Here is a 140,166-nt window from a genome sequence, read left to right as displayed (position 1 = left end):
CTATATATGTATATATATATATATATATATATATATATGTGTATATATATATGTATATATATATATGTGTATATATATATATATATATATATATATATATATATATATATATATATGTGTATATTCGTCACTACAAAAAAGCTGATTCTGACAGTAACATGGTGCAAAATGGAAAATTCCGTGAGCAAGGCGGTGACGCTGCTGTTTATTAAATCACAAAGTCTGTTTTGCCAGCACGGATCCGCACACAAATGAAAACAAATCGCCTCGATTCTTTGAAGAAGCGCAGATTTCTATCTGTAGGCTTCAAACCGTCGATCCGGTTCTCGTTGTGGGACACACAGCTGGTCGCGGCTCAAAGCCCCCCCACGCTGATTCACATCAGTCCACAAACACGAGACTTTTATTTGATTGTGCTTCAGCACAATTCACAGCTTATATCTGGTGTTCTGGACTTTTAGAACAATCAGCATGTAGGATGGTAGAATAATTAGTGTCTGCAAAATTCTGCAAAAGTCTTATTCGTGAGTTTTCTTTATTAAAATAAATAAATAATCTGCATATCGGACGAGATCATTGTGTATATATATTTAAAGTATGTATATACATATATCCAACGCAGTCTTTCAGTCGTTTTTTTTTGTTGACAAAGTGGATCAAAGTGAGTCTTGATCCAAGAAAGAAGAAGAACAAAATCGTCTCTGTCAGATGTCCTCCCTGAAGTCCGATTACATGACGTCATGCTTCACTTCAGCCGGTGCTGCGTCTCTTTGTGCCTCCGCAGGTCCACTTTCCTCTGGAAACCTTTCCCGCAGAGGTCGCAGCCGAAAGGCTTGTATCCGGTGTGCTTCCTGCTGTGCGTGATGAGGTTGGAGCTCTGGCTGAACGCCTTCCCGCACACCTGACATTTGTGTGGCTTCTCACCTGCACGACACAATTAGGAAACATGTAAACTGGGGGTTATTTTTTATATTTTATTGAACATTAGCTCAATGATGTCGCGCATCTGGAAGATCTGGGACTATACGCGCACATGACGCACAGATCCTTCAAGGAAAGCATCTATTATGTGTGTTGCGTTAAGGGGCTGCGTCTACTCCACTCGCCTGTGTGGATGAACGTGTGTTTCTTCATGTCGGACTTCTGGTGGAACCTCTTCCCGCAGTACTGACAGGGGTACGGCCTCGTGTCGGAGTGGATGAGCAGGTGCGTCGACAGAGTGGAAGACCTCTTGAAGCTTTTACCGCAGATCTTGCAGTCGAAACTCCTTTCCTGAAACGTGACGCAAGAAGCGGGGGTTAGTCATGATTCGAGTCAGCGCGCCCATCCTGACCGAAGACGCAGGCTGACAACAACACGCAGAGGAGGTGCGAGCTGCAGGAAGCGGTTCAAAGTGTGTGTGTGGGGGGGATGGGATGGGGGGATGGGGGGGGGAGAGAGAGAGGTCACCTGAGAGTGCACGGCTTTGTGTTGTTCCAGACTGACTCCGTGTCCGAAGGTTTTGCCGCAGATTTCGCACGCAAACGGCCTGGTGCCGCTGTGCGATCTGCGCACGTGCACCTCCAACCCGTGCGGAGTAGAAAACACCTGCACGGTGGATGGAAAATAACAGGAGAGTTTAGGTGAACATATACATGTGTTGTGGCCATGTAAATATAGTTCCCGTTGTGAAATATCTTTAAAAAATAATCCCGTCTTTGAGGTCTGAGGTCAGCTATGTGTGTCAGCTATTTTGTAACAGCACCATTTTTTGACATGAAAAAAATAAATATTATTTTTCATTTTAGATGACTAGCACTGGCGGTTCATAAGCTGCGAAACCCATCCATGTGTATATGTATCCCCACAAAGCAGAACATGCGCGTGCACCTCCACCCTCACCTTACTGCACTTGATACACTTGAACGCGCCATTGAGGATCAGACTGGAGCACAGCAGGTCCGACTGGGCCTTCGCCGCGTGGCCCTTTCCGTGCAGACCCCCCTCGGGGAACAGCAGAGCCGCAGCGTGCCTCCTGTAGTCCCTGTACGTCTCCTCGCCCAGGGCCCGGTCTGCGTACAGGGCCGAGTGGGTGCTCCGGTCCCCGTAGAAGGACAACGCCGCCGGGCCCCTTTCCACCTCCATGCCCGTGTGGAGGCTCGGCTGCACCAGGGGCCTCAGCCCCGGCCCCGGGTAGCTGCTCCAGGCATACGGCCGGAAGGGAATGGCGAAGGGCTGCGTCTCGTCCACCAGCGGGGAGAGAGATTTCTCAGAATCCACTGGAGAGGGGAACAAGAGGACATGATGAAAATGTGATGAAACTGGGTGGAAGCGTTTCCGGGAGCAGAGGTGTCCGATGGGACCGATGGGTCATGCAATGTTCTTTCAGGGAATTCCCAGACGGTGATGCCGTTCGGTGGTAACCATAATATCGGATGTAAGCTGTATAATAAAGGGATTCAGGCCTAAATACAACTATAAATAAACAAGCAAACCCTAAAAGTAGCATAATAGTGACAGAAGGATAATATAAAATGTGACAGAGTTCTTGTACAATTCTACAAAACATGTAAACTCTTTATACCGCAAGGGCCCCGCGTACTGTTTGTAAGGGAACTGATCTGTGAACGTCCTAATTCAACAAACACGTATTAAAATTAAAATTAATAAAACTGAGAATGCGATGCGCCAGTGTGGTGCCTACCCGGGGATGCAGAGGGGGACGGAGGCCTCCAAAAGTCCTCGTAGAGCGAGGAGCGACCGCACAGGCTGTCTGCGCAGCTCAGCGGCGACTTCGGGGAGAAATCCTCGGCGTCGGCCAGGTGGGAGTCCGGAGAGAGGCCGTACGGGTCCACCGACACGTCGGAGTCCTCTTTGAGCTGATCCGCGTCTGAGGGGACACGCGCAGGACATGCAGTCAGCATCGTCGGGTGTTTTTAAATGTCACTGCACAGCTGTGATCTCCTGCAATCTTCGGTTATGCTATTGGAGGTTTAACAACTATGAAAAATCATAATATAGGTCACTTGGATTAAAAGGATGGCACTATAATGTTTCAATTGGAACAGGATTACTGGGTGTGCAAAAGACAATATTACCTCATATATTGCAATAACTTAAAAAAAACAATAGTGGTTAAATGGAGAATAGAGCTTTGTGACTGTTTTATATTAGCGTGGAATCTCAAACTATGTGTGTACCAGCTGGTTAAACATCAGAATTTCCACTTTGATTTTTGTTTACGAACTTTTTAAAGGAAACTATTTAATGCTTATTTCAATATACTCGACATTTTTTTCCAGTCCTTTAACCTGTAAAAAAAAACGCCATCAGTATAGACGAAACAACCCTTTGTATGTGTCATCATTTAATATGCCTTCAGAATAATAAATCTCCTGCAATCGTTGCCATAAAAAAAATGGAATATCGAATGATATATTTTAAGCAATGAAGACTGATACAAAATAAATAAAAACGGAATCATTTCGCACACACCTGAGCAAATATGCGCCAGTAGTGTGTCCAGCCTACTGTGGTTATCCTCCAAACTCCGGGGCTGGTGGTAACTGTGCGCCTTCTTGCTCTTCACCATGAAGGAGCGAGGCATCTCTGACCCGAGAGCGGACGAAGCGCGGAGAAATAGTCCAGCTGTGTGGAGAGGAGAGCCGGCGGGTGGATGCTGCTGCTGCTGCTGCTCTGAACCCTGCAAAGACCCGATCTCCACTGCGAGGAGGTGCGCGGTCCGAGTGCTTTAAGAGATGCGACGTCGGACCTGACGGAGCATGCGCACACGGTGCGCCCCGTCTGCCAGGTGTTGCGCGGACAGGTGTCACTGCAGAGACTCCGCTCAGTGCGCTGCGAAAAATAAATAATAATAATAATAATAATAATGATACTAATAATAATGGGCGCTTTAGTGTTTTAGTCTCAGCACATTGTGCTTCTTCTTTTTTTTTTAACCCAGGTGTTAGGAAAACCGTCTGCAGCGGGGGCGACGACGTCTTTCACGTCAATGCAAACACACTCATTTCAGAACTTCACTCGAAAACAGGTGACGATGATTTCATGCGTGGAATTATCAGCGGTGGATTTTATTTAGACAATGGGTGACTTTTACAATCCGTACTTTTAACTTGTTTTGTGTGTGTGTAGTCAAGCCCGCCACCTGGAGCCGTTGGTCCCCCCCCCCCCCCCCCCCCCCCCCCCCCCCCGACCCCTCACACCCCCCTTCGCCTCAGACTGCAGCTCGTGTCTCCAGAGGAGCTCGTGGCAATCAGGAGAAGCGAGACGGGCCTTATCAGCGCCTTGCTCAATCCGACAGAGGCAGAGGAAACGCGGAGGCGCACCCCAGGGTGTCTGCATGGTAAAACAATTATAAAATAAAAGGGCGGGGGAAACTCTGACTCAACGGTTCTCTTCTGCTTAATATAGATCATAATCACTTTGAAACCACCATATAATGAGATAACAGCGTATACAATAATTGCCAATAATCCATAGTTTGGATCTCAGGCTGCATGAGTCCACCCACCCGGCAGGGTTCGGTGGGGCTTCGTCCCGGTCCGGTGGTCGGTTGGGCCGCAGGCTGCAATTATGTGACAGACACTCGCCGCCGCCCCGCCTGCGGTGACAGTTTCACGTTACCCTGGGCTTTATGTTCAAAAGGAAGAAGCTAAAAAACTGACAATTTGTTTTGTGTTCGGCCAGGACGCGGCTTGGAGCGCCGGTTAAGCGCCATTACGCACCGGACAATAGTCGCGCGTCCTGGCGCCTTTTGATCCACTGCAGCTGCAACACGTACATCCCAAAACTAAGTGATGCAGTGAGGTGGACTTTGATTATCGAGAGGAAAATAACCTTCGGAATTAATACAATCATTCATATATTTGATTGGAGTAATGTTACTGATGAGCTTTTTCTTCTTCTTATATTTGACCAATGAGATCATGCTTGTTTGTTTATTTCCGTTAAAAGATCACAGAGATGCGTCGCGCGCATTCAACATATTCTACATTCACATGTGAATCTGCTCAAATCACTTTATTCCATATCTGCGATGTTGTACAACATATACAACAAACGATATTGGGACACTCATTATCTTATTGGCCCGCACTGGATGCGCGCGCTCGTGCACTATCAGAACATCCCTTTGCGGCTTTCTGGCAGCCTATCAGTACACGGGGGAGGGGAGAGGGGGGGCAGGAAATCAAAGCGCCACATGCAGAGCTCGATATGACGCCACACGGCCGGTGCTTCCGGACACCGTGTTGGAGGAGATACGAGGCCCACAGCGACAAAAGGAGCAGCAGCCGAGCGGCTGTCCGGAGAGAGCCGATACGAGGCTTTCATCACGGCCTCCAATGTGGCATCATGCCATGGCGTGTGAAAGAGAGTGACATAAAACACGTCCAGTGCCATAATCATAATCATTGCAACAACAACAATAATCCTAATAACACAAAATGTGTGTTATTAGGATAATGTGTGTAAATGTGGGTTAAATTAAATAATTTTGATGTGGCAACAGAACCAGTGGCGTGTTTGGCACAGATGAAGAAGTTGAACTTCTTAAAGTGTCCGGGGCTTTACAACCAGCCTGTTAAAATGTGAATAAACCGTCACTGAGCCATGAAATGCATGTTCAAAATGTCAAGCATCATCAATCACTGCAATGAAAACATTTAAATTACTCACAATACTTTGTTGTCTCGGTCCAGGCCTTTGAAACCGCCCATTCCACTGAGATGACACTTCTGTCTGATATCACTTGTACTATATTTGACTAGACTTAAATAATTAGGCAGCGTGACGATACAGACCGGGGGAAAGAGAAATGCTCTTTTCAAATGTGGTTTTCTGCATGAAATGATTGGTAGTTGAGGCTCAGCTTTGGAAACCGCGAGAAATCACTTCCTGAAAGCAGTCAATCTAAGCGAGAATCTTCACAGGGGAAGGCAAGCGCGGCGACGCCATCCTGTGAGCTCAGTCATCTTAACACATCGCAGCCTGAGGAAGCCCGGCTTAGAGGCCTGCTGCTACCTGCAAATAAAAAGAAACCAGTCGAGGAGTTTATCAAAGTTTTTATTGTGAACTCATCACACACAGACAGACAGACAAACACACACAAATCTCATTTAGTCTCCAGAGTGTGCCAACTGCTCCATAGTGTTGCCATGTATGTCCTTACTGCACTGCACTCAAAAAAGTGCCAGAACGTGTGCCTCCCCCCCCCATCAAACAACACGTGTTCATCCAAGTGACATCAACTCAGAAAAAAACAAAAAGATTTAGACTTTTTTCTGTTTCCCCCGGACATGATATGGCCTGATATGACATGACAGGATGCATTCAGGAGTTAGTGTTCGATACAAACATTCAGAGGAAGTCAAAAGCCGTGCACACACCCGTGGGTTGGGGGCGGGGGGGTTCCTCGCCACATGAAATGGAGTGGAACTGGCCTGCGTGGACAAGCATGATGCAAACAGATCGTGCTTACTTTGGTAACACTCGACGACTCGACGACCCCCCCAGTTTGTGTTCATAAAGTTTGAACTCTGTTGTGTCGTCTCAGCTTCATCTCCCAGTTCAGGTTCCCCAGGACCGCCGTCCATCCCCCGTGCAAATTTCGTGACACAAATCTTCTGCCAGACATCGCTCGCATTTAACTCATCGGCTCACCTCGGGGCTCAATTTGAAAATAAAGTGGGGATGCTTTCGGAGAAGTCAGTGCAACATCCACCTGCACTGACTATGAACTGCTCTGACGAACAGCCTTCTGATGAGGGGAAAAACTGCTTCTTCTTTTTTTCCTTTTCTCTCTCTGAACAGTAACTCGCCTCATGAGGATTTTCCTTTTGTCTTACCACATGAAACTAACCAATACCTCCCTTTTTTGTCTTCAGCATTTTTCTATATATTCTAAACATCAGATATGCAATAGATACATCATTTCAAGTTCAAAAGGAAAAAACAAACATAATATACATTTACATATCTACAAGTATGCAGATGTCACATTGACCTTGTGATACACTGGCCCTGTGAAAGGCATGCGGCATGTGCTAAGGCCCAAACGTCAACATTAACCTCAAGCCAGCGCTTGAGACAAGCGGCTTTGATATTGGCCGCTAACCAAGACAATAGATATGTATTTACACACACACACACACAGGCTTTTACAATTCAGCCTCTGCATGATGGACACTTAGTAGTAACGGCATCGATACGAGTTTGATGTTAATTTTTAAAATGCTTTAAAAATATAAAAACACGCTGAATGAAGTGTGTAATAGAACATAAAAGGATTTATTGCACAGTCTCTTTCCCTGTGTTGTACCGACAGGAGTGGGGGGGGGAACAGAGTCTGATGCGCTCCACGTTATAATAAAGTCTACTGCTGAGGTCCACGCTGACGGTCCGCTCCCGTCGACAGCGCTCAGGTGTTTGCTGCCCTCGGGAAGAGAGAAACGAAAAGGGACGCAAACAAAGCAAACTAAATCCTCAAGTGTGATCCTCACGGTATGAAATGATGATGCATTTCCCCATGAAATCCAGAACTCCAGATCTTCTTCTCCTCTGAAGTGGCTGCTGAAAAACACCTCCTCTTCCTCAGCGAGCGACGGCAGCCTCAGTCCTGACTCTTTCGTGGCCGGCGGGGTGCTCGTCACACGGAGGTGGACTTGTGGCTGCCGCTCAGAGGTACAGAGAGTCGCAGGGACTCGTCGTCCTCTTCGTCGTCGTCCTCCTCCTCCTCGTCATCATCACTGTCGCTGTCCCCGAGGTTGACGCGCAGTCTGATCCGGTCCCTGCATCTCTGCTGGGTGTCCTGGAGGCTCGGGCCCTTGACTCCATCTTCATCGGAAGACTGGTAAGACTCGTCGTGTCCCACGTAGTGATTGACAATGTGGATCCCATCAAAAGTGGGCTGATTGGCCAGGCTCCTCTGTCCTTTTAAGCAGCAAACCTGTGAGAATAGGCACGACGAGTATTAGGAGCGTTAAATGTGTAACTTCTGAGGGAGAAAACCAGGACGGACTGATATGACATGTACAAACACAATGGGTGGAATTGTCAGTCATTTTTAAACAGAGTCACTGACAGACGGAGGGCGATGTCTTGGAACATGCATGCATCCATTCAACCACAAAGCAACAATGCCATTCCTAAGACACAAATCGTGTGCCAATACTACATGCCCATGTACTTATAATGTTCAGGTCTTGCAGCTAGTATACAAGAAAAAAGTGCACCAAGAGATGGTTTTGCAAAGATGCAGTACTTTACATTTTTGTTAATTTGTCTTCATCCCACCATTTCCTTTGTTTATTACATGGATAGGACAGTAGTCTCAACTGCACACAAACATCTTTGGAGAGTCCCTTTTTCCAGTGTGAATGCACTCAAAACCTTCTCAGAACGAGTGTGTCGTACGGATCAGGGACAAAGCTACGGTGTAATTGTTTCATCGGTGAAGGAAAGCTCCATCTAGGACTTTGTGGGAGACGGTGCTGAATGTGTCTCACTGAAAACTTCAGAGAAGTGTCTGTTCTCTGCTGGTAATCTGGTGTGTGTGTGTGTGTGTGTGTTAGTCAACAAGTTAGTCCTCATCCTGTCAGTCTTTTGCTCTATTGATGAGGCGTGAATGTCATCTTTAAGTGGCATGTCAAACTAAGGTTGCAAGTACCTCTTTCGGTTCTGCATCAAGCAGAGTGGGCGGACTGTAAAAACTCACATTGCTGTTGAGCTGATGTCCCTCCTCCTCCATCAGCTCCAATGGGGAGCAATGAGACTATTTTGGCTGCACAAATAAAACTAACCGTGCATGGATGGGACTTTTCTTCTTTTATAACCGGATGTTTGGGGTCAAAAGACCAGAAACGACGAGGACCATTGGACACATCAGGTCGTCTTCCTCACCGCCAATTCAGAGCAGTTCACTGTCACTTCCCTAAAGCTTTCCGTGGAAGCACTCGACCCAAAACGGGGCTAAGGTGGGAGCTGCACGATGGTCAGTGGAATGAAACGTGGCACGTCTGTGCCAACTCACCTGAGTCTGTCTGACGCGCAGCAGCCAGACATGCAGGGAGAGACGCATTCAGAGCACAGTACACCACACACGAAACAAAAACAAGCCTACGTTTCCCTGCGCCCGTCTAAATTTGGCGCTCTGCCTTTCCTGTTGTTGCCATGCAAAAAAAAAAAAAAAGAAGGAAATTGTGATGTAATCAACATCTGACATCAATATGATGCAGATTTTAAACTCATTATATATATATATATATATATATATATCTTGGCTATCTGAGAACATTGTCTGTGTCGGTATCTGCAAGACGTATCTGCAAGACGTGTGTGCACTGTCAACTCTGCACCGGAAGTCTCTGGGTGTAGTTAACGCTTCTACTAATCTGTTAGCCTCAAAGAAAGAAAAACACATCTCTGAGGCAAAGTTGTGAAATCTTCTTGAACGCTCAATCAAAGAACTGGAAGCAGCAAAATCTGAACTTGTACCAGGAAAATTAATAAATTAAGAAAAAAATAGTGCGATTACTAACGGACCTGTTGCGAAGTCTCACCTCATGCTTTAGTTCTGCTATCTGGTCTTTGAGGTCGCGGATGTACTGGCTCGAGTCTGTGTGGTTCAGCTGGCCTTGGACCTTTACTTCTTCTTTCTGTTAGTGAAAGAGACACATGGGGTTAAAAAGAAATAAGATACACATGGCTTTCCTGAAATACTGAGGAAGGGGAAGATATGTGTTAGCATCTGCAGAGCAAAGTGGTTCAACTTGGAACAAAATGATAGAAGCACTCCAACTATTTAATAAAAAAGCAGCCTCACAAAGTGACACACACACACACACACACACACACACACACACACACACACACACACACACACACACACACACACACACACACACACACACACACACACACACACACACACACACACACACACACACACACACACACACACACACACACACACACACACACACACACACACACACACACACACACACACACACACACACCCACCCACCCACCCACCCACCCCCTGGGGATGAGGCTGGTCGTTAGCTTTAGCAGTTAAACAGCCCATGTGATGTTTACCTTCCTTGGTGAACACATCTGGAGGCATCAGAGACAAACACATACGCTATTTCAAACCACAGGCTGCAGTTTGGAAAAAAAAAGGCAAGATGAGCATCCACAGCAGGGGTGGAGGGGGGTGGAGATTGATTCCTGTGGTGGGGTTGAATAAGGCGGGTCCCAGTGAGCTTCTTCTTTTTTTGTAAACAAGAGAGATTATTCCAACAACCTGCTGTTTTTGAGGTTTCGTCGCTCCACAACACTGCACCAATAAAGGGGCAGGCCGTTAATACGACTTCCCTGTGCTCAGCTGTGTGAATCAACAGGTGTCAGGCTGCACCCTCAAAAGTCGACCTCTGGTAAGGTCTAACATACGGCGGGAAGGGGAAACAGGCTTTCTCTGTGAAGAAGCCCCCTCATGTTTCAGTTGGCACGCTCACAGCACTTGTATTTGTACACCTTCTGTGCATCTCAACAGCTTATTTAGAATCTGCACAAGACGTCTGTGAGGGATGTGTGAAAATGTATGACTTAAGTTTGATTTTGACTGAGATTAAACTTCCATGGAATCGTTTGCCGCTCAATAAAGACCAGACACACTCCGTATAAAATTGACGTGTATCGAATTTTTAACTGTGCGTGTCATTCGTTTGCCCTTTTTTTCTTTTATCTTTTGCATATTTAACATGTGAAATTAATCATAGTTACGAGCGCTGGAGCAAACATGAGAATGTCCTTTACAATCTAAAACATTTCATATAAATCTATGAGCATGTCTGAGAAACCTCAAAATAAACCATGCATGTCACGTTCGGTAGAGCCTCGGCCTCGAGGCGAGAAAACCACTTCCTATCAGCCCAGAGGCCGCGGCGGGGCTGCGGCGTTCGGCAGACTGCGATAGTGAAAGAGTCATGCGCGTGACATTTCGCGGGCGAATGGCTGTTTTCCATCGTTACTCTGTGGTTATTATTCGTTTGCATCTCTTGATTAAAATCTCTGCGGGATTATCTGTGTTGCTGTTGAGGGACAACCTGATCACCACATTGCCCAAGAAAGCGGCAGATGTTCACCGCCGACGTGCGTCACGCCATCTCTGACGAGGGAGGCAAGGAACTGATTTATTTTTTACCGTTTCTTGTAGTTGAAGCAAGTTTTCACCCACAGCGTTAGAGAGCAAGTAACCAAACCACAGACCAAGAAGACACAGCGATTTCAGCTCAGGCAGAAGTCAAGCCAGCGCAGGCATCCTCCTCCTTTTCTAGACACTGATCATTAAATCAAAATGGGGGGATAAATGAAATGTAAATGCTTCTGCTCGCTATTGAGGGCTCATTACGCCGATTCTAAGAAGTGCGAAGGTGGCAGCGGTGACTTTGGTGTTGGATGTTGATGCACCATCGCTTGGTAACCAAACCTCAGACCACACTGTGTGATTGTGTGTGTGCAGGGGAAGGCTTTTTTGTCTGTAGGTGTCATACTTATAAATAGTCTTCAGGTCAGACTCTCTGAAACACAGGAATACATTTACAAAACCAACTCCCCTCATCTCAAATGTCCCTCCCCCCCGCCTATATCATTACAGCTGTGTTTAATATATTGAAGATTGCCATTCATTGTCCTTATACACCAGCCTCCACTTATAGGCCTCCACAGGAGCAGTTGTAGATTCATTATTAAACACTTGTATCTTCGTCGTGTTATCAACCATTTATTGACGGCTAATGTACTTTTTACAGATGTCAAATAGGGCGACGTAAAGAAAAGTGTTCCAACTAAAAGGAATAAATACTATTCATACTGCATTTATCAATTCCAGCAATAATGAGGATATAAATATTGTATTTCTTTGTCTTATCCTATTTACTGTATATTTTTCTGTCTTCCATGGAGCCTCCCAGCGACATCAATGTGAAACCACTTATCAATCAGAACGGCTGAGTGTCGGCGGGGTAAGAACGGCCTGTATTTGCTTTAGTCACCCTTGTTGTGTGTAGCGCTACATTTGTTTTGGGATAAATAATACAGTTTTTATTTGTTCACTCCTCCGTGTGTGCCCAACTGCATTAAATGTCAGCATCTGAACTGAAAAATAAAAGAATATAATACATTTTTTTCTCCAGACAATCTTTTTGTCTTTTTGCCATTGTCTGTCATCCAAAATTTAAGTCCCAGCGAGACGTCCCACCGGAGCAGGTTGGATGATACACATTTATTTGTTTGTATTTTTATTTTTTATGCATATATTGTTAAATAAGTGTACAATATGACCAGGGATGTGATCTAAAAGGGGAGAAAGTAGTTTATCCATTTCATCTCCACTTTAAGTTTTGGATAGATTCTGTTTGAGGTGTGTTTTTACTAAAGTTTAAATTCTGTACTGAAGTGTCTATCATACCATCTCCGGCTGTGCTGTTCACCATGCATGTCTGTGCCACTAAATCAACAGTTACAAACATGAAATAACTCTGCGTGGTTTGATCAGATTTGATTGAAACCGGTGTTTCCTTGGCAACATAAGCAAGCAACACAAATAAAGAAATCTGTCTTGTTAAATACCTACTTTAGGTCTAACTTAGATAATGATATGTAGGAAACAGTAACTAAGAAATATGCTGAAAATAGCTCTGAAAATAAGAACATAACTCATACACAACTATTCCTGGATGGGACAAGGCTCTGGAAGTGTAAATGTGGTTTGAGAAGTAGCTGAGGAAATCAAAACCTGACGTTACAGACAACAAGGAGACTTTACCTGAATCTCAAGCTCTGAGATCTGTTGCTGGAGTTCAGCCATGGCGGCAATGTTGTCAGCTTCCCGCAACCTCACTGCCATCACCTTTTCTTTACTCTGCAGAAAGACAAAAACAAAGAAGCAAAATTACGGTTTTGCCAAAGCCCCGGGGGAGAGGCTGAGAGGCCGGTAGAAAAACATGCATTGAACAACATTTGTGTTTTTCAGAAAGAAAGAAATACTATCAGAAACTATCAAAAATACTGGTTATATAACAAGATATATCAAGCATTAAAAGAAACATTATGTCTCAATCAAGCTCAAGAGAAAAGCAGACCTTGAACATAAAAAAACCAACAAAAAAACAATAATAGTGTATATTATCTTTACACAATACAAACTTTGAATGGATTTAGATTTAGCCCAAACAGGGGTTTGTGCCCTGTGCTAAGTGTTGCACCTTGCACTCAATCTCAGCTTGTCTCCGCTTGATCTCTTGCAGTTGCCCATGCAGGTCTTTATTTTGCACCGTCAGCGTTTGCACACACTCCTGGAGACAGCGACCCTCCTGCTCCGCCCGTCGCAGCTGGTTACTGTGAATCTGATTCTGTGTGAGCACAGGTTGTACATAAACAAAATATGTTTACCTTGATAAACGATCAATTCCAATACACAAATATCTGCGATAAAAAAGTGAATGATTGTTTAGATCACAGATGACTGCTGCCCTCTGAAGGAGACAGTGTGACAATACAGGTAGAGAATTCACTTCTTTTTTTCAGCTCATTTACTGTTAATTAGAGAAACTGTAGCTCCACCTCACCTACTTAACCATCCATACTACAGCACACCTTTTACTTTCCTGCGATTATTTGCATTATAAAAGGCCAGAAATGTGAGAAATGTGTAAGAATGTAAAAAAGCAGGACTAAACATCAAAAGAACAGTGAGCTTTATAGGGTTCATGTGGTTAGGAAGCCGACGTGACATCTGACCTGCGTCTCCAGCTCCAGCATTCTCTGCCGTGTCTCCCGCAGCTCTGCCTGGGCCTCGGCCTCACGCAGCCTCACGCTCATCAGCTCGTCCTGCAGCTCGCTCAAGGTATTCTTCCTGGTGCTGTCCTTCCAGCGACCGGCGGTGCGTGCCAAGTGGCGCTGAGGAGAGGCGTTACGGTCCGTCACATTTTCCATTACTTATTAAACGGATACGCTTCCCTTTTCACTGACATGGACATTCTGCTCTTTCAAAAAAACAAAAACCATGTCGGACAGAGATAATGTATGCAGCTGTCATGAGGCTGCATTCCAGGCATTATGTCCATATTTTGGTAAATCATTAAATCATTTCTTTCATCTCAGCTTTGAGATTTTGGTTGTATTTTCCTTTACAACAGAACTAATGTACTGACATGCCACTGCCATGTCGGCGCTCACCTGCCAGTGCTCTTCCAGGCCTCTGACTTGCTGCCTCAGCTCCTTCAGGCCGGTCAGAGCCTCCGCCTCTCTTAGCTTCACTCCGATCAGCTCCTCTTGAAGACGCGCCACATTGGTGTCATCTGGGAGCGATGTGTTCCTCTAAACAAGGTGCGGGACAATGACACGTTGCAAAAGTGTGGCAGATACAGCCAGGTCGGGTCATGCAAGACTATTGTATGTTTGCGAAATATTTAGGCAGTACATTGCGTACGGGAGCAACACACCTTTTCAATATCCAGGATCTTGTCTTGCATCTCCTTGAGAGCGCACTGAGACTCCGCCTCCTTCAGTCGGGCCTGCACCAGCTCTCGCTCCAGCTGCAGCACGGACTCCTCAGAGTACCGAGGGGCTCCCTTCTACAACAGGACATATGCGTGAGCACGGACAGAGCTACGAATGTTGATGCCCGGGTGTCCTCAATGTTGACATTTAATGAAGATAAATATTCAACATCCAGTAATGTAAACTAGGGGCCCAAAATAAGTTCAGTCCATGAGATATGTACAGCTGATATATATATATATATATATATATATATATATATATATATATATATATATATATATATATATATATATATATATGACTGAGCGATAATTTCTTATGACAATTTACAGAATTCCCGTGGTAACGTATCGTGATTAAACCATATATCGAGATACACAATTAGTCAATTAGTCAAGTATTTAATTCCCCACAGGATTAAACAAAAATAGACTTTATCATCTTTATCCTTCACATACTACTTTTTGGCCATATCTCCCTACTATGTTCTTCTGGAAGAAAACACACCTCAATGCCTCCTCACTCCACTGCAAAGAATTGAACCACAATTGCAGCGGACACCAACCCCTTTGCCTTTCCCTTTCACATACATAATTCATGACTGCTCATTGAGGAGCAACATGGCAAATTATGTAAAACATTGTAACGCTTTGCACATTATCGTCCGGAATGCAGCCATCAATAATTAAGAGCGCTCGGTCGATGGATATGCAACGAGAGGATTCTGTGAGCAGGATGCCACGTGTGAAATCTACCAGCCGGTGAGACAACTACTTACATATTCATGACTGCATTTCTGAGAATGCAGTCAGACAGTAAGGTGCCTGAAGTGTGTCGTACTCCGTGTCCCGATGTGAATTCATGCATGCCCAAACAGATCATTACCCAAAGCCGATGTGCAAAAGTGAGAAAAACCCTGCTCTGCCACTGCTATGGATTTTGTTGCTCGGCAATACGCATCAACTGGGCGGGTAACCGTGACACATCAGAACTGTGTTTTTTTCTGTACTTTACAGGCCCAGGTCTTTAGCACAACACATCATCTTGAAATGGTCGTCCTGACCTTTTGGCACACAACACAAACTGATCTAGGGAAACGTCCCGATCTCAAAGTCTCAGCTACCGTCACGGACTGGGCGGGGCCCGAGCCAGTGCAAGCTGCCAGCTGGGGACTCGGTGGCCCTCCTTACCACTTGCGGCTGATGCGGCTGGAGCTGCCTGCTGGGTGTCTTGGCCTGCTCCAGCTGAGCACCGGCCTCCTCGCTCTGCTGTTTGAGTGTGGCCAGCTCCCGCTTGACCAGGTACAGCTCCTCTGCCTCCTGAGCCCGAGTCACTTGACCCTTAACATAACCAACCGAGGAGGAGTGGTGTGAGCACGACATGAAGTGGGAAAACGAGAGGGCGGAATGGATGGGCGAATCAGAGGAGAAGATGAGGGATTGGATTTCCTAGAGGACATGCTTAATTCTAGCAACGTGTGATTTATGTTTACCAATTCCTTTGCTTTCTTCAGCTTTTTCTGACATGCTACAATGTGCTATTTCATGCACTTATTCGACAATCTGGTTTAGTTCTTAACTCAGAGAATCATTAGCGTTCATTAACTTCTGCATTATCACTGTGTTGTACTAATGATGAGCATGCAATGCTAAGAGAGAGAGAGAGAGAGAGAAGGAAGAAGGAAGTTGCAATATGAGTAATAGAGAAAATTAGGAATATACCTGGATCAATCTATCTGCCAAGGAAGCACTTTCCTACAAAACAGAAATATCAGCAAGAGACAGCAGAGGGAGACAATCCAGAGGACAGTTTAAAGCACACAACAACAAAAGAACAATTGATTGTTTAAGAGAAGAAACGCAATGTTCATTTCCCATCCAGAAATATATCTGTTTTCAGACTGGAGAACCCATGTTTACATTCAGGGTTAGAAAAGGAACATTGCATGCAGGTGTGGTGAAAAAAGTGCAAATAAGTTGGAGGCGGTGCAGATAACAGGGTCAGACAGGAAGAAGGTAATAGCGACTAGAGTGAGGTCCGGGGGACCCAGCAGCACAATAACAGTGTTAAGGAGCTACGTGTTGATTAACTGAACGGAAGCTGTGGACTTCGATGTGGTCCATCTAAACGGTCGAGCCGCTCTGTTAGTGAAGAGTTAAAAAAGGGGCCCTGGGAGTTACGTGACAGATGTGTCAGAGAGCAGCAGCCCCGAGCTGGTTGGAAGTAACAGACTCATTTAGACCACAGTGTTCCTTCCCGCAGGCAAACATGCCGTCGCCCCCCCTTGCTATCCATGGCAGGCCTCATGCACGGTGCCTTCACCAGCGGTAGCGCGCGCGAGCGAGCGAGAGAGAGAGAGACATAAAAAGTTGCAGGGCAATACTAAAACAGTGCAACTCGGGCATGCAGTGCTTTGCGACCTGGACAGCATCAAGCCACAGCCACGTTCGCGGTCCGAACGGGCTCGTTAAAAGCATCTGCCTCAGTTAGTGTCTGTTATTCGAGCCACAGGCGGTCACCGAGACGCCAAGACCGGCGTCTGTTTTCCAATTTATCTGCAATCGGAAAATGCACCATGCTGCACCAGCCAACCGGTGACGGTTTATCATGTAAATGGACTTTCAACTAACAGAGAGCCCAGTTAGTGAAAGACGAGACCCCTTCATTAAGAAGAGAGATGCATGATGCGGGAGCCGACACAGCTGGATGGGGTTAATGTTGTGCTGGCAAGCATTGTATGACTGGTTATTCTGGTGACGAAGCACCTGTGACAGACACTGCTGCACTCACTTTCTCCAGTGTGTCTATCCTCTGCTTCAGGAGCCGGTTCTCTGTCCGCAACCTCTGCAAAACAAGAAATTGCAAAAATGTTAATAAAAACACAGAGTGGAGCCTTTAGATCACTTCTTTTAACAATCAACAACGTCCACGCACCTTTATCTCCACCTGCTCCTCCATCTCTTTAGATTTGATTGTAGTGTATTCTTTCTCTAACCTGAAAGAAATGTCAGTGAAGACCAGAAGGTTAGCGCTCACTCACGTAATGAAGACAGAAATCTGTCTACTGTGGGGCTGAGGTACCTAAAAACAAATAGCAGAAATTAAAAACAGGGCCAAATATCATAAAACTTCAGCAAAAACCTGCAAATTTGTTTTCAAAGCCATAATACCAACAAGATACGTGTACATGTTTTGTAGCTCTAATTAAGAATTACTGTGTATAGGAGTGCCTTATGGTTAACGCACATGCCGCGTTACCTCAACGTCCCAGAGTCCATGCCAGCTGTGCGACCTTCGGTGCTTGTCATCACCCTTTTTCTACCCTATTTCCACTCTGCCTATACTGTACACTGTATAGCCAGGAGAGGGTACTTTACAAACTTTGCAATCAAGGCTGAAAATGTTGTTTAAAGTAAAAGAATAATTGTTACAGAAAGGTTTGGGCGTTTAATTGTAAAGTTAATGAGGGAACCCAGAACACCCGTTGAGATGGGCCAACCAGGATGTGCGTTTTACCCAGAGTTTTTTTTTTTTGGTCGGTGTTGATGGACTTAGAGCTCGCTTACTTTTTCATCTTCTTGGCATTGTATTTAACTTGATAAGCAGCCTGGATGACCTTATCCGGTCCGCTGTCCAGCTGGTGTGGGATGACCCTCTGGAAGTGCTGGGGCACAATAAGGAAACAATATAAGTGACACACACACACACACACACACACACACACACACACACACACACACACACACACACACACACACACACACACACACACACACACACACACACACACACACACACACACACACACACACACACACACACACACACACACACACACACACACACACACACACACACACACACACACACACACACACACACACACACACACACACACACACACACACACACACACACACACACACACACACACACACACACACACACACACACACACCTGAGCTGGTTGATTAGTTACATGGAGGTCACGGCTGATGTACCTGTAACATTCCCTCCATGTCGAGCTGGATGAGTTCGGTCTGGTTCATCTGAAGGATGGCCAGCCCCACGCGGAAAACTATCTCCAGACCCTGAAGAGAGAGATCACCAGTAATCACTGAGGAGTCATCTTTTGAAAACCTCCTTTAAAATGGGTTGAGGATTTAAAATGTATCACAACAGGTCTCAAGGGAGCGATGAACCGACTCACAGCCACTATAAAATGTGGAATGTAGTGTTTCACTTTTCTCCAACAGGTGGTGCTATCGGATAATCTTTCCAGGACAGTAAACTTCATGTAAACTAGAAAGAGGTCTCAAATTAATGGAAGACATGTTAACTTTTAAGTGGAAAAACTTGCCTTTAGTGCAAAGGTTTACTGTTCCTTTTTTAGATTTTAAAACTGCATTTTAAAATCATTTGGTCTGAGGCTGTTAGCCACAGTGACAGTCAGCACAACCGCAGGAAACCGTTACGTCACGAAAACCGTGGACACAAGAGTACAATGCAAGCTGAATAAACAGAACGACAAAACATGCAGAGATACTAATTCTTTACGGAACGATATATGTAAGCAGACAACTTGATATAGTTCAAAGCGGGTGGTTGCTCCTGAGCCGCAGCTCCTTTAATCTGACCTCGCACATGAAGATGTCAAAGATCCGTGTGGCGACGGGCAGAGGGAAGGAGGTGAGGAAGATGGTGAGGAACCAGGAGGAGGCATACATGGACGTGTGAAAGCTCTGAGACTGGAAATGCATGTGAAGCTCCGGGAGTTGTTCCTGCGAGACAATAAATAAATAAAAATGGATTCACACCATTGCCACTCTCCCAGAGAATTAAATTATAGGTAAAGATGTTAGTTTATCTGCCACCGTGGCAGATAGATTTCCTTATCTTAAAAATAATCATTCTTAAATTAAGGTTACATGATGTATTCCATAAGTCTACTGACTTAGTGTTTATCATTCAACATAGATTTTCAGGCGCGGCAGACAAAAACCTTGAGTGGCCGTTAGAAATGTTGAGCGACCTGCCACCGTGGCACTGTGCACTATACATGACTACCGTCATGAGAATGAGGCGTCTACCTGGATCATATACTCAAACTGGTACATGCAGAGTCCCAGCTCAGCCATGCTGGGTTTGAAGAGCTCTCGTAATCTGTAGTCTTGCATCAACTTCACGAACACGCAGAAAGCCTCCTCTTCTGGCATCTAGAAAGAAAAATAGGAGTAATAACAACAACAACAACAACAGGATGAAATCAAACCTCAAATTGGTCCGTTACTCACAAAACCCCGGCAAACTGTTTGCTGGGAGCCGGTGAATCAGTGTGTTTGTTTATGTGCGTGTGGTGAAGACGGGATCATTACCTGCATGAGCAGCAGTCCCACAATGAATGCACTCCCTTGGCAATAGCCGACCTCACGGTCAACCAGAGAATATGCCTGAGGTAACAGATTAGCTTGGGATGAGTCTCGGTGATGGCTGGACACACTTCATTATACTGTACTCAGTTAAAAAAAACAATAGTTTTGATAGGACTCACTGTTAAATACCTCCATTTGTAATCTCGACACAGTCTTATCAGTTAATCTGCATACGACCAGGTTCAACAACACAAACGTGACCTGCCTTCATGACGTTGAAGAGCACCTCCTGGCCCAAGCTGTCTTTCTCCTTGAAGAAATCGTGTTCAGGGTAGGTGCGCGCAATGTCCCTGCGAATCAGCTTCTCGTAGGGTGATGTCATCTTCAGGAGTTCGGAGTACTGATCCTTGATGGGCATGTTCTGGGCGTTGCACAACAACTGCCACACTATCGCCCGAAAGTGGTGAGGAATCCCTCCCTTAACAAGATCCTGTGGAAACGGAAAAGAATAGATACTTTGTGAAATTGACAATAATTTAGCTGTTTTTTGTTGGTTTTAAAAGCGTTTATGAGGAATGTAAAAGAGCATTTGGGGGTTGTCTTTGTTCTTTTTTTATGTGTACAACAGTGTGAGAGAGTAAGAAAAACACATCGGCTTCATGTGGTGAAAAAGAACAGACACTTCTTACAACAGGATACAGCGATGGGCATTTCAGCACAGTGTGCATCTCATAACAAAACCATTTCCACCGGCAAATGCAATCTCGTCAGTGAGGCACTTTGTCGAGGGATCCGTTTCCATATATTACTGCTGATACAATTTGATTAAGCAATTTCCTGTGCTGACAGGGAACACTGGTCTTTGCTGTGTGTGTGTGTGTGTGTGTGTGTGTGTGTGTGTGTGTGTGTGTGTGTGTGTGTGTGTGTGTGTGTGTGTGTGTGGATGGATGTGGACACACATCTGGTCAGTCCAGGGTGCATCAGGGGCAGAGGTCCACCCACACAGGCTTTCAGCTGGGGAACCCTCTTGCCTCTCAGAGGCCAGACAAGACAAGCCAGGCTTTGTGCCGGAACAATGCAGCGTCTCATGTCTTCACTGTGTCGGACCAAAAGCTGCTTTCTGAGGCTCTCCAATACGTTAACCCCCCTTTGTCGGTTCTCATCAATGCTCTTTGACAGGCTTCAACATCTTCAATGTTTTCAATGTTCAACTCATTTGGTGTAGATGTGCAGGAAACTACATCACATTGAACCATTTCCCCGAATGAAATTTCTCTTCAGCTGCTGTGGGTTATGAAAACATGAACACATCAGGCTTTTTTGCTGACAAGAGCAGAAAAGCGCTTTGCGTAACAGAGTCAGTCTCTCTCTGTAAACCGATGGGGGAAGAAAAAGTACATTTTGTGGAGGCCTCAGCACTTATGATTAACGCCTCAGTCGAGACGCAACCATCTGGTCATCACTACTTCTGTTAAATCACATAATAACACCCGTGCATGTTCACAGGTCCTGCCCAACACTTCCCCATTTACGCACACAGTGCGTGGCAAGAAAAACAGAAACCCTGCCCATCTCATTTGCATCCATCAATGGGTTCATGCAACATCGACTCCATGTCAACACTTGTTTTCTTCTTCATGTAAACGGATTACAGAAAATCGTCTTTCATTCGACCGACTATGAGAAAGGCATAATCATCGTCGACGATGACGCAGTTTTAAGTGTCCCCCTGACTGGCGAGTGGCTGGGTGTAATTCAAAGCAATGAATGGACTAAAAAAGTGTACTCCCCTTAGTTTGCCGTGACCTTAATGACCTGGTCACGGTTACAGCTGTACGTAAGAAAACTACAAGCTCCTCGCTGAGTCCCGTAACGTCTATCTGTTATCAGAATGTTAGCCAACAAAGCACCGAACAGGGTTGTCTATTGTTCCACTGTCCTACATGTGCAGTTTAAATCAAAAACTGCCATCGACAGCGACCGGGCATGGGATTATCACAAGACCGTACGAGAGTAACGCGAGGATCAAGCAACCTAATATTAGCTGCAAATGTCAAGAACTAAAATAACAACTTCAAGCACACCGAGAACAAAGATAGCCTCGGAAATTATTTCTGGACTGAGTAAACACTTGCACAGATACGGCCATTGTGGCACTCGGAGCCTGATACGAATGCCTGTGAAACGTGTGCATCCCAAGAGTGGCCGTGTAGCCTAGATTTTAAGTTTCTTGCAGAGTTTAAAGCCATTTCCATTAGGGCTGCCGCTAAAGACTATTTTTCTATCGATTAATGAATTGACTGTTAATCTGAACGGTTAATTCTCCCCCCAAAAAAAACCTAATTGACCATTTAATTTAGGTTCATTATATTCTGAGAAACTGAGGGGGGTGGGGGGGCAGGGTGCCGTTCATCTGCCCACACTGCAGCGACACAGAGTGGCATCTTATTCAATGTTGTTTCGAAAGCAGCAGGCAGACACTTTATGGTGTTAAGAGAGGATTTAACAGTTATAAAAGGACAAAAGATCTATATATTTTTTTATATGTGTCGGTTTAAAAAATTGATTTTGAAGAATTTCCATTATCGATTATGCAGACTAGTCACGGCAGCCCTCATTTGCATCCAGAGTATCAATGGGAACATTTATTTGGGACCTGGAATGCCGTTATTCTGACAATTATCCCCCAAAAAAAGAAAACTGAAAAAAACTCATCACTAAAATACATTTACGAAATGGCAGCTCTATGATGGTCTTAACCTTGTTTTCAGCCGACAGGTCAAATGTGTCTCAGTAAGCTCCTAAAGCAGTCGGGCTTCGGTAAGCTCTTAAGCACCGGTCTCACCTTGAGCTGCTTCTCCTTCTTCTTGCGCACCTCTTCCCACTCGTTGACGATTCGCCCCCAGAGGATCCACGAGTCCTCCTCCAGGTGCGAGAGGTTGGAGGAGGCGGAGGAGCTGGACACCAGGGAGGAGCCGCTGTTTCGCCTGGAGCCGTTCATGGAGCGCAGCGACTTGCTGTCCGTCTCCAGCAGCCTGTGGGGAAGGACGGGCCGTTAACGCTCTGCACGGACAGAATATGGATGTTTAATCAACAAGAAGTGCTTGTTTTAATCATTTAACAAAACCTAAATGTCGGACCCTATTCAAGAATACATAGTCAGTATTTAAAAAGAAATAAAAACACATTTAGTCTTTTGCCTGAGTAACACAACAGGCTCTCGATACAACCAATCACCTGCATTGTTTTACTCTTTTACAACTGCAAGACACTGACTAAGTTAATATGTTGCTGTATTATTGTCCCTGTTGGTACATGGAAGTCAGTATCCGAAGAAATTTAAATCAAATTCAATCAATGCCAGAACAACATTGTCAACATCTTAAGAAATAAGGGTGTAGAGTCCTAGTTGGAGCATCCCGGTGGCCAAGTGGCATCACCCCATATTTTCTGCTGTCAATTGCCCAACAAAGACAAAATAGCATGTAATAAGATAGATTTTCTATATTTTCTATTGGCAAACAGCAGCCCTTCAGGTCAAAGTAGCAAAAAAGCAGTGCTAGACAATCTTCCAGCTGTTATTTGCAGCAAACAGACAAACCACATCCAGTGTTTAAAATCCCGCACACATTTCAAAGGTCCAGTGCTAAAAATGGGAGACCTTATTTAAAAAAGCCACTTCACCCTGACGCATTACAGCATTGTGACACCATCACTGGTAAAACTTTGAAACAGCTTCATTAACGGCAATCAGCCGTCACAATACGATTAAAAAGGGAGAATTTTCAGCCCCCTAAATCCTCTTATTCAGAATGTCACAAGAACTGGCCGGGTACTAACATTAAAAACAACATACACACATTGACTGCAGAAAAGGGTAAAAGGTAAACACATGTTGGTACTCGTTCAAATTCTACTCGCAACCGCTTTAAGTGGCTTATAAAGAAAACTACAGGTCTGTTATAAAAGCAAGCAATAAATATTGGAGGTCAGTAAAATATTCATTTCAATCATGACAAGCTCAAGCAGGTTAATCTTGTACTGTATCACTTATCAGTTTGTCGCTGGAGTTACTGACAAGAGTGACCCAATCAAAGATCAATGTGCGTAGAAAAACAAGCTGGTCTTCTTGCCAATCTGGAGCTCGCGACAGACACACAAAAGGCTCAGACACCTGATCTCGAAGAAGAAAAAGAAGAAGAAGCCTGGGCCTCCACACTGGAGCCTGTGATGTCACTGAAGGTGCTGCCAGGGTTACGGCCAAATGTGGGTTGCGTGGGCGCAATGTGTACGGCTGGAACAGACCAGCCTGCAGCGGAGCTCCTTCACTTGTGTGCAGCTGCAACGGAGAGCTAAAAAGGTGAATAAAAAGAAACACCTTGCAGCCAGAATATGGCAGGAATTTCCTGCCGTTTGGGTCCAGTCGGTCACAAATGCTCGTACACATGAACCTGAACAAACTTGCACCTCTGCTAATAATTCACCAGTAGTCAAACACAAGTCTAGCTTTACAAATAGAAATAGCAAAAACACCTCAGCAAATTAGTTGTCGTCGAGCAATATGCAATAAGCCTTAAAAATACTGTTAGCCTTACCAAGATAAATTCATGACATACTCAATTCATGACATACTCTTCATGTCATGGCTTCTAAGAATGCTGGAGCAACGGCTCGTCACCGATGGGACTTCCTAGTCTGTGTGACGGCACTGAACGAACGCTCGGGGCCTTTTATCTGCTCTGCAGGGTACAAAGGCCTCTGCAAACACACAAACACCCAGTAAGCCAGTGCAGGATGTGTATCTGGAACATGCATATGAATACCAAAGTCCTCCCTCCCGGTGTTGCACTCGTCAACACTACACGAGACCTAGCAGGTTTGGCAGGTATAAGTGTGTCGCGTCAGATGAAAACACACAATCAATCGGAAGAAAAGCACGGCAGCTGCGCAATGTGTCTTGTTAAAGGGCCCCCGCTGTGTGTTGGGGTGGAGGCAGGGGTCAAAGGGCACAACGAGCCCCAATCGACAACACAACTTCTGTTTCCCAGATGGGAGTCTGTCCATTAAGGGAATTTGGTAGATAATGAAACAAACGAAACTGGTGAGGTTTGATCTCCCGCAATGGGTGGGGGTGGGAAGGGGGAGACATCCCAAAGTATCACTTGGCATTCTGGAGCAGTAGCTGTGGTGGGAGTACCCATGAGTCACCGACCTCTGCATTCAAACAAGAGCGCTGCTGTCTTCTTCACTGGAGTTGACTGTGACACAATCGCAAACTCTGGACGGCGCGCTTGGTTTCCATGCTGACACGGGGAGCTCCAGCCATGGGCGAGAGTCCCGGCGGAGGAAGAATTCACAAAGCTGCCAATGGAGGGGCGTTGAGTCACCTCTTCAACAGCACTCGAATGCGGTGCGAACAATAAAGCACGTCAGGGACGGCACAGAGGATACATCTTAACTTACAAAAGATTTGTACGGTTCAATGTGCGGCCATTGTTACCGATTACTGCCAAAAATCAGATGTGCCCACATATCTGATACAGTGCAGAGTTGCAGGAAATCTGCAATAAATAAAGAGCTCTACAACTAAGCATGCTATGATGTAGATTGGTGGAGATATTACCAGTTTCATGCAAAGGAGGCTCTGACACAACAGCTTCTGGCTCTTGTTCCAAGAGGCAGGTTTACTGACTTATCTGGTCAACTTGCAGTAGGAAAAGCAGAAGTCGCCTGAGATCCGGGCCTGTTCTTGGTTTTAATTTGTACACTGCAGACAATACAGAAAACCCTCTTTTTGTAACTAGAGTTAGAAAAGAGTTGGTAAACAAATTGTGTGAATAAAGCCAAAAAACAAGCAGATCTGGCTCGACATCACGCAGAGTTTAAATGCCAAGTAAGAAGAAAGGAAGCAGCTAAACCGACTCACTTCTTATCCATTTTGGAATTACAATACAAATATCAAACCACCACTCTGCATACAATAGTCCAGAATATCAACAAGTAACAAGAACTCAAATGTCCAAACGTATTTTCCTCTTTCACTGCCTCTATAACCCACAGGTTGTGCAGTCTACCACCCACATCTTACCCTTTATACATCTCGCCCCAGGTGCTGTTGAGGCGTAGGAAGAGACGGTCTAAAATGAGGCTGGAGCCAAAAATCACACACACACACACACACACACACACACAAAGCTTCACTTCGGTCCAGGTCAAACTGGGTAAAACACCTGGAAACCAGCAAATAACTGACAAACAAAGTAATTTCAAAACCTGCCTTTATGTGCGAAGAGCACACAATGACAAAAGATGCGTGCGCATCCCCCCTCCCCCGAGGGAAAAAAAACCCACAAAACGTTCTCAACAAACTAAACTAAACTAGCTAAACCTCCCCAAAAAAATCCTCCAAAACTTGACAAACTCAAGATTTTTCTTTTTTCTTTCTTTAGCTAGTTGGCAAGTCCCAACCTGCTGGGCGTCACTCTCCTGTCGGTATGTGTGCAGATATGATCAGGAGGGGGATGGTGGGGATGTGCAGAATCAGTCTACGGCAGTCAAAGAATGAGGCAAAGAGAAAATAATAGCAACATAAAACAACAAAGAATACTCACTTGAAAATGTGAATACAAATGTGATAAAACATTCAAATATTTGAAGCCAATTTTTATATAACTTTATATAATACAGTTTTAAAAGATGCCAGTATTATAATTAATAATCCAAATAATTAATTTAAACATCACTGTAGACCAACAGCAATTGTACATCCTGAGGAAGTTGAACTTGTAATAGGAGGGCGAGTGTGCACTCTATCCTCTTTATGTACAGTCTGAGCTCCTTCCCAACGTCTCTCACGGGCCAGGTCATAAAAGGTCAAACTTGTTAAGTCCTGTGCCATCAGCTTGCTAAATTCACATATGTGCCGAACCCGTGATGTGTGGTGGGTCCGAACACCACTATTAAATATATATTTTAAGTTCAGATGTTTTATTATGACTGGAAACCCTTCATGTACAATACTTTTCAAACGTACGTCATTTCATTCATTCCCTTCACAAGTTCAATGTATCTCGTCTAAGCAACAAGCAATAAATCCAAAATGTGTTTTAACAAAGAATATCGTCCCGATACTGACTTAGGCCATATCCACACTACCACGTTTTCATTTTCAAAACACCTATCTTTGTTGATGAGGTCTTAGCAGTCACGACATGTCCTTCCCTGATTCGCCAACGCCCCTATCACATGACCCTTTTCATGGAAGAAAACAAACCGCCAGTGATTTATTTCATCAAGGATGACAATGTTACTTGCTTTGTTGTCTATACTAGCAGCTGTTGTGCAGTTAAATTCTGCAATCTGATCCCTGTTTACACTGTCACGCGCATGCCCAGTGTACGTGAATGGTCATGCGGTTTCAAAAGGTTTCCGTGGGGACGAGGGTCATTTCGAAAACGACAGAGATCGTTTTTTTATTTTAAAACTAAAATTAGTTTGTGTTGATGTAGCCTTAAATAGCTGGGTCAGGTATCGATGACAATTGCCCAACGGTATCAGACACCATTATTTTAATCATAACAAGTGAGTACATTTGTATTTATTTGTTACATTTTGTTTTGCAAAGTTAAGAATGCAATGTTTAAATCAAGCTTGATGTTGCCTTCCACATACAAGAATGATCCCAGCCTCTTCCAGAGTGAGGCATACAGACTCTTAAATAAACACCGGTGCCGATCAGTACTCGGTATCGGAGGCGGGGCTTGAAAAGTTGGTTAATAAGTGAATCCCTAATTTGTATTGTTTTAAACAATCCAAAAAAGCAGCTTGAATGCCAATAAGCCAGCCTGTGTTCTCCATCTCTGTGGAACTAACGAGTGAAGACGCCGTATCAAACCCGTGGAGATCTGCTACAGCTACAGCTCACAAACTGTTTGACGGGCAGGAGAAGCGTAAGAGACGGACTTGCTCACCTGTTCTGCTGCTCGAGCTTGGCGAGCAGCTCCACATCGTCAGGACTGAGCTGCGCCGGCGAGGACGGCGAGAGGGCGGGCGAGGACAGAGACGTAGAAGAGGAGGTGGCGGTGGTCTGCAGGGACGTGGGCGTGGCCACCTGGCTAGCCATCTGACTGACCGTGTGGGACACCGAGTTCTTCACCCATGAGAGAGTAGAACTCAGCTTACCAGCAACCTTGTCTGTCGCCACCTGCAGGGGACAAATTCAGCAATGACACCTCAGCAATAACATGTTGGCTGTATTTTTATTTTTAAATATAATTAAAAAATTTTATTGGGGGTGGGGGGGGGGGGCATTTTTGCATTTTCCCTCCGCTTCACAGGGCGGTCTAACCTGACAACTTCTTAACTTCTCTCTGCGTCAGCTGGGTTTCGCTTACAATCAAACCCAATTTAAATATCTATTTAAACATAATATCTGGCAGAACCATGAAAGAAAAAGTCCCACCATTCTTATCTTGCAGCTACTGAACATCATAACATCCAACACCTTTTGAGTGCTTCATTATTAGTTTTGTTAGAGGTGCACCGGTAGGTCAGTGTCGTCTTGATCAATACAACCGCAGAGTTTTCAACTTAGTGTTAGCAAATGAATGTCTCGCTTTCTGATACCAAGATTAATATTTTTAGTGACTTGCTGATTCAATGTATAGTTTTGGGTGATGGATTGAGTGTTAATCAATAATCATTCTGTCAATTGACTCAATTTCAAAAGTGAGCTAATTTATGAAGATTATTATCCAACATGATTTACATTTCTTTACCTTTAACTTCTACCAATACTCTGAAATATTACATGTGATCCACTGGAGTGTACTTCTTGTGTTGTGCACAACAGGCCACATCACCACCATACGCAGGCCTGAAGTCTGTCAGTGTTACAATAACCTACTGCCGACATGTGACACACACAGTAATGACAAAAGCAAGCCAAATTGCAGAGAAGTACTTGGATTGACGCTCAGCTGTGGCCAATCTACTGTCCACATAAACAGAGTCTAGGGAGAGGATGTGAGTACCTGATGCACAATAACGACAGCTGAATGCAGGGAATCGTCTAGACACTCCTACCTGCTATTCCAAATAACCGCCGTTCAGCTGCTTACATACTCCATGAGGAAATCCAGTCTGTACTTATTCAGAGAAAACCACGCATAAAAATTTGAAACGTAAGTCACAACTTCTACCCGGACGGAAATCCACTCCTCAGACCTTCGGCCGGTCTACCGACGCCCTGCTCTGTAGTCATATACTGATCACACTGTCAGGAAGGGTCAAAGTGCTCCACTAAAGATTATAGGACTTCTTTCAGTCTCCTGCTGAAATCAATGTACAACAGGTAGTGGTCAGCAAAAAAAAAAAGAAACTCAATCTGAAATTCACCTGGAAAATAAGATTTATATATATATCTTTTTTTGTTTTGTAGATACTGTATATTACATTACATATTCTAGGTGTTGCCTGTGCCTAGTCCAGTCTGAAATGGAGAGAAAACAGGAAGCCAGAAACCTGAATTGTTTTCATAACAACACCCTGTTCCTGAGCGTTCACTGTGGGGGGCATATTTACTGACCTTCATCGACACTATGACATGACAGGCAGCTAAACTAACAGATCCACATCGTGGAGATCCAACAGGTTGGCTGCATTTAATGAGCCTGGCCAGATGATACCATGAGGACAACTAGGCCATAGACGGCAACACTCGCTTTGTAGGAAAGAGGATATTAAGAGCAACAAAGGTCTGTGGAATATGCATATAGATATTTTTTTATTACAAGAAATATATACATATCAAAAATCAGTGGAAGACAAGGCAGTGAGCCTTGAGTATTGTTATCATTATGTCACTGTAATTGTATTGTGGGATTGTATTACATATTTTGTCAATAAAAACAAATTGAGCCAAGTTTCTTCCTTGATTTCTGAAAATGTTCCGGTCCAGTTGGACTTACAGATATAACATGTTCTCGATCGCTGTCTCACACATCAACTAGTAATATAATCAGACAATTCAAACTGGGATTTATCCAAATGACAGATGATATCTGTCTATGTCACTGTGATAGGATATTGTATTACATTATTTGTAAGAATCAGCAATGTTGGTGGTATATGGGAACATTAATAAAAAAGCTTGTGTTTCTTTGCACCCTATACCACTCTATGATTGTGACTCATTGAGCCAGGCCAGCGTTGTGTCTGTAATCGTTCTCTTTGAAATCAAAGAAGAAGATGTAAGAGCATGAGGTTTCTTCACGGACTAATTCACAACTAACTGTGGAGAGAACAGATGAACCATGTAGAGGTAAGGCCTGGACCTGGCCTGGTTTATGTGTGCTCTTATTAGGGCTGATTAACGATGTACCTCATGAACGAACCCTATTTCCCTATTTATAAAACCTTGCGGGGAGGGAAAAACAAAAAATGCCAGTGTGCCTTATTTACAGCAGACTAAAAATTACCTGAAAACTGAATTCAGGGACCAAAATATGAGCAACCAAAACATCTACTTAATCAGGAGGACGGGGAGGCCATGCTTTGAGAGACGTCCAGGTGGCAACATATTCCTTCTAGCAAACTGAAGCAAGGCATCCCTATGAATCCTGGATACAGGAGATTGTTCCTGCTTTTGTTTGCCAAAGAACTCAAAGGGGAGCCGAGACGCAGCGTGCATAGCTAATGAACCACACAGCAAGGCAGGAAGAAAACCTTGGCGAGAACAACTTCAAGACGATTGGGGAACTGAGAAAGACCGACGGCAGAACAGAGAAGCGTTTCCTTTCTTCCAATTCAAAATGCACAGCACCCAACAGAAAGCTCACCGCGCTGTCAGAACCGGACCAGGTCAAAAGGGACTGTTGCAAACTCTTCTGCCACGGCGAATGTAAAAGTATATGCGGTGGGGGTTTTAACGTCGTCATCTGACACACGCATGCAATAACACCCACAAATAATATTTAGCCGTGGTTAGTTCATTCTGTGGGAGTGACTGCTCGCATCAATCTAACACACAGACTGCTCGGCTGTGAATGTGTGTGCAGACTCCACTGTCTACATCAGTGACTGGCATACGGTCTTCCAGACTACGTCTACATCCCTGCGATGGGTCCATGCGTGGCATTGCTTGAGAAGCTCACCTCTTTCACTTGTACTCATTTTTGTTCGACAGATGCCTCGACAGTCACAGTTCTCCGTTTGTGAGATCTTCCAAAATAACACTACTGAAAAGTAGAAACAGTATAAAGGTACAAAAGAGTAAAGCTTGTGAAGGTTTCTGCCGCAGCTACATGGCCATCTCTCGTCTCACAGGCACGAAAAAACAAGCAAGTGAGTAGGAGGTGTTAGTTACAAAAGCATCTGGGCATGACCTCCCAGGAAACTCATTTTACACCGATAGAAGTGTCACTACACATGATAAGGTCATTCCCTATGAGGAAATCCTGATGACAGAAATAGATTTAAATGAAATCACCCAGGTTTTATTGGAGGGTTTAAATTAACAGAGAACTTTTCTACTCCATCTCCTGTTAGCTATAGTGATACAATGTGGTTTCACGCCTCTGAGCTCATGAAAAAAGATTGAGATTTAAGGTGAGGAATCAGATGTCAGTTTAACATTTAATGGAGGATGTAGTTGGCCTGGGTCTGGCTCTGCATATCAATATAGCCCACATCCAATTTCCCCAGTTTGCTGGATCGACATGCTGTGAGAAGTACAGTCTACTGAGAGATATACAGTGTTCCAGTCATGATCATCAAGTTCACCAAAAGACTTTTCCACAACAGCGTCAGCGGGAACGTTTCCTTTCCTCTCACAACCTCATCCTCACATTTTAAAAAGGTGGTAAACTAAATATCTGGCCACACAGCCGCCTTGTTGTTGTTGTAACTTGCAAGTCACTTCTCTGCAGTCTGAGTTAAATATAACTTCGGCTTGAACACAGCCGATGCCTCCGCTGAGCAGTTTTAAATCATGTTGCTTGGGCTACACACGATGCCTCCCCCCCCCCCCCCCTGGTTTACAGGCAGTTTTAACAGAGGACCGCTGCTTTGGACCCAGAGGAGAGGTCTCTGCTCCTTTTAAGGTTCGCTGCTGTTAGAGCTGAAATGGAGATCTGGCATCAAATGCAACATTATGCGGTATCTTTTCCTTCCAGAAGCCTCCGACGTTGGCGAGTTTGCCGAGGTTTCCAGTAGTTTACTGTAGTTTACAGTAGGTTACAGTAGTTTATAGTAGTTTCCAGTAGTTTATAGTAGGTTTCCAGTAGTTTTAGATCGGTAAGTTAACGTGACTTCGCAGAGCAGGGGGAGAAAAAAAAAAACTCATCCAACCGTAAATGATAGTTTCTTTCCAGGCGATAGCTGGAGCCCTTCGCGAGCCAATTAATTAGCTAGTTTTTCCCCTCAAACTTTTAAGCTCTCAATGGCATGACTGTAAACCAGCGACAAAAGCTAATATTGCGACGAACCCAACGGCAAGAGTTCAGTCTTGCTACCGTCTACTTTCTGGATGTAATGTCACACCGTTCACTTGGAGGGATACGGTCGTAACTTCAAAGTCGTTTTACGAGTTAGTGTTCACTCCAGTACTTAGTCGGAGCCCGAAGGGAAAAAAGCAACAAGAACATCCTTTTACCTTGACGCGTTTCCAACTAGCCGCAGCAAACGTCGTCTGCTTCCCATGCACCAAAGTATGGTCCCACTGTTACGAGAAAAATACTGCTTTCCGACCACTTTACCCGAATACATCAGCTATTTCTCTCCACGTTAGCATCGCTAAGTTTCCACTTGAAAGCTAGCCAGTGTTGAGTGAGCTAGCTAGTTCCCATTGACTCTCCGGTCCAGCCCATGCAGCCGTATCATACGTGTACACAAACGTCTGCAGAGCTCGGACAGACCGCGGCGGCCTACCAAATGTTTACATCGCACAGAGCATGCGCCCTGGGCCCGAACCCGACGCAGCACCGCCACCTGGTGTTCGTGATAAGAAACTGCACACCAGCGACCTTTAACTGGGCTATTTATTTGTAGTCATTCAGAAAGAGGAAATGCTGAATTTACAAATATTTGTTTGTGGGTGGAGGGAGAAGGTAGAGTGTAATAATGTTGCTCATATTACTGGTGTTGCAAACAACCCTCTGACTGTCACACAAAGTATCTTGTGTTGGATAGTAAACAATCTAAAGTGAAGTCAAGCAGATCATCCTGGTTGAACCATAACAGCATCACACTCAACTGGTTGTTTTTATGGCAACCAGTTGAGTGCCACACTGTGTCGTTAGGGTTAGCCAGAGGGCATGCCAGCTGACATTTATTTCAGTCATGGCCACAGCACCACCTGGAGGGTAGAGCTCGTTTGTTTGACTTCTCTTTACACACTTTTTGTAGACGTGTGATTCTCGATTTTACCACCGTTTTAGAGCCCAGGCCGTGACACTATTCAGACGTTTTACATTGTGTCTTGTGATGTGGGCTAGCAAACCAACAAGAGTTTGAAATTGTCACCGACATCAAAATGTGGATAGAGCATTTCAAATTGTGCAGAAGTCAGAATAAGATGTGTTTAGGAAACAGGAGCCACCAAAAGGGAGCATCTCAGACTCAGCCAAATCACTGTTAATCATTATTTCACCCAGTTACATGTCACCTCACCTTGAGATTTATTGAAGTAACAGTGAAGTTTCAGCCCAGCACGCTAGGTCTCAGGCTTCCTAATCAGTATTACCTACGATCACTTACCTGAAGTTCATTGTTGTGAGAAAAGATACTTCCGTTGGAGTAGTCTGGAAGATTGAACGCTGTTGCGTCAGTGATCATTCAATTGAGGCACGCTGTCTTCTTAGTTGAATCAGAAAAATAAACATTCATCAATTTATGAAAACTCAGTTTTGTACTTCGTGATTAGTCCTCAAAAAAATACAACCATGAACCTAGATTGTAATAAAATTATGTAAAATGAACTATAAACTGACGAGGAGCTCCCTCTCTACGTTTGATAGTTTCACACAGCTTGGCTTTCACTGAGCGATGGCTGTCAAGAGAAACTCATGTTGTAACCACATCCCGGCTCTGGTGAAAATATGAGAAAGACGACTTCCTCGACACGCATACCGAACAGTCCTGCAGCCTACTTTTCAGGTTTTACATGGGAACAGTGACGCATGTCTTTTGTCAGTTGTTGGACACTCCTCTGTTCTTTAAAGGAGCTGAGAAGCAGCTGACGTTATAGGAAAGACTTGGCAACGCCATGGTGACTGTAGACCACGAAACCTGATTCACCGTCACAACATAAATAATTAGACAGCTGTGGAGACAGGATGGCATAGTAATTCTCAGTAATTAGGTTAACATCGTCACTAAGCCCCTAAAAGAATTCAAATGGAATGAAAATAAATGCTGAAAAACATTAGATGGTGTTGGGTGAGTGAGCGAATATCAAAATCATTACGTGGCATTTGGGATTAAACGGACGTATTATTCAGTTAACTGTGACTGTGCTCGTATTGTGTGCAGTCACACCCATATCCCCAAATGCACTCTGTTGATGCACTTTTTAATCCTCACTGACTCATGGCTAAATTAAAATGCTGTATTTCTGCTACTATAACAACACCTGAGCATTTAAAAAAGCACCAATGAAACTATCGGCCATTAATCCATTGTTAAATCTGTTTGTGTGAACCGAACAGACTCTAGAACAACACAATAACAGTTTCATATCAAAGGCACCCACTGCATGTCAAATTCAAAAACAAATTTGAGTTCAGCTTTCATTTATAAAGTGCAACAACAACTTGCACTGGGGAACATTGTGACGTACAAATGCACCAACCGTCAAGAGATTTTGCCATTTACACCATGTTGTCCCTTGAATAGCTCTGTGTGTATTCAGCTAATTGTTGAACATGTTGTTAATCAAGGACCAGGATTGATTTATGGCAACATTTTATTTGAATATGATTTTTGTCACAGTGTCAGATTTCCTTTGCTGTACCTCTTAATTGCTTTTTAAACAATAGCAAGACATACTGTTTATGGATATCACAATATAAAACGACATATAGGCCGACCATGATGGATGATTGTATCTGTATCACTTCCCTGTATCACATGTGTGCGGCTCACATGACAGCAGTAATAATGTGACACTGAAATGTTAAAAAGCACAAAACAACAAGGACTCACATTATCACTGTTCTCACAGAGAAAACCGCTTGAATGCCGCACACGTAGTAAATACATCATCACAAATATATAATTTATGCACAAAACAGGGGAATAATCTTCATTTTAGTTTTTGCCAACTTAATGTTGAGTATAGGGAATAAGAGGTCTGGAAAGCTTTAAGGGCAATGAATTAAAAACTAAGCCCACTAAAACCCCCGTGTTTGAAGAAAGTAACTCCCCACAATCTGCCCCCATTCTCTATAAAAACTATACATAATACACAATACTATGAATACAATGTGAAGGAATTGAAAAGCCATCGTGTCCTAAAAGAGCTGAATATGTTATGTTATAAGTGAATGCCAAAAAAACACACGAGAAGAACTTGGTTTAAAAATGGTAATATGACAACAACAACAAAAAGAGACACCACAGACAGATTTGAGTCACAATTAGACTTGTTTTGTTTTCCAAGGTTAAGACAGACGAGTGCTGTTATTTTTGGGTAAATGGCCGCCCCGGCTCGATAGGGGGCAGAGTGTCGAAACCTCTGCAGTATGGCGCCTCGGCCCCTCATCCTGTGACACGCTATTTACGGAGCATGCGCATGGGGTCTCTTCCTTTTTCCAGTGCAGCGGAGTCAAGCTACAGTCTTTGGCTCCGGGCTCCTTCATAAGGAGACAGAAAGACTGCAAAAATGGTTCGTAATTCGTCCCAATATGTGTCTCCATACGCGCCTAAGACATCCCTCGTGCGCTGTTTGCTGTCGGACATTTACAAACATGCTGCTGGCGCTCAGATGAAGATAGATTGAGTCCCGCTGACGCGCAGCCCGGTCCGCTTCAGCGTGGCCTAAACGGCCGCCCTCACAGAGTCCATGCTTCCCTTTTTTCCTGACTTGTTTTCCTGTGATATATTTCCTTTCGTGTGTGACCAGTGAGCCCCTAAACTCACGTCCCCCTAAGATTTCCATTTAAAACTCCTCACTATCGGCTCGTTTTGTGGTTGCTGCTAACTCCCCGTTCATCTCCACCGGTCGAGCTGGCTAACGTTAGCTCGGTCTGACGTTGACAGCCGACTACTGTGGACCAAGTGAGCTAACGTGGCGTTAGCGTGCGTGGCTGTCTGTGTCGTCCTTGACACTAAGTTGATGCGTGTGTGTGTGTGTCTCTCCCCCATGCAGGGTTTTGTCAAAGTAGTGAAGAACAAGTCCTACTTCAAGAGGTACCAGGTCAAATTCAGGAGGAGGAGAGGTACAACACCTTGACAGTCATGCCAGAGCTTAGTGACACCTCGAAATGAGCTTGGTATCATTTTTAAATGCTACTTGTGTGTTTCCCTTCCAGAGGGAAAGACCGACTTCTTTGCCCGCAAGCGCCTGGTCGTACAAGATAAGAACAAGTACAACACACCCAAGTACCGGATGATCGTCCGCTTCTCCAACCGGGACATCTGCTGCCAGGTGAGCGCACGCTGAACTTTGACCTGTTGACAACAGCCTTGAACTGATGGTGTGGTTGTGCAATACGGCAACAATGGAGAATCTTGCTAAATAAAATTGTAAATGGCAGATACTGACTAACATAGTCCGGATAAACATGGTCAAATCCCTGATGTCAAATCCCCTCCTCCCTTCAATTGTTTCTGGTCACATGACTGAACGCTTTAACAATGTATGTCAATGGAAGTTCTTGTCTGTGGTCTAGATACGACATGCGTGTGTTCTCTTTGAATTGTTTGCGTGTGATTGCGCTGCAGATCGCCTATGCCAAGATTGAGGGCGACATGATCGTGTGTGCGGCCTACTCACACGAGCTGCCGAAGTACGGGGTCACCGTGGGCTTGACGAACTACGCAGCAGCCTACAGCACTGGTCTGCTGCTGGCCCGTAGAGTACGTACAAACTTTTATCTTTACATACTTCCTATTGAGCCCAAACTCGAGAGCAAACTTCTGCTGCACCAGGTGTTGATCTTGAATGACTTATTTTTGTTCTCTTTATTCTGCGTCCTCAGCTGCTGAACAAGTTTGGCCTGGACAAGGTGTATGAAGGCCAGGTGGAAGTGACGGGCGATGAGTTCAACGTGGAGAGCATCGATGGTCAGCCAGGTGCGTTCACCTGCTACCTGGATGCCGGGCTTGCCAGAACCACCACCGGCAACAAGGTGTTCGGTGCCCTGAAGGGGGCTGTCGACGGAGGCCTGTCCATCCCACACAGGTACCTGGCACGTCGGGATGATGCTTTGAGAAATACGGTTTCATTCCAAAATGGGATTCGGTAGCCCTCGCTAATTATATCAGTAGCATCGCCTGACTTTCATACTATTGAGTCAAAATGTTTGCTGTGACAAAAGCTTATTTATACAGGCCTCCGAATATATTTTGTATTCTAAATGACTCTCCAGAGGTCTTAAGTTGAAGTGCACGGACAACCTGTCGCATAAATTAACTTGTGGTCATGGCTGAAACGGTGAAGTTTGAAATTAAAATTGTAGTGCAGTGAACAAAACGGTTGAGTTGGCATTAACTCAGAATCTGCTTAATCAGCTTTATTGGCCATGTATGTGTGCACATGGAATTTGACTCCGGTTACACGTACGCTCTCGTCATACATACATACATATTTAAATTACAAATGACAGGATAAATATACACACATTAAAGACAACAGAGTAGCAACATGTATGTACAATATAAAAACAACAGGAACAATGAATTGGGGATGTAGTGCAGAAAGTGGTGATAGTGCAGATGGATGTGTCTGATTAGGTGTTCATCAGAGTGACGGCCAGTGGAAAGAAGCTGTTCCTGTGCCTGGTGGTTTTGACACCAACTCGTCTGTCAAGGTGCTGCGGATGTAATTCGAGGCATGTTTATGTGAGTGATGCTGATTTGACGGATATTTAAATGGTTTCAGGAATTCGCAGTAAACGCTTGAAGAGTGTTTGAGTAGGAAGGAGGTTACATGAAAGGCTCAGCGCCGGTTGAATGCAATGGCTGAAAGTTGCTTGTCGCGTGACGAGGCCTGTAAGTTCGCTAGTCATCAACCCCGCCCTCCTCCTGTGAGATGTCTCCCAGAGGCAATTGGGACACTTGTGCAGTTGTATGTTGAATTAAATATCTGGTGTCCTTTGGCATGTACACCGCCTGAATTGCCGCCAACTGATTTCTGTTGCCCGTAATTCAGAGATGATTCAAGGACGCAATTTAGACTTTATACTAAAACGTGCATTTCGTCAGTTACAAGAGGATCCATACGCCAGGTGCTGTTTTCAGCAGTCCTGATGTCGTGTTGCTGACGGCTTCACTCTGCTTTTCAGGGTCAGCGTAGTGGATCTGCCTGGCCACGTGTGGACGAAGTCCGGCTCGTGTGATGGTTGAGTTTGAATGCAGCCTGAACGGTTTGCTAGTGTCCGTGAGGAAGCAAGGAAACGGCAGCAGGGTTTTGAAAGCCGACGTGATGCGTCATTTCGATGCAGGTGTCGATGGGTGCCCGTACGGAATTTAAAGCAAAGCTGTTTGGATAATGCACACCGTAACGCAGCACTGTGTTTATTGTGCAGTGACATAATGTAACGTAGTCTGCTTGACTTTTTTTAATGTCATGTAAATTCTTACTGAAGGTTCACCTATTTTGTACGTTTATTTCCCCCCCAGCACCAAGCGCTTCCCTGGCTACGACCCAGAGAGCAAGGAGTTCAACGCTGAGGTTCACCGCAAGCACATCATGGGCGTCAACGTGTCCGAGTACATGAGCTACCTGTTGGAGGAGGACGAGGACGCTTACAAAAAGCAGTTCTCCCGCTTCATCAAGAACGGAGTGGCCCCTGATTCGGTTAGTTGTCTACATCTGGATAGTAGATGTGAACGAGTCGTTTCACGGTCCAAGAGCTTCTGTCCATCGACTGGTCTCATTAGTGGCAGGTTTTGCCTGTTAGTGATTCATCATGAAGACGATCTTGAGTCATGGCAGTGATTGCAGCCTTTTCCTCCTAATTAACAACCAAATAATTAATCTGGATTTGGTGCTTGTAATGGAGGATGCAGCTTGCACTGTTCTTAGAACTGCTTAAATTCAGACATAGCCCCTGTGTAATTGGTCAGTGGCTCCGAGCGTTCGTCCCAGTAATTCATATTCATAAAGCATCAGTATCATAATATTAATGACCTAACGAGCTTGAGCTTCTCCAAATTTGCATTTGAGTAAACATTCCTACAACTCTGACCCCATCCTCGATCACTATTGTCTCTTACACATATCTTAAGATTATGTTGTGGAGTAATGGTTTATATCAACGTCTCTATTTTTTTAGTTAATTGCTAAACAAAAAGGATGAACATTTGCATTACATTTTATTTAGCTGATGCTTTTATCCAAAGCAATCATACACTAGACACAGCTACGCGGAGCAATTCAGTGTTAAGTGTCTTGCTCAAGGACACATCGACTAGGGCTAGCATAATCGGGGAATCGAACCGCCGATCCTCTGATTGAAAGACCCACAGATGCCCCTTCGAATTCTTCCAGTCATGTATTTATAACTACCAACACCAGCACAAGAGAAGCAAGATTATTGTCTAAGTAGAAAATGCTCTGTTCAAGTTTTTTTTTTTAAATTACACCGTTATACTGCTTGTTAAATCGTATGACATGGTCATGGGAAATGACTAAACGGTAAGAACACCGAAAGGGCTAACAATTTTGACAAATGTCCAGTTAAAATCGTCATTTTAAATTTCTTGGATATGAAACTAGTTTATTGGATCGTCAGAATTTATCTGCCAAAAGTGTTTGTTTCAAATTGCACCCATGAAATCGGATGTTTATCTCTTTTTTTTCAGATTGAGGAAATGTACAAAAAGGCTCATGCTGGAATTCGCGAGAATCCAATCCATGAAAAGAAGCCTCCCAAAGAAGTCAAGAAGAAGAGGTGAGAAATGCTGATTTGAGTCTCAACCCAGTTTGATTAACACTTGTGATTTAGAAATGTCCGTTGTATCGACTATGTGGAATGCAAGTTAGGCATTTGGCCACCAGGAATGTACATAAAGACAACTGCAAATGCTAAATGTGCTTTGTTGTCTGTGACCTAGGTGGAACCGTGCCAAGCTTTCTCTGGCCCAGAGGAAGGACCGCGTCGCCCAGAAGAAGGCCAGCTTCCTCCGGGCTCAGGAAAAGGAGGATGCCGATTGAGGTGTCTGTCTGCTCCGTTCCTCATTTGGAAATTTGTTCTAATAAATCTATTGAAAATGAGTCATGTCCCCTTGTGTGCTTATTATGTATTGACCTTGATGTGTCCTTTATTAGCAGTGTCGGGTTTCTTGATCCCCTTTTTTAATTTGTAGGAAACTGCTCAATGACATATAGGCAGATTTGCTTCATAAATAATATTTCAATATCATTTCAGCAAACTGACTTACCTTCTCGACAGAAAAGTTGTCCATCAAGGTTGATGCACTACAAAAGGTTAAGAAAGCACTCACCAATCGGGCTTGTACAGTTGATAAAGTTTAAATTTATTGATACTGTCACGGTTTCAGAAAAATTGCACGTGCTCATATTGCTCTAGTATATAAGTCAACTTGGGATAAATATGAAAGTTGACATTGACCACCGCTTTTAGGATAAAAAGTCAGTTACACAAACGAGGGAGATCGCGTACGTCTGTTTTTCCTCAGTGGAAAAAACATTTTATTTTATAAACAAAGGGATCCGTCTCTGGACCCCTTGCCTGTTTTTTTTTTTATTAGGAGTCTTTTGTGTGGGAGATTTTCTTCCACAATAAAGTCTTCAGATTGTTCAGAATCAACGAGTGCTCAATTTCCATCTGTTCGGCCGAACCCTTCAGTGTGACGCAGGCGTACAGCTGCTTCTCGAGCTCCTCCCTGACGTCAGACGGGGCCCCTCTAAGGACGTAGTCCTTGAGGGCCTCGCAGGCCTTGGCCAGGTTTGGCCTGGTGACCTCGGGCGTGCAGCGGTGCTTGGTAAGGTCGCAGGAAGTGAGGCAGTCTGCCCCGTACACGCAGTCCTCGTCCGCTTCGCAGCGCTGCTGCCTGATGTCTTCCTGGAAGATGGCCTCGGGGACGATGTACCGCGCGTCCATCACCTTGAGGTCGTGCCGGTCGTTGTAGCCGAAGCTGGCGGCGCTCACGTCGCACATGAGGAAGCTGCCGAAAGTGCCGTGGAACACGTCCTCGACCAGCTCCAGCAGTCCGATGGAGATCTTGGCCTTGTGCGGCCAGGAGGGGGTGAACCACTGGTCCATGCTGTGGCGCAGACCCGCGGGCATCCACACCTCGACGATCCAGGGCAGGCTGACGCCGTACAGGGGGGAGTGCGGCACCTTCTCCATCACGTACAGGTCTCCGCAGAAGCCCAGTAACTTGGGCGTGTGCTCTCTGTCCTGGAGGACCAGCGCCAACAGGAATTCGTTGAGCTGCAGCAGAGCCCACGTGGAGTGAGCCTCGGGCAGCGAGATGTGACCGTCTTTGTTGGCATCTGTTATGGCCAATACTTGGGTCGCCAGGTCGGCGAGGTTGGCCTGATCCCCCACTTTAGCCTGTGAAAAAAAGCCACAGCTTTTAAGTTGGACTCGATGCTGGATTCTATTTGATCTTATGTTTAAAGCTACAGCTGGTAACTTAAAAATATACTTTTACTGCATTTGTTTAGACGGTTACTATATCCTGACTAGTACATGAGAATGAAACAAATCGGGTGCCTCTGCCTCCTTTTAAAGCTCCTAATGGCATTTGAAAGATTCTACAAGCCACATTGAAAACGACTAGAGCAAAGTTTGTTCACGTCACAGCTGAACGACACACTGAAATAGGTTTCTGATAATGTTCGAGGGAAGAAGGTCAACACAGTCTCAGGATCCCGATTCGCATCTGATCGTAGCTGCGTGGTTTCACTGCTTCCCGAGTAGTGATTGGCTGCTGCGTTAAAAGGCTCCACGGCTCTGATTTGTAGTTTTTCTTTGGGCGCAGTGGACTCTTGCAGATTAGGGAAGAACCTGATTTATTTTATGTATTTTTGCACCGATTGATCTGTTGGGGTGTAGTGACAATTTGAGCAAATGGGACATCAAGTTGTTTTTATTAAAATTACCAGCAGCAGCTTTAATGAAAGGCCTCCTGACCTTTAGGTGGTTGAGGATCATCTCCCTGAACTTTTCCACAGAGGTCCCCTTGGTGGGCTTGTTGAAGGCCGCCGACTCCTTCCTCGGCTCCATCTCACTCCCCAAATCATAATGAGGAGCATCCTCCATCTGGCACTTAATGACTCCCTCCAGGTCTCCCCAGCTCCCAGAGTACACCTAAAAATAAACAGGGTAGGCTTGAGGTGCTGCTGGATTTGCTACGCGCCGACTGGAAAGGAATATTTGATAAAGAAATAAAAAAGTTAAAGTCTGACCTGGCTTTTGGGCTTGGCGGTGAAGCACTTCCCCAGGTAAAGGGTGCCTTTCTCACAAAGGCTACTGCAGGCCGAGCCGTCAATGACTCCTTTCCTGTATTTATCACACTGGAAAATACAATGGCAATATTGGTAAGCACCACAACGTGTGTGGGGGGGCAATATTAAGAGGCAAGAATAAAGACTGTACGGTATGTAGGACATGGTGTGGGTGGGTTCACGATGCATTTGCATACTCACTATTGAATTTTTGCAGTCGTGCCCGCGACACAGCTCCGTGTAGGACGAGTACTCGACATACACTATCCAGCTCCCCACAAACACTGCCAGCCAGGAGAAGAACAGGTACTTCATATGCAGGTAGGAGAATTTGGCCTGTTGGAAACAGACGTCAACGGTTTCTGTCACTCGGTGAGAGCACGCGTGAAGGTTTGGTGGTAAATCACTGTTCCAAACAAAATAATCCGTCCTAATTCTAGTGGAATACAAATGAGCTCTTAAGTGAGTTGTGTCGCAGAGTGCATCATTAGTGCGTTTGCCTCTGAATAGGTGCTCAGTAATTAACAGAAAATGGTGTTTGTGGTCTGCCACAGCATCAGTGGAACATTTAGAGCGACTCAAGCCTCATTACTGTGTCTTTTGATTTTCTTTTTAATTCTCCAGCTGATGAATACAGTCTGCTTGGATCAATAATGGCAGCGTTCCAATTGGAGAACAGCAGTTTTTAACCGTACATCCGTAATGGATTATTGCACTTGACAGAGATGGACTTCCCCCTGCTTCCACTGTCGACCCCTTTCAGTTCCATTTGTCTTTATTGGGATAGGTATCTCTATCCACCCACACACACACCCACACACACACAGACACCTTTTCTTTCTGTAACACTGTGTTGAACGTAAAGCAGCTCGTTGGTCATTCTTTTCCTTAGAAGCACAAGATGTGAGTATTGACGAAGAGATTAGATTTGTATCTGTCTCTAAATGGATCTCCCATCCATTTTGTGCTTTTGACACCACAGATAATACATAAATAGAGCTTTCAGACGGCCACTATATGTCACTCTGTAATCTAATTTCTCTCCAAGCAGTGGTCCTTAATCTCATGTTAGTGATTTTAGGAGAAAGCATGACGTTTTGCTGCCAGGGCAGTCGCTCCCCATTATTTCAGAGAATGTATTATTTTTCTTCTCTCCTCTATTTCTGAGAATTGAACAACTGGAGGATTTTCCACACAGGATTGTATTTGAAGGCTAATTCTGATCATTTTAAGACTAAAACCTGCATTATTTTTTACTTTTTGGCCACTTGGGTGTAAATCACAACATTGACACCTGAACCATATCAAATTTATGAATTTACATATAGCAGACAAGTTCTTTCTGGGCACCTGAAAGAACTTAGTTCAAGAGCCACTCTCCTTGAAGCTCTTTATAGTCTTTAGTGAGTATGTGTGTCCTTAACCTCGTCTGTCTGCCGTTTGGAGCGGAGCAAGAAGTGTGTTTATCTGAGCTTTTATCTGAAAACTGCTGCCTGTTGTGCATGGTTGGAAAAAATAACATTAACGACAACGGTGAGAGTGAATTGAAACAAAAAAATGATCTGCAGAGCCAAGAGAAACTCTGTGGGTTTAATGCTCCTTTCACATTTCACACAGTGATTTAGTCAATTGTTTTTTTTATCGTATTGGGCAATACAATAAAATCTATTGAATTATAATGAAGGGATTTGTTATTTCACCACCATAACAATATTCTGGCAACGTGGAGAAGGCTTTAAAACTGCATTCAAAGGGGGACATAAAGCTTTTAAAGAGACGGCACTAAAATGTAGCGTTTTATTCGGAGGGTGAATACAGCTATAGTAAGACTGACATTGAGTATATTTTGTATTTAGCATGTAGACATGTTATAGTTGAAACCCAAAATGCATGTATGAAGATAGAAATGTGCATGATATGTCCCTTTTAACTCAAACAAAGTAGAATTCACAGAGTGTACAGGAAATATGATTTAAGTTTAGCAACTATTAAAAACAATCAGCACATTTCTTTTGAGTTGCACTGGAGTAAATTTAACTATTAACAATCAACTAATAATGAACTATTAGTATTTCTAAAATCCCTGGGTACAGTCATAATTACCGCTCACATCTTTGATTCCGATCCGCTTCCAGCTCCTGTGCGTTTTCTGGTTTACAATCTTAATCACAAGTCTACAAAAATCGAACATGCTGTTTTACAGTCATCTCAATGCATTGTAGATTACTCTCTAGAAATGAGTCCAATTGACAGATGTCAATATATTGTTGTATATACAATACAAATCATCTCACAAACAGCCCTCAGAAATGATCAATGACCAAGCTATTTAACTCATGCTATTTAAATATGGTTTCTGCTGCTTTAGTTATTGACTGGTTTACTTACAAATCTGACCGTGCTGGCCCACGGAAAATGGAAAAGCAGTGACCACACAAGTGCTGCCAGTACCTCCCTATTGATTTTCCGTAGGTGAAATGCATCAACAACAAAAGCATTATGGAAATAACACCCTGCAGGGAAACAAATGGATGCTCGGCCCCTTTTCTAATCGATGCAGTTTGTGGCTTTCATTTCAACTCTGGCCGATGCATTTCTATCTCTGTCTGGGATTATGTATTGACCCTTTGTGAAGGGAGAGAATTACACAAACACGGCTAATGAGGTGATATTGATCGTGGCTGCTGTGACAACTATTAATTAGAGACTGACTGGAAGCTGTGGCCGTGTGCTGGGTCGGGGTGGGAAGAAACGGTCGGCCTCCATCTGGTTGAACTCTCTTCTCAGTCTACACCCGCACCGCAGCCCTGTTGGTGTGGTCAAACCACCTCAACCCCGAGGGTTCAGTACAGATTCAAAGACTCGCACCGCTGCATGGTTACAGCGGTGCGAGTCGCTGAGGCAGAGCGGAGATTAAAGCTGATCAAGAGCAGCATCACAGTTCTGACACTTGGCTTGTGCAGCCTGCACACCATTCATCCATTATGTATGATTGTGAAGCTATCCCTCCGAGGTTGCCGGTTAATGGGCCGTCGTGCAGAGCCGAGAAAGACATTGACAACGAAGAAACAGAAGATGGACGGGGCTGGGCATGCGGTTTGTTTCGTGTAATGTTGAGGGCATGCGGCCTTCCAGAGTTACGCGGCTGAGCGTGCCTCTTGTCACAGACTCTCTGAAGGGAAAAAAAGGATGCACAGACACTACAAAGATCTGACTCATCACAGTCCAGACAGAAGGCAACACACACACACACACACACACACACACACACACACACACACACTCAAAGCACATACATTTCCATGCAAACTCAATACTGTGACAATAACACATGTGAACATCACTTTATCAGCAGTCAGTTCTGTCTGTCCGATGCTGTAAATCTCACATCAAGACCATGGTGTGTTCACACACAATCGATGCAGGCAAGGACTGCAGCTTCCTGTAAGGCGGGAAGCCCCCTCCCATATCTGAACCAACAAGTGCTGTGCAAAATAGTCCAATCAGGCCGCTAACGACTCGTTTCCGATCTGGTCTGATTCAAAATCAGATGAGGTGTCTTTAGTGATTATGTGATCTTAAAATAAAAACAAGCAGACTATTTACATTTTAGGGGAAGTAACAGTTAATGTGCATGTTGTGAAAATTAAAATAAAATAGACTGAGGAGATCTGTGTCTACTGCATCTGTGTCCGTCTCCGTCAAAGGTGCCCCCCTTCCCCACCTGATAATGTTGACGTGGCTTGTTGAAATATATTTACTTGCATTCAAAAAGGTGCATTTCCAACGTCATGAAAATGGTCTCAATTGACTCATCTCAGGCTTTCAATAGGCACTATGCATGCTTTTACGCACTTCCCCATCAATGGGTTTAAACTCTGCAGTATGACTTGAAGAAGAGATTAACTGATCTCTGTATCACCTGTGAAGGAGACTTCTGTGTTTTTTTCCTTTTGTGCACAGATATATAATCTGAATAGGAACAAGACCAACATTTCCAACTTGCGGGACTTGTCAGCTTTTTATATTTCAGTAGAAATAGCTTTTCTCGAAGGATCACAGACTGACACTTCTTAAGTTGTCACTGGAAGGCTGAGGTGGCCTAGAAAACTGAGTGGCTGTCCCAGGAGACTGACTGGCTGTTTCTCCCTGTAGTCACTGCACTTGACAGTTTTTTTTGTCCCTGAAATGCATGGGGACATGCGGGCAGGAAGCACACGACAGTGGCTCAGATGAGCCCATGTGTTTTCCACCAAAATCAGCCCGATGTCTCAAAGATCAAACAGTGAGAGGGTGGTGTGATGACGCAGCAGCATGAGGCACTTTGAACGACTTCAGCCAGCGGATGTGCTCAAGTGGACTTTCTGTCAATGATCTGTGTGGATCCTATAAATGCGGGTCCCTGAGACCACGTGTCCTTGAGGGTCTTTCCCCATAGCAGCAGAGTTTAATTTTACTTATGAGCAAAAGCCACAGTGGACTTCACCTAATTTCAGTCACATCAAACACGTTAAATAATGTTCTTGCACATCTTCCACGACGAGGATAAACAGCAGCACCGTGTCACAGGTCCATTTCATTTAATCCAAGTGAATGATGGTACAGCCTTCATTGTTCAGTGGTGTCGGCAACCCCCGAAGAAGGACTGAGGACACCGTGAATGACTCATGGTAATGTAAGGCGACATTAAAGTTTTGCAGCCTCAGATACAGTTTTTTTTTTTATGTGGGCTACCAGCACGATGCATCATAGACCTGGTTGCTACAGCAACGAGGATCCAGAGGATGGTTGAGCCGTCGAGCATCAAGTGACTTTATGATTCAGTCTGGAAAAGCCTGCATCGTAATGCTTGCAAATTGCCTCTAATCCATATGCAAAACGAAGGTCAAATGAGGATCAAGTATAATAAAAAGGATGTGAAGTAATCAGTCGCGTCGCCGCTCATATCTCCACCTGAGTGGACGAGGCACGAGCTACAGCGGACACGCACACGGCGGGCTGGATTCAGCTGCACACCGGAGCGAGGGGCAATTTCCCAGAAGCTTACCTGGATGTTCAGCGGCTTTCTGCAGAGCCCCCATGGAAACAGACCTCTCGCCATGGCAAATGGAGAGCATCTCACGCGAGCGGCAGAGGAACGAAATTGGGCGCACGCCTCGCGCGGTGTCGGGCAACGCCTGCGGGACTTAACCCTGGACATTCACCGAGCGGTGAAACATGACCGATTCTGTCGGCGGCACCGCGCGGATGATGCGTTGCTCGGGAGGCGGTGGAGGCGGCGGCGACGACGCGCGGCGGGCAGACCGAGCGGCTCCGTCGACTGCAGCGAAATGAGGCTCATGTTGGCCGCGCTCAGTCTGTGGGGCGTTTTGGACCAATTACAGGAGGAGGATGGGGAGCAGTTGGAAGACTCCTGCAACAACAATCTCGAGCCTTCAAGTAAAGATGTTAAAGTATAAATCACACCATTGTGTCTATTGCTTATTTTACATGTGAAGATATCTATTTTGTTAGTGTGAGACAAAGATGGTACGTTCAATTTAACACGCATACGACAAAAGTGCTTTACGATAAACTGCTTCATACATAAATTCACATTTCATTAAACACTTCATTAAAGCTGCACTAAGCTGTATGTTTGTATATCAACGATGAATCTGGGTGAATACTTGATTCTGATTGGCTGTTACTGATAATATAGAACCCAGCTCATTGTTTTGATTTTGCTTTTTTTGTTTTGCAGATGTTACAGGTGGTGGAGACCAAAGAAGAGCCAAAAGAAGAGTGACTATTTACTTACATTAATGTATTTATTTTACTGTTGAATAGGCAGTTACTAACATTCAGCAACTGGTTAAATACAATATGTCACAAATAAAGTTATCAGTTATCAATAAAACACAGTTAGACCCAAAAGCTCGGAGAACTTTAACATTGTACAATACATAATGTTGAAATACATTACAACAACATATTAAAACAAATGTTACCACAATTCCCATGAAAACTTCTCTTGCTGGTTTGAATACAAAAATAACATAAAAACACAAAAGTATTTCAGGAAGCGTATCAGTATCAGTAAAGAGGCAGATGTCTCCAGGCTTTCTTTATGGTCCAGTCTCACAACTCAGACTGCGTCAGGTCGAGGATGGAGAATACGAAGCTGTCGGCTCCATTACCTCGGCGCGATCGTGAATCCCGTCATCCTTGTTTTTGATATATATTTTAATACTCATTACATCTCATTGGGATTAAATGCATGTATTTTCTTCCGTTGTTGAGTGGGGGAGCCGAGGGAACAGCTGCAGAGCATCCTCTTCTTTATGTGCTCAGATGGAGATTTGCATATTAATGTGACATGTGAAAAGCATAAATATCACAGTATTGCTTTGTCTATAATTTTGCACCTGAAATGTATATGAATATATTTCTCTGACCATGATTCTGCAGTGGCATGTGAGATCTATCCTACAAATGAAGACATACAAGACTGTAAGAGTGCTCTGGAGGAATGCACCATGCAGCAATTGTACAGCACACCATCATGTGCAGCATGATGCACATTGTATTCCAAAAACTGTCAGCGGTTGCATGTCGCGAGAAAAGCATTGCCAAGTGTGAAAGCACAAACGCAATATGTCTTTTGAGAAATGAAAGAGATTTGATTTGCCCAAGACTGAAGAACTGGGATAGCCGCATTGCTAAATTCTTTATGGAGAGAACATTAGGGAAGACAGAAACTAAGCTGGCATCACTGCCTGCTATATTGGATTTGCTGGGAGAGCAGTTCAGAGATTGGAGGAGAGTTTTATGAGCCTATGGACAGAAACTGGATGCACATATGGTGTTTCCTGTGGTTATGTAATGCTGATTACCTTGAGGCACTTTGAGTGGGCAGATTACAAAAAACATCTATTTCCATATAAGAACAAACAACAACCTTGATGCAGCAAAGAAGGCAGAAGTGGCACCACTGCGTGGTGCATAGAGGAATACTGAGACAGAGGGCTTCAGAAATATTCCTCTTTGGATGCCTGACAAGTATAGATAATCACACACAATGTCTAATGCAATGAAGGCCTTCCCCACAAAAAGAACCTTTTAGATTAATCAACAGCGGAGAACATCCACAGAGATTTCCACGCCTAAATCAAGTTTACCTTTAATTAATCCCCGTTTAGTCTTGCAGCCCACACCTGCTCATTACCTCGCCGTCCCACGACATCCGTCACAGGCCAATGCGTAGCCGTGGTAACGGACGACAGGACATATCCTGTCACACAGCCAGCCAGAAATAATTTCTGGATTTCTACCTGCGCTGCAATTTATCCTTCATAGAGATTGTGAAGATGTTAAAATGATTCACATAAGAGAAATATTGCTTCACTAAAGCACTTTGTTGAGAGAGAGCGTGGACAGACTCATGTGAAGTAACTGATGTTAGCCTTCCCTCTCATGGTGACTCTCCTGTATTACAATGTTACAGCCGCATCCAGCGTGGGTACAAAAGACGTGGATCTTCAGAATGGGGAGGGAGTGAGCTCATGAGCGAAGGATGCAAGACAAATCACACCAAGACTGTATATCTTGTTTTTCTGCAGTGGCAAATCTTTTTCAGTTATTCCTGCTTATTCTAACCACAAATGAGATGGCCAGGCCTTTAAAGACTCAGTGTGGTGACATTATGTTCTTAGACAAGGATTGTCCACGTATCCAAAGCCTGATCCCTCTTACTCTGTGCTTTAGAGTGCATGGATGAGCCACACTGTTGCACTGGCTGACTTGCTGCTGTATTACAGAGGTAATTTGGAATTAAAGGGCCAGTAATATAATATTCATAACTATGTTTCTGCATAATCACTGGAAACTATAGGAAAGTGTTGTGTTTTTGTTTGTTTAGCTTAGAATGACCCCTCCATATATCTACATGGGAGCGGGTCCTCTTTATGGCATAAGCCATCTCGCACCGCCATGTTTCTACCGTAGCCCAGAATGGACAAACCAAACACTGGCTCTAGAGAGGGCCTTTTGCATTTTTAGGTTACCTTTCATGCCGTCCAACTTTCATAGCTCTATTATGGTAAGGATGGCCTTTGGGTGAGGCGATCGGCGTTACCACGTTTTGGCACTCGGCCGAAGTCTTGGAAAGGGAGGAGTGAGCGGAGGGGTATCCAGTTGGTTGCAATCTGCAAACTCACCCCAAGATTCCACCGAATCCTACACACTGTCCCTTTAATCCCATACACTGTTCTGCTGCTGTAAATACTCACCAGCCCACCAAATGTGTATTAATCTGCAGATTAAAATAGTCCCCAACAAACGCAGTATGCACTTCTGTTTGAAAAATGTTGCAAATACTACTACTGCTGTTTTAGGATATTATTTAGCCTTATTAAAAATGTATATACTTAACCAGTTTCATGTTTCTGAAAACATGTTTCTAATACTAGTGTACGAGTGTACTATTAGTGTCATTCAGTAAGCTCACGCCTGAGGTAGATCGGATGATATAGAGGTTGAGAGTTCCCTCAGGACGTTTCAGCCACCACATATGAAAAGAAACATTTATTAACGGAACAGCATTTCTGGAAATATGTTGTTCTTGCTTAAATTTACATAACAGATGGAGTGTTTCACTTTGAGCGTGCCTTATGCAAATGCAATGACTAATATTTTCGTAATGAGCCTGTGGAATGAGACAGCAAAAATTACATTTCGAATGAGCCTTTTTGCTCCCACTCTTTTCCCTTCAATGTGACTTTGGAGACCACAACTTGGGACAAGTTCAACTGTTGAGAGCAGATTTGAGCAGCCAATGACTAGGTTGACACTGACAATTAATCCTGTCAACTACTCCTGACCTATATTCAGTCTATCATCTTTGAAACATACACAATGCACAAGGCACAGCATCATGCCACATGGCCAGGCTTGTGGACACTGCGGGATCAGGGTTGAAATACATGATCAACAATGTTTAATGCACTTTTTGGTCATGTGCGTGTACAGAGGTTTCTGGAACACAATCGCTTCATTGTAGAAATGTCTATTAAATGTCTAACACAGCGGCCTTTAATGGGTCGCTCCTCCAACTGGACCCCAAAGGGACGAGAGAAAATGTGACTCTGGCTAAGCAAAATGTTATCAGGTTTACTGATAATGTTTCACTGTTTTAACAATTTAATTTGCATTGCATCATCCTCAGTGTCATAAGGTCGGGGGTTTTAGTATTTTTAAATGAATGTGATTTTGTTTTCGCATGTGGCCAGCCCCAGAGGAAGGAGTTGGAGACGGAGGCCGTGCCAGTCACGCTGTAGGAACAACCATAGACAGTATATAAGAACAGAAGGAGCCCCAGGAAGACCAGGAGAGGGACATGTGGCTTAATGTTAACAGCATAGGAAAAGTTGAAAACTAGAAATAGAAAGTAATTTGTCCCAGATCGGCTTATATCTATGTTTAATCACTGCAATCAGGAGCCACTGATTGGCTCTGGAGAAGTACGCATATAAGACATGAGGGGCAGCAGATGGGCGCCAGCAACACGGTTCTCACCAGACTCGTGTGCAGCATCTGCAGCGTGTGACGGCTCGCTGTTCTTATTGCAGCGAAATTGCAAGTGACACTGTGCCTCGGGTAGAGGCCACCTGGCCTAAAAATCAGGAAAATGTATGCAATAAATAAATAAATACTCAACAGGTAAATGTAATGTGATACTTATGCCACTGTCAGATATCATTTTTGATTTTTTTGTTGTATGCTTCTGCGAAATATAACAGAATTGCTTAAATGCTGTTCTGTTGGCATAACATTCACATTACTTGTACTTGTCTTGGATGTCCTGGCCAACCTCAGCAGGCAGCTGGCTGACGACGGAGGGTCGTCAGTTTGATGAAGCTCATTTCTGGACTAAAAGCTTGCAGTCTCTCTTCCTTCTTACAGCTGACATCCACCCTGCAACACCGCTACAGCACACATTCATTCAGGCACTACCATTGTTGACTTTGCTGATCCGCACACTGTATAGTTTGTGTTGCGTCCCGTCAGGTAAGGTTACATTTAGACTTGGCGTGACAAAAGAGGCTTACTAGTCACATTAGACCAAACTGGTTTGTGACCAATGTTTTCTGGTTGGCGCTAACAATATTTGTGTCAGATTCTTGATTTGCTATTTAAGCAGCGCTGATTTAATATGTCCTACAATACAACAAACTGGCAGCAGTGTAGACAAGTAAGGATGTGCTCGATCAAACATTTAGCCATCATGAAGAAACGTAGGATGGATATATGGTGTTCACGAATTGAGAGGAAAGAGAGACTGGGAAAATGTACAAAATACCCTGAATCTTGGCTCAAATCAGACATAACAGAGTCTCCATTGATGCCCTACACTGTGCCTCTAATCCCACCTCAAGGCTTTGCCTGAGGTGCCCATACAACACTAGAGCCCAAACAGCAAAGACGAGAGGAGCCACGATCCACAAAGGAACCCGAGAACGACTGGAAGCATATGGCTGAGTGATGGAAAAGACTCTGCTGCCAATAATTACCAGAAGTATGGGCACGAATTTTCATTTTCTCCCTATAAGAATGAATGTTCTTCATTCAGTTGTCCTTTTGGGGATTTTGTTATTAAGGTCAAATGTAACTTTTGTCAGTTGGGGAGTGTTTGGCACTCAGCATCGTTTTTGTGTGTTTATTTTCATTATTAATTTATGTTAATATGAATGTTAATATTGTTATTGCTGACAATTGGCAGCGGTAGACCGGGATTGAGGGTTGAATGAAAAGAGGGACTGATGACAACAAAGCATTTACGTTCTAAAGCTGTGGTGGTAGGACTCGGATGCAATACGACAGAATTGTGAGTGGAGAGCAGAGATTTATTAAAAGTAGAACACATAAAGGGAAAACGGATTCTCAGGGTTGGGGACAGAAGATGGTGGTTACCAGGGGAAGAGGCAAGGTGGAGAAGTCCAAACCGACAGGGTTGTACAAGGGGAAACCAGTCTAAAGGGGAAAGGTGCAGGATGGTCTGGCATTAAACAAAGAATGACCTGGCAGTGAGTGTGTGTTAAGCAAAGGGTTAAATACTGAAGGGAATAGGTGCAGCAGAGTGGTAAGGTGAGTGTGATAGAGCTGACGGGGTGGGTGTAACTAACAGGTGTAAAAAATGAGCTGAAGAGGTAACACAGAAGGGAGTGCGTGCAGTAGGGTGGGGAGGTGAGTGTGATTGAGCTGACGAGGTGTGACCAACAGGTGTACAGAATAAGTTGATGAGATGGGTGTGACAAACACTGAATGAACTGATTAAGTGTGTGAGAGACAGAGTGGCAGGAGAGAATGGGACAAAAGCACCAATAAACCAACCAACTGCCTCCCAAACCTGCAGGAAAGGTGCCAGATTTGAAATGAATGCAGCCCAAGGTGTGCTTTCATCCTGCTGTGGCCTGTCTGCCCTCTGTGTGCTGGTACACAGACCGATATATAGCACCACGCAGGAGAGTGATTGAAACACACACACACACACACACACATACAGACACAGACAGGGGCCTCATTACCTGACAAAGCGGCCAGGTAATGAGAGCGGGCTGCACACCCTGCTTATTGGCGGTGGCTTACACCTCCATGTGGGGTCCAATCACAGCAAAATAAGAAGTACAAAGAAATATACAGGCAGAGGTTTACAGAACCACCACACGCTTTTAGTGGGTCATAAGTGATGATTGGCTGAAGTGAAGATCACTCATCGCCTGCCTGACTACTTTCACATACATAGTTGTTAACACACTGCCCTAAAGCCGCCATCAATCTGTTTCATGGAACATGATCAAAAGCAGAGAAAGCATGGCTACTCAGTGGGTTTCGTTTACTTTGATAGATCAAGTTTTCTTTGTTTCTACTTTGCATTTGATATTTTTTATTTGTATAGCACAGACCTGTCCTGTGATGGCTTGAACTAATTGTGTTTTTAGATGTTAAAGGTATCACCAGTATACTGTTGAGATTAGCCCACAGGCGTCACACTGTCCTGCTCATGTTTTCAACTTGTTTTAAACCAACCACCCCACCATTAGACCTACTAGAGAGTGGTGGCGCTACACTCATTTCTCCTTTTCTCATTTGTTTGAAATCCTCCAAAGGGGAGCTTTGTCCCCAGTGAGTAAGTGTAAACAAATATCCCTCTTGCTTGGAGCCAGTCTTATGACTTGTCAATTGTAATGGTACTGAGAACCGGCTGTGTCCAGATGACTTCCAGACATGTGCAGAGGATACAAAATGCTATAAAAAGCTGCATATCAGCAGCAGCGCAGTTCATTTGCAAACAAAACTGGTGCTTCATGAGCTGCAACAGCAACAGGAGAAGTCTATGCTTCAGAACATGATTGGATGTTGACAATCGGGTTCAGAAGCGTCACCCTTGTGTCTTCTGCTCATTGAGGTTGCCGGTAGTTGTATCGCAGAGTCGTGGTGTGAAGTTGCAGGTTGTGCTATTACGATTTTTAAAACTCAACATGAGTCGGGGCGAGCTCACTCAGAGGGAGCAGGAGTTACTGAAAATTCGTCGCGACAGCGACACCAAGGCAACCGAACTTGTCAAGATGGAGAAGATGCTGCAGCAGACCAAGAACCTGTTGGACAAGAAGACGGAGTACAGTTCAGAGAGCATGGGCTACCAGGAGAACATGGGTCTGTATCGCAAACCTTACCTTCATATTATCTTTCGGTCTCTTGCTGGTGGTCGTGGTGAGTGACTTGTTTGTTTTCCGGCCGCTTGTTGCAGTGGAGGACCTGGAGGAAAGAGTGCGCTCGAGCAGACGACACAGGAGGAACTCCCTCCACCACACACAGATGCTGGAGAGCCAGATGAAGACAGTGAAGGGCGAGCTGGTGGGCACGCTGGACCATCTCCAGGAGCTGAGGAACGTCTTGCGCCGTTCGCAGGAGAAGGCGGAAGAGCGCAAAGTCACCATGGAGAAGCTGGCGGCAGGGCTCAGGTGAGGCCCCGGGGCCTTTGAGCTCCAAAACGAGGCTTTGGCCTTTTCCAAGCTTCAACCCAAACGTCGGGCCTGATGCCCCGACACCTCGACACCCCCACCGACGAAGCTGCGCAGAGATTACTACAAAAAAGGAAGAGACTGGAGCGGCTGCGCTGGTCTTCACTCATCGCTACAGTGAGGCCATTGTTTGGCAACCAAAGACAAGATTGAGACTTTGTTTGTGCTATATCACAACCTGCCTCGAACAAATGCTTAAAGTTGCTTCTTCATCCTTTTATTCACCCTTTGTTTGCCCTGCTCTCATTAATCCCATATTGTGAGGGCTTTATGTTGACGTGCTTTGTCGGTTTTTTGCCCAGAACCTGCTTCTCTGTCTCCTCTGGAAACAATCGGGGCAATGATTGTAAATCATCGCAGGGAAGGCAAAGAACAGTTAAAAGAAATATGAAATTACATCTTCTTTTACTTCTTCAAGCCATATGGAGATTGCACTCGTATGAGATTGCTCATCTTAGAAACAACACATATCCTGAGCCGCTCCCATGAATATTTTGTTTTCTTTTTTCTCCGGGTTACTGTATGCTCATCCATTTATGAAAAGAAAACACCCCCATAATTGACGACAGAGATAACATTCTCCATCTGCAGCCCCGGAGATCAATTCTGTTATTGCTTCATGAACCCCATTTTAATGAACCTGCCAATAACAACATGTAAGTTGTCTTATGTAACGTAAATCTTGAACCATCTTAGTCAATGTAATGTTATTAAATTCTTAGGAATGGATACGTTTGGTTTTCTTGGACAATAGCAGTCAAATCTGTCTTTTTAAATAAACTGTTTGAGAATTAATTGTCGGAAATGCACAAATAAACCATCCTGAGATGTGAACATTAGATGGTGAAGGAAATCAATAGAGTACGCATTAACGGGGAAAATAGTGTTTTCAACTGGTTCTGGGATCAATAGCCTTTTGTCTGCTTCCTGCGGTGAGTCAGCTGAAAGCGGTGTTTGTTCCTTCCCTGTGGCTGGGATGTGTTCACACACATCTTCTTTCCCACAGTCTCACACCATGTGACACTTTTGTTCACTGACCCTGACATGGATCTACAGCTGTAATTATGACACCATTACAGGGTAAAGACTGCTCATTATGTACCATGGGTGTAAAAATAGACACCCTTACTTACAAGTCTCTGACAAGGGATTCATATTGCCTACTCAGAAGACTTTGTGTTTATAGGAATTTTGTATATACAATCTCTCGAAAATGCAAACCCATCTCTGTCATGTTTTCTTTTTTGTTGCTTATTCTTCATACACTATAAATAAACAAAAAAACAGTATGCATGGCCTTTCAATTCACATTGATTTGGGGGCAATGGCATGGCTGGTTAGCTAGCTAGTCTAGTTGTTAAACAAACTTTCAAATGATATTCACTGTTTGCCCGGCCGCGCTCTTTGTTTACCTTCATTAAACTACATGAAAACAACACCAGGCCTCAGCTATAACTCCATATCATTGCTGCCTCCTTTCCAAATTTCTTTGCAGCAAAAAGTGGCGTCTCATGTTTTATTCTTGAAACACATTTCAGCCGCTGTAGTGTTACAATAATTACTGAACCATGTGATGATGTATATTATAATTATTGCTAAAATAGCAATATAATCATGTCAACGGTTTCACCTTACCAGTATATTTATATTGTATATCCGTTGTTACTATGGTAATTGCTTGATGTAGATTTGTGGCATTTGCTGACCTGCAATCACCTCGTTCAACAGTTGTGTCAGAGCTACGAGACCAGTTATGTGATTGGCTGAGAGAGTAGTTAATAATCACGACCCCTGCTGATTGATATTCACCTTCAACCAGCACGTTGCGCTGCTGCACATGGACCAAACAAGTCGTTGAACCTACCACCTTGTGCTTGATTTCAGCTGAGGGTCCTAAATGTTAAACTGAGAGTACGTGAAATGCTTTTCCACTTTGAGTAGGCGTGCGCGCAGTCGACTTAGTATTCTCATCGTGCGAATGACAGTGATTGTGCATGCATGTCTTTAAACAAGGCCTCTATGACCATGATCCTGTCCAACATTGACTGTGTGAAATTGTGAAGGAAGAAGTGATAAAAGGTAAACACTCATGAAGTTAATTTTATTATATCTAAACTTTTTAAAAACATATTTCACCTCAAATAATTGTTATCAGTACAATAACTTTAACTACTTATCATGCAGATTGGCTCATTTCCAAGTTCTATGTCCTATTTTATATTATTGGATTATTTATACTGATTAATCAACATATAAGCTGCATATAACTTTAGCATGCTGTGCAGGTGTAGACACTTTATGTATTGTTGGGTAACTTTGTTCACTCTTTAAAAATGTTGTGTTAAAATAAGTTATGCAATATGTTTCTCTGAACTGTAGCTGTCAAATAAGTGGAGTGAAATAGAATGTAAAGTATACTTTCCTTTTAACTGTATACAGTAGAAGTATAAAACATAATTGTATTTTACAGTAGGAACTTTCCCTCCAGACATATTCTTGTTGTTCTGAGTTTGGACTCATGGTTTAATGCACTTATTGTAAATCGCTTTGGATAAAAGAGTCATCTAAATGACATGTAATGTAATGTAACATATAGTGATTATATTCTCACAATTGCAGTGTTTCCAAAACAAACAGATCACAGCCACTCTGTCATAGGCAATTTCCATAACTCAGAAACAAAAGACATCATAACAATTATTATCGCAAGTTCAAAAACTAAGTAACCCTCCTGATTATATTAACCTCTTGCCTAATGGACAGCCGCACTGCGCCCCCAAGTGGTGGGAGATAAATGTTGTTACTCTTCATCCTCTGGGGTCACAGACCGGAAAGAGATTTCAATAAAGAGCTGCAATATTAACCTCATGTCATAACACCACATATTGGGCATCAATTGATTTTATATCCAATTTTTAAGCAGGTCTGTATTATTTAGAACTGCTTAAGCCTTCTCCATTCATATCTTTTAACACATATTGAAAGGCTTCCAGGAGTCAATAATAATAATATGCTGCTGATAAAATACTTTATTTATATGGCACATGCAGTATGTGACATAGGGGTATAGCAGGTTGTTCATTCATCAAAGGTTCATCTTCACAACGTTCTCACAGGTTGTCTCTAAAGGAACGGCATTTCAGAGTTTGGGTGTTTTTCAATTATTATTGTTACCATTCATTTAGCTTTTGTTTCTGCATACACCAAAAAGTATTGTGTTTGGATAAAGTAGAAAGTGTCTACTATCGAAGAAAGGTGCATACAAATCCAATGTCTTGAAATGTATTATGTTAGAAAAGTCAATAGTCATAAATCATCCATTTCTTTTATTTGTTAACAAATGCATTCACTCGAAACTGAAAGGTTTTTTTTTCCGTATAAATGTCTTTTATGATTTAAAACCATTTTTCTGTATACATATTTCCTTCTTACTTCAATTATATCTTAGATAAATATCATTATCAATATCAGAGACATGATTATGTATATTTCCAGGTGACAAAACGTTGCATTCCTTCGGTATTGTATATCCCAGAATACATACAATTGTAACATGCACATTTTTCAAAAATTAGTGTAATTTATGACATTCCTCTCTGTTATGACATATCCACCAACATGATTGTTGTTTCCTCTCTAATTTTGGTGTAATGAAGTAGCAGGTTTGACTTTTCCCCCAAAACTGTTTCACATATTTCTCAAGTTTATCAAGGAACCACCACCAAGCTAATGGGCCTTAAATAATATCCATTTACGTATCAGTCGTTTTCATCTTAGCTTTGTGAAGGACCCACTTTTCCTTTGGCTTTCTGTCGTGCTCTTTCATGACACATAATTAGGCAAGACATTAGAGTGTTCATCAAAGGAATCATTGATATTGTCTCTCAACCATTATCTGCTTATATGCATTTGTATGGAGCTTGCTTTGAAACACACCTAAAAGAAAGGTTTCACATTTTGGGATTTTATTTCCCATTTGCTTTCTCACAGCTCACAGAAAGTTATGAAGAGATCAGGACCACTTTAATATCTAAAGGATGCATGAAGCTGTGAGATGTTAGCTTAGCTCGGTAAGCAGACTGCAAACTAAGGTAACACAATTTGGGGTGTTACTACGTGCAGCACTATTCCTTGACTTCCCGGTGTCTGCAAGGAATATATAAAAGAGGGAAGGGTCATTATGTCACAGTGACGCCATTATAATTTTTCACTTACTGGTATAAAGGTCCAGATTTATACCGGGATATCCCTTTTGGCGATTAACGCCACACTGTGACGATAATTGGAAACATTATCAAGAGAGCCGGCTCACGTTCGCTTTCCTGAATGTTAATAAACATCAAAAGAGTTTGATGGTTGGTCAGTTATTGATAACAAAGATGCTCTTTTATAACCAAATACACGCAGCATAGTAGCGGCTTGGCACCAATGGGAGGTCAGCGACATAATGACCCTTCCTTATTCATATCCCTCGGTGTCTTGTTACCAGGCAGATGAGACTGTAGGAATTCACTGCTGGCGGCCAAGAAGTAGTCCAGGACATAACACCCCGTGAGATCACAATATGTCGTTTACTTTGTACCGATTAAACAGATAAAACATATTAAGGAGTGAGATTCAGAGGTGCTGGCTCGCAGATTCATTTTAACCTTGGAACAGAGCCAGGCTAGCAGTTTACCACCGATTAAAGTCTTTATGCTAAGCTAAGCTAAACCACTGCTAGCTGTGGCTTTCTATTTACCAAAAAACCATGAGTGGTATCAAACTTCTCATATAACTCTTCTCATATAACTGCGAATGACAGCATTTCCAAAAATGTAGAACTATTCCTTTAATTTCTTCGAGATCCAGATATTTAGTATATTTTCTTAGCTGGATTTACACTGAAATAAATATAATATTAAAAAGTAACCCTTGTGCTGTGTCCTCCACCTTTCACGTTCAGCTTTGTGTATCTGGTGTTTATGAGGTTAATATCTAAATACCCGTGAGTCTATCACAGCCTCATTAAAGGCTGACATCCAAATTAATTGCAAGGAGGAGGGAGAAAAACAGGTTAGTCTCTATGCCTTATGTGGCACCACCTGCACGTTAGCCACTCAGTGACATCCTCCCTATAGCACTTTTCCGTTGCTCTATTATTCTATGAGGTGTTTGCATGTGTTGCACAATGATCCCACTGTAAGAATATGATAGCTCTTGCCACTCCAGCTGGTTTAATAATGGATTTTGATTTGTTTGGTGTTTACTGCAAAGAAAGAAACATATTGACCAACAGAGATATCACAGATATTTCCGACATTCACTGAAAGCCCAGAAACGGGCATCTTAAAAATGAATGTGGGTATCATTAATGCATTGAACAGTCAATCTCTTCACATGGAGTTCCAGACTTTTCAGATAAATCGCTGAAGTCATTCATCATTTACAACGGCTGATACTTTAACATGTTGTTTTACTTATTATTACTGTACTGCATGGGTATGCCTCTATTTCCTTTCATGATGTTTGCTAAATGTATTTGCCTTCGTCAAGAACACTTTCACAAATATACTGTGCAACACAAATCCACTCAGGACCTGCAAATTGTGCAATATCCTGAGCAGGTCCATCACACTCACCTGCGCACTAAAAAAGTTTGCCCTTGCAACGCAGAGCTCCAGTCGGTTTATTGCTTTCCTTCCTTGTATCCTGCTTAAATCCCATATTCATTAAAAAGTAAACCGAGTTAAATGAAGGGCAGGGCGTTTTAAGGGGCTCCCTGGGGGATTGCAGATAATCCAGTAATATTCATGTAAATATAGATACATTAAAAACACACAACCTTGTCTTGCTTTACTTGAAGTTCAATATTTTGGCCAACAACTTCTGATGTATGAAGTGCATTTTTGTGCCACTCAAGTTCGAACAAGTAGCCCGTAGTTGGCAGCCTTTGGCTTGGTTTGGTAGCAGATGTTAGAATTATGTGTACGCACTTGTGTATGTGTTTGGTCTTGTGGAGGCACATTGGTATGTCCCAGACAGGGACTGGGTAGCTTTGTGTACCTTACACAACGAGGCAGAATGTGCTGATGCAGCTCTGGCAGTGGGAGTGATGGACCCAGCCCTAACCTGAGGCGACTAGCAGGGCTCAGAGGAGAGCTTTGTGCCATAACTCTCTGTCAAGCTACCACACAGGTGTCAGTGGTCACACATTATAGTACAGTTCCAGACAATCACACTTACAACTTCCGAGAACAGCAGTAATGTAATCGAGTGGTGCAGGGATGATGTATTTTAGTCGGCCAAATCGGAAGTTAGCATGGAACTGGTCCAATTGTATTTTTCCATTGAATTTAGTTTTTTGGGTCAAAAACGTTTAGGGCTACGATACTTGCACTTTAGCGCGACAGCCCCTGACAACGCAAGTCCTGCAGCAAGTCCTGCAGCACTCTAATGCCAGATCAACTATGTCACCAGACAAAAAGGGTGTGGATCCCAGTAGCCTACGACACTATATATAAGGTCTAAATAATTCAGCAGTTTGTGTTCCTGCTGTGCCTGCAATTAGATTACAGTATGTTACTGTAAGGCGGGCTGACTGTTGCTCTTTGTCACCATGCTTAGCCATCTGGCTGCCGACTGTAGCCATATATTCTCCATGTCAAGCTCGATGACAAATCAGACCTTTACCTTAATATTTAAGTTCATATCCCCTGTAAAAGTACATCCCCCCCACCCCAACACTGCTGAGGCCAAAACGGTGATTTGTCTTCCCCCCACAGCACCACAAGTTGTATAATGAAAAGGGAACGGGGATGAAAAGTAACATAAAATGAAGTTACATAACGTGTGTGTGTGTGTGTGTTTTCTGTAGCTCTGGGCTGGGTCGGGATACGGCTGGACACACCTCTCCGTCTCAACGCGGATGTGTCCGCGGACTATAAAGCAGACCTGCTGCAGGCACTCTGGGTGGAAACCTGGACGTGTAGCAGCGTCGCCTTCTTCTCACCCATCATCTGCCTTCTGTCCTCACCAGGTAATGTCAAGTTGGTAATTATCCGCACAGTTTAGTACAAATGCTTCAGAAAGCTGTATACGAACAAACTCTAGATATTCAGATGGATATTTCTGAAGTTATAGACACATTGCTTGTTCTACTTTCGCCTCAACAAGTGTTACACGCGAACTCTTTCTGCATCAAAGGAAGCGTAACGGTTACACTTCTTTGACAAGTATGTAATTAATACTTTTAATGTTAAGTCGTGTTTCCTCTGGTGCATGATTCATACTATTTATCAATTTTCTCCTAATGTTCCACCCAACATACAAGGTGTACGGGTTTTTCCGGCCCCAAAAAAACCAACACTGCTGTTGCAGCTTGCCATTAAGTGCAGAGGACACTCCCTTTCTGGTGCATCGGGTGACTTTTCGCCACTTTATACCGACGCACTATTATTTGCACCTGTATTACAGGTTAAGCAAAGGTTGCACCGTGAATACAGGGTGGACCTTTTTGTTCAGAGACCACAACAAATCGTCCCATTTGAGAAACTGCAACTGGAAAATGTTTGACATTCGAACGTGACGACTTACATTTCCAGTAAACTTTTAGATAATCCTTTCAGCCCTGTATGAAAGAGTTGCACCATATCAACTCCTGTTTTAAGGTTGGTTCCTGCTGTGGCCTAATGGGTTATGTGTTAATAACGATGTGTCTTATCGCAGACCCAGAGCACTATGGCGTTCCACAAGGAGTTCCAGACTGCAGGGAAGAAGCCCGGCCTGCAGGTGTGGCGGATTGAGAAAATGGACTTGGCACTCGTCCCTCCTGAGCTCCATGGAGACTTCTACACTGGAGACTCCTACATAGTGCTCAAAACCACCCCTGCTCCATCTTACAACATACACTCCTGGCTTGGTATTTAGATTCTCTGCCGACACCTCATAACAATCTCTGCTGTTAATATAATTACCCCCCCCCATGTTCTGTCTTTGCTCTTTATTTTCATTCATTGTTTTTTTTCCTGTTTTGCTTTATCTGTTTCACAGGTGAAAAAGCTACCCAGGATGAGAGAGGGTGTGCCGCCATCTTTATGACCCAACTGGACACCTTCTTGAATGGAGCCCCAATTCAGTTCACTGAGTTTCAAAACCAAGAGTCTCTCACTTTTCTGGGCTATTTCAGGACTGGCATCAAATACAAGGTGAATATGTGACATACACACTTCTTTAGTTTTCATGGTCAATCAGTTAAAACATATTTTCTCAGGAAAAACAACAACATGAATAAAACCTGTGACCTCTGCCTTCAGGAATTTGATGATTAATTAATGTATTTGTGCCAGACTACAAAAATAAACAAAACCAATGGGATGACCTCAGCCTAAAGGGGTCGTTTAAGTGTTGCAAGTTCATATGGGAGGTGGTGTTCGTCACACTGCTATTCTGGGCAATGTTTGGTTGGTTGCTTCCTCAGGTTCTCCGCTAAATATTTCCATGGGGAGTTTGAGCTAGCAAACAAGGCAAGCAGAAACATGTTTTCTGATGCCACAACACCAGAAGTAGGAAAACGACAATAGCCAGTGTTTCATTTTAGTATTACGCATGTAAGTATGGGTTTGAAATTTAAAAAAATAAGCCGGCATTTTTAGAGGAATAATTATTATCTGATAATCCTTGATTTATTTATCCTTTTTTAAATCGACAGAGCATGCAGCTGCGGTTTAATGTAATAGTACTGACGCTTTATTCTTCCTGATTTGCTCCTGTCCAAGATGGGTGGTGTGGCCTCAGGCTTCCGGCACGTGGTGACCAACGAAGCAGATGTCGAACGCCTGCTGCGTGTTAAAGGCCGTCGGAGAATCCGAGCCATCGAGATGGAAATGTCCTGGGAGAGCTTCAACAAAGGAGACTGCTTCATCATCGACCTGGGAGCGGTGAGCTAGAAGACGGCCTGAATAGCCAAATGTGTTCGACTGAAATAGTGCAGGCTTCAAGGCATAACTTTTTTTTTTCTTTTCCTCCCAGTTCATCTACCACTGGTCTGGCAGTGAGTCCAATATGTTTGAGCGCCTGAAGACCACTGAGCTGGCCGTTGCGATCCGCGACAACGAGCGTCAAGGTCGTGCTGAAGTGGAAATGATTGAAGAAGGCTCCGAGCCAGAGGATGTCATCAAAGTGAGCGCTAACCCCTTTTTACTTTTTTAAATTTCTTTTTACTTTTACATTTGAACAGCTTTATTCGGTAAAGTCTGGCTCCGGCGGCGAGGGAGGATTTGAGTGCAATGTTGCAATCTGTGTGCATGTGTTTTATTTATAGGTGCTTGGACCCAAGCCCGACCTCCCTCCAGGAGGCTCTGACAGTGATCAACACACCGATAAGCAGAACAAGAACCTGGCATCTCTCTATCTGGTAAATATGCGCAAATATTAGGCTTTTAAATTAATGAATGAATGTGGATAGAGGTTGGTGTATTTAATATTCAGATAATGAATGAAGATGATTCGATCGTCTCTCTCTCCTTTCTAGATTTCCGATGCCGCCGGCTCCATGACGAGCACGATGGTGGCGGATAAAAACCCATTCAAGCAAGACATGCTCTCCAACAGTGAATGCTACATCTTGGACAATGGAGGAAGCAACAAGATATTTGTCTGGAAAGGTATAATGCCACGATATATGTCCATTTCTGCAACCTCTTCTTGCATCTTTCTCTGTGTATTTATCAGTGCTTAGTTTGTTCATAGCAACAAGTTATAAGTCAGCACTCTGCTTCTTCTCCAACTAGGGAAAAATATGACTCCCATAATTTTGACCAGAGTTTGTAGGCTCTAACCACTGTACCACACCCCAAACTGTAGGCAGCGATGCAAATAAAGATGAGCGCAGTGCAGCACTGGCTGCCGCAAACCAGTTCATCAAAGACAATAATTACTCTCCGAATACCCAGGTAATGTGGCAACGTACTGAAACTCTGCTACCAGAACTCCGCCCTCCCTATCTTGTCTCCCTGTTCATGAACATGCCTGCTCCTCTGTCCGCTTCTGACATGAACAGATCCAGATACTGCCCGCGGGGGGCGAGACCACCCTTTTCAAGCAGTTCTTCTTCAACTGGTTGGACAAGGACGAGAGCACCGGGCCGAGCAAGGCCTACGTCATGGGTCGCATTGCCAACGTGACGCAGATTCCCTTCGACGCCTCCAAACTCCACAGCGACGACAACATGGCTGCCCAGCACGGCATGGTGGACGATGGCTCCGGGGAAGTCAAGGTGTGGTAACTCGCCTGTCTACGCCCGTGCTAAATATTCATTGCTTCATAGGTCAACGTGGTAGATGTGACTGGTCTGTGTCTGTAGATCTGGCGCGTGGAAGGAGGGGATAAAGTACCTGTGGACCCATCCACCTACGGACAGTTCTATGGAGGCGACTGCTACTTGGTGCTGTACTCCTACAACGCGGGAGGCAGAGAGAAGCATATCATCTACACCTGGTGAGTGCAAAAGTTTCAGCATGGCCGGATCTACTTTGTTAGAGGGGCCCAGGGCGTCTACTGGCCCCCTTTATTTAGGAATATGCATTGGAGCACAATATCAACTAAAGAGGAGGTAAAATGCAGGAAATATCTAAGTAGATATTATACTCTGATGGAACAGCAGAAGCAAATTGGAAAATAGTAGAAAGAAGAGAAAAATGCAATTGGACACATTGTAAATCATAACTTTACATTTACCCATACATAAATAGTTTGAGTGTCTTTTATATAACATTCATATAGGATTAAACTGAATTGATTTGCTGGGGCAGCTGACTGCCTTTCTTTTCTACCTTAGTTGTGAATATCGCCATTGATTTGGTTGAATGAGTTATAAATGTATTATGGCTTTTTTTTTTTTAGGCAAGGGAATAAGTGTACGAAGGATGAACTGGCTGCTTCAGCCTTCCTCACCGTCCAATTGGACGACTCCATGGGTGGAGCAGCGACTCAGGTGAGGAACAGTTCTTGGGAAATACGCTAACTTGGCCAGAGTTGATGAGAAGATCAATACCACTCACATAAATAGGCTTCAAATATGAAAATAGAGCCGGCAGCTGGTTAGCTTAGCATAATGACTGGCAAAATGGGGAGAAAGCTAGCCTGGTAATGAGGGAGCTTTAGAGGTGCTGGTAGGTGTCTTGCCCCCAGTTTTATGCTAATCAGCTGCTTGCTGTAACTTTTATATTGAACGGATGGACTTAAGAGTGGAATTGATCTTCTCATCTAACACTCAGCCATACAGAAAATAAGCAAACTGTTCCTTTAATGACGTATTCAAGCAGATGGGGTGAACGACTCATAGGCCCTCATCATACTTGTTTGGCTAAGCGACTGCTGTGTCTCGGCAGATTCGTGTCACTCAGGGCCAAGAACCCCCCCATCTTGTGAGCGTGTTTAAAGCCAACCCTTTGCTGGTCCACCTGGGCGGGACGTCCCGCGTATCTGGCGAGAGCAAGCCCGGCAGCAAGCGTCTCTTCCACATCCGTCGGAGCTCTACCAAAGCCACGCGGGCTGTTGAGGTCAGCGTTGTTTATCACATTGAAGGCGCCACAGCTGACTCTTCTAAATGACCCACTCACACCGTTCTCCCTCTCTTTGTGTCTTGCGGAACGCAGGTGGCGCCCACTGCCACCTCTCTCAACACCAATGATGTGTTTGTGCTGAAGACGCCAAGTTCCCTGTTTGTGTGGAAGGGAAAGGGAGCAATGGAGGAGGAGCAGGCTGCAGCCGAGTATGTCGCCGGCGTGCTTGGAGGAACTGCCACTGATGTGGAGGAGACCGAGGAGCCAGGTGAGCGGGTGCAAGTGGGGAAAAAAAGGGGGGTTGGGCTTTGATCACTGCAGTGTAAAATATTTCCTGTGGAAAACTGTTTTTCTCTGTCAGCTGATTTCTGGAAAGCACTCGGTGGGAAGAAGGACTACCAGACCTCCTTGGCCCTGCAGAAGACAGTCAAGCCTCCAAGACTGTTTGGGTGTTCAAACAAGACCGGCAGGCTGATAGTGAGCCTCTTAAGTTTTCATCTATTTCAATTCAGTCAAGGGGCGTTGGTTATTTTATTTTGATGCGATTCTTTTACCTGTTTAACTGACAGGTTTTCGTATAGCCACTTATAAACACACACTTTCTATATTTAGGCAGAAGAGGTGCCCGGCGAGTTCACACAGATGGATCTGGCACCCGATGATGTCATGATTCTGGACACCTGGAATCAGGTAAGCTGCCTTTCACTTTTTCATTTGTTGGTCGCTCTCGCAGATCCCTTTTTCTTAACTTTTTTATTTTTATTGTTGTCATATCCATAAATCCCTTTGGTTATTTCTCGCACCAGATCTATGTTTGGGTTGGAAACGATGCCAATGAGACAGAGAAAACTGGATCATCCCAGATTGGTAAGACGAGCAGAGTTAATAAAGATGCGAAGTGACCTAAGAGGAATTTGTTCAACAAATGCATCCTTGGTTTCCTTTCAGCGGAACAATATGTGGAGTCGGACCCCTCTGGGCGTACTGGAGTCCCCATCGGCACCATTAAACAGGGGAATGAGCCACTCTTCTTCACCGGCTGGTTCCTTGCCTGGGACCCCGACATGTGGGACCAAGATCTTTTGAAGTCCATCAAAGAGCGCATCTCAAAGCACTAGTGGAAAAATCTGCCAAGAGTCAATGCTTCTCGTTGGACTTCAAACGATAACCGACCTGTCGATATTGTGCACATGGCATGTTCTCCCTGGGTGGAGATTAAATATTTAAACTCACAGTATCTTCAATAAATTAGAGGGAACGGGTCTGGAATTTCTTTGCTGCTTTGATGTGGTTCTGTCTTTTGCATTAAAATAAACTGTTTACGATCCCGGGGAAGATGATGCACTAATTCTCCCCGTCATGTATTTCATTTTGAAACGTCAAAAATGTGTATTTTCACAAAACATGTCCCTTTTCACAGCCTAGCTTACAAAGACTAACAGATTGAGGAATTTGAATAAAAAAACTATGACAGTTTCTTTGACTGTCTGATTGGATATCTTTAATCAAATGAGACAATGTTCTTTTTCTATCAAATCTTTTGAGTCAACTCACCCGCAGCAATAAACTTATCATAAGCCTAAATCCTCACTGCACCATGTGTAGGCCGGGCTTGTCGGTAACCAGCCCGTGTGTACAAGGTTTCCGCTGAGTTGCAGACATGTGGATTAAGGAGTGGGCTTTAAAAGTTCCTCCTTTGTTCTTGTTCATTCTTTGCTGCTGGACAAACGCTAACTAGACAAAATGACCCAGAAGGCGGTACTCGTCACAGGCTGCTGCTCTGGGATCGGCCTCGCCTTTGTTGCCCGCATCTCAAAGGACGAGAAGAAAAAGTTAATGGGTAAAATTGCCTAATTTAAAGAAACCTTGTCTAACTGGCAACTTCTAAACTTTCTAAAACTGCTTGTCACTAGCGTTCAATTACACTGAATAAAAGGACATGTGATTTTAAGGTGTTTGTATTGCACATGCATCAGGTTTTAACTGCTGAACATTTAAAATGGTAGATTAACAGCAAAGGGACAGTATGGAAATTATGCGAAGTGGTGAAAATAGTGCACCATTGTAAATTATGAACGTGTTCTATAATTAACAGCACCAACTGAACCCTGTCATATTATTTTTAAACATGGGGGAGGGCGTTAAAGTATTTTTTGACAAGGTGAGGATCCATTCTCAGCAAAATTGGGGAGGGCCTTATTTCTTTAGAGACGCTCTAGCCCTCACTCCAGTGAGTTTTCTACAATCTCTTATTTAAAATAAAGTTAGATGCATATTAATGTAAATTATTCATGACTGCCAATCCCTTTGTGACATTACTGCTGGTTAATGGATCACATGGCTGCAAGTGGAGAGGCACTTTAGAAGTATTAGGGACCATCATCCTTTTGGACACTAATCATTCAAAGCTATGTGCTTACATGGTTGGCTGTAGCTCAGTGGTCGTCCTGTACCCGGTTCGATCCCCGCTCTCCCGTACAGTTTTCAATGGAACTACTTTCTGTGGAAGAAATAGTTCCGACGTCTGCGGATTATCCCAAGCTACTGGGACATTGTTTATGGAAAAGACGTCTCAGTTGACTAACAACTGCCATATTTTCCAATGTTTTGAACCTCATGAAGAATCTCCATAGTAATGGTCCCGCAGCACAACTTCAGAGACAAAAACCCAAGAAAATAAAAAGCTAAATGATCTGTTATGCCACTAATGTGAAAAATTAGAGAATAATTCTGCATCCAAGTGTCAATTAATTTGGCTTATTGCAGTCTATGCCACCATGAGGAACTTGAGTAAGGGTGAGGCGCTGATCGAGGTGGCCGGTTGGACCCTGGGCAGGACTCTGGAGATCAAACAGGTGGACGTATGTGACGAGGACTCCATCAAAGCCTGTGTGGACATCTTAAATAAGTTTAGGGCTAGAGCTGCCACTTCTCACAAGTTCTGGTTCCGCTAATAGTTTTCCAATACGCACATTGTACATGCTTTGATAACATTTCTCGTCATGGCTGACTTCCTCCCACAGTAAGCAATGCTGGGATGGGTCGGATTGAGCCTATCGAGTGCCAGTCCATCGACGAGATGAAGACTGCCATCGTCACCAACTTCTTTGATCTTGTATGCCTGCTGAAGGAAATCCTCCCTGACATGAAGAGGAGGAAAAAGGCCACCTTGTGGTCATGGAGAACAGACATGTAAATGCCTGCCACCCGACAAATGTCTGTGTCGAAACATCTGCACACACATATTGCACAACTGGCAAAGTATGTTGTGGCAAATAAATAAATAATAAATAAATAATCCCATATCAGCACACCCTGGTCTGGGGCCCGTGCTAACAGGGCATCATTCAGGAACCGCATATCAATGGCGGTTCCTGAATAGCGCTGCAGGGTGGTTTCCCATGCATGCATATATTAAAAGTATCTCTGCAGCTTTCGGTTACTTTTTAACGGAGCATGCTGCTCTTCGGCCTCCCATCGTGTGAGATGTGATGTCTCTACTGTCCATTCCTCAGCATCAGCCTGATTGAGCCAGGTCCGGTGAGTTTGAGCCTAAAGTCTAAGAGGAGGGCATGAAGACTGATCTCAGCAAAGCTGACAAGGTGACTGCCGACATGCTCTTCACCATCTACTTGAAGAACTACAATCAGATCTTTGAAAACATTCGGGCAGACTGCTGAAGATGTATCAGACAATCTTCACCTCACCGTTTTAACACAACCGAGATGAGTTACAATGGTTTATGTCTGCTCTGTTCTTTGTTCTTCCCCCAATAGCATACTTTCAAGATCATCACACGGTCTTCAACGCCAGTCTGAACTTCCTCAAACTTCTTCGCTGGAGAAGCCGAAAAAGCTTCACCTTGGAAAAGGACGAGAGCAACTAGTGTCATGTTGTCTTGAGCAAGATACACTCACCCACATGTGGGTTTACGGTTTGCTTTCACTTTATTTCATTAGAATTGTATTCTATGCAAAAATATTGAATTAGTGATTGATGTGAACAAATAAATATATGAAAGCTAAAGATAATTGTGATGATGACATTTTCTTTTTCATACATGAGTCTGTGAGCTCTCGCTGCAGGTTTTAAACCACACCGTGGCACATGTGACCGACGGGCACATCTCAACTCGTTAAGCCTCGTTTATTGAACAACATGTAAGAAGTCAGTGCATCAGATGAAACGTTTAGAAACTTTAGATGGTTACACTGGCCTGTTGAGAGCCGATGTTTACATTTCGAGACATTCTAAACATCCAGAGGCCATCTTTCAAAGACATGCATCACTTTGTGATTCAGTTTGTGTTAGTGGCATATTGTGTTTGTTACACTGGATTATAAAACTGGAATACAATAGAATGGAAAAGAACAGAAAACGTGTCGCGTTAATTCTCCAAGTGAACAACAGATGGCGGTAAACACTTGCTGAGTTACACCGTATCCGAGTGAATGCCATAGTTATAGGGAACAAACGTATAAAGACAGTCTAGAGTGTTTTTTAAATTTTTAATAAAGGAGCTGGAAACATTGTCCGCAGTTGCTGTGCCTAGAAGTCGAATCTAGCTAATAAGAGAAAATCTGGCTAAATGTAAACAAAAAAAGGATGACACAACTACGGAATAGGGCGAGGCCAGCGTTAAAGGTATATCATAGTGTGTAGCGCTAGTGGATACTGTCCACGACTGGACTCTTAAAATGGACACTGAGGGAGAATAAAAACCGAGGGTGGCAGTTATAGATGCCAACTACCGTAAAAACCTCATGGTAGAAGAAGAAGAAGCCCTTATCCGGCTCTTTGATAACGTCACTTCCGGACAAATTTAAGCTAATGCTACCGAGGATACTAAATAGTAAATTAACTAATGATAGCTTTGAGCTCGATTGACATGTTTGGCTCACTTAGTCGATGCTAGGACTAATAACTCTCAGTGTTGTGGCGGCTTCATTCCGCGTGCCGTGTCTCCCGGGACGCCTGTCGGGTCACACATGTCTGGGGCCGCTCATTGTTCCGCTGTAGCCATGCGCTCAGGCTCCGCTCTCACTTGTCTTCTGGGTTGCGGTTTGCTTGCGACAGGGACCACAGCTACTAGCTAGCTTGGTAGCTAGCTAGCTACGCATACGTTTCCCTCCAAGTGTTAACGGTTCTGTGGTTGTATTTGTTCGTTTCTTGGACCTTATTATTGTCTGTCGCAGTCCGCGTCACAGCGGCGGTCCACAGAAACCGCACTTCGTTGGGTTTTAACACGTGCAATACGTCATTAGCTCGCCGAGCAAGCTAGCCAACCGGCGTATTTTGAGGAAACGTCTTTTTTCTTCTTGATGCCATTAAACTCGCTGTTGCCTTGACCCTTGCAGTGGACTACATTAACAGATACAGGCCTGCCATCGTCCACTAACGTTTCCTCACCCGGCCAGGAGCCGGAGCATTCATCTCTGGTCTTTTTTTTGTTTTTTTTTTGCCTGCCACGATGGCTTCTTCCTCTGGAAACGACGACGACCTCACCATCCCCAGAGCAGCCATCAACAAGATGATTAAAGAAACTCTCCCGAACGTACGAGTGGCCAACGACGCCAGGGAGCTCGTGGTCAACTGCTGCACGGAGTTCATACACCTCATCTCCTCTGAAGCCAATGAAATATGCAACAAGTCCGACAAGAAGACCATCTCTCCTGAGCATGTCATCAACGGTGAGTCCTGGCCCACGGTGACTCCGTCCTAATATGTCGAGGACCACACGAGGGGGTGTGTGCCCTCTCCCAAGCTAAGAATGTGAAACCCCTGAGAGTAATTATGTCGCTTTCGCCTCTTGTTTTCACACCACAGCGCTCGAGAGCCTGGGTTTCGCCTCGTACATCACGGAGGTAAAAGACGTCCTCCAGGAGTGTAAAACTGTAGCTCTGAAGAGGAGGAAGGCCAGCTCTCGACTGGAGAACCTGGGGATCCCAGAGGAAGAGCTCCTCAGGCAGCAACAGGAATTGTTTGCCAAGGTATGATCTGAAAAAAACTCTCAAATCTGCAATTCTCTACGTGCTGTAAGTGTTTACTGTGCATCAAGTGTGGAGCTCGGGTCTAGAAATAAGTGTGTGGTGGCAATATGTCCACAATAACATTAGGATTGCAATACCGGTGTGGTATATTGTACGGTTGCAATCCGTTTCCATGTTTTAAATGGTTATTTTGCCAGGTCACCCCAGATTCACGATTTAAAAAGTTATTAATATATTAGGTTACATGTTGGTGTTGTGTACAAAAGCCAACATATAGGAAAAAGAGGGGTGTAGTTAAAACAAGTATGTAGTAGTTTAACAGTACTGTAGAATGTGAACATGATTTGTGAGACGTTTACTGAATCAAGACATTCTTTCGCTTTCATATTTGTGATTAATGGAGCAGCATGAACACTTTTAAAGTTAATAAGCTGACTCCTTCTTATTGCGCAACCTCTGGAGTAGTTCCCCTCGATCTCACGCCACATGTGGAGAAATTGGACTGTGACAAAGTAATCCTTGAATCTTGCTGCGATTATAAATGCAACACAACCATAAATGTGACAGATAGTGCTGTCAAAACAAATGGGATTTGTTATGTTTCTTTTGTATCTGCATATTACAAATGCACAACCGTATCTTCTATTGAGACATCCATCTAATGAACTTGCATATATGTCTAAAATAAGACATAATGCCCTATTTATATTTCAGCCTCAGTAATGGATGTCAAAAACCTTACTGTGATAATTTTTCTCATGTCTTTAATATCTTTGTGTAAAAAATACTGTCATATTTGCTCTAATATCACGCCAGATATTGCCTAATAAGCTCTCTATTTCACCTTCCCTCACGTCAAGTCTCTGTTTTGGTTTTGCCCGTTTTCCTGCAGGCGCGGCAGCAGCAGGCGGAGCTCGCCCAGCAAGAGTGGCTACAGATGCAGCAGGCCGCCCAACAGGCACAGATGGCAGCGGCATCTGCCAGCGCCGCCCAACAGGCCAGTTCCTCTCAGGACGAAGACGAGGACGATGACATGTGATTCCCAGGACTCCTTCAGGATCCCCTCCTGGGACCCCACTGGCACACAACTCCCTCAGTGCTGTCATTGGCAGAGACATGAAGCGGGTTTGACCACTGGCATACATCAGTGTAACATGGATAATGCACATCGGAATGGACACTGAAGAGAAGGACAACTGCGGTTTTCTAGACGGTCTCACTCTCGTTCAGACACCGGAACCTGAAAATAATTTTGATCGAGAGGATGCAGAGTTTTTGAGCAGCCTCCCCCTTTTTTCTTCCCCCAGATGCTTCTGTTTAATTATATCTTGATAGTATGTTGTGAGTGATTTGTAGATTTCTGGATGTGTTGTGGACACTGAGGGCATTGCCCGGGATATGTCAATGAATGTTGGTGATATTGCAACAAGTGTTCGGACCCGCGGGTACTGCACCAGATAGCATTCTTCATGTTATCCGTTGTACTAGGATCACTTTTGGTGGTTTAGGAGAACTGCTTTAGAATAATTTCAGAGCAGTCGATTTCTCCTTTCTTGTGGTTTGATGGTCACTTTAACAGAAAGGGTTTTCTCTACCCCCCTCTTGATATATTTGTTTATCAGGGGATCATCAGAAGAGATGTGAATATAGGATTCTTTTTTTCTTTTCTCATTAAGTAGAGAATTAAATGGACATTTTGGTTGATTTTTAGATCATTCAGATGCTTAATGTTGCATTTTTCTTTCTATCTTGAACCACCTGCAGTATTGCTAATTAACTACACGTTTCAGAAACTCTATATTTTTGTCTCATAGAACCAAAGATAGAGGAGAGACTAACAGCCCAGATTTTTTTTTGGTTTTATTAAAGGTGTAGGTGCTGAGGTGATTCTTGCTGCTGACTCCGGGTCAGTCTCAACAATGTTAAGGATTATTAACCTTCAAATTTGTAAGATGCTTTGATATCCAGGCTGACCTCTCTTCGGGTGCAGTATCAAACATTTGCATTGTGACTGGTCAATCCTCAGCGTAAAGACAAGTAACCTAGTTGTGATACACATTCACTCGCCTATGCTACGAAGTTGTATTCTTTAAGCAATAAAGAAATCGTATTTTATAGACAACTGTTATGTCTTTTTGTTATGTCTTTTTTAGAAAAACAAATGAGACATTTATTGTTCTGTATCTAGATGTATGACTGTCACCCCCCTCCCTCGCCCCCACCATCTGCACTAGCTCGAAGATGATTTGTGTCTCCTGGGAGAGGCGGATGTGTGTGAGCAGGCAGACGAGCAGCAGTGGAGCACTTAGCCTCCTGGGAACACAGCTCGGCACGTCACTTTTCCAAATCCTCTCAGAAATGTCAGGCGCAATCATAGAGAACATGAGCACTAAGAAATTGTTTTTCTTGTTTTTTTTTATTCTTGTCTTGCAAGTTCTTTGCATCATGGTTGGAGCACTAATCGGTAAGTAGTCCAATTATTATTTTCTGTATCTGGAAAGTAACCTGCATATGTTTTGTTTGAACCGTCTCCCAAATTGGCTAAATAAATAAGACGCAGCTTTATTCTGTCTACTCAATAGGACCTAACTCAAACCACATGTCTCTGACGGAGTATTCCCCCCTTTCACGATAGCTCCCAGTCCTACCAGTGCCGTTCGCTACATGGCTACCAAATGCATTAACCGCCACCGGGAGCGCGGCTGGCTGGCCCCGTGGGGATCGAACCGGTGCCAGCAGATCCACAGTTTTGACGAGCCTCTGGCAAAGACGCTGGACGCAAACGACATTGTTTTCGCTGTGCACGTGCCTCCTCCCGATGCGGAGATGAGTCCCTGGTTCCAGTACATGCTGGCTGTGCTGCAGTTTGACATCGCGTTCAAGATGATCAATCAGATTGGTAAGGGGAGCGCGTCTGTCATACCTTTTTTTAAAAAATGATACAGGCCCGAGGCTTCTTGCTGCAGATGTCTAATAAAACGGAATCTTGTCTGCAGAAGACGGCGATGTCCTCGTCACTATCGATGCTGGCTTGGCGTACAGGGACGATCTGACGTCGGAGTGGACCACGAAGTCTCTCTCGGTGGAGCGGAGGCCGCTCAGGTGCATATTCGCGGTCCCTAAGGTAAACCTGCGTGGCCACGTTCCAACACTTTCTAAATGAATGATACGGTCTCCGCTTGGTAACGTGCAGCGGTCCGTGTTTTTTGCAGACCTCTGAAAACGAAGGCCGCTTTTACCACTGTGACCCCATACCGTTTATGGAACTGGGAAGTGTGGCCCACAAATATTTTTTGGTCAACCTCCGCCTGCCAGTAAACGACACGGTGAACGTTGGAATTGGAGAAATCAAAGACATCCACGTAGTGGTGAGTATGATTCTTATAGTTGGGCCTCCGTCACCCGTTTTGACTGGATTTTAAAATCTCAAAAGCGCGCGCGTGTTTCAACCAGATATTTGATGTCCCTTCTTGTCTCAGGGCATCCACCAGAATGGAGGCTTCACTAAAGTGTGGATCAGCATGAAGACTGTGTTCAGCCCCTGGATCTTTGTGGTAACAGTTTGGTACTGGCACAGGATCGTGATCATGGCAAGACCTCCAGTCCTTTTGGAAAAGTATGAGCCAATGAGGGAACTGCTTTGACTCCGTAACGTTCAGCCACGTCAGGAGTCGTGTTCACTTTGAGCACAACAAGGACAAACAAATGGAGCCCTGAAGTGTTCTGTATTAAATAGACAGGTTACACGTCATGAAAAGGAATACATCTAATCCCCCAAAAATGAATTTAAATGTACTAATATATATATATATATATATATATATATATATATATATATATATATTTTTTTATTATTATTATTTATTTTAGTACATTTAAATTCATTTTCTGGGGGTTTGATGTATTTGTTATTTCATGTCTGATTTTGTAAAGTTCTTTATTTGCTAGCTGGCAGTTGGTTAGCTTGCTGTGCGGATGGGGGCAAATGATTTCTGTTTAATAAATAAAAAAATAAGAATAACTCTAATAAAACACAATAACAAAATGTCATGAAACTAGTGTATTTAAAATAAAAGATTCCACAATTTATTGCTTCATTTATGTTATGCACTTTATTTTATAAAGAGGAATGAGTCATCATTTAATTTAACTTGATATTGAACACTTTAGGCCGCTGCACAAACAGAGTTTTTAATGGTAAAGTGATGTTATTAGCACAGCTCTCGAGGTCTTAAGTTAAAACATCTCGGAGTGCAACCCGGCCCTTCAGTCACTCAGTGCAGACTTAAAACCACATTTCCAAGAGTTATGCGGCGCTTCGGGGTGGGGAAATGTTAAGTGCTCCATCTTAAGTGCACATTGGGCCCGGTAGAACCGGGTCAGTACTCTGCCTGCAGCAGAATGCACGCCATCGTAGCACGCTCTGTCTTGTACCTCGTGCAGGGTGATTTTTGCTCTGGGTATCTCCACGACGATCCTGAACGTGCCGGTGGAGTGCCTCTCCCTGGGCTTTGAGTGGACGTGGCTGCTGCTGTTGGAGGACGCTCAACAGGGCGTCTTCTACTCCACGCTCTTCTGTTTCTGGATCATCTTCTGCGGCGAGCACCTCATGGTTAGCGCCTACTGCTTCCTCTCCGCCGTACTTTTTCTCCACACTTTTCTTGCCAGTTGTTCAGATTTCTCTTTCTACCGCGACTCTTGCAGGACCAAAGTCGGAGGAATCGCCTCTCGGCGTACTGGTGGCAGGTCGGGCTGGTGGGGTTCGGCTCGTCCCTTCTCCTCGCATTCGACCTGAGCGACAGGTAGTGATACGACTGCCTTTGATGAGGTCCATTGAGTTGTAACTTTCTTCAAATATATGAATGTGCTGTTATGTCACACAAAGGGGGGTTCATTTGACCAACCCTTTCTACAGCGTCTGGGCATCAGAGGTTGGGATGAAGCTGGCCGTATCCTTCAGATGAGTCTAATGAAGTCTGCCTCATGACAACCAGCTTTAAACATCCAGGTTTCTTTCCCTTGACTGTCGGCACAGATTACCTTCATTGTGGTTGCGGGGGTTTCTGTCTGTCTGTACTTCCTCTCCCTGTGTGGCATGGTGCGATGTGTGTTCAGGAACATTGGTGGCAAAATACAGCAACTTCCTGCGATGCCGAAGGCTAGGAGACTGCGTTATGAGGTTTGACTTTTAGTATTTTACGTTTCATATCTGAATCAAAATTGACCCAACAATATTCTGGAAATGTTTTATTTTGTATCACTCTTGCTGGCTCTGCCAGGGTATAATCTTCAGGTTCAAGTTTTTGATGCTGGTAACTCTAGCGTGTGCCGCCATGACGGTCATCTTTTTCATATTAAATCAAGTAAGTGTTACTCATGAATGATCAACATGGAGCCGTATAACTGCGTTATTATTTCCTGCTGTGACCGGTTCTTCCACGTGTTTGGCTTGTGTCACCAGGTCAGCGAGAGTCACTGGCACTGGGGAGACTACACTTTCCAGGTCCACAGTGCTTTCCTCACAGGAGTCTATGGCATGTGGAACCTGTACGTGTTCACCATCGTCTTCCTCTATGCGCCCTCCCACAAGCGTGGCAGAAGCCAACAAACAGGTGTCTGTAACATTTTAACTTCACAGTGAGAATGATACGGAATCCCTGTCAAGAAAGTGCCAACACTGTTTTCTTCATAACAGGATAATTTATCTGGTGTATAGTTGAGTTTCTCATTTTAACTAAAAGTTCCCTAACGGCAGACTCGGGCTGGTAAAATACATTTCTAGACAAAATAAATCTGCCAACAGATTAATATATGAACATTGTGTTTAAAGTGCGCAGAGAGATTAAAAACTCAGCTGGAAGAAAACCATGAAAGCTTTTATATAAAATATTTTAAACATGGTGCACATGAGCCGCTTGTGGTCGATGAGAATATTACAACAACAAACACGAAATTATCCTGTCAAAACACTTTTCCTGTCTTTTTGACACACACATTTTTATTTTTATATATATATATATATATATATATATATATATATATATATATATATATAAATGAAAGAAGACATTAATGCAGCTGAGAACATTATTTAGATCAGACTTAGAAACTGGATCACCGTATTCTCTTTTTTCAGCCTCTTGGGCTTCCGTAGAATCTAGTTCTCAAATGAAAAAAATAAGGATGAAACAAGATATTTACTTGGGAAACGTACCAGATGTTCACGTGTTAATGGGTTCACTATTGTCAGATGTACTGGAGAAGCCAGCGAGCCAAGAGACCCAGCAGACGTGTGGAGAGCAGGGGCCGACGGAGACCTACAGGATCACTGGGAAGCTGGCGGATGAATAACGGACAGGAAAACTTCTTCGTTTCGTTATTTTCTTCTAACTGTTCCTTCTGAAAAGTTTGTGACTACTTAATAAACACTGCGGCCGGTAAAACGCAGACAGTCTACAATAATGTCACTTTTTAGTATAGCAGTGAAATATATATGTATGACTTAGAAGTGCATAAGATATTACTGCAGTTACTACAGTAAACTTGACGTAGCTGCATCAGTATCAACTAATGTCACATGGGACGCACTGCACAACAACTACTGTTACTGCTGTTATGTAAACTACACAACGCTGTTACTACTCCTGTACTTGTACCTCAGTAGGCATTGAATGCATGACTTTTATTTGTATCTGAATATTTGAATGTAGTTGTATTGTTACTTGAATTGTAAGTAATTTGACCCGGTGACCTCATCTACAATAAATTGAGTAAAAATCAAACGAAACGAAACCTTATCGTTGCCACAAGCATAGAAGGTGAGGTGGCCTATTTGAGCACTGTATCTGTAATATTAAACATTTGACACAATATTTTTTCAACCAGCATTATAAGTTAACATCACATGTAATCCAGATATTCTGTCAAAGGAATAAAATGACAAGTTGGTGTAGGCCTCCGTACAGTACCTGAAGGTGACCTGAAGTACCAGCAGAGGGCGCTGTTGTCTCATCCGAACCTGAGGAGTAAAAAGAGTCCCAGCCCGAAAGCTCGGCAGCAGACGAGACTCCGTGTCTCCTGTCACTGTGTTTCTCACTAACAGGGCTCAATGTTTATCTTCTGCATCGTGAAACTTTTCAATAGCAACAGCTAGAGGGCTTTTTTTATTTTTTATTTCTAAATTATAGGATCTCGCTATTTCATGGCTCGACTTTGAAAACAAAAAAAGAAGGAAAACACTGGGATCCGAGTGGCCAAGTGAGTATCGGTGTGTGGACTGTATGCTGTGGTTTAATAACACCGGTAGGTAAACGGTCACCTCCAGTCGATGACCAGAACAAAAAAGCGTATGCCTTAAGGAGCGAGTATAATTTATTTTGGGTGGAAAAACGCATATAATGTATTTTCATCAGGTATGTTGTCTGTGTGAGTTGCCAAGGAAACATCCACCGTTTTTCATATTTAAATGGTGGGCATGCTCATAATCTGGTTGGTAAACTGGTGTTTAATGCAGCAGAAGGGACAGGTGGGCACAGGGAAGAGGAGGGAACTTGCTTTATGGAAGTATATTTTCGAGAAGTCATTGAATATTAGAAAATACTAATGGGTTATGCTACTAAATGATGACATATGTCTCCATGGAAAACCTACCTGATATGATGCTTTACATTTTTTTTTTGCACTTCAAAGTCGCAATATTATATCGGGAGGGAATCAAACGTTTACGTCATACATGGAAACAAAACCACCATCCTTCTTATGCGAAAGCTAAATTGAGCATTTGGACGTTTTTATTCTCACAATATAAAGTTTCTACCATTGACTTGATAGAGAATGACAGCTCCCCAAAAATGAAGCCAAAAAGTCAACATCGCCCCCTTGTGGCGGGCTGCAATACAGGACAAACCCCGCCCCCCTCCATTGTTGGCTGATGGGGCCAAACGAACAATTGTCATGAATTTTATGATTGAGATAACCTCGACCTCGATGCCGCGGCTCCAGCTTCCTCAATCTCTTTCTGCGCGGCACTCCGGCCCCTAATGAGGGCAACATCCCAAGATGGCGGCCCCCGTGTCCGGGATAGTTTGTCCTCACTTTTATCGGGCGGCCATTTAAAGTACATGAGTGAACACGCCGACATCAGTTCCTCTTTATCTTTTACGCATTTAGCCGTCCTTTCAGGTTTCAAGAACATGTTGAAAGGTCAAATTAGCCTGCAGATCAATAATGTAACTACTACTACTAATGAAAACTACCATAAAGATGAGGGGAGCAACAAGTGGGAGCTTTTTCTTTAGGAAAAGGCCCACAGGCGTATGTATGTGCTAACCTGAATACAATTGCACACACGTTTGCCTCCATGTCTGCATGCACATAACTGATTGTGGTGTTAACATCTTGAATCTCTTTAATGTGTTTGTTTAGTTGTTTTCATCTTAATTTAAAAGCGTATCACAAAACTGAGGGCTGCTAATACGCGACTATTCTATCCACTCTTACATGTATTACACCGGCTGCATTTACATATGTTGCAGTTGTTGTCGTTTGAAGACTGTACTGTTTTACCCCAGTTTTTTGGTAGGTTTGTCTTCTCGGTGACACACAGCTTCTGGGAGTGGAGTGTGACGCCATCTAAATGGGTCTTTTGATGCTGACGTGGGGTTTCAGGACTGTGTTGCCTGGTTACACCACAGTCACCGGTGCAGACCCTAGCAGCGGTGTAATCTCATTAAATGCACCCCTTCACACACACACACACACACACACACACACACACACTCGACTCAAATTCCATGCTCGGCCTCCGGGGAGCTCGTCCGTGCGTCACCGCTCTGGTCACAAAGACCTTCAGAGAACGCATCTCGTCAACAGAGAGTCAGGCCTCCAGCCTCCAGCCTCCAGCCTCCAGCCGTGTTAAATCCACAGCAATATGTGAAATATGCTGCGCTGCTCTGACACACGTCAGCCGCCTCCGCCTCCTCACTGGAGCCTGTCGCAGTGATGAGGGCGTCCGAGTGGACACAGACACAAAGCATTAACTGCTTGTATATTCCGCTTATCAACCGGCAATGGAGGTTTCTACCGTGAACCCTATGACCTTTTCCCACTTCTTTCCACTTCTTCTAATTTGTTTACATGCGTGCAAGAATCCGAGTTATGACCTTAATCAAGCCACAACTAATATTTGATACATTGGATTTGTAATAGTGGCTCTTTAGCCCATCACATAGGAACTCAGTGTAGTCCTCCCCCTTGAATCATTACGTAATATACAGATAATGTAATCAACAACAATGTTGATAGGTTTAAGTCGGTGGTTCTCAACCTGAGGTCTTGGGACGCTCAGGGGTCCTTGAGGGGAGTAGTTAATTTTCACTTTTCAATTCATGATAGAAGTGAGCCAAATGTGAGTAAGTCAGAACTACTCTGATCACAGATTCCACTTCCTCCACAGCTCTCTCCCAAGCTGTAGTTGACATCTATCATATCTAAGAACCAGAACCTTTTCTTTCTTCAGATGCAGGTCCCTGAAGCTATGTGTAAGACGTCATTTAAGGAGAAATGCTGAAAATGATACAATATGCTATTTTTTTCGTCCTTTTTTAGATCACATTTCAACATATTTGGACTTTAATTCGTCAAACACAATTTACCATTGACTTCTGGGTTTTCTTTCAGCAAAAATAAAGCAACAGAATAATCAATACTGAAACCTGTGTCCTGCAGACTGAAATACGTTTCGGTCATTCAAATATGGTTTCTTGCGATGCATATTATGTTGCGTCTGCTCCGAAAACCCTGAGCCCTGGGGCCATTTATTTAAAATGCAGAGAATCTTAGTTTATCAGACATTATGTTGTTTAATCTAGCTTCATTAGTTTGATTTTATTGCCATTATACCTGACGCGGAGAGCATTCTTTGGGTTGCGTTCCCACACTGACTGCAGGTCGATGCTTTATTTTTGCTGTCTGCACCAGGTGCCAGGTGTAAAACACAGGTGCTAATGGGGTTTGGCAGATAATTGATTGACGGTAAAGTTGATCTCCGAATCATTGCTGTCTGAATTAAGAGTGCATTGCAGGCTGTTCTTCGGTTGCTCGTGGTTGTATGTGTGTGTGTGTGTGTGTGTGTGTGTGTGTGCGATCTTACTGACACTGGGGATTGTCATATTATTGCTGTCGTGGGATATTTATAGACTCGTGCCTTTTGCAGGTCCCACATACAACTCAAACTGACACAATTACACAAATCCACTCCAGGTCTCCGAGGTGCATCTGTGCAGCATCGGGGGAGGGGGGGGGGGGGGGGGGGGGGGGGGGGGGGGGGGTTTCACCCTGATGTTGTAAATATAAAATTACCTTTAAACATCTAAATGGATGAATGACTGAATGAGCCTTTTTTGTTTTTAGGGGTTTCATTGGCTTCATGATGAAATCACAGCGTGTGTCGTACAGCACATATTTGTTCATACTCGCTCTGCAAAGCTTTCAAATGATGTCTCCACCACGCTCCACTGAAACTGGAGAGCAAATCATAAACTAGAGAAGGAAGTAAGAGGTTGCTTAGCAACTGGTAACAAAGCGGGTCATAAAACATCCTTGCTGTATAATAACAAAGCACTGAGTGTTGGTTTAACGGATCGACAGTTACTCTGAGTTTAGTCTGATTCTATAATTCTGTGTTTTATATTTTATATATATATACTCTTTATTTATTGAAATAATTCAGATATGGCTTTTGTTTACAGTAAAGATGAAACTGGAGCTCACCTGACCAGTTCACAGTAACAGCCCGTAGACGTTAAAGTATATATATATCAGTAAATATATATATATATATATATATATATATATATCAGTAAATATATATATATATATATATATATATATATATATATATATATATATATATATATATATATATATATTTTGGGGCCATTTAATGTACATGTATATTCAGTCAGCCGCAAAAAAAACCTCCCAGGTATTGAAATCTCTCTCACTGGTGTTTCTGTCATGGCTGCTTCATCATTTTTTACATTTTCTTTTCTTCCCAGATTTGTGCCGGCCACGCAGACCGGGGCCCCGATACATGCTGCCGGAGATCTTTTCCCACACAGGTCAGTGTCTCCGAGAGAGTCGCCGGTTGCCACCTGCCTCTCCTGTAAATGAGAGAGGCATCAGGTGACAAACATTGCTGCACCCCCCTCTCCATTATTCATCAGGCCCACGGCCTTCTCCCGTCCTCCATGTCTCCAGTCAGACTGCATGCACTGCCTGCCACGTGCACGCCCTCTGGTGGTCAACAGCAGAGCTTACAGCGATGTTGCAAAAGGAACCAAGCAGGCTTTTCTTTTCAGATGTCACACAGGCCATTTCTTCTCTAAAAGAGAAACGTGTTGTATTAGAAGAATATGGCTGTTCATGCAATGTCCAATCATTTAAAAAAAAAGTATATCCCAATATTATGAATTTGCCTCGGATAAGAAAGAAAAAACATTTAACGGGGAAACCTGCAAAAGAGCCACAGAGAAGGGATTCCTCTCTTTGTGTGTTGAGAGTAGACCAGCAAAACAAAATTAATGATAAGTGACACAAATATCTGAAGATAATTGATCCGGGTGGATGTTTGAAGCAGCTGCCGTATAATAGCTAATGGATGCAAGTTGAGGTGAAAAGAGGTTTGAGTTTGGATTTAAAGGCCACGACAGAATCAGTGAAGTCCACATGGAGGTTTTTAATACGACATAACAGGGCCCTCTGTGAGTAGCAGCCAGGTGTTGAGTTTTAAAGGTGTGGGCATTTATCAGGGAGCGACTGTCTTCCAAATAAATGCCTCTGGTTGCATCATGGGAACATAATGCAACCAGTGCATGCTCCTGAAGTGTTGGACTTGTTGTGGACTATAATCTTAAAATCTCTGGTTCTCTGCTGCAGTCCGACTATATGGAAGTGCTGCCGTGCCCTTTTATTATGAACTCGTGATAATGACTGTAGCTCGTAACGTTTCTGTTCGTGTCGGTTTTCACTTTGGTTTTAATGCCGTAGTTAGTTAGTGCATAGAAGTGGCTTTAGATAACAGGAAGTTATCAGATATTTATATTCATTTGTTGTCTTCAATCGCTGCCAAAGTTATAGTCCGGATGTTCAAGTAACTCCCTCTGCGGTGTTCTGTGATTATATGTTTCATCCACATGATGGCAGCATGAGGCAGTCTATAGTCTCTATTCCGCCGGTGTTATGAGGACCCTTCATCAAAGCAACATCTGCCTGCATTACTAAATGCTTGGTAAAAATAATTACCATCTCCAAAAAAACAAACATTCTTAGCTCATTTCTGGTCACAGCATTGCAGATCCGCAGAAAAAAGAGTAATTGTGATCTTGTTTCATAATATGTATGGTCCTTTTTTTGTGTGCAGTTTTGTCTGAATTTCATATGAACACCTGTGGCCCACTGTCTCTGTATTGTGTCTTAAACAACTGTACATGTGCTATGGGTGTGGCAGTAGATCTATGAGGGCAATAATAATCATATTATTATGCCATAGTTAGCAGTGGGTCAGTCACATGACCACATGTTAGGAACCGTAAAAAATAATCAAATCAATTTTGTGGCAATTAATACAAATCTTTCCAGAGACTTTTTTGGAGACATGAGCATCCCTTATGATTGAACGTGAGGATGGAAAAAGTGACCCAGACGATGTGTATGTGTTAAACAAAGGCTCTTTTTTTTTTTTCTTCTTTGTTTTGCCAGAGTGCAGGTGTGTTGCTAATTGGCTGGCGGACGTGGGCCTGTTCCGCAAACGGAAACGGAAACTATAGCTGTAGCTTGCATGTGGAGTTCATCTTTGCAACACCTGACTGTTTGTTTGCGTTCGCCGCATTAACCGCATAGAGGTTAACCGTATAGGATGTGTACTGAAGTCGCAGGTTGAATGAAAGTTTTGGGGCTTGGCGCGACCATTGAGTTTATGGGCGCGTGTTCATACGAGCAGGAGGAGGTTTACACATTTACTGCATCACTGTCGCACCCAAGGGAGATCCCAGGCCCCTTTGAGGCATGCACTCCATCCTGTTTCATAAGCGTCTGCTCATATATGGGCATCTTCCTTCCTTTTCCTCGGTTGCACTTTGTCCGCTTCCTGAACAGCACCCCCATTTGCTACACAGGCATATACACACTCCTACTCATGTTGGTTAGCTAAGGGCAGAGGCGGGGAGTGGCTCTTCCATGTGCAAGAAGCAATGTGGTGAATATTCATTTGATCAACCGACTGATGACTTGCATCCCTGGCCAAGCAGGCCAGCTGGTGCAGTCTGCACTGACGGATAGAAACAGCTCATAAGTCTGCATGTGAAACTGATTGTTTCCCTCATGCCACACATGTCCCGCTTCAATTCTTTCAAGGAAGCGGAAGAAAAGAAAAGAAAGAAAAAAACCTCTTTGATCTGTAAGAACCACTTCAAGACCTTTTTTTCCCTTTTCGTGTGCGCTGTTCTGAGCAGCTTTCTCCTGGTCTCAGGATCTGCAGTGTACCTCTTTGTTGCTTTTAAGAATAAATCTCAGACTTCCAGAGATTTACAGTCTTAGTGTTATTTACGTACGGGCACCTCTAATTTTGGGGAATTCATGCAAGGATCAGTGTTGCACTGGGTGGCCTAGGAAGTGCCCTGGATGCATGCAGATACCTCTTGAGATTAGCGGCCCTGCGCGGCTGTAACGTGGACACATGTTGGCCTCGTTGTGTGCAGCCGGGGCTCCATCAGCCACGGACTTCTATTCCTTCTCTCGTTCACCTGGGAAAATATTTACAATGTAAACCATATGCTTTAAATTAATACTTGGAGAGAGGAAAAAAAAGCAGTGTTATGTGGTTTATTAGCACAGGAATATTTCCTGTGTGAAGAAAACAGAGTGTCCACCCCCGGCCCAGCCATGTGCACAAAACCATTAGCGTGAATGAATTATTGCTTCAGTTTCAGATGTGTAATTACCCCCCCCCCCCCCCCCCCCCCCCACGCACACACCTCCTTGTTCCTCCTGTGACATATTATCAGCCCACTCAACAACTAGGTCAATGCCGATCCTGTTTCCATGGATAGGATTTTCATACAACTGCCTGCCCCACGCGTTCTCACAGCAATGTGTATTTCTTTTCCAAATAAACTTCCGTCTACATGGGATGTTGGGTTATTTGATGCTTTGGGAGTGAGAACTGGGTTGGCCTGCCAACATGTTAGCATCCTACCACGCAAAACCAAAATGGTGAACATGACATAAACAGTTTTTGTAGCTATACCATACGTAAACAAATGCACTATCATTTGTATATAATACCAACAAACACAACCAATTTGTATGTAATCCTGAGCCAGGACAGGTGACGTAGTACAAAGAGCGACAAAGTATTTGTCTCAAACTTCAGGAACTCCACTTCCAAGGTCATTGTAACCCAAACGTTTGACTAATTAAGTAATCTCTTAAGTAATAGCATTTCCATCAGTATTTAACCCAAACCACGATCTTTTCCTAATCCGAACCAAGTTGTATTGCCTGAACACTGCAGTGGCTAGCGCGGCGTGCTGATCGCTCGTGTTGCTGGACATCCGTGAGAAAACGCACAAGAAGTAACAAAATAACATTTCGTAAGATGTCACACACACGTAGATGTGGTAAACATTATACGTGCTGAACATCAGCTATAGTTAGCATCGAGTGCTGCAGGAATGAGCCCTAAAACCACGAGTTAGCACTTTTTGTTGCACATTCTGATCCCTCGTCTCAAAATCAATGGCTTTTGGTTTGATCCCTAAAATAAGGTATGCAATTAACATAAGCGGGAGACACTTTTATGTTTTTTTCTAAGATACAAAATACCTCTGTAAATACACTCTTTTGACATTTGAAGCATTTATCCGTCTTAAAAAAAAAGGTGGCTAAATGAGACGTCAAAAGTATGCTAGCAATGCTGACATTAGCGAATATCCTGGCTGCAGACTTTAAATCTTGTTTCAGTGCCTATTTGTCCTTCTACATGTTGAGGCATCGAAGGTCTTTGGGAGGAAAGTGCCTCTGCATAGCAACAGGCTTCAACATAGCCCTCTGCGTTCATGGCAGCGGGGTCTACTCTGGACAATAAACACTGCTGCTGTGTCCACTTTGAGACGCTCCTGTGCTACGGCCCACGTGTCTGCCAGACAAGAATTCCAGCCACCCTGATCTCTGCTGCGGGAGCCGTCCAGGGAATGTCGGCTTCACGCAGCAGTGCGGGATGTCACCCTGCCCAAAATCCCGGCCCTGGTTGCATGCCTGGGATTCTTTTCCACAAGCCACTCTTTCCTGCTTTGATTCTTTTTTTTTCCTCCACCAGACAGTGGCAAAGGAAATATTTTTTCCAGTTCCAGAAATAAGTTGCTTTTAATTGCACTGCCTTGAAAGTATACACTTGGAGGTCTGTGCCGCTGTGAGAATGCGCCTTTGATTGATGTTCATTAGGGGCCGAATCAGGGCGGTGCGCTGCTCGGCATTGCAGCGTTCCATTGGAGTTACACTGCTCTGAAAACAAACCGCTGCAACCGGCGCTCGCATACTTTCCCTGTGAGATCCTGGTCCGCCACTTTGAATGAATACAGCATTATAAAGCTCCAAAACGCACGCCGGAAAAAGGCCCTGTCGTCATTTGAACCCTCTGAACTCGGACTTGGTTTGAACACGATATCGTGTGGGCCATTGTTGACTGATGCAAACTTTGGTTTTGGATGGCGAGGTGCGTATTTTGGCCAGTAAGCAGGTTAACATTCCATTAAACTACACACGCACACCCCCCCCCCCCCCCCCCCCCCCCGCCCTCCCCTATGAAGGAGCAGACTAGTCCAGGTCTTTGTGACCTCATGGCAGCGTAAATGTTCACACTCACTCACACAAGTGTTACGTTGACTTTTCATTGTGAAACCCTGCTCTGGGAGCTCTGACACAGCAGGTCAGAAGACATTGATAAACAGTTTCCTGCAGGAAATGTTGTGATTTCATGGACTGCGGTAGCTGTTTTCATGCAGGTCTTTTTTTATACGCATACATAACTTGCAGCAATCCATCTCTGCAAATGTATATTTGCGTTCCTTTTTTTCCCGTCATAACTGTCATGACCACATGAGCTGCTGAGACGTCCTGCATATGTGAGCTGAACAAGCTCACATATGCCGGTGTGCCTGAGTGTCTGCATGAGAACAGACAAACACACTTAGCTTTTTGTACCACAATGACACACCCGGTTGAAGATGGAATCAGCCTTTGTACGGTGGTGCACGCACAAGAGTCCCTCAAGAAAGCCTTCCTTTGCCACATAATGAAACATCTTTTAGGTTTCATTTCCTAAAAAGGTATGTACTCAAATCTACCGACCTTACCTAAAGTGGCTATAATCAATATTTTTTTTATGACAATATATCAAGTTGACAACTATACGGCTTAGGTTTACTCTCACCACCCTCCGTTTTGGCCGGAGCAGGCTAAAAGAGAGTGACTATTGGACTTTGCTGTTATTCCGACTAATTCAATGTGCAATTTCCAGAAAAATGCAGAACAACTAAATCCAAGTTGTGATGCCTTCCCCCACCAAAAATACCCAACTTCTTACCAGCAATTGTGAAATACCGGCATTTTCCAAATACCATACTGAATCTAATGATTGCATCCAGCAGGAGAACACATGAAAGTGTCCCACGTGCTCACTCTAAAAAATGTGAACTCTGCCTGCAGTGAATCTTGTGCAGACTTTATGCAAACTCTGTGGTAGTCACGTGTAGATACAAAGTGCAGATTACTAATGCGTCAAGACTGCAGGCTCACAAACAGGTGGCCTCCCAACAGGAAGATCATGGGAGGCGAAACCTGCAGCCACTTCTGGAGACTCCCTAAAAGGACACTGTGGGCACGGCATCCACCCCAGTGGCTCTTACGTCCAAAGCCCTCTCCTCCGCCTCCCCTACGGCTGCTCGTTATGTGCAGTATATTGCTCACTCAGCTCTGGGGTGCTCCAAAGTTCACAGGAAGGAGAAGAGAGGGTGGGAGGTGGGAGACTCATTCCTGTTCCTGAGGTCAGGAGGCTGTGTTGTTCTTTTCCCAGCCCTCCCCTTATTCTGTTTCGCTCTCTGTCTTTTGTTCGTCCTGATAAGCAGTCAGGTGGCAGCAGTGAAGAAGCCGTCCCTCACTTTCCGTAGCCATGTACTCCGTGTTTTATAATGGTTTATTTTTTTTAATTTTAATTAAGTTTTACTAGAAATAAGGGTAGAAAATGGAATAACTCCACAGATTTAGGAAAACATCCTGCAAGGTTACTTTAATCTTCACTTTATATTTAAATGTAATCTCCAGGTAAAAATGCAATAGTCGCCAGACTGTTTACTCAGTGAACGACCATAACATATTGGACAAGGTAGCTGTCATCTCACCTGTCATCCCTGCATAAAAAGTCTTATTTTACTGAATTAAAGTAAACACGAATCAGTGTTGTAGGACTGTCGTGGGAAAAAATTACTAGAATGTTTGTGGAAACTTTACACCAAGCAGTCAGTACCATGATGAATAAACTAGGCGTGTGGGGAAAGGTGAAAGGTGAAAGGTGATGGTAACATAGCTCTGTCTGTTTGTAACTGTAAGGCTGGGGGGGGGGGGGGGGGGAGCTGCTGGTGTTTATGCTTGTGTAATTGGCCGTGACAAAAAAAGAAGAAACCCTCCTTGGTTGACTTTTCATTCAGTTCTCCATGCCCTTCACACTGCATGGTTTGCATCCCATATTACTAGTTTTGAAACTTGATACGAAGCTAGCAGAACTTGATCAGCTTGTGTTGCAGTTAAATCCTGTTTCTGCACCCTTTCTTTTCTTTTACATACAAAAAATGCTGATTGTCATGCACAGAACGCACAGAACGCACTTTGTTGGGCAAAATGCACCACATTTCTGTTATTCTCATGAATGGCAGAGTGGTGCATTTAATGTGCTTGATTATTGTCCCAATGAGAGCTGTGACGTGGTTGTTTGGTGCCATGTGAGAGCGGCAGGCTAAAGGTGGTGTGAGAATGAGGAGCTGTGGGTTTTACTGAATTCCTATCCGGTGAGTGGAGCATTGGTTTCTGTCTAGACAAAGCTCAGTTGTCGGGGAGACCCGTGCAGATCCAGAACTGCCGCGGGCTCCAGGAAGTAATGGTGGGAGAGTGTGTTTTTTTCTCCTTGGGGGATTTCAGCGAAAGTGGGGCTGAGGGCGGCTTTTTTGTTGTTGTTGTTGGTGGTGGGACTTTTTCTCCCATGATAGGGTGGAGACTGCTCTGTGCATTTGTGCAGATATATCAACGGCATAAAACATTCTCTCCCACTCAACAGGAAATAGCAGCCTGGCCCACCGTGCACACAAAAGATATCGCGGCTGCACACAATCCCTCACTCGGCAGAGGACACAATGTAGGATCCTTCAAATTTGCGACTTTTTTTCAAACCAAAACCACAAAAGCATGTCTCGAGCTCTCTGTTCATGCAGCCACTCTGTGTGACTCTATTGTCTTTGAGAGACTGTGTACTGCAAGATAAGGCGAAGACAGGCGGCTCCCACAGCACGGGATCAGTGAGCCGATAGGGCTGACTAAGGGTTCAGTAACTGTTGCACTCAGCTGTGCCCTGGGGGCTCCTTCTTGGAGCCGGGTGTGCCGTTCCACTGGAGCCGAGGCACTTTAAGTTTTTTTTTTGTCTTCAGAGGATTTATTGAGTTGACAGCTGAGATATTGGGTGTTTCCAATATCTTAGTGAAAATACAGTCTAATACAGTCTGGTAAAAAAGACGCTAGCTGGCATATTTGGACCAAGGGTCGAAAAAGAGCAAACTTGTTGACCTTGGCCAAGCCAGCATCCCTTTGAAATGAGACAAAGTTTAGTCTGGAACTGTTTTTAGACATGTGCTCGGTTGGTAGACCATTGGCAAAGCTTGTGGATAGTACCTGGTACGTGGTACTTTTCTGGTTCCACCTCGGTCGAGGTTTCAAGCCACTAGAAAAGCACTTGTGCGACACGGGACATCCTGCACAAACTCCGAGGGGGGTACTGTCTGCAGTGGAAAAAACTACTTGAGAAAACTACTTGGTACCAAAAAACGAGCCGAGCCGAGCCGAGCCATGCAGTGGAATGTCAGCATTGTGGCGGTAGCTGTACAAATGGAGTAGAAAGGGTCTTCCTCACTTAGACATTGTTAGATATCGTTGGACAGGATTGCCTGCTTGAATTCCAACACCTTGAATATAATCTTAATCCACCTGATTCAGTGTTTGTTTTGTTTCACAAAATACACACCATGCGCATGGTGATGAATCCTGCATGGCCTTTCATCCCTTCACTCCAGTCCTGAAGCAATGTGCTAAAGGAGTAGTCTCAAATACTGCACAGTTATGATGTACTACAAATGCTAACATGAAAATACATTAGTCATTACACGTCATCCTAGAAGGGGGGCATGAATCTGTGTAACACATTTCATTTCCAGTACTTTGTTGTGACATTTCAAAGTTTGCATGTTGACCTCCACCCACATGTGTCTGTAGGGCAGCGTCTTCATTTGTAAAAACAGCTGCATGGTGGCACATTGCGGTGCTTCTGCCCTTCAAGATTTAGCTCCAGACATTGAGGGGCATTTCCTTTGTGTGTCAGCTTTTAATTTCTCCTCTCGAACAGGTTTTTATTTGTATTCTGTATTTTTTTTTAAACAATCAAAGCAGGTTTGAAATTCCTCCAAGCATGATGATGATGTGTAGAAGAAAATAATAGCACCTGGATCAGGGCGTTTTAGCTGCGTGCTTGTCTTCCATTGACTTCCAAGCACATTAAAGACAACTTTAAACGGAGCCCTAGTCCATGGATGTTATACCTCTCTGCAGGGTGTGTGTGTGAAGATAGATAGAAGTTATTTCTCAGGGAAACTGAGGAACATTACTCAAACCTTTGAAGTTCATAAATGACTGCGAGTGTCTGCAGGTTGTGCCACCAGACGCAAACAAACACACACACACACACACGCGCGCGCGCGCACGCTCAAAGGAACCTGTTTCTCTGCACGTGGGGCCCAGGTGGGAAGAAAAGACAGGGTGACAGAAACTGGATGAGAATCTGTTGTCCCACAGCTGACCTCACCCTCAAAGGTGTTGCATGCCCCAGCAGTGCTCAAGGAAAAGGTGTTCGCAGGAGCCCAGAGAGAAACTCGAAGCCTGTGACTCAACAGCTTGGAATCCACGTCTCGTGCTTTAGTCTACATCAATGCCGCCTGTGTGGCTTTTCAAGTTGGCCGTCTTCACACAGTAGGCCTTTCAAAGCCTTTTGGACAGCACTCCTGACGCCTCGATAATCGACAGTGTTCCCTGCAGATTGGAATGTTTTCGGCGTTAGTCATGCAGTTTGTCTCCGCCGAACTCAGAAGCGACGCTCTGTGTTTGTTTCTCTTTTGGGAGGCCTCTGTCTCTTTCCTCTGCACGCCTGACTGGGCAGTCTGGCTCCCAGATAGCATCAGGCTGTCTGAGATTAGCGTTCATGAGGGCGCAGTTAAACTTGTAAAAGCTCTGGACCCCTGTCCCGGTGCCCGCGTTCCACACAAGGCCAAATGGCCGTCGTGTGTGTGGCACAACACTGATAGCCTGTCTGCATTGTCACCGCGCCTCTTAAATGTGCTTAAGCCTCAGAGCTTATTGCAGAGGCTGCCACAGATCCCAGCCCATTCGGGAGCGGGCTGTGGAGCCCGCCGGAGTTGTTGCCAGGCAGTTTAACAGTGTAACAGACAGATAATGGGGCTGCTCAGTGTCCCATGGACCAACATTTTTGGAACTGGACAGCTGATAACTAATCATTTAGGCCACAGCGCTCTGCCGGCCTTCTGTTTATCAGACAATAAATAACACAGCTGTAATCTGTGAGCATTTTCTTTCTCACTTTTCTTCCAAGTCTGTCGTCACACATTTACATTTTAATATTTTTTGTATGCTGTATTTGTCCCTGGTCGGTCCTGGCTCTGTGCAAATTACATTCAATTGTTGAGTCACATATGAGGCTTCTGCAATCTCAGTGTACCAATTAAACCATCTTTGGCTGAAGTTTATATGCATTTTTGTCCGCCTTGTCTGCAAGCTGAACAATTGCATGCATTCTTTCTAATAGCCAGCAGGGGGCGACTCATCTGGTTGCGAAAAGAAGTCTGGTTGTATTGAAGTCTATGAGAAAATGACTCTATTTCTCACTTGATTTATTCCCTCAGTAAACATTGTAAACATGAGGTTATGATCTCAATCTCTAGTTTCAAGTCTTCTTCAATACAGCATGATGTTCATTCAGTAAATTACGCTCCCATTTAGAGTAAATAGACGACAAAGCAGCGCATGCTTTAGCCCGGGGCTACCTTGTGATTGACAGGTTGTTACCATGGCGTTCTCCGTTCAGGGACTTGTCTGTGTTTTCATCTTACAACTTTGACCTCTTCAACCGTTTTTGCTGACAATAAATGTCCAAGGCTCCACCCTTTTGTGCCACTTCTGGTTGCAAAAAACCAAGATGGCGAAATCCAAAATGCTAAACTTTAGGCTTCAAAACAATTATTGTTTGCATGAGCAGCATACATGATTAACTGAAAAGTACATCAATATAAATATGGGCATGTGTGTATTTGTGTGACTTAAAAAACTTTATTTTAACCTGAAAGTATATATAGAAACAGTATATACATTTGGTGTGAGTAAGTTCTTAGTATATTTGGGGCAGCAGTTGCAACACATCCTCACATGGGCAATGCCATCATAAACTCTGCACAACTTGGCACAACGGGAGCCCACCTGTGTAAAGCCCCGCAGCCACATCAAAGAGATCACTGCTGTGAGACTTCAAATGTGTCTCTGTCAATGCTTTGAGGGTGCCACGTGCTTACATTTACCACACATAAGTACACACGCCGCTGCTGACGGGCACGCCACAGCTGAAAGAAATTGCAGACATTCTTTTGGCTCGAGGGATTTTAAAGGCCTTGATTCCAAAATAAATTAAATTGGCAATGAGGTAATCATTTAAAACATGTTCATAGTTGTACTTGTGCAGCATCAGATTTTGCATGTAGATGTTCTGCTCCAGGTTTACAAGTGTTCCCTTTTTTGAAAGAGTGTGTCACATATATTGTAGTTCAGCGTAAATTGAAATCTTGGGAAATATGGTATTTTGCTTTCACGCGAAGAGTTAGATGGGGAAGATTGATACCACCATGTCTGTTGGCTTAGCTTCGCAGACTGCAAATGTGGGTAAATGGCTCGCTGTTTCCCCCTGCTTCCATTCTTTATGCTAAGCTAAGCTAACTGACTGCTGGCTATCACCCTCAAATTTAGGAATGAATGTCAGCAAAGAGTTTCTTTGCAAAACAACCCCCCCCCCACCCCGTGATGCAGCTCTCCCTTTCCCTGTGTCCACTCACACCTTGCCGCTGCAGCTGAGGGCTTGAATACTCCAGCTGTGTTAACGAGAGAGCCACAACATGGAGGGTTAAGTTCCCTGGAACAATGAGCGCACGGGTCAAGAAAGCAAAAACAATGGGAGCAGCTTGTATAGAATAAAAGTACAATTGAGATTCCAATGTCATGTGTTTTTTGGGAAAGCTTTAATGGTCCCTCAGCAGCCATGCTTTCTGTTTCCTTAGTTACCGGCCCCTTTGTGTAGCTTCTATTTTTAAAGCATCCTCCCCATATTTAATCATTTAAACTTTAGAGGGTATCTGGCGATACCGCTTCCTGTGCAGGAAGCGGAAGGGAGTGGGGAGGTGGGGGGGTTTGAGGGATGCATGGTCTTGTCTCCCCTCTGTAGTCCATGTTTCATCTGCCTTCCGCTTCAGCATGTTCCCCCCCCCCCCCCCCCACCCTCTGTAAAGTTCTGCACCAAAGCACAGAGCAAACATTAACCACACCACATTTCAAATATTGTGTTTGTCAGTCATGCAGAGTCACTTTCTGCTGTGCTTTTTGTTTTTTTTGTCTTTTTGTTCCAGGAACAAGTTATCATTGCTGAAGTCTCATTTATTGCTTAACAGTATTATGCACTGCGTTCTACTTCAAATTGAACACACGGTGTTCTTCTTGCATTAGAATAAATTCCTCTCCATTGATCTTCTTCTAATAAATAATATTTCTGCAGAAACCAGAAAAGAACAGGCTTTGGCTTGCAGTCAATGCAACGGAGCAGCTTCCTATTCAAGTGGTTCCATGACGTAATGAGCCAGTAAAAGCAAACCATTGTGTCCTGGAAGTGGGGATTGTGAAACAGGAGGACGTTAGGTTGAGCCACGCAGCTTTGACACACACATTGAGTCCGTTGCAGGTAAACTGTCTGACACTTCTGGGAAGTTGCACAGCCATGGACATTTGTGCAGGACATTCTTAGTAACTTCTCTACCCGTAGTTTCTGCAATGTTGAGCTGCTTACTCAGTAAACTAAGTGATCCAACCTAAGAAGCAGCTGTTAAATCATTTTTAATGGCCATGTTGGCCCAAGATTTTGATCTAGATTGATGAATATGAATATCCAAATGAATATGGTTCCCAGAGGATGAATTCTATTGACGCAAGTGATTCTCTTACTTTTCCTCGAGCATCACCAGCTGGTCAGCGTTTTCACTTACGCTGTGAAATTACTGACTACATTGGCACAAAAAAGCCCCTCAGTCACACTGCAGCTGTACTTTGTCTTCAGTGATAATTAGCAACTAGTGGTAACAATGATAAACATTAACTGCTAAACATCACATGGTATTATTGTCACTGTAAGCATGTTAGCATGCTGCTGTTAGCACATAGCTCAAATCACCACTGTGTCAAAATGCCTCACAGAGCTGCTAACATGGAGGTATGGACTCTTAGTTTATAGTTTTAAGTTTGAAATATACATGAAAACAAGTGCCATTGTTCTACTCTTACATGAGGACGTTCATGTCCGTGATCTCAACAGCTACCTTCCAATATCCAAACAATCCTTTGCTATCAGTTATGGGGTGTCACAGGGGCCCATAACTATTTAAATTACACATCAATAACTATTATGAATTACAAACTGCGATCAAGCTTTAGGTAAAAAAAGACCTTGATTTCTAAATAGAGTTATTAGTAACCAATAACACACCAATAAGAACTTGATTGTAAGTAAATTAACTTGCTGATAAGATGAATTGATTTAGTTCACTTTGTGTAAAGACAGCAGCATGGCCTTTGAGCTCCTTTAATCCCAACAGAACATCTGGATGCCAGGAAGCAGATTTAATTTAATAAATTGTGGCTTTGTTGATTTCCTTTGTGCAGAAACCAACTGCATCCCCACACACTAATTAATCTAAGTAGAGCAAGTGTATACATTTGTGTGTGTGTGTCCTAAACCAGGTTCGAGCACAGCTGTCCAAAGGCTGCGATGTCATCAAAGATGCACAGTGCCAGTCGCGTAGCTCAGGCCAGACGGATGGTGCAGCAGCTGAGGATAGAGGCCAGCATGGAGAGGATAAAGGTGCCTTTATATTCACACTGTCACTCACACAGCTCCGAGTGTCACGCTTCTACTTCTGTTTGTCAAGGTAGATGAGAATGTATTGTCCTCCCCCCCCCCCCCCCCAACCCCCCCAGGTGTCCAAGGCTTCATCAGACCTGATGCGCTACTGTGGAGAACACGCCAAGAGTGACCCGCTGCTCATGGGCATCGCCGCTTCGGAAAACCCTTTCAAGGACAAGAAGCCTTGCACTGTGTTGTAGGGGAACACCTGAACAGTTGTTGCTTTCCTTTTTGATTCTTATGTGGAAAGAAAAAGATGAAAGTAACATTGTTCACGACTTATCTTAAGGCCAGTGTAACCCTTCCCCCCCTTACCTTTTCACACGCAGTTCGAGGAATATATTTCCTCTCTGCTTTGTCTTCAGATCCCAGTTACAAACCCAGTCAGCAGATTTTTTGGGGGAATTGTACGTTTCTTCAAACCCCGGGATACGGACACAAATTTCTGAACCCAAAAATAAGTATGTTTCATATCGGCCTTGAATCACGCTTGCAGAAACGCACAATGCCACACGGTTAACATTGTGAAATGATTGGTTCGTATAAGGCAACAAAGCTACTTGGTTATGGTTAGAAGACAAAAAGAGTGTTAAAATAATAACAAAACAACGTCACATAACAACCGGAACAAAAACTACCGTGAATAAAGGACAACCGCCCTTTCTACAAATGGAACAATGCCACAACTAAATACAAAACAATGTCCACATTCAACGTATCCCGTGGTTTACAGAAATGTACAATGCTAAAAAAGATTCCTAGCAAATAATGCAGTTACTCCAAAGAAGGAGCAGAAGTCTGAAGCTGAAGGCTGAGAGGAGCTGTGTCGTGGACGGCAGAGTTCCTGACTCTCTCATTATCACAGCGCACATAAACAAGCCCCCTCAACCACACGGTCCAATCAGATTCAGGCTTTAAGCTTTCACCTCTTACTTACATCAGACCTGCTTCCGGAAAAACAGTTGTTGTAGGTTGTGTGCTCCTGATAATGAGCACCCGAGATAATGATATCCTGTCGACGGACGAGCGAACTGAGCCGTCCGTCACATGAAAACGAAGAGGAAAGAGCAGAGGTCCACTGATGCTCCTGCTTTATTTGTGTCATCTAGTCACAATCATAATAGTCTTTAAAAAGTGCCCATTAAATTGTTCTCTTTTTAAAATTTGAGCACACACAGACAAATGTGTAATTCAACTTTTTCCAGCGACAAACCTATCACTTAAAATGTTGACTGGATGTTTATTTTTGAGATATGGAGAATAGCTTTTGCCGGCGTTGGGAGACAGAGTTCACTTAATTTTGGGATAAATGAACTCAGTTGTTCCTTCGAGTTACTTTGAATTCCTTTTACACGCTTTTTTAATGCTGACATCAATTGAATCTAAGCTATTAAATATGATTTGTGTGACGTCTGAATACCAGAGGGATAAATTATCTCGACAAAACAGTTTCTTTTTTCACTTCTTTTTTTTGCATTTTGCCTTATAATGTACAACTCAATCCAACTATCTCTAAAAATGAAATATGTACAGATTCAAGTGCTGGCATCATCTTTCCGGATCGCTGCACGTTGTGCCTGACCCTTTAGGGTATTCCTTAATTTATATATTTCATTCTGATTCCATCATTGCTGACAATAAGGGTTCAATACCACTCAGTGCCATCTTATCAGATCCAGATATGTAATGTCCCCGTGACAGCCGCACCCTTCAGCCACTTGGAAAGCTGTTAACACCAGACGACTGTTATCCTCTTTGAGTTTACCACTGCTCTAAAATGTGCTCTTTCTTTCAGTTTGTAGCTGTGACATTATGTTTTTTGTGTGTTGGTGCTCATGCAAAACATAAACTAACATTACCAGCCAGGGCCTTAATGATGAAGTGATCCTGCTTCAACCTTTCAACTACCTTTTAGTCACACAAGTGCTGTTGTCTTCAACTGTGAATAAGGGAGGCCCATTGGTGAAGGGAGGATATCTTACTGGAGGCTGTTATTGTATGTTGACATATTTCAAAATGACTCATGTTCAATTATTGCATTGAAGGAACAGTGTGTAGCATTTAGGGGGCTCTTTGGCAGAAAATAAATATACTATTAATAAGTATGTTTTCTTTAGTGTACAATCACCTGGTAATAAGAATTGCTGTGATTTTGACTCCTTAGAAGGAGCCCAGTTTCCATGTACTTTGGGAAAGGGTCCTCTTCACAGAGTCGGCCATGTTCCTACGGTACCCAAGAACAGACGGACAACCCAACCACTACCACTGGCTCCAGATCGGGTCCTTAACGTAGTTCTTCTACTCGCCTTTCACACAGGAGAACTTTCAGTTGATTGCAATCTGCAACCTCGCTGTTAGATGCCAACACACTGCCCCTTCAAGATGTAGCTCATATGTCCGTATGCATTGTAGAGCAATAACCACAGTATGTGCTCGCTTTAGCTGTTTAATGTACTTGTCTGGACTTGGAGTGATTCAGTCAAACCTCAGTCTGGACTTGATGTTATGCGACTTTATTTCAACTTTTTAAAAATCAAAACTGAATGTGTTGTATTTTGGCTAATGATGTCTTTGGTTGGTTTTTACTTGTGAGTATGAATTTGTGTTTTTAGTATAAATACAATTTAAATGTATGTGGGTTTTTTCACACCTGGTCTGTGTAGGTAACAGCTTACTGTATGTCATGTTCCGCCTTTACCTGTTTGTGGTAAATGCAAATAAACACATGGAAAACAAGTTTTTTATTTATTTAATGTAATATGAATGAAAAAGACACCTTGCATGAAAAGCAGGTATTTTGACAGTCTTGGTTTCTGAATCAGATTATTGGAGGAGATTATGTTATTTAAATTGTATATGCATTTCCTAAGAGTGTGTTGTAAACATGGGTTTATTAGTTTGTATGTGAAATAGCCATTTGTATGAATTCCGCCACACTAATCAGTACTTTTCATATGTAACAATGTGTGATGTGAAAGTGGTCACGTGTAGTGACAAACCCATGACGTGTTTATCACAGCTGTGCAGTTCCCCTCCTTGTTTACGACACACAACTTTATTGTTTTGGTTCACAAACCCACTGTACCTGCTCAATACCTGTCAACGTTAGTGACTAGCTGGCCAGCAGTGGAGCATTTAGATATGATAGGCGAAGACCAATAAAGAGCTCAAATTGACTGAGAAATTGGACTTTCAGTGCACAGAAACAATTCCAATTCTTTGCTAACATGTTAGACAACGTTCTTGTCTCGTCCCGCTTTAAAATTAAACTCATGGGCACTTCAGTTTAGTCTAGTTCCCACATGCTATGTTAAACTGCACTGATGTTCTCAGAGTCCCTGTAGCTTCACTTCCTGTGAAAGTTCACACGGGAAAAACTGGATACTCAACCTGAGTATCTAGCAATTACACACAGCGTGCTTTCTGCATGTGTTTATAACTTACAGTGTGTATTATGCGGGTAGAGACACTCCCCTGCTCAAAGTGAGAACGAGATACCTATTTAGCTCATTTGACCTCATTAGCGCTATTAGTCATTATCGTGTGGTAACCAATTATCATTCCATTGTTTGAGTCACAGGTCACCGTGTTCAAACACGAGGATGAGTGTCGCCAGTATCAGGTCAGGAGCGCATAGACATTCTTGTTTGCTCTGAATACTCAGTGACGGCTCTTTTTTGTGCCCCTGAGCCCTTTCCAGGCTGTTATGCAACAACAGCTCCCAGCAGCCCTTTCTCTCCCTCCTCGGTCTCTCCTCTCAGGTGTGATGTGACACCCACAATCAGGTCAGGCCATATTCGTTGGCCCATATTGATGTTACCCTCACCGGAGTCAGATGATGGATAGCGCTGTCTTTGTGGCAGCGATCGTGTTACCTGTCGGTGCAGTGGAGGAGCTCCGGGATAAGCTGTTCAACTCAGTATTTCCAGTAGCTCACCTACTTTCAGTGGCCGTCCCCTGTGTGACATGGAAGGCTTCTGATCGTGTCTTTCAAATTGACTCATTTGAAACTTGCTGTGCTCCAGTATTATTGTTCCACTTTCCAAGGAACAAACCAAATGCCACACATAACTTTGTTTCAGATCTGCTGATTGCCAACTTCCTCAAAGAAAAAACGCTGCAAAAAAAACTCAGTGTTCTGCCCACAGACGCTGGCGCTGGGACTATATTATCAATTCAGCGCAGGTCAGATCTGCCGGTTTCATTTGATCACATTTGCAAACTGCGGCCTCAGTTCATTTAACACAAACCCCATCGGGCCACTCTACCCCGCCCCTCTCTCTTCCCTTACAGTCAGTCCTGCATTTTTGGGTGGGCTATTTTTGCCGTGAAGCTAAAGCACTGTACAGCTCTAGCAATGGAGACCTGAATAGCCGTGACTCATTCATGCATTGTCTTGTGGTCCACTGTGTAGAAGGCTTTGTCCCTCCCCACTCTGTGCGCGAGCACCAAGAATTTCTGGTTTTCTCTTTTTGCATTTTTCTTCTTCTTTCCTCTGCTATTTTTTAATCCTCTCGGCAGTACATTTGACTCACATTGCGTAGCTGCAGAAGGCCGTGAAGAATGAGCCGCCACGTCAAGACCCATCCCACTCAGATTGCGACTACAATAGGAAATATCCTCCCCTCAGTGTAACTACATCCTCAATATATGCAAAGGGTCAAATTTGAGCAGAGTTTCCACGCAGGAGCAAAGCTGATTTCAAGGAATCTCATGCCTGCAGCTCGTCGTGGAAACTGAGTACACCAATTACAATAATGAAGTACTTGTACTTTACTTGATACCTCTACTCATTGCATTTCAGATGCAAATACTGCACTTTATACTCCACTACATCTTTTTGACAATGTAAGCTACCGTGACGTTTTTAGAGTAACTAGACAAAATATAATACAAAAATAAAAATATGATATTCCAGGTTCGGATGAAATTAGCCAGCTGCATAGATAATCATAATACTGTAATGCATTTGAAAAAGTGGCCACTCTGTATGTGTACTTTGACGTTTGGTACTTAAAAGAATATTTTCACACTGTGGTATTGCTTGTACGCTTAAGCTAAATTAAAAATATCTGAGTACTTCTTCCACCATTGAGTTACAGATTTAGTACGAAAACAGATGTAAAGTTGTAAATAACAAGTGTTGGACTCTGTGGAGTAACTATTATAACAGACGACCAAAAACAACCAAAACATAATTTTGCTTTTGGTCCAAGAGATGCAAGCTGTAGAAAAGGGTTAGAACTGTGAGGAGTAAATACTTGAACCTGCCCAGCGGTGACGTTGCAGAGCAAAAACCACAAGCAGTGGGCAGCATGTTGAGCTTTATATGTGCAGGCTGTCGGTGCAAGAGGCACACGCGATGCTAAATCTGCAGTACGTGGAAATCATGGAGGCATAAGCACCCTGTGAACTGTTGGTTGTTTATTTCATTCAACGTAACAAGGCAGAATTCCATGAACAATAAATATAAATTCATTAAATTAATAATGCGCAACAACATCAGTTAGTGGACAAGTCAAAACATTGCATTGCCCTTAAAATAACAACAGTAATCTGTGAAAAACTTTCCCTTTTGAGTTATCAAAGTGACATGTCTTAAATACAATTAAATAAAATGTGCTGTTAATGAAATGCTTGAATTTGGTCAAATTTTCATGAGGAATTCTTCGAGCTGAGCGCTCCGACCGGTCCACTCCAGTACAGTCCAGTTCTTGGGAGTCTTGTCAACGGAGACTCTGTATTTGCTCCCCCCCCCCCCCCCAGTCCTGCACTTGTGCTCACCACCACGTGCGCCTGTCTGCTCACAAGGATCAGTTTCCTGTAAAGGCGTCCTTTCGCGGCAGGGAAAGGCACAGTCATACGTTGGAAATCCTGGAACCCAAACTGCTGAGTCACTCTTCCTTGGCCCACAAGTTCACCCTGACTCGGTAAATGTGTTGGAACGTTTCGCTTCCTTGTGTTCTTTTTTTTCTTCTGCCCCACCCGTCTCTCTCTCTCTCTCTCTGGGGCATTTCCAAAAGGAGTCCAACACAGACATTAACACAGGCCTTGTGCAGTTACTTTTCCAAATGCACACAATACATTATTAATCCAAGCCGCTTCATCGGTCGGGCAGGTTGATAAGGGGCACCCACTGGTCCAAACAGCGGCTTTCTCTGCAGAATCTGGTCACTTTGCTCAGGGCCGGGTCCTTCCACAGGGAGGACTGGGGATTCTGCACAAAAGAGGGACAAAACGCACGTTAGCGTCTGCAGATTCGCAAAAACGTGCAAACAGATGGAAATTATTGTGATTTGCAAATGCAGGCAACGGTTCCTTGCAAGCACGGACAATGAACATGAATAAAGGACACTTACGGTAACTAGGACGCAGTGCAGGTCCGTGGGCTCCCCTCCAGCTTTCACTCCTCCCAGGATTTCTGCCAGACGATGCATGTTGCACACCCGCAGGATGTTGATGTCATTCTCGCAGCAGAATGCCTGGATCAAGGTGAAGTGGATCTGGAGAGCCACGTCCTCCTCGTCGTCTGTGGCCAGCAGACACAGCACCACGTTGTCTGGGTCCCTGAAGGCAAAGACGAGACAAGAAATAAGTCTCGCGTTTATACCGAAGAAGACTTCACTTACTTAGGAGTAGTGATCTTATTGTTAACTCACGCATTCAGGGACTTCGCTGCCTCGTAGACGCCCACGGTGGTGCAACCCTGAGGCAACGCAGAGCTCAGGACCTCCTCGAGCGCTTGAGCCACCGATTCCATCCTAATGGGAGCGGAGGGATACATTTATTAAAACACTCACGAACACTTAAACAACTTAGTAGGTGACGTGTCGTTTTTACTAAACGTGTCCCAAGTTATCCTATCATCATATCCACGCGCGTGTTGTACGTACGGACAGAACAAAATGAACGTGTTCTGCAACCCACTAATGTAGCTGTGACCCTGAAATCACGAGCGCTAGCTTAAACACCGTCGAGCAGAGCGTGTTAACTAACGCAAGCTAACGTTATAACGTTACTGTAACACGTTACTGTAACGTTATAACAGAACACAATATGAATAATAATTCGCCAAATGACAACCAGAACTGTCATTATGGATGAAACCTCACTTTACACAGTTAAACTAAACGGTCCGGGTAAAAGTGCTTGTAACGGCTTAAAAATAAAATAAAAAGATAGTGCCGCTCGCGACGTTCACATGAAAAGGTAGTTAGGTAAAACAATTAAATGTGTAAAAAGTGTAAAAAGCTCACCTTTCTGACGAATTATCTCCACTGGTTTCTTCAAAAGTCATATTGCACATCCGAGCGGGTGGGTGCTGTATAATATCCAGGCCAACAACACGAGCGGTGTGACTCCTTCTGGGTGCTGAGTGTCTACCGGTGTGCCGGTGGCGGTGCGAGTCCAACGTTTCTAGTAGTAAACCCCACCGCCGTCCCCGCGGCTCATTTGCATAAACCGGTCCCGTTGGTTACGCGGAAGGACGTGGTTCGCTTTCATCTTGTCTTTGGGAATACAGCGACGCCCCGTGGCTGACTGGGGAATTGCTGCTGGGGGGGGAAATCAGCTCCTACCAGTTTTGCCGAGTAATTAAATGGCTCTGAAAATGATTAAATGGGAATTATAGCAGCTCTGAAATGTCTCCCATGCACCAGCGCACACACAGATAAGTTCATAAAAAGTGAGCCAAAAAATCCTTCTCATTTATGATTTTAGTAGTGTAGTTTCATTTTTTGTTTTGTTTGTTGTATTAACATTATTATATTTCCAGAGATACAATATGTATGGCTATGTAAATATTGCATTAGTTTACTTGACCACATTATAGACAAAAGTCAAAAGCTGTGAAACAGACGTATACAGACCGGATGGCACATGGGATTCCAGTATAAAATGGAAACATCCACATTGTTAAGGACAGTAAGAACTGTATACTGTATACTGAAGTGTAAAGTAACCCTGATAATCGTGATGCACAGAGACTGCACCTCGAACAGGACATTCTTTGTCTGTACAATAGTACAATAAAGTCCATACACATTCTATTCATTTATTTAGAGGTTGATACAAATACAACTGACGTTAATATAATAATAGATTTCACTATAGCCAACGAGTGACATGAGTGGCAGCTTCAATGAGTTCTCATACCTCGCTATGTGGCCAGAGCGCCTCTGGTGGGAGAGCAGCGCAAACGTTCAGTTTCGAAGTGGTCGGCGCTGACTTGGAGTCAGTTTCATGGCGCCCGCGTTCCCGGAAACATGTCTAAAACCGACCGGAGACCAGCTCAACCACCAAACTCCAAATGACCGACTTTGGCGGCGCGCTGCATCTTCTCTACCGGCAACGTGGCAACACTCAGTACTTTAAAGTTCTACCGTCCTCCCCGTCCCCCCTACCGCCCCCTCAACCCTACCACACACACACATACACACACATACACACATGTAACGTACGCTCCGAGGACCTGTCAGCCATGTGGACTTTACAAAGAAAGGACTGACAGAACTTTCTTTTTCTGGAAGTAGCCTGGAGATGGACGTGATTTCCTCTTTTCCTGCACTGAGGGACTGCAGCTGTCAAACTTCTCAGGGCGTGCTCCACTGTTTACTCTCAGCTCACTGACCAGACTGGGGCTGGGACACACAATGCAAATAGAACGGATTTGAAGGATTATTCATACCCTGAATGGTATGGTTTTGATTTTAAAGTACCAATTGGTAAGTCCCCCCCCCCCCCCCCCCACTCTCCTCTCATTGGATCATCATTCTTGTGTAGTAACAACACAGTGTTATATGGGTGAACTTTATCCCCTTGTTATCATGCAGACTCGTTTATCAGCTCCTGTTGTATGAGTTTCAGTGAAATGATGTGGCAGTGGTGGGTGTACTTTGACTGCATCTGCCATATGCGAGCAGCAAGAGCCTAAACACAACATTTCACTGTTCGGATTTTACGTTACTTGCCCCAGATTTTGAGCGAGGCTGATCTTGTGTCAAGGGGTCATCATGGAACACAGGGGTCACCCCCGGCCCGACCCCGTCCACCGCTCTTACAGAACTAAAGACAGAGACAGGTATTCTCAGCAGGACAGGGGCCAAAGCTACCAACCGCCAAACCCGCAAGAGAGAGACAGGCACTGGGCTCAGACGGATGCCCGCTACAGGGCTCACTACACCAGTCCACCTGCTAGACCGGAGCAGTATCCTCACAACGCTCAGCAGTATCCTCACAACGCTCAGCAGTATCCTCACAACGTTCAGCAGTATCCTCATGGCTACGGCCATCCGGAAATCCAAAGACCCCAGTCCAGGTGTGTAAAGTAATGGGACTGTGCATACAGCTCTCCAAAATTGGTTAAATTAAAGAGTGTAGTATAAATGGGCATCATGTCATCTCACACTGTGACTGCAACTACACATCAAAGGAAAATGTAGTTTGTGGTCCAAAACCCCGGTTCAAGTGCGTGACCAATTGAGTCGAGTGCATGTTTTTACTTCCTGCTGTTTAGTGCATGCTGGAACACTTACCTGTCACCATGAAAATCAGAGGGAAGCTCTGTAGATCAGTGTTTGCAGAGTGTTATGCTCTCTTTAGAGGGGAAATGACAGAATGCACTGATGAAACCAGAGGCCCTTTTATGTCCAGGCATGGGTATGACCATCCACCCCACAGCCACTGGGACTACAGAGACCACTATGGTTACTATGACCAAGACTACTACAGGGGACAGCGTGGCCAACAAGGTACAGTGATTCAAGAGAGCTCTCATTAGCAGCACTACGCTCTATGTCTTGGTTAAAACAAATGAGCTGGTGCTTGTTCCCATTAAGATGCCGGCCCGTGGGGGGTCCAGGACTCCTCGAGGACGGCCCCTTATCATGATGGATCCTCCAAGCAGGAGCACTCAGGGAACTCCTACACTGCAGAGCACAGGTGAGCCGAAAGGCTCCATTTCTTCTATCGACACTAGGAAGTTGATGAGTTACATTTGATCTTTTTTGGAAACATTGTTTGTGATGTGGAACCATTGTTGCTGTGTTTATGCATACAGTGTCATTTGTACACTAATTTTTCCATAATGTAATGTATACAAATAATAATACCTTTATTTGTCTAATACTCTTCTTCACAAAGTTAACGGTGACTGAGGTCTTCCTCCTAACATGCCGATGCCGCTCGTTGCTGCTTCAACTATAAAATGTACCCAAGCGCTAGAGGGGTTTTATCCTGGTCAGACAGAGCTGCTACATGGGGATGATAAACGTGACTTTGAGGGTGAACCATCGTGTGTTGCAGCAGCAGCAGCAAAAAAAAAGTAGCAAACTAAATATGCATTTAAGTGGAAATACGATTTCTTGTTACCTTCATACTTTCAGGTATGACCAAGGCCGAGGCGACTCCCAACAGTACCTCAACCACTACGAGGAGAATCCCTCCAGAGACAACGATGAGGTGTCCTCTTACCTGGGGGCATTGGAAAGCTCCAAAAACTCTGGGCTGTCCTCCAGCAGCTATGAGCTGAGTCAGTACATCAACGGAGCGGAGCACGGCGAGCCCATCCACCAATCCGTCCACACGTCTGACGCAGGTGAGCGTGCCGTTCGTTCTCTCTCACCCCCACTCAGTGTTTACCGTGACGCGCATTATGCCCTTCTGTGCTCCACACCTCCTTCAGAGCACTCGCGGATGCATCTGATGTCAGCACCACTGAAGTACTCGATCCCTCATGTGGTAGTGAGCTTCGGGCCGGCGGGCCAGCTGATACGGGTCACTCCAGGCTTGTCCACGCAGGAGAACGTCAGCCAGCTGGAAGTCCACAGTCTGGAAGTAGGCGCGACACTAGTCCGTGTGAATAAACAATATTCGACTGTCTTTGTCTTCACCACTAGTACTGGATCATTGTCTTCATGCCTGCACAGGTCATTCTGGGTGAGACAAAGGACCAGCAGGAGATGAGAAACTTCCCAGGGCCCTTAACCAGGTATTGCCACTAGAATAGTTTTTGCAGAATTTTAAAAAGCTCAAATGTGTATTGGTCTTGTGAGACTTAAAGCGGTTGTGTTTAAAGCTCAATGTTTGACTGTTGTGTGTACTCTGCTTTTCATGTTTTTGAAGGGAAGATCTGCACAAAGTGGATGCCTTAGAGTTCGCCCACCAGAGGGCCGGCGCCTGCATGAGTGGCAACGAGCTGCAGGATAAGAGCTCTGCTGCCCTCCTGTGGAGTCTACTGATCCTGCTCTGCAGACAGAATGGAGTACGTGGATCATGTTTCCTCGTTGCGCGTGGACACATTTGGCTCAACAACTAATTTCAGTGATCATTGTGTTTCTAGAATTTGTTTTATTATCCTGATACAATTTTCTCTCGATTTCTGTTGTTTCAGCAAATAGTTGGCTCGGATATCGCAGAGCTGCTGATGCAGGGCTCACATTCCGATGGAAGCTGGGAGTCAGAGGCTCCCACACTCATTGACTTTAGTGACGGTGCAACTGCTGAAGCACAAACTCGCAAGGGAGATGACCTGCTCACGGGAGAGTGGAGCAGCTTCAGCTCTGAGACCTCTAGGAAGGCCCTGCAGAGCTACACTCAACTGCTGCTGGCTGGGAGAAAGAAGGTTGTCTACCTTTTTATTTTTAACTATCTATCTATTCATCATATGTCTATAAGTTATTTAAGTAAAAGTACCAATACCACAATGTAATAATACTCCATTCAAAGAAAAGTCCTACCATTAAAATCCTACTTGGGGGGAAAGTAAAGAACGGAAGCGTTGCTAAATGTACCGTAAGCATCAAAAGTACTAAATCTGCAGAAAAATTTAATTTAGATTGCAGCTGTGTAAAACTTTCCTCTTTGGTGGAACTGTTGACAATATAGCAGTTGCACCAAAGTAGACATCTGACACAAGAAAGCCCCAGAAGACACTGCTTTTGTTTGGAGGGCCACAAGTCTAAAAGGCTAGGAACCACTGGTTTAACAATGCATTGCATTTTAAGATGAATCGTATGTTTTTAATGTAAAATCCTAGTCAGAAAAGTACATATACACGTATAAATATAGTGGAGTAAAATGTGCAATGTTTCCTTCTCTGAAAGGTAGGGATTTATAAAGTAGCATAAAAAAGAAATACTCAAGTTAGATACAGATACTGTAAAACTGTCTGTATTCACACTCAATCTGTCAATCACTCTAGCCTACTCAACACTTGCTTGTTATGCTAAAATCACTGTGTTACACACATCACTAATATTATAAACAATGTTAATATGTTATCTAGATTAATAATTCTTTGATTGAGGGGGCCTCACATCCAAGATAAGACCCAGGGCCACACAGTAATTAGTACAGAAATGTATACTTGCATGTACTTAAGTACAACTTCAGCGTATGCCATTTTAGTACAAAAATACCGCATTAGAGGCAAGAAGTAAAGCACAGCCATAAAATTAAGAATTCAACCAGCCAAGAACACAGAGATGTCAAACAGTTGAGTTCACTTGAGTTTAAAAAGAGCCACTTAAATCATGTGACCTCGCTCTGGTGTTTTTTGAACCGCTCTTAGTCTGGACTCTCTCCGAGACCCTTCCAGGGGCGGACGCCCCGGACAACATAGCTCTCAGGATCACTGAGCCACTGAAACTCCTCCACCACGTTAAGGTGGCGGTTCGCGGAGGAGAATATTCAGTAATTTGAGTCAAAATGGCACTCCTCCAATGGGAAGCACCCCCTCCTCGGACAAGCTCTGACCGCCGATGTGCCGTGCTAACAAAGTCTGTTAAACCAGGACATGCAGCACTCTCACTGCTCACAGACAACCTATCAGTGAAGAGGATGCCAAGTCCTCTTCCCCGCATGGGCAGCAGTGGAGAGCTGTACTAGCTACTTCAGCGTAAAGAGGGGCTTGGCTCCTCTACTGTGGCAGCGTACTCTGCTGGGTGGGATGTAAATATAGTACATACTCAAATAATAATCTGCATACAATAAAGGTGCTCAAAGCCAAATTCAGAGCATCTCTGTTGCCTGCAAACAGCTCTCAACATGGGTGAGCCGGCAGCAACAACGGCAACGATGCTGACAGAGCTATTGGGGTTTATACCCGGGCGGAACTGGAGCAACTCTTCCATGACGACGTTTTGAAGCGCGATTTATGCTTGATCTTCTTTATTATCTGCTCAGGTAGACATTACTCCACTATATCTGGGATCTGAGCGTTTGTCCCCTCACACTTTACATTGTGGTTTACAGGAGGCTTTGGAGTCCGCTATGAGCAGCGGCCTGTGGGGGCATGCACTGTTTCTGGCCAGCAAAATGGACAACAGGTCCTACACCACTGTGCTGAACAGGTGAGAAAAGTAAAGTCGTCTGAGACAGCTGCAAGAAATCTGTATACGACTCTACACACGAGCGTTGATTGTTGAAGAAATGGTCCCTCTGACAAGATACTTAAAATATGGACACCTTTGTTTCAGGAGTATATCCTCAGTTCACTGTTCACCGTTTTTTTCACCACGCCTACAGGTAGCCAGTATGGCATTTTGACATTTGTTGCACGGGGTATTGTAACTTCTTTGTTGTCACATGATGCACACTTGCCCAAAGAGAATTGTTCCCATACATAATGGTAAAGGAGCGGCTACACAACAGTCGATACATTTACCAAAATCACTCACCCGGCTTTTTTCAGCATATATGTCCTTCATGGTCCCCGTGGCATGAATGCTTTGACAGAGCTGCTATCATGCCTGTTAATTTGTGGAACCTAAAATTATCATTCAATTTGTTTGTACAACAATATATTTGACATTTTTATGAGTTAAGACAATTCCGTAATGGAGAAAAATCAACGGTTGTCACTCCCACAGCGATTTGCCTGCAGTCAGAAACTAAGAGAGGAAGACACATGTAATACTTGTGACTTGTGTCGCACATGGCACGGAAGACAGGACATCTCATCAGCTCTGTCGAACAAGTCACGTGGCTTTGCACACCCCTGCATCTAAAAATAATTCCCTTTATTTAGAACCTGTAGAAGGTAGTTACAGTTGTGAAAACAAGAGATGAGACCTCTGGAACGCTTTATCTTGGCTTCCTGTTGGTAGACACTCTCAAAAGAAAAGAAAGAAAAGTGTATTATTTCTGTACGAGGCGACAGGTGTGATGGTGTTAGTTTATCAGTGCAATTTCTAACATGCGTGTTAATCTAACAAAAGGTAAAAACTCTATTAATCAATCAGTAGGGATTCATTATTGCATGCTCAGTGTGCTGAATGACATTACATCCTTGCACTATATAGCACTAAACTTACGTTTCTGTGAAGTATTTCTCATGTAACCCAATCCAGTTTTACAGACTGGCATGCGCACAATCTCTCACAGCAGCACATGCCACTAAAGGAATGCCTGGGGGAGGGTAGATGCCAGGCAGATTTTTTTTTTATTTGTGATTGACATCAGCATGATGTGTCACTTCTGTGAAGAGCAGTAGCAGCCCCGACGCTCTCTCTAACTGATAAGTTGTATGTGCATTGAGACAAACATGTCTTTTGGCAGGTTCACAGGCCAGCTAACGGCCAGTGATCCCCTCCAGACCCTCTTCCACCTGCTGACTGGGAGAATCCCTGTTGTATCCATGGTAAAACATCCAGGCCATAACCTCTGCGCACATCGCCACAATTGCAGTCATTGCATCGTTAAGACATCGGCCTGTAATTTCTTAGCTAATAAGAGCCATGTGCTGAATGCTCTATGCTCTGTGCCCAGTTCTGTGGCAATGAAAAATGGGGCGACTGGAGGCCCCATCTTGCTGTTATGCTCTCCAACGAGACGGGAGATCCAGCCGTCCAGCAGAAGGCCATCGTCACCATGGGAGACACCCTCGGTACGGGCTCACCGACTGACAGGTTGTATAATGTAATCTCTGCACCGATATACGTCCTGATTGTTTTGCGTCGCTCGTCCCCGTGCAGCCTCCAAAGGCCTTGTACATGCTGCCCATCTGTGCTACCTGACGGCCGGAGTTCCCTTCGGGGGATTCAATCAGAAGGCAGAGAGACTGGTGCTTCTGGGCAGCAGCCACAGGTGAGCTGCCCTCGCCTCTTAATGCCATTTATCTGCCTTTGTCATAAGAATAAATGACCAGTGGGCACGGCTGGTAAATGTCTTTTCAGTGCTCCTTGTTTTAATTATCTTCTGTTTGTTTTAGCTGCTGTGTTTGCTGACATGCTCTTGCTTCTGTTTGGTTTGCTGTGTCCTCTCCTCTCCTTCAGGCAATCCTTTAAATACTTTGCCACGAACCTCGCCATTCAGTGCACTGAATTGTATGAATACTGCCAGACCCTTGGGGGCAGAGGCCTTTCACTACCACCCTTTCAGGTAGCTCCCATTTACACCAGATTGCACTGCTTTTTTAATAAATCATATTATTCTCACTTGCGGTCGGTCCTATGCATTCCAATCTGATGCCGGACATTGCTGCATTTTGGTCAGGTGTATAAGTTCCTGTATGCCAGTCGACTGCTGGACTGTGGCCTTGCATCGCAGGCCTTTCATTACTGCGAGGTGGTGGGACGGGCGATCCTCAGAGAGAGGGAGTCTTCCTTTGTGCTGACTGGAGAGGTTATCAAGGTATTCACACATCCTCCTACACACACACACACACACATTATGTCTTGTGCTGTTGAGTACTGTATTCAAAGTGATTCAATGTGTACCAATTCAGATGTACATAGATGTACTTGTATGTGTCCTTCCTCCTGCAGCTGTCAGACAGGCTGAGACACTCCGAGGGTGAGTTCAGTGAAGCAGGTGTTAGCGGAGCCGGGCAGGAACCCGACTGGCTCAGACAGCTGCGTGCCAGGCACCACGGTTTACAGGTGAGCTTCTTCACTCTGCTGTGTCCACTCTTCAACAAAGCCTCACCTCTATCCAACAGTCTTTCAACAACCTCCACCTGCTCCTCAACTCCAAAAAGACCAAATGTATGCCGTTTGATCAGAAAAACCTCATCATCCCCAGCCCTCCCAAGATCTACAGTGCTGATGGCTTGGAGCTGGAGTTTGTCACCTCCTACAAATACCTTGGCTTCTGGTTGGACTCATCTCTCTCATTTAACATACACATCAATAACCTTCTAAAGTCAAAGCTAGACTGGGTTTCCTGTATCGAAACAAGGCCTCCTTCACACAATCTGCCAAATTCACCCTTGTGAAAAGGACCATCCTTCCTCTATTTGACTACGGCGATATCATTTATAAAATTATATCATTTATAAAATGGCATCAAAGACCACCCTCAGAAAACTGGACCCACTCCACCACTCAGCAATCCGTTTTGCCACATGTGCACCCTTCACCACCAACCACTGTGATCTTTACAGATTGGTGGATTGGCCCTCCCTTCATACCAGGCGGCTACAACACTGGCTGCTCGTAGTCTACAAAACCATTTTGGGAATGACCCCTCGCTACCTCTCAAATCTTCTGCACATTTCTGACAGCAATCGCCGTTTAAGATCCAGTGACTTCATTAGGCTCATCATTCTAAAAGTCCGTACTGTGTTTGGTCATAACACCTTTCATTTTGCCGCTGCAAGTGACTGGAACTCACTACAAAACTCACTCAAACTAACAGCTCTCACCTCTCTCAACATTTTCAAACAAAAGCTGCAACAAGTCATAGTTGACTGCTGTACTTGCTGACCAGCCATCACTTCTCTCTCTCTTCCTTTTTTTTTTTTTTTTACAAAGAACATCCAGTAATCCGCCTTTTTTTGGTGTACATAGTGTTAATTGACCTATATTGTTTTTAGCCATTTTCTCATGTGTTTGTCATACTGTATTGTATCTGTGTTGTCTGGACTGTGCTACTGCCTCTTGGCCAGGTCATCATTGAAAATGAGAATTGATTCTCAACTGATTTCACCTGGTTAAATAAAGGTCAAATGGCTTTCATTTCAGAAAAAATGCCTGATCTTGAGGGAAAAATATGAAAAGGAGACATCCATTGTTTTGGTTGATCAGAAATTGAGTTTCAACAGGATTCTTAACCGGTTGGTTTATTCCCCAGCAAGTGTTATAATTGATATTTAGTTATGACTTTATCATCAGAAACCAATTACTTTCTGACCTTACCACTTTCGATTTGAGCATGTTAATGTTATGTTGAACTATATGAGTGTTAGAATGTGTGGATCAATAATTCACACCACCTTAAGACACAAATATGAAACATAAACACACCAGTATGATTCCCTGATTGTCGGAAAGCAATGAAAACAATCTCATCGGCAATTCTAGACTTTTGGTCTAAAATAATACAATATGGTGTTTGATTTCTGCCTCTCATGCTACATGTGTATAAGCTCTGCCAGCTCCTGGTTTAGATTCAAATTCAAGCACCGCCCCACATTCAAAACAAGCAATAGTGAGGGTTACATTGTAGTTCAGTGTCTGAAAATGGATTTAGCTTTCAAAAGGCTTTCTTCTATGTTTTTATTTTTGAATCCACACTAGCTGTGTGGCATTAGAGATGGTAATGCCTGCCTGTTGGACCATTGATCAGTCCATCACTTTGGTCCAGACTGAAATATCTCAAATGGAATTGTAATAGCTTTGCTGATCCACATGAACAACTTTTCATCCAGCGCCAGCATCAGGTCAAAGTGTGAATGGTTTATGACCAATTATCTGCAAAACTAACGGCATTCAGCCGTACTGTGGTGTTAAGTGCTACTTGTTAGCAAACATGCTAATCTGAGTCAGTGAGCATGGCAGTATTGTTGCGGCTAACTCTCGTTCGTCTGGTTTACAGTAAGACTATATACTGTAAGTGTGTACATTTCTTATTTTTCTCAGATGGGGAGTTACACCTGTCCTGAAACATTCCAGTCACCTCCTGAGGGAAGCGCTTTGGCCGAAGAGGATGACAACATGTCCTTAGGTCATTTTAAAGCCTCACACTATAAAATATGATGCTTGAAATGTTTCCCACTAGAGAGCAGTCTGTTGTGCCTGCTTTCTTGTATATCTGCCAAAAAGAAATACTTCAAAATGTTGAATGTCGAAATGTTTTGATTATTCTACAGAATCGCACTTGGATGACCTAAGCCGTGACATCCAGAGTCCAGAGCCAGAACTCCTTTATTACACAGGCACTGGGCAGCAAGCGAGCCTTGAGCGCCAAGTGGAAAGACTCACGGAGGAATTGAATGTATTGTCATGGGATGATAACGGAGCTCAGGACGGGTACGAAATGGGCAGCAACTGCCTAATCCACGTCTGTCAGCGGCGTAGAGGAAAGCCGTTACTGCTCATGTGATATCCATTGCTAATTGGACATTATGTCACCGTCTTCTCCCTGTTGCTTGTCTAGGCCACACGCCAATTCTCCAATGCCGGTACCGCTGGTTTATGCTCCCCCAGCGCCCACAGGGACTGAGAGCCAAGCCTTTAGTTATCATAGCAGCGATAGTGCTGTCAGAGACACCTCGCCACATTGTCCTTCAGCAGCAGAGGGTGAGAATCTAATGCGAGATCATTCCTTTCTTCATTCAGGTATGTACTATGGGGAGTCGGCTTGTGTGTGTGATGTTTTTGGGATTTCTTCTGCAGGGGCTGGGTCGTCCTATGGAGCAGGCCTGGTGAGTAATCTTCGGAGAGAAAGATGGCACCCTCCTGGTTTGATGTTACATACATGATCGTTTCCTGGATTGGACTGATCCTGGACTGTGTTTTCAAGATGTTAAACCCTTGTAAATGTGCAGAGTATCGTTAAATGTTTCCAATAAAGTTACCTGGGTGCGTGTCTGTATTTCCTCTGAAGATGGGGCTTCAAATGCTTGAGGTAAACATCAGTCAGCAGGGTCAATGCCAGCAGAGCGTCGGGCAAGGTTTAGGGGGCTCCGAGCAGACCAGCGAACCTCCTGAACAGGTGGGTCACCAGCTCAAACCACAGGTGTCAGTGTGCCTTTTGCCGGACATGGGTCTCATTCTCTCTGTGCCTAATGCAGAGCACCAAAGCCGGCTGGTTTAGCGGTTGGTTCAAGTCGAAGCCCAAAGATGTTCACGAGGAGAGTTCAGAGCAGAGAAGCCCGGCTCAGATAGTAAGAGTCGAATCAATCAATATTATGCAGCTCAGTTTCAATTTGGCCATCTAAAATGTAAATCTTTGTCTGTTTTCTCAGGAGCAACCACCGACCACCGGCTTCTGTCCTCCTCCCCCGCCTGCAATGTTTTCATCTCAGCCTTCCTCGGCTGGCATCAACCCCTTTTCAAGGAAAGCAGGTGAATTATGAATTTATTTTGACAATATTTTTGTTCATTGCCAGTGTTGAATTCTTCTTTTTTTGTTCTCCTGTCCTGTGACTAAGTTATTAATATCTATCCAATTCCAAATTCTTCAAATGCTAATGCGGGATTTCTGAGGTCGCTGACTCGAGGAGCTGTGTTCCTGCTGTGCCGCTGACATTAACACTCACCAGTGTGACCAATTTTATATTTGGGCAAAAACGCAGTGATGATATGCGTGACATTTTATCTACATTAAGCTATGTAAATGTGATAGTTTTCTATAAATAGCCATGTCCCCTTCCTCCTAGGACAGCAGCTGGGGTAGAAGGCCTGTCCAGACCGCCAGCCTGTGTCACAGGTAAATTGAGTTACTGCAAGTTAAATATATCTGCACCGAGTTAAAGGACTCACGTAGTTACTCTGAAACCTTTGTGTTTGTAGGATGTGGGGGATATCAGAACATCTGTCAATCAGTGTCTTTATCTCTAATGAGAGCTTCACCCCCAGCACACACAGACACTTATTTTTCAAGGATGTCCTTACAACCCCCCCCCCCCCCCCCCCCGTGCTCACCATCATGTTGCATATTCGATACAGAAATACTCTGCATGGACTGGCATAGTAACTCATATTGCATCGAGCACATGTGCTCTCCAAAAGCTGACAGCAGGGAAATTGCCAACAGACGGAGCACATATTTGGGGGAAGGGATATCTTAATTGACCCCAATAGCCATTTATGCACAAGAGTTTTGACCAGGTGGCCAGCGACTGACCCACCTGAACTAGCTAAATGTAATTAGCTAAATGTAAGTTATATTTAGAAGTGTAAATCCATCCATAAATCCCATTTTTAAGATACACGCCACTTAAAACACAATTGGTGAACAATTAAGAAAAAGAACATTCAATCACAAATGAGGTGCGAACTAAAAATGAATCCGATGCTGTGGTCATCTATTAGCCTCACAGAAGCCATCCAAGCGGAGTGAGCCTGACTTTGCAAGGCTGGTAAGTTATGGTAACAGTTTAAAACATCATCTGATTATTAACCTTCTGTAAAGGGAATTGTACTGTATATAAGACATTTGATGCTGCCAAGATGGATGACACTGCGTGGTGCGAGAGGCGGATCGAAGAAGACATGTTCCAGACAAACACCCCCAACACAGACAGCCAGTATTCACTTATTGGATGAAACTGTTTATGCGCTGATAATTGCAATGCCTTTATTCGAGAACAAGCTTTATTAATAGTTCTATGAAATACATGTCTTTGTTATGACTGAGCTAATGTAGGCTCCTTTAAATGTATATAAAACACACAGTAATATATGCTATTATTACCGTCACTTTTTGTTTTTTTTCTCTATTACAGTATTTGTCAATGCTTTTTGTTGTTTGTTTTTACCTCTGTACCGACACATGCAGTGGTTTAATTACCAGTTCTGCAGAGTGAGTTTGCCTGCCATATTGAATAAAAACATTTTGCAAAGAAAATATCTTGGATGCCGATGTCGAGCAGGTGCGGCCTCTTTTTACGATTAGTTGGCAGTAGTCAAATGTGGCTGAGACATTACTGCCAAATAATGTGTCAGCACATAAACACATTTAGGATGGATAGCTTTTTTGAAAGACCGTTTCAAGTGGCATCCAAAGAAATCCCTCTGACTGGAGGGATTCTGACTTGAGTTACAGGCCTATTCCAAAACTGGCATTTTCCCGCAATGTCTGTTTGAACTGCATGAATGTGATGCGTTGTCGCTTTAAATGAACCCTCAGAGAGCAAACGTTATTATCGGTACGAAAAAATAAAAGCTGACATTATTTTTTAAATGACCACTTGGTTAACAAAACGTTTATTTAGGTTTATCTTCAGACATAATTTAATATCAGGTGTGCAATGTTGTTTCCCTTTTTATCTGCCAGGAGGTAGAGCTCCTACATGCTCCTGTTGGAAAGACACAACAAAACATGTGCATGGCAATATGGCCAAAAATGTACCAAAATGTATACGTGACACATTTAAAAGGTTCTCCCGCATTGGAACAAGCTGAACTCCCAAAACTAAATAATGAACACAAAGCACCGTGACGATAATTCAAGAAAGCAACAACAGACTGACTGGCCCTGAACCACCAAAACTCATTAACTTGGTCACAGCAATGCGCCTCGGCGGGGTATGACTGGCTGGTGGCCATGTTAGGGAGCGTCTGTCGCAGCTACTGCTGCTTGTGAGGCCAAGAAACTCGCTACAACAAAAAACAGCCTACACCTGGGAATAAGTAAATATTGACGAAGCTGCCATGTGCCATGACGGGTAGCTGATGGGTGGAGAACATTAAGCTGATGTTGAAGTCGGTCATTTAAATCTCCGCGTAGCCGTGAAAATCGGCATGAGGAAGTGACGGGTTTCTTCTGAAATGCAACGCTCAGTGCCATACCCTCTTGAAGTCCGTCGGCAGGTCCCACCGGAGCCAGATTCAGAGTGACCCAGGGGTGCTGCTGCGGCGCAGTAAGCCGTTCGTCCGAATAAACTGCCTGCATTCCCCGACACGCAGAGAGGTAACGTTGTAACATTTACGTCCTCACTTTTTTAAAAAAAAGGTCCGATGCCCTTTGTGACCGCTTTCCCTTCACACCGCTGAGCTGTCGGCTCCAGTGTCATTGCTGTGTGTTTTTGTCCCACAACGCTCCCATGGAAACATAGCACCACTGGGACAGAGGGTGCACAGGAATTCTATACATACATACCATAACAGAAATAAACTGGTACCCCATGACTTTGAATGGATCCAATGTGGATGAGCACAACCTGTCTTTAATTGGATTCAGACATTTGCATCCCTGTGTGGTTCAGCACGTGCTGTGCGAGCTTTGCGGCACACTGGAAAGACTTGTCGCACTGCACGCAGACAAAGATCCTCCCAGCGCACGTTTGCTCCTGGTGAAGCTTCAGCGTGGCGAGGTGGCTGAAGTTCTTGCTGCAGCCCGGGCAGCCGTGGGGTTTCTCTTTGCTGTGGACATACTGGTGACGCACCAGGCGGGAGGCCATGGCGAACGCCACGCCGCACTCGGCGCACTTGTGGGGCCGCGCTCCGCTGTGGATGGCCTCGTGCTCCGTCAGGTTGGACGACTTGGTGAAACACTTGGAGCACACCGGGCAGACGTGAGGGCGAACGCCGGTGTGGGTCTTCTGGTGCTCGGCCATGCGGCTGGCCAGAGCGAAGGCTTTGCCACAGTCGGGGCAGGAGAAGGGCCTCTCTCCCAGGTGCTTCCGCTCGTGGCGCTTCAGAGAGAGAGGCTTGTTGAAGGTCTTTCCGCAGTGTGCGCACGGGAAGGGCTTGTCGTTGGTGTGCATGTTCCGCTCGTGCTTCCGCAGGTCGGAGGAGCGAATGAAATCCTTCCCGCAGGTGTCGCACACGTAGGGCTTTTCGCCGGTGTGTGTGCGGATATGCTTGCGGTAGTCCGAGGACCAGATGTAGGTCTTGACGCAGAAGGGGCAGTGATATGGCCTCTCACCCGTGTGGAGACGCTTGTGCTGCTGCAGCGTGCCCTGGTGGGAGTACGCCTTGCCGCAAATGTCGCACGCGTGCGGCTTGAGGCCCGTATGCGTTTGCAGGTGACTCTGCAGGTTGCAGAGCTTCTTGAAGGCCCAGCTGCAGTGGGTGCACTTGAAGGGGCGGTGCTCTTTGTCGACTACGTTGCGTTTCTTCATTGCGACCAAAAGCCTGGGGATCTTGTCATCTTTGCACTTTTTAAGTAGTTTCTTCACAGAAGGATTGTGCACATCTTTCTTTTGGGTCTTATTCCCGACTCCACCCGGAGAATATTCCTCGACATTTAGCTCTTTGAGCTTGGATGCCCTCTGTTTGGCCGATGCATTACTTTGTATCTTACGGAGGCAGTTGCCTTCCTTTTTTTGGAGCACTTCATTAGATCCACACGCGTCAGTGTTCTCAGTACGTTTGGTGCATTGCAACAGTCCCTGACTGCTGTCGTCCGGATCGTCTCTGAATCCTGTTAATTCCCCCGGTGAAAGTTCAGCAAACTTCTCCACGAGAGACCAGTTTGGTGTCCGAGGATTCAGATAAAGGATCCCTGCGTCATAGCTCTCTGAAAGTGAGTTCACGCCACATGCAGAGTCGTGCTCAGGGTCCGTCAGGAGCTGTCCGTCTGAGAGAAACGGGGCGACAGACTGCCTTTCTTGGTGTTTCCTGTTACCAACAACTGGCCTGTCGGGCATCAGTGGGGAGATTTCATCAGCCATCGGTCACTTGAAATCATCTGAGTTGCGGACAATGAGCCTCCTTAAAAAAGACCTTGAAAATACAATGCACAGAGCATGTTGTTACCATCCTCATTTAATGCCTATAGTGGGTCTTCATCATAACTTCCATTCCTCAAATAAACGATCATATCAAAGCTCTCACGCAGATTTCTTTTCTTCACAGTGCAACTATTACCACACAGGCCATGCTACTTACTTTGCGGCTGCATCCACCATGACCGTGGCTATATCCTTCACATGGCCTTGCATCTTGCAGTCACTAGCACATGAATTCCCTAACGTCCAACATGTGTTCCTCTACAGCTTTTCCCGATATTACCATTAAAAAAAAAAGAGAGAGGAAAAAAAGACAAAAGAAGACGGGCTCGTGAATGTTAACTTCACACACAGAAACCATTTCCCCGAGCAGGTCCAGGAGATGCCGCAGAGATATCCAAGCCCCGGGTCATATGGGAGATGTGCGCTCGGTGGTGTTAACGGGCGGAGTTTTGGCAGCAGCCGTGCGCGGGACTTGGTCAGCATCTATCCTGCTCGTCAGCAGCAGCAATGACATCTCCTCAGCACCGGCTCAGCTTACCTCTCACTGACTTAACTTACCGCCTGTTTGCATTTAGCCTGTTGAGAAGGTCTCACGGGGACCGAGGACTTCAAGTCCTCCGTCTCACACAGACCTGTTGTTCGCTTAAAGCCTGCTGCTTGTATGAAGACGTGTTTGATACCTTTTTTAGGTCACTTCAATGTTGCAGTTTAGTTTGTTTCATTCCTGACGTCAATGTGTCAAAGCTACGTTTCTAAAAGCCGACGTTTAAAAAATAGAAACACAAATACGTCAACTTGTGTCCTTCCGCCGTACGGGTGTGGCAGCGGATTGATATTGTAATGACTGTATTAAGTTACGAGGTCTCGCGTGCGTTAATGAATTTAGCCAATTAACGCAAATGTCAGAAATGGCATCATATATGTAACCTGCATTGCATTGCAACGCATTGCCACTAACGTGTTTTACGGCGTCATTTACATCGACGCGGCCCACTTTCGGTGGGCGAATGTAAAAATAAAAATTTCAACGTGAAGTCGCTTCAGGTCTGTGGCTTTCGCTCCTATTGCACACGTGCAGTTACTCACAGTGGCCTCAACGTGTCGCTGTTCACTCGCTGTTGTTCCACGGACTGTGGAAAATCACCGGCTCCGTTCATAATAATAACAAATCCGTATAAATCTCCTTTTAGAATAGCCTTTATCTCATTGTGGTCATGTGTATTGGTTACGCAGAATAGAGTGTTCTCACTTTAATGTTTGAAAAAGAGAGTAAAAAGATATTTGAGTACCTGGAACATTTACTCTTTTCATGGGAACAGAGTCTTTGTTTTTGAAGAAGGGCATAGTGTCCTGTTGAAAGGGAAAAGGTGGAATGGCTTTAATTTTGTGCTACATGTTTACCTCTCAAAATGATAAATAAGTTGCATTGCAGTTTTTCTTTTTTTTTTGTATCCCTTCCCTATTGATGATTTGAGAACCATACAAAATCATGTTGCATTCAGCGAGGAGGATGTAGTTACTCGGCATGCACTTATCAATATTAAGTACTACTATTTTTAAGATAAGGCCACGTATCATCAGTTTTAAGAAACCTCGGCTTCCTTATAGTATTCCTCGTAATGCTTCTTTTTTTCGACCAAATCCTTCTGTTTCTTGTCTTCCGATCAGACAGCGTCCTCTCTCTTATACACCGACGGGGCTTGAGCAGCTTGCATGTGTTGTAAGTAATTGAGGAGTTCTCATGAGACTCGTGTCGTGATTAAATGGACAGTGCTGGCACTCGGTGTGTTTTCCCAGGAGAGCAGACTGAAATTTGACACTTATCAAATAACCTTCACAAAGCTCCGATGCACCTTCTTCGTCGACACACATCAAGTTTTAATCTCCGCGGACTTCCTCCTGCGTAGTTTCCCACACAACAACCCCACACACATATTGCTAAATTCACTGAGCTTTCAGAAATGTCAAACAATGCCATCTGTGTTAGTTTAGGGATGTATTCCTGCAAATATGCAATGAATATTATCAACAACAACAAAATGAAGAGAAAAAACAAAGTTGTGGGTTTGTGAATATGAAAATGAGCTGTAGAATACAGTAAAAAAAACTAAATAATTGTTGGCCAACACTATGACAGGCAATTCCTTTCTTGACATAACTGTGCTATTGTGTGTGCACTATGCAGTGTGCAAGGAGTTTCCTCTCCACTTGAAGTCATGACTCATTAAAAGCAACAATGTAAGTAGTTTCCAAAGGATTACATACAATTCCAGTTTGGGGGCTACCTTTTTGTGCAAAACAAAGGTTACAAATAAGTGAACTAAAGTCAGTCATTCAGTCGTCAGGGAGTTGAAATGCTCACGACTCCTGCGTCATTGTGTTCGTCAACTGGAAGCTGTCACAACAAAGCTGTGGTGGATGTTACGCAAGTGTCTTCTTTTTAGTGATGCAGTCAATGAAACCGGATGCTGAAGCTGTACTAACAAGCCGTGTAAGTAGCATCACCCAGGAACTCCCTGTTGGGATTATAAAGATTGTGGTTTGTTGGTTTACTGCGTGTTTGTGTTTCTTCTCTCCCATCAGGAGAGTGTTTTACCCTCATGATCACGTAAAAGACATAAAGGAGAGAACCAATATACGCTTGCTTACACTAAATTTGAGAAGTCTGAGCTTCAAACAAATGATGTCCATTTATATGACATTTTAATATTTCCATTCATCCTGACTGAATAAGCAGGACACGCGTAGTAATCTGTGAGAACTATTGTGTCCCTGCTGCCACTGGCCTTTAAAAAACTTTGGAACGACCTACCTGAGGGGATAAGACTAGCAGAATCAGTACCTTCTTTTAAATCACTTCTTAAAACCCATTTTTATAGAACTGCTGCTTTTCAGTGATGTCGTCCTTTTATGCAGTTCTTTGTTTCCCCTATTTTAGTTTGTCTGTTCTGCTTTATTTTGTATTTGTAATTTTCTATTCCTCTATTGTGTTCATTGCCTATATGGCATTGTCTCCTTTGCCTCATGTATTTTCTGAAATGTTTACTTGTATTGATGTTATGTTTTTACCTTGCTTCTATGTAGAGCACTTTGTAAAACCTGTTTTTAAAGGTGCTATATAAATAAATGTATTATTAATATTAAAATAACTCCATGTGGTTTTTATATTGTGTTCATTGTTAGTTTGATGGCTCTGTGGTTTCTTGGGTAAAATAAAGTTATTCTTGATCCAATCAAGGAGGTCTATAATAGTTCAAATGTGTTTTGCTCATAAAGTTGGACATGGGTGAATATTTCATTGAAATATACGTAACTCACTGGCACACTGTACAGAAAAAAAAAGTGCATAGTCATTCTGACGTGTTTGGATATCAAGTTGGAGTAGAGTAGACAGCCTTAATTGAGAGCATATTTTGGAATTTCCCACAGAACCCACATTCTCCGGCTGTGGAACTGGTTGGATTTGCTTTTGAGCATCAAGTTGCACCATTTACACGACCCACGTCTCTTTATAGTTACACTATCCAGTACATTATTTCCATGTAGATTTGGCTTTTTGGGTCATCTCTTCTTAAGGGTTTGTAGCATAATTTATAATAGAACATATTTTAGTTGTTTTGTATTATTGCACAAATTAAATTGCTCATGGAATGATTTCCTTTGTGTCTTTAAAGCAACACATTTGTACTTGTTCGATTTTTTATATCCCATCCAGGAGAAAGCTAACAAGCTCGGCACTACCACTGGAATGCAGAACAGACAAACCTAATGCAGAGTCTAAACATATAGTGAGGAACTGTTCAAAGCACTGCAGAATAACCTGCCAGTAACGAAAGGTGTCAGATAAGTGAGGTTATATTTCCCTCTGATCTGTGCTGGGAGGGTTTCAGTGTTTTCTAACATGGGGTCATAGTTGATGGGCAGTCTCCCTCATCAAAGTGCCAACTTGCTGCTTTCTCTTGTCTCTCCCTTTTATTAATAATACTTTCCAAATGTGGAAGTGAGTTAAAGGAACAATGGGATTCTGATACTATAAAGTCCCTTACACGGATCGCCAGGATAGTTATTGCCAATTCAGCGCATCGGGTGGCTTAAAAACAGCTTTTTCCATTCAGCCCCGATTTGCCTTGGAATGTTTGTACGTATCACACCTGAAGGAATTCATTCTTTGCTCTATTGTGACTGTGCTAACCTATTTTCTATCTTAACATCTACATTCGAGCCTATTACACTGAGGGCAAGTCTGAACATGGCCGAGTCTAATTCAGCTTTGTTTGTCACTTCGATCTGCCATTGGAAATTGCATTGGAGAAGAACTTGATGGTCACAGAGTTAAAGCATCAGATATGGTGTCATTAAAGGTGTAGAGTAAATTGCAAGAGCACTTATAACAAACACACTTAAAAGGGAAATGGTGCCATGACACCCAACTGCTAAAATTAGGAAGTGTAACTTTAACTTATTTGCTTATTTTGCTGAGAAATAAAACAGATATGAGAACCAGAGAGCCAGAGGCACTGGAAGGTGGGTTTTGATACATTGGAACAAAGCCAGGGTAACTGTCCCCCCCTCTTCAAGTCTCAATGCTAAGCTGGGCTAACTGTCTCCCAGTTATAGGTTAATATTTTTAAAGATGGAAATGTGGGAAATATACAAATTCTCTTTTATCTTGCCATGGGTTACATGAGGAGATTGATACCACCCTCTTATCCATCCGTTTAATTTGGATGCTACAGGTAGGAGATGGTTAGCTTAGCCTAGCAGGGGGAAACAGCCTTCATTGCTCTGTCTCAAGGAGGGGAATCGACCTACCGGTGCCGTTAAAGCTCATGAACTGTCACATTACTGTATATATTGTTTGTTTAATCAGAATAACCACATTTTATCATTTAGATTTAGTAAGGAGCGAGGTTCAGGGGAAACTCCCTTGCTTCCAGTCTTTATGCTAAGACAAGCTAACCCCTGTCTGTAGCTTGAAGTGGTCACTCATGATGCATTCTCCTGCCAGGTGTGAACTGATGTTCTTAGCACTATCCACATGTGATTGGATCACCCAAAGGTCATTTTAATGTAAACGGGGCCATTCCTTATCTCTTTTTGTTTTATTTTCACCGGTTGTCTTTTATTATAACAGTTCACCTATGTTTTGGAAAGTGCAAAACAAAGTCTTCAGTGGATCTCAGGCTTCAGGGCAAAAAGGAATCTCCTTTGTCCTTTGTCCCAGGCTAGTTTTCTGCTCGGACAGCAGTGTCTAACGAGGCTCAATGCATAGAGCATGACACAAAAATTAACATACCGTTTTGGATCAAGAAAATCCATCACATATTATAGACTATGTTGTTGTTTCGTTTTCCCAGAACTGAAAATTGACGTGTTTTTATGTGAGCCAACTCACGTCAGGCCCATGGCTGTGTCTACTTTTCTGCTCACCCTTTGCTTACTGGTGTGACCTTTGTGAAATTCCATTATCTTTGTAGCTGGAGGATGGGGGTGGTGTTGCCTTTACGGTTCCTGAAGGCCGGGGCAGTGGGGGAGGAGAACAAACAACCAGAGCACTGGCGAAAGAAGCAGTCCAGAATGAAACTCACTTGGGGTAACTTTTGCTTAAAACTTATCAATTGTACACATTAGCATTGATTAATTGAAGAACAAAAGGTATACGAGGAGTTTAAGGCTGATTGTTGGGTCCTGCAGTGCAAAGACTTGTTTGTTATGATAAAGTCACAACAAAAGACTCCTTAAAATCAGGCAGTAAAATAACAAAATGCACTTGAGTAGCAGACACATGTACACAGGAAAGAAAACAGAGAACACTTTGTCCCCACTGTGTGCTAGCAACCCGGCACCAGAGAGTTCAGGAAAACAGGAGGAGAGGGAAAGAAGCGTTCAGGGTTTTCAGAAGTGTCTTGTCTTGTCAGCCCATCATAGAGGCGAGAGCTTTGACCCGTGTTCACGACTCCTACGACTTCTTTTGCTTGCAATCATTTTTTAGTGACGCTCAGCGTACTGTAGCTGTTCCAGCATGTGGCTCAGTGGTAGAGCAGGGTCCTTCAATCAGAGGATCGACGGTGTGTCCTTGGGCAAGACACTTAACCCCAAATTGCTCCCACAGGCTGTTCCTGCACTGTGTGAATGATTAGTTATGGTCCTGATCAGCATGGTGTGGTAGGCCATCATGTGTGAATGGGTGAATGATGACAAGTGGTAAAGCGCTTTGAGAGGTCGGAAAACTAGAAAAGCGCCATATGAGTACAGACCATTTACCATGAAGCAAATGCATGATATGGATACTATCAAAACTCCTTGGCACGTGGGGGACAGATCTAAAATTCATGGTCGGTTTGTATTCATCAGCAATAAGTGTTTCCAAAAAGTTTCCGAACCGACATTTTTGTAGAGACTGTCCATTTTTCATACACTTTGTACAAAAGTAACCACAGACGTGTCGTGATTTTGTGACCTCTGAAGTTAACTAATTAACATTAATAAAACGGGATAGATTTACACCACATAGTCATGTAACCCCTCATCAAACGCTAAATTGGGAATTTCCTTTACACAATTTGGTCTTTGTACAGATTAAACAAATCAGATGTAACATGTTAATTAGACGTGCTGGTAGGCAGTTTGTGTTACCTTTGGACAGAGCCAGGCAGCTGTTTCCCCTGTCTCTAGTCTTTATGCTAAGCTAATTCACTGTTGGCTGTAAATCTTTATATTGAACACAAGGAGAATCTCAAAATTAGCGTTTTTAAAAAAAAAAGCTAAACTATGCCTTTAAATTCCTTCAAGCTTCAACAAAGTCAACCTTTGCATGAAGTCTGGAAGCAAGGGGGCATCAGCCAGCTTAGTTCGTTCCAACGGTTAAGAGACATGGCACTTGATTTCAGTCTTCATGCTCAGCTCAGCTAACTGTCTCCCTGGCTGTGGCTTCATATTTATCCCACAGACATGAAAGTGGCATCTTTCTTATCATCTCACGTGTGGTAAGAATGCAAAAATGCGCTTTACCCAAAAAGTTTTCTTTAAAAACTTAGATTTTCTGTCCCCAGACCTCAAGTGTGTGTCGTAGAAATTGTAAGTAAAATCATAGCTAATCTTTTCTTTAGCCCACACGTGCCTGCAGTGTGCATGTTAACATGCATTTGGCTTATTATTAGGCCTGTCACATACTCACATGTTCCTTATCACTGGGTCAGCTGTGGTGCATACGTAGGACAGCCATTATAGGACACGTACACAAGCTCACAAGGAAGCTCCTTGTCCAAACATTATTGAGTTTTTTTTTTTGCTGAATTTAAATGTAACCCGAACTGAACATCGGTATGTCCCATTACCAGCAGTAACGATATTCATTGTGGTAGTCATAGATACGATCTGAGGACAACTCTGATCATATGCTCGCCGGGTCCTTTTGACATGTTGATGGCGTTCGATGGTGGTCTGATCGCCGTCCGTGCTCCTCCATCCTCCAACCTCTCGGGCTCTGCTTTCACAGCTGCTCAAGTTTCCAATGATCAGGCCAGCAAGGCTCCAACAGTTTTCGCCGCATGTTCTGAAAGCCACCTCCACAGCGGATACGGCTCTGTGGGGGGGGGGGACAGACAACACAGCAAATCTGCTGTGAACAGTGATAGCGGTGGGCCTACAGGGCCTCCAAAGCAGAGGAAACCGCACACATGGGATGACATTAGAGCTAATCTAATGGTGCTTCATTTGCTGACTCAAGATACCTAATTAAGTCTCGAGGCTCGGATTGAATTACTATGAATGTTCTGTGTCGTGTGATGAACATGGCAGATTATGTGGCGTGTCTGTAAACGTGATACTGGCTTTTCAGGGTATGTTTTAAAGAGAGCCATAGTTGCAGTTTGTGTCCTTTTGTTCTGTGCACTATACATATTCTTGACCGGCCTGTTGTTATGTAACAGCCTAGTATGGAGCCCCACCCCCGCCTCTCTTTCCCACACCAAATTGCCTGAGTTTAGACTTTGGCTGCGATGGAAACGAGGCCCTAGGAATAATGGTTTTCTTCATGAGACTTCCTCTTTGTCCAAATCAGCGCGTGTTATCTTATCTGAAATATCAAATGTTTTTCTGTACACAGACAGTACACAATGGGGTCGGTTAACACGGGAGAAATTGAGGAGGGGCTCCTCCTTCTAATGCAATGGGAACATGCCCATAGGTTGTGCAACAGTAAAATGTACACGTTAGAAAAGGCTTTCCAATAGAATGTCAACCTCAACTATCAGTGTGTGATAGACTCAGTCAATAGTTTGTTTCTAGTAAAAGGGAGTCCCCATCTTACTTTGTACTGAAAAATGTCCAATATGTTTCTTTCCAAGTGGCATTCGTCTGCATTAACATTTTCTGAGCTGAGCTTGCGATTCGGACATTTATTCGTTTGGCGGTAAATTCCAAGCCAAATTGAATTTGGTGTGTTGTCAGACTGCTGCCAAATACATTCCTGTGGGCAAATGGCAGCACACGCACATTGACTCCAGTGTAGTTTTGGGCATTGACGCTGAGTCAAGAAGAAGAAAACATAGAGCTATTACTAGAACTATTATATAGTACATTAATGGAATATTTTAATGATATTCCCCATTGTAATTATGAAATGACATTACTATCTACTATACTCTAACCATAATCTCATCCCAGTCAAGACAGATTTAGCTGCTCCTATAAGGCAAGCCGTCCATCCAGTGGTGTGCAGTACAAACACACCTACAGCTTCACTCAATGAAGTGATGAGGTAACTACAGTACTTGTTATGCCCCAGGTGTTTAACTGGTGTACCTCAGAGTTTTATAGAGTAGCTTTGAACAGATCAATGAGTAAAACTAACGCTAAAGCCACCTAAGCTTAACATGTTTTCCTCTTGGGCACCACATACTTTTTTAAATATAAAAATGCCCCCTTCTTTTGTTGCCCATGCCCTTTGCTCGTTATTAGATATTGTTTGTCTCTTTTTACAGATCTCAATGTTCATGATACAGTTTATATGTTTCCTGATGATCGAGAGACCACAACTCTAAGAGTCGGGGGGTCGCAGCTAGCAGTGCTAACAGTGCAGACTACGACAGTGTTTACAGAGCTAAAAGTGTTAACCTAAGTGGGAACCTGAGGACACTTCCGTGACTTGTCCCGATTTACAACACACACAGAAGGAGACTGACTTCATTATCTGCTTCGGGAGATATTATCTACTACTCCAGTATAGCTTTACATTGCAAATAGTTGTATGCTGCTATATTAATGCTCTGAATTTAAAATGTGGCACCTTTACATTTAGGCAAAATGCCTACATGTTAAGGATAAATCACTCAACAACAAATTATTAAAATACAATATTATTAGTTAATAGCAGTTATTTGAACAACTTCTCAGCTTTATTTTCTGTTGAATACACAAGTGTTTTATTTGGATGTTTTGAGGACTCTTTTCTTACAACTACAATACATCCTTATAAATACTTAAAGCAGACATGATTTAATTATTAATTAATTATCTGTAAACTCATGCAAGTTTGAAATCTTTGCAAATTGATTTTCATGGTAGGAAACCAAATGGAAATCAGCAGCTTTCAGGAAGGGAGGAAAAAATACATCTCAAACACCAGAGCATGGTTAAGGAATGATTAGAAGAATACTATTGAATTTGCAATAAATTAGTTGTAGCATGCAGAAAGAAGGTTGTGGGGTAAACTTTCTGTAGGTCATTCATTGGTAAGAAATCAGAATCTTTTCTTCTAGAATGGAGAGTAATGCAGTACAACTAACTGTCTAAAAAATGTTTTGATGTGTTTTTCAGGTCTTCGGGCAGATTTTGGAAGGACCTCCCCTCCCTGTCTTTACTTTCCTGGACTCCTTTAAGAACTAGTCCCTATGTTATCGACGCTCGTGTCAAAACAACACACCTCACTCATGTTTGCATACAAGCGAGTCAGCAAATTCAGCTTGCTTGCGTGCACGTTGTCAACGCCTTCAGTTAATGAGAATCGGGTCGAAACTCTTTTGAAAAGGTTCAACGTCATGTTGACTTTCTACTGAAGGCAGCCACTTTGTCTGTTTTGCATAAGTGGGAACATGTGAATGTTGCCGTGCCGTAACCAAACCACCATTTGTTAAACGTTACAGCACATTTTCCCTTGACGCCAGTCACATTTTGAAATCAGAGAGATTTCACAATCAGATGACAGTCTGCATGGGACCAACAGGCATGCCAGAATTTAATTGGAGGCAAAACAGGATACACACAGGATTAAACTGTTCAAAATCAGATTAAAAAATGTTAGCGGTTTATCTCTTTGACAATGACACGTGGAAAAACATATAGGAATGATTTAAACCATACAAATGTAGATTGGCTTACATATGACCTTATTCTATACACAAAATATATAACCACCATTGTGACAAAGGCAAAGACTGCTAAAAAACATGGGATCATGGGAAACATGGGATCCTTTGGGTCAGTTATAAGATCTGCAGAAAAGCCCTGCTGCAGGTGTAGACAGTTTTTTCACTCGTCCACGTTAAACACAGTACAGTTGTCATTCTTTACATGATCTCAGCCACGACAAAACATGTTGTGGCAGTGATTGTGTCAGAGGTTAAGAATGCAGGTACACCTGGATTAAAAATGAGAATGGTCAAAATCAATCCATAAAGTCTGGAAAAAAGACATGGCTAGATGTCGTACTGGTAATGACACGTGGTCTTAAGACTGTTCATTTGCTGTGATCTGTGGGCTCCTCTCCCTCTTCTTTGAGTAAACACGTGCGCACCATCGCCTCCGTCACAATGTACGGGTCGCAGTTGGCGGACGGACGGCGGTCCTCGAAGTAGCCCTTCTTGTCCTGCCCTACCAAGCGAGGAATGCGAATGCTGGCGCCCCGATTGGCCACGCCGGCCGAGAACGCGTCGATGCTCGAGGTTTCGTGGCGGCCGGTGAGGCGTCTGGCATTGTCGAGCCCACCTTTGGGGTCGTAGGCCCGGATGTGATACATGTGTCTCTTCGCCAGCCTGTCGATTGACTCCTCAATGATTCTGTGAAGGAGAGGGAATTAGTAAGTCAAAAACACAAATTAAAAAACACATCCCAGTAATTCACGACCCTGAAACCAACGGAAACTCGTCCTTACTTCAGTCCGCCGTCCTCTCGCATCTCCTTGGTGCTGAAGTTGGTGTGGCAGCCGGCGCCGTTCCAGTTCCCCGAGATTGGTTTGGGGTCAAAGGAGACCACCACGCCGAAATCCTCACACACTCTGTGAAGGATGAAGCGAGCAACCCACAGATGGTCCCCCATGTTGATACCTTCACAAGGCCCAACCTGGAACTCCCACTGAAACACCACAGGAACTGCATTATTAACTGATCATTAATCGGTATTACACAAATTGACAACAACAAAAGTTTATTTTGTATGTAAAGTGAGACAACGGATACACAATGAGACAAAAGGAAAAATACCTGAGCGGGCATGACTTCAGCATTGGTGCCACAGATGTCAACCCCAGCATACAGACAGGCTCTGTAATGCGCCTCCACTACATCTCGTCCGTACGCTTTATCTGCTCCCACTCCACAGTAGTAAGGCCCTAATCAGACGGAAGGAAGCTTAATATTAACACTTTAATATTGTATTGTATTTTAATAAACAATGAGACAAGCTAGAGACCCGAAACTCACCTTGTGGACCCGGGAAGCCGTTGGAGGGCCAGCCGAAGGGATGTCCATCTGTGCCCAGGAGAGTGTACTCCTGCTCCATGCCGAACCACGGGTGGTTATTCTCCACCATGCCCATGATCCGTTTACAGGTGTGGCGCAGGTTAGTCTCTGTTGGAACGACAGTGGCGATGAGCTTAAATTCAAGGCGGTGTTATCTGCACCCACTTTCAGGCTTGCTCGTGTCTGCTTTACCTGCGGGCTTGCGGTTGTACTTGAGCACCTCACAGAGCACCAGCTTGTTGGGGTCTTTTCTGAACGGGTCCCTGAACATGGCAGCGGGGATCAGGAACATGTCGCTGTTGGAGCCCTCTGACTGGTACGTGCTGGAGCCATCAAAGTTCCACTCAGGAAGATCTGACACAGAAAAAACAACAACAACAACGCTTGAAATCAATCATCTACTCCAAAGTCTTCAACAGAAACCATCATGTTTTATTGCATGCTGTGCATGTGGACACGTGGATCATATTGGAGGCCACATCTTACCCTCGATCGTCTTGGGTTCACAATCCAAAAGTTCTGGTCTTGCAGCGCAGTCCCTCTCCGGAACCGTCGATCCAGATGTACATGGCCTGTACCTTGTCCCCCTGAGGGAGGTCCATATACTGCTGCTTAACAGCTTTGTTCAGCTTAGAACTTGTTGAGGTGGCCATTTTCTTGACCAAAACCTGCAGAGAGAAGAGGACAGAGCGTGAGCCGACACTGCATCTCCATGCATGTGAGAAATGTGTACAACCGGTAAGGAGGCCATGCCAAAAGCCCACGAGGCTGACAAAGGAAAGGTTCAACTCAATGCTACTGGCAAGGAAAAAGGGAGGAACACTAATTATACAACAGCCAGTGAACCAGCCTAAAGCCCCTTTAAGTATCTGTTGCTCTATGGTATTAGTTGGAGACGACAACGAAATAGAAATCAACTTTAACACAAAATTACATCACATAAGGTTAGAGAGTCAACAACCAAACGTTGACATGATAAGTGGAAACAAAGGGAAAGTTTCAGCAGCAGGCAAGAATAAAACAACGTCTCCTTGTAGGAACACATCCAGTGAGCAGATGTCCGAAAAGCCCTTACCTTAAGTGTTAAGTATAGGAAAATATCAAAAAGACGACAAGAGCCTCGAGAAGCGTGGTCTTTGTGAAGGTTTCTATTGTCTTTCATTCCTGCTTCTCCTCCGCTTCCCACGTCTGATTTATACTGCTGCTGCGCTTTCCCCGCCGCCTCTGATTGGCCGAGCACGGCACGTGATCGGTCCCAGAAGCGGAGATGCGGGAGTCTCTGGATCACTGGCGGTGAATAACAACTTGAGGACCCCCCAACCCCCCCAGCGGCAATGGAGCTTTTAGGTCTCGTTTGATTTAGTCTTTAATCAACGTTATGTAAAGCGTTAAAACATCTGATTTGATCAATGAGGCACGTGACGCACAAAGAGAGACAGGTTTGTACTGGTGGTGATCAACCGCACACTGAGCAACAAGTGACACACACCGAAGTTAAAACAGAGCACACTGTTTGAAATATTAAGGCTCAGATAACAATATAAAAGACGACATAACACAAGTGGTGTATAAGGAAGCTATAAGCAAATACATTGCTTATATCCTACACATATTCTGGGCAACTGCAAACATTTAAAATGTCCCGACAAATATTAAAACCCTTGTTTTACTATGCTATTACATTTTATTATACTGTACATGTAGATACCAGGGGTGGGCGATGAAGTACTCAGATCATTTGCTTGAGTAAATGTAGCAATAACACAATTTAAAAAAACACACAAGTATAAGTCAGTAGAGTACATCTCACTCAGCAAAAAGTACCAAATGTTTTGTTTTATTGATTATTAAGAAGTTCATTAAGTTATACGCAACATTTTGATTTGGTATCGCAGTAAATTTGAACTATTTCCTTCACTGTTGGGTTTAATCTAAAGCCGTGCGTCATGTTTTGTAAGACGACCATACATTAGGTACATAACATCAGCATCTGTTTGGTGACCATAACCGTCAAATAAATGTGCCTCTGAAAAATAAGGCAAGCGAAGAATAAAGTAGCAGAAAAATGGAAATACTCAAGTGAAGTACAAGTACTTCAAAACTGTACTTAAGTACCGTGCTTGAGTATGTTTTCCACCATTGAGCACATTTTCTTTATTGCCAGCTAAATGTACTTAAAGCATCAAAAGTAAAAGTTCCCATGATGCAGCAGAATGTCCCCTGCCAGTAATGTAGGATTGTTAGATGTAGGCCCGCGATATGACTGGATAATTATTACTGTTGCATTGTAGTTGTGTCATTTCTTCATATATGCTGTTTAATGCGTAATAATGCGTCATACTTTATAAGATGACCCTGTGTTGTGCTCTATTGTACACACACCGCATACCGTATGTTATCGTCAAAAATGGGATGTTTGCCGTCATGTATGCTGGAAGTCTACCAGAGGTGCACCGGTCATTAATACATGAGAAGATTGGCTTTTCTGCCAGTAAGCCGCTTATATGATCCTCCAAAACAAGTTTGTCCATTAAGAGCTGGCTGAACAACATGTAAGCTGATAGGAGAGATTGTGAAAAGATGGCACAGATGCTTTTACTTGTCGGCCTTCCAAGCAACACAATAAGGATGTAACAGTTCAGCTCCACACCTTCTTTCTGTTAATAGTTGTTTTCTTTATCTGTTTGTCTATTAACTCTCTTGTCATTTCAGACCCGGTCATTCACACCTGATCATCCTTCATTCCCTTCACCTGGTTCTCACGCCCATCTCACCTGCAACCCATTTCCCTCGTTAGTCACTCACTACTTAGGTTCCCTCACTTGCCCTCTGCCAGATTGTCTTGTGTTTTGAGACCAAGTTCTCCAGTGTGTATTGGTCATGTCTTGTCCTGAAAATATTCTGTTCAGTAAAGGACTATTTCTTACTACCTCCGTTTCGTCCATTGTGCTTGCCAGATTGTAATGTCACGGATCGAAGACCAGGGACCCAAGCACAATGGACGAAACGGAGGTAGTAAGAAATAGTCCTTTACTGAACAGAATATTTTCAGGACAAGACATGACCAATACACACTGGAGAACTTGGTCTCAAAACACAAGACAATCTGGCAGAGGACAAGTGAGGGAACCTAAGTAGTGAGTGACTAACGAGGGAATGGGTTGCAGGTGAGATGGGTGTGAGAACCAGGTGAAGGGAATGAAGGATGATCAGGTGTGAATCACCGGGTCTGAAATGACAAGAGAGTTAATAGACAAACAGATAAAGAAAACAACTATTAACAGAAAGAAGGTGTGGAGCTGAACTGTTACAAAGGAATCAGTTGCCCAAGCAGGGCTGGAGGTTCTCAGAGGATTGTAATTGTGTTACAACCCCAGTTTCAGTCTGAGAACGACACAAGCGAAGGGCACAAGGCTGTGGAAGCGACGAAAGGCCAATTATAATGCTAAGTTGTCGTACCACTTCTAAATGCTTTATGCTGACATGTAAACTGAATTCATAGCATATTTTTACTTTGAAAATCCTTGAACTGTGATTCGAGTAAACCTTTTTTAAAAAATCCCCCAAAGGTATAGTTTTGATTAACATTTTCCAAGAGGGGAGTACAAAAGCAGATCCATTTAGATGTCTTCAGAGTCAAATGTTTCAGTGCACGAGTGTTGCTAAAACAACAACAACAACAACAATACATTTCAGAATCGGGTTGCTTGTTACATTTAAACGATTACAGTATCTCTTTACTTCCATACAAGGACATCCGTCAGTTTCTCTCATTGTTTCTAACAACACATGGCTCCGGAATAAACCAGCCAACACATTTAAGCAACACTTCTCAGTGGAGGAAAACATGCACAAACTCAAACGCATGCAGTGAAGGACAGAAACATTGGAATAAAAGCAAGACCAGGATTTCCTTATTAGGTGGTGTAAAGATACAGAAAACTAGTCACGAAAGGAAGTAAAATTTAAAACGTCTGACTCTTTATGTTTTGCTTTGGGGGAGTGTTGTCGCTGTGCCGTGGCGCTTTGCTCAATTGGACAAGCTCACACACAGAGAGGTCGTTTCAGGCCGAGTCCCACGGGGCTCCAACAACACACTGACTGTACGTGGAGAAACGGTCCGTCTGAGGGAAATATAGGAATGAAGTGACCTCCAGAACAAGTGGTTTCAGGGACTGAGACTCCACACACACCTGGATTAAAAAACCCTTCCGCTGGTCTGTCCCTCGGTCAGCCCCACTATTTCTCCACAGCGAGAACACTGGCAGTGACAGCTTGTCGTGTCGTGTCCTTTGCTTGTTTCTTGGCCGATCGGAGGCCTCGCTGCAGCTGCTTGACCCTTTGGCAGGAGCTCCCGGAGTGCTTCAAGGGACCGCCTCGGAGAGGTCTGTGTGAGACGCAGGCCTGAGGCAAGGCCTTCCATGACTTTAGGAGAACGCTGTAGGGCAGACAGAGGGCCACCTGGGAGGGGTCCGTGTCTGTGGCCCTACAGCGTTCTCCTAAAGTCATGGGAAGGCGAGGCCTTCCCGCCGGCTGGGATCAGTTATTTTCAGACCTAGAGCTTTGTGTCACATGCTGTTCACAAAATGCTTCAGAGCAAAGCTGCATGCCCAGTTACATAATTAATCCAAAAAACTGTGAACATCTATTTACAACAGGAGATCACCGTAAAACAAGAGATCTGTGGTCAGACAGGGACATCTAGTGGCCAAATGGCTGAAGAGCAGGACATTGCACTTTAGCTTTGTGTGCTGCTGTGAATTCTTACTGTTCTGGTTGTCAACCATGTGTCTGTGTTGGTTGTTACATGAGAACAAACACACACAGCTCAGAGGGTAAAGTAAAATGCCCGTCTCCTCAGTTATTGGGTCTTCGTCTGCAAGGTCCATTAAAACACACTGTGGAGCGTCTCGGTGCGATCAGACAGAAAAACCTTCCTTGGTCAACAGAATGAAACATACATTTTTCATAGCTAATAGAGACAGTTAGTCATGCAGTCATACAGCAGGAAATTATGCTTGTTGTTTTGAATTCAGAACATGGCTAGATGTTTCGTTTGAAGACTTCAGAACATGGGTTTGAATGAGGAATTGTCCCTAATGTTTAATACATATTGTATATGTTTAGGCGACTACTTCCACTGCCGTTTAAAAGGATGAAGTTGTTGTTTTGGTGTTTTTTTTCCTTCCTTCAATACTTTGAACTATTTTAACAGGGAACCAAAAAGGTTTATTTCACACCAGAAGATTAAACCTGACGTTTAGTCGACGTGCCCACAGTGTTACATGACGGGAGAATACTGTGGGAACCCCCCCTACCCTCTAAATGACTTTCCATTTTGAATTTGTCTTCCGGATCAGAAAAACACAACCTGCAATCGTCATTGAAGCACAACTGAGTTCTACATATTTTAGTTTCTCTGCAGCCAACTCAGCTATGAGATGGAAGTGGTTTAAACTGTGATTTGTCGGTCCACAGTATGTTCAGCTGATATTCTGTGCCAACCCTGTACACTACACTTCTATTGTAAAGTTTTAAGAATAGCTTGTGAAAGGCTGTATTACTGTGTACTCGACACTGAAACAGAAACATATTCACATTGAAATCTTCCCACATTTTGATGCTAAGCTTCCAGTTCCTTTTACCAATGACTTGATTTCTTCTTTATAATCTCATTCAACTGTTCAACTGTTGCCGAGAGGGATCTTTGTCTCCTTCTGCCCTCTCAGTGTCTGTCTGTCAATCTGTTTGAACCATTGAACAGCGTTTTGTTCTCCATGTACAAAACAAACCTGTGACATCTGGTTGCAAAGTGGACTTTCTACTCGGGACTGCCGGTCCACGATCTAGAGGCCCGATGAAGATGTAGAATCCAGGGCTTTTTGTCTGCACACATGCGTGTGGCAAAGTTAAACTGAAGAGATTGTGTTCTGCTTCCATTGAGTCTGTTTGATGTCCAACGGTGCATGAATTCTCCGCTTGTTTTCACGTCGTCACTGATATAACTAATGCAAACTTAGATTTCAATGCCCGCGCACTGCTAACCATTCTGACCTGCTTCTTCTCTTTAGTGTTTAGCTCAGTCATTCAGTCTTGAATGTAGACCTGTGGGTCAGAACAGGGAGACTGTGGGTCAGTGGTTAGCAGGACCATCTTTCAATCATAGGATAGGCAGATCGGCGGTTTGATTCCCCGCCTCTGCTAGCCCTCGTCGATGTATCCTTGAGTAAGACCCTTAACCCTGAATTGCTCCCCGTAGCTGTGTATGATTGTAAGTTGCTTTGGATAAAAGTGTAATGTAATAATGTAATCTGAATGCAACATTTAATTTTGTTTTTACCTGTGTGGTAAATAATCTATTGTGATGTTTATCTCAAAAGCCATGAAATCTATACCTACAACATTTATTTTCTATTGGGAACAAAGTAATTAATCATATTTTCTGTCGCTGCTACAACCAGAGCGACACAATGCAGTGCAACTACAGTCCAATCATTAGAGAGGTGGGATACAACTTTATGACAATAAATTCCTATCACAAGTGATTCCAACACATATAGTGACATCGGCTTTAAGAGTGTCTATTTATTGATGATTTTAGTCTTAGCATGAGGCTGAATAAGCTGTCCTCCTAAACATGTTGTATCAATTTTCACCACAGAGTGGTGCAATCCCTCCACTTGTAGTCCATTCAATGTCATGAGTGATGATAAAATCCATCGAATAAGATCATGGGGTTGTATTTCATTTACAACATAGAGAGAAACAAATGCCTGCCCTCTGCAAAAATCCTTTGTGAAAATTGGTGTTTTACATTAATTCCCCATTTGAGGACAGATATATTGTCTTGGTAATTTGCTCTTTGATTCTCTCTTTTGGCTTGGAATACTAAATATATAAGCCATTAAGTGGGCCACATAAAAGAGAGCCGAGCACAGTGATGGTCATTTCACCCCTCAAACAGAAATGGTAATTGGCTAATTTCTGTTCTAACATGTGCCATAAAAGCCCCGCCAACCCTTTTAATTACGCCTTCATGAAAA

The 140,166-nt window shown here is 43.8% G+C and overlaps 13 protein-coding genes across 22 annotated transcripts; 7 read left to right on the top strand and 6 right to left on the bottom strand.

The window, feature by feature from the left end:
• Positions 1–185: 185 nt before the first annotated feature.
• Positions 186–5,811, bottom strand: gfi1ab (growth factor independent 1A transcription repressor b). Its single transcript, XM_034530658.1, has 7 exons — positions 5,677–5,811; positions 3,475–3,834; positions 2,684–2,869; positions 1,882–2,258; positions 1,450–1,587; positions 1,107–1,272; positions 186–924 (listed from the first exon to the last, which is right to left on the bottom strand). The coding sequence occupies exons 2-7, from the start codon at positions 3,584–3,586 to the stop codon at positions 746–748; spliced, it is 1,158 nt and encodes a 385-aa protein (XP_034386549.1). The 5' UTR covers positions 3,587–3,834; positions 5,677–5,811; the 3' UTR covers positions 186–745.
• A 238-nt stretch (positions 5,812–6,049) lies between these two features.
• Positions 6,050–34,072, bottom strand: evi5b (ecotropic viral integration site 5b). 5 transcript variants are annotated; one of them, XM_034530653.1, is made up of 20 exons: positions 33,693–34,072; positions 27,908–28,140; positions 22,783–22,972; positions 20,203–20,427; positions 19,941–20,015; positions 19,656–19,781; positions 19,203–19,346; positions 18,567–18,656; positions 18,132–18,229; positions 17,500–17,560; positions 17,356–17,409; positions 16,287–16,319; positions 15,756–15,905; positions 14,505–14,636; positions 14,239–14,379; positions 13,801–13,959; positions 13,266–13,412; positions 12,827–12,922; positions 9,558–9,653; positions 6,050–7,945 (listed from the first exon to the last, which is right to left on the bottom strand). In XM_034530653.1, exons 1-20 carry the CDS (start codon positions 33,768–33,770, stop codon positions 7,646–7,648), a joined length of 2,628 nt encoding a protein of 875 aa, XP_034386544.1. In that variant the 5' UTR covers positions 33,771–34,072; the 3' UTR covers positions 6,050–7,645. The 5 variants fall into 5 exon arrangements, with proteins under 5 accessions (XP_034386544.1, XP_034386546.1, XP_034386545.1 ...); XM_034530655.1 differs by lacking the exon at positions 33,693–34,072 and adding an exon at positions 32,590–32,851 and having other exon boundaries at positions 6,886–7,945; XM_034530654.1 differs by lacking the exon at positions 16,287–16,319 and having other exon boundaries at positions 6,886–7,945.
• Positions 34,073–35,706: 1,634 nt separating this feature from the next.
• On the top strand, positions 35,707–40,374 carry LOC117729513 (60S ribosomal protein L5-B). Its single transcript, XM_034530652.1, has 8 exons — positions 35,707–35,820; positions 36,304–36,373; positions 36,467–36,582; positions 36,879–37,013; positions 37,136–37,338; positions 38,778–38,955; positions 39,963–40,051; positions 40,215–40,374. Exons 1-8 carry the CDS (start codon positions 35,818–35,820, stop codon positions 40,312–40,314), a joined length of 894 nt encoding a protein of 297 aa, XP_034386543.1. The 5' UTR covers positions 35,707–35,817; the 3' UTR covers positions 40,315–40,374.
• Positions 40,375–40,867: 493 nt separating this feature from the next.
• Positions 40,868–47,932, bottom strand: LOC117729895 (divergent protein kinase domain 1A-like). 2 transcript variants are annotated; one of them, XM_034531285.1, is made up of 5 exons: positions 47,624–47,932; positions 42,778–42,912; positions 42,538–42,645; positions 42,263–42,439; positions 40,868–41,680 (listed from the first exon to the last, which is right to left on the bottom strand). In XM_034531285.1, exons 1-5 carry the CDS (start codon positions 47,774–47,776, stop codon positions 40,868–40,870), a joined length of 1,386 nt encoding a protein of 461 aa, XP_034387176.1. In that variant the 5' UTR covers positions 47,777–47,932. The 2 variants fall into 2 exon arrangements, with proteins under 2 accessions (XP_034387176.1, XP_034387179.1); XM_034531288.1 differs by lacking the exons at positions 42,263–42,439; positions 47,624–47,932 and having other exon boundaries at positions 42,778–42,906.
• Positions 47,933–62,584: 14,652 nt separating this feature from the next.
• On the top strand, positions 62,585–68,656 carry scinla (scinderin like a). Its single transcript, XM_034531572.1, has 17 exons — positions 62,585–62,655; positions 63,345–63,537; positions 63,669–63,823; positions 64,394–64,555; positions 64,647–64,796; positions 64,939–65,031; positions 65,149–65,281; positions 65,481–65,569; positions 65,677–65,892; positions 65,980–66,113; positions 66,519–66,609; positions 67,007–67,177; positions 67,274–67,448; positions 67,542–67,657; positions 67,793–67,870; positions 67,987–68,047; positions 68,129–68,656. The coding sequence occupies exons 2-17, from the start codon at positions 63,357–63,359 to the stop codon at positions 68,296–68,298; spliced, it is 2,175 nt and encodes a 724-aa protein (XP_034387463.1). The 5' UTR covers positions 62,585–62,655; positions 63,345–63,356; the 3' UTR covers positions 68,299–68,656.
• Positions 68,657–68,772: 116 nt separating this feature from the next.
• On the top strand, positions 68,773–71,066 carry zgc:109982 (uncharacterized protein LOC553564 homolog). Its single transcript, XM_034530365.1, is given in 9 exon segments — positions 68,773–69,020; positions 69,947–70,088; positions 70,208–70,338; positions 70,341–70,372; positions 70,520–70,536; positions 70,696–70,718; positions 70,721–70,845; positions 70,847–70,881; positions 70,883–71,066. Coding segments are annotated over 9 exon segments (786 nt in total). The 5' UTR covers positions 68,773–68,923.
• A 600-nt stretch (positions 71,067–71,666) lies between these two features.
• dr1 (down-regulator of transcription 1) lies at positions 71,667–75,292 on the top strand. The gene is made up of 3 exons (XM_034531401.1): positions 71,667–72,870; positions 73,007–73,170; positions 74,063–75,292. Exons 1-3 carry the CDS (start codon positions 72,651–72,653, stop codon positions 74,207–74,209), a joined length of 531 nt encoding a protein of 176 aa, XP_034387292.1. The 5' UTR covers positions 71,667–72,650; the 3' UTR covers positions 74,210–75,292.
• Positions 75,293–75,528: 236 nt separating this feature from the next.
• Positions 75,529–79,529, top strand: LOC117729831 (protein wntless homolog). The gene is made up of 12 exons (XM_034531208.1): positions 75,529–75,634; positions 75,806–76,069; positions 76,167–76,294; positions 76,383–76,538; positions 76,650–76,786; positions 77,614–77,782; positions 77,875–77,972; positions 78,056–78,119; positions 78,206–78,349; positions 78,450–78,533; positions 78,632–78,782; positions 79,421–79,529. Exons 1-12 carry the CDS (start codon positions 75,529–75,531, stop codon positions 79,519–79,521), a joined length of 1,602 nt encoding a protein of 533 aa, XP_034387099.1. The 3' UTR covers positions 79,522–79,529.
• Positions 79,530–80,277: 748 nt separating this feature from the next.
• On the top strand, positions 80,278–99,213 carry si:dkey-44g17.6 (guanine nucleotide-binding protein G(I)/G(S)/G(O) subunit gamma-12). Of its 3 annotated transcripts, XM_034530893.1 has the most exons (4): positions 80,278–80,427; positions 84,228–84,290; positions 97,603–97,723; positions 97,840–99,213. In XM_034530893.1, the coding sequence occupies exons 3-4, from the start codon at positions 97,631–97,633 to the stop codon at positions 97,963–97,965; spliced, it is 219 nt and encodes a 72-aa protein (XP_034386784.1). In that variant the 5' UTR covers positions 80,278–80,427; positions 84,228–84,290; positions 97,603–97,630; the 3' UTR covers positions 97,966–99,213. The 3 variants fall into 3 exon arrangements, with proteins under 3 accessions (XP_034386784.1, XP_034386785.1, XP_034386783.1); XM_034530894.1 differs by lacking the exons at positions 80,278–80,427; positions 84,228–84,290 and adding an exon at positions 89,453–89,555; XM_034530892.1 differs by lacking the exons at positions 80,278–80,427; positions 84,228–84,290 and adding an exon at positions 91,212–91,289.
• Positions 99,214–103,174: 3,961 nt separating this feature from the next.
• Positions 103,175–105,176, bottom strand: gadd45ab (growth arrest and DNA-damage-inducible, alpha, b). Its single transcript, XM_034531636.1, has 4 exons — positions 105,022–105,176; positions 104,425–104,526; positions 104,125–104,332; positions 103,175–103,982 (listed from the first exon to the last, which is right to left on the bottom strand). Exons 1-4 carry the CDS (start codon positions 105,069–105,071, stop codon positions 103,869–103,871), a joined length of 474 nt encoding a protein of 157 aa, XP_034387527.1. The 5' UTR covers positions 105,072–105,176; the 3' UTR covers positions 103,175–103,868.
• A 1,600-nt stretch (positions 105,177–106,776) lies between these two features.
• On the top strand, positions 106,777–117,382 carry sec16b (SEC16 homolog B, endoplasmic reticulum export factor). The gene is made up of 23 exons (XM_034530359.1): positions 106,777–107,081; positions 107,417–107,514; positions 107,602–107,704; positions 108,148–108,359; positions 108,447–108,598; positions 108,691–108,752; positions 108,887–109,025; positions 109,155–109,385; positions 111,017–111,114; positions 112,322–112,403; positions 112,532–112,649; positions 112,738–112,849; positions 113,038–113,143; positions 113,258–113,395; positions 113,530–113,643; positions 115,624–115,708; positions 115,854–116,020; positions 116,139–116,283; positions 116,380–116,408; positions 116,591–116,698; positions 116,778–116,870; positions 116,952–117,051; positions 117,366–117,382. Exons 1-23 carry the CDS (start codon positions 106,777–106,779, stop codon positions 117,380–117,382), a joined length of 2,814 nt encoding a protein of 937 aa, XP_034386250.1.
• An 890-nt stretch (positions 117,383–118,272) lies between these two features.
• Positions 118,273–122,188, bottom strand: znf648 (zinc finger protein 648). 3 transcript variants are annotated; one of them, XM_034531052.1, is made up of 3 exons: positions 121,944–122,188; positions 121,543–121,649; positions 118,273–121,377 (listed from the first exon to the last, which is right to left on the bottom strand). In XM_034531052.1, the coding sequence occupies exon 3, from the start codon at positions 121,323–121,325 to the stop codon at positions 119,877–119,879; it is 1,449 nt and encodes a 482-aa protein (XP_034386943.1). In that variant the 5' UTR covers positions 121,326–121,377; positions 121,543–121,649; positions 121,944–122,188; the 3' UTR covers positions 118,273–119,876. The 3 variants fall into 3 exon arrangements, with proteins under 3 accessions (XP_034386943.1, XP_034386944.1, XP_034386945.1); XM_034531053.1 differs by having other exon boundaries at positions 121,543–121,643; XM_034531054.1 differs by lacking the exon at positions 121,543–121,649 and having other exon boundaries at positions 121,735–122,188.
• A 9,393-nt stretch (positions 122,189–131,581) lies between these two features.
• On the bottom strand, positions 131,582–134,331 carry glulb (glutamate-ammonia ligase (glutamine synthase) b). Its single transcript, XM_034531205.1, is given in 8 exon segments — positions 131,582–132,442; positions 132,538–132,737; positions 132,866–132,993; positions 133,085–133,231; positions 133,316–133,477; positions 133,610–133,637; positions 133,639–133,791; positions 134,199–134,331. Coding segments are annotated over 8 exon segments (1,224 nt in total). The 5' UTR covers positions 134,286–134,331; the 3' UTR covers positions 131,582–132,123.
• Between the last annotated feature and the right edge of the window lie 5,835 nt (positions 134,332–140,166).

The sequence above is a fragment of the Cyclopterus lumpus genome, chromosome 4, assembly GCF_009769545.1.
Source record: "Cyclopterus lumpus isolate fCycLum1 chromosome 4, fCycLum1.pri, whole genome shotgun sequence".
In the NCBI taxonomy this organism is placed as follows: Eukaryota; Metazoa; Chordata; class Actinopteri; order Perciformes; family Cyclopteridae; genus Cyclopterus; species Cyclopterus lumpus.
This window is presented reverse-complemented; position numbering and strand designations above follow the sequence as displayed.

Excerpts from the sequence above, each read along its gene's own strand:
- gfi1ab (XM_034530658.1), bottom strand. The coding sequence starts at position 3,586 with ATGCCTCGCTCCTTCATGGTGAAGAGCAAGAAGGCGCACAGTTACCAC. Across the intron at positions 1,273-1,449 it reads ACAAAGCCGTGCACTCTCAG|GAAAGGAGTTTCGACTGCAA; the intron begins GTGACCTCTCTC and ends GTCACGTTTCAG. Across the intron at positions 925-1,106 it reads ACACACGTTCATCCACACAG|GTGAGAAGCCACACAAATGT; the intron begins GCGAGTGGAGTA and ends TGTGTCGTGCAG.
- evi5b (XM_034530653.1), bottom strand. The coding sequence starts at position 33,770 with ATGATCACTGACGCAACAGCGTTCAATCTTCCAGACTACTCCAACGGA. Across the intron at positions 19,782-19,940 it reads TGGGACTGCTGCTCATGCAG|ATGCCAGAAGAGGAGGCTTT; the intron begins GTAATGATCCCG and ends TTTTCTTTCTAG. Across the intron at positions 14,637-15,755 it reads AGCCGCATCAGCCGCAAGTG|AAGGGAGCCCCTCGGTACTC; the intron begins GTAAGGAGGGCC and ends GTCCTGTTGTAG.
- LOC117729513 (XM_034530652.1), top strand. Across the intron at positions 38,956-39,962 it reads ACGGAGTGGCCCCTGATTCG|ATTGAGGAAATGTACAAAAA; the intron begins GTTAGTTGTCTA and ends CTTTTTTTTCAG. Across the intron at positions 40,052-40,214 it reads AAAGAAGTCAAGAAGAAGAG|GTGGAACCGTGCCAAGCTTT; the intron begins GTGAGAAATGCT and ends TCTGTGACCTAG.
- LOC117729895 (XM_034531285.1), bottom strand. The coding sequence starts at position 47,776 with ATGTCCAGGGTTAAGTCCCGCAGGCGTTGCCCGACACCGCGCGAGGCG. Across the intron at positions 42,913-47,623 it reads GAAAGCCGCTGAACATCCAG|GCCAAATTCTCCTACCTGCA; the intron begins GTAAGCTTCTGG and ends TGTTTCCAACAG. Across the intron at positions 42,646-42,777 it reads ACGACTGCAAAAATTCAATA|TGTGATAAATACAGGAAAGG; the intron begins GTGAGTATGCAA and ends TGTATTTTCCAG.
- scinla (XM_034531572.1), top strand. The coding sequence starts at position 63,357 with ATGGCGTTCCACAAGGAGTTCCAGACTGCAGGGAAGAAGCCCGGCCTG. Across the intron at positions 64,556-64,646 it reads TCATCATCGACCTGGGAGCG|TTCATCTACCACTGGTCTGG; the intron begins GTGAGCTAGAAG and ends TTTTCCTCCCAG. Across the intron at positions 68,048-68,128 it reads AACTGGATCATCCCAGATTG|CGGAACAATATGTGGAGTCG; the intron begins GTAAGACGAGCA and ends GTTTCCTTTCAG.
- dr1 (XM_034531401.1), top strand. The coding sequence starts at position 72,651 with ATGGCTTCTTCCTCTGGAAACGACGACGACCTCACCATCCCCAGAGCA. Across the intron at positions 72,871-73,006 it reads TCCTGAGCATGTCATCAACG|CGCTCGAGAGCCTGGGTTTC; the intron begins GTGAGTCCTGGC and ends TTCACACCACAG. Across the intron at positions 73,171-74,062 it reads AACAGGAATTGTTTGCCAAG|GCGCGGCAGCAGCAGGCGGA; the intron begins GTATGATCTGAA and ends GTTTTCCTGCAG.
- LOC117729831 (XM_034531208.1), top strand. The coding sequence starts at position 75,529 with ATGTCAGGCGCAATCATAGAGAACATGAGCACTAAGAAATTGTTTTTC. Across the intron at positions 75,635-75,805 it reads CATGGTTGGAGCACTAATCG|CTCCCAGTCCTACCAGTGCC; the intron begins GTAAGTAGTCCA and ends CTTTCACGATAG. Across the intron at positions 76,539-76,649 it reads TCAAAGACATCCACGTAGTG|GGCATCCACCAGAATGGAGG; the intron begins GTGAGTATGATT and ends TTCTTGTCTCAG.
- si:dkey-44g17.6 (XM_034530893.1), top strand. The coding sequence starts at position 97,631 with ATGTCATCAAAGATGCACAGTGCCAGTCGCGTAGCTCAGGCCAGACGG. Across the intron at positions 97,724-97,839 it reads CCAGCATGGAGAGGATAAAG|GTGTCCAAGGCTTCATCAGA; the intron begins GTGCCTTTATAT and ends CAACCCCCCCAG.
- gadd45ab (XM_034531636.1), bottom strand. The coding sequence starts at position 105,071 with ATGTGCAATATGACTTTTGAAGAAACCAGTGGAGATAATTCGTCAGAA. Across the intron at positions 104,527-105,021 it reads GGAGATAATTCGTCAGAAAG|GATGGAATCGGTGGCTCAAG; the intron begins GTGAGCTTTTTA and ends CGCTCCCATTAG. Across the intron at positions 103,983-104,124 it reads TGCACTGCGTCCTAGTTACC|AATCCCCAGTCCTCCCTGTG; the intron begins GTAAGTGTCCTT and ends TCTTTTGTGCAG.
- sec16b (XM_034530359.1), top strand. The coding sequence starts at position 106,777 with ATGGAACACAGGGGTCACCCCCGGCCCGACCCCGTCCACCGCTCTTAC. Across the intron at positions 113,396-113,529 it reads TGACTGGAGAGGTTATCAAG|CTGTCAGACAGGCTGAGACA; the intron begins GTATTCACACAT and ends TTCCTCCTGCAG. Across the intron at positions 116,871-116,951 it reads AGAGAAGCCCGGCTCAGATA|GAGCAACCACCGACCACCGG; the intron begins GTAAGAGTCGAA and ends CTGTTTTCTCAG.
- znf648 (XM_034531054.1), bottom strand. The coding sequence starts at position 121,325 with ATGGCTGATGAAATCTCCCCACTGATGCCCGACAGGCCAGTTGTTGGT.